The sequence below is a fragment of the Salmo salar genome, chromosome 09 (genome assembly GCF_965601325.2).
Source record: "Salmo salar chromosome 09, fSalSal1, whole genome shotgun sequence".
NCBI classification, from domain to species: Eukaryota; Metazoa; Chordata; class Actinopteri; order Salmoniformes; family Salmonidae; genus Salmo; species Salmo salar.
The window spans coordinates 10,427,736-10,571,914 of record NC_138299.1 but is presented as its reverse complement, the minus strand read 5'-3'; the positions used below and the strand labels follow the sequence as shown (position 1 = coordinate 10,571,914).

General features: G+C 41.7%; 6 protein-coding genes and 1 long non-coding RNA gene across 16 annotated transcripts; 3 read left to right on the top strand and 4 right to left on the bottom strand.

Moving 5' to 3' along the window:
• Window positions 1–18,614: 18,614 nt before the first annotated feature.
• Window positions 18,615–20,462, bottom strand: LOC106610707 (5-hydroxytryptamine receptor 1B-like). The gene has a single exon (XM_014210206.3). It carries the CDS (start codon window positions 19,998–20,000, stop codon window positions 18,852–18,854), a length of 1,149 nt encoding a protein of 382 aa, XP_014065681.2. The 5' UTR covers window positions 20,001–20,462; the 3' UTR covers window positions 18,615–18,851.
• Window positions 20,463–51,118: 30,656 nt separating this feature from the next.
• LOC106610690 (sorting nexin-14) lies at window positions 51,119–83,335 on the bottom strand. Of its 5 annotated transcripts, none has more exons than XM_014210168.2 (29): window positions 83,013–83,335; window positions 82,699–82,927; window positions 82,354–82,474; window positions 80,703–80,776; window positions 78,690–78,768; window positions 78,553–78,596; window positions 78,363–78,450; window positions 78,180–78,264; window positions 77,926–78,082; window positions 77,636–77,711; window positions 77,324–77,449; window positions 77,123–77,237; window positions 72,704–72,859; window positions 72,296–72,420; window positions 69,063–69,121; window positions 68,465–68,491; window positions 66,987–67,119; window positions 64,945–65,131; window positions 56,870–56,953; window positions 56,527–56,627; window positions 54,489–54,600; window positions 54,272–54,312; window positions 53,879–53,998; window positions 53,344–53,467; window positions 52,902–53,066; window positions 52,654–52,749; window positions 52,342–52,433; window positions 51,722–51,778; window positions 51,119–51,434 (listed from the first exon to the last, which is right to left on the bottom strand). In XM_014210168.2, exons 2-29 carry the CDS (start codon window positions 82,833–82,835, stop codon window positions 51,390–51,392), a joined length of 2,826 nt encoding a protein of 941 aa, XP_014065643.1. In that variant the 5' UTR covers window positions 82,836–82,927; window positions 83,013–83,335; the 3' UTR covers window positions 51,119–51,389. The 5 variants fall into 5 exon arrangements, with proteins under 5 accessions (XP_014065643.1, XP_014065642.1, XP_082811748.1 ...); XM_014210167.2 differs by lacking the exon at window positions 68,465–68,491 and adding an exon at window positions 67,712–67,870; XM_082955622.1 differs by lacking the exon at window positions 68,465–68,491 and adding an exon at window positions 67,712–67,870 and having other exon boundaries at window positions 51,119–51,431.
• A 389-nt stretch (window positions 83,336–83,724) lies between these two features.
• LOC100286553 (heterogeneous nuclear ribonucleoprotein Q) lies at window positions 83,725–92,757 on the bottom strand. Of its 6 annotated transcripts, none has more exons than XM_014210157.3 (12): window positions 92,602–92,757; window positions 90,926–91,085; window positions 90,050–90,168; window positions 89,834–89,941; window positions 89,600–89,713; window positions 89,190–89,366; window positions 88,946–89,081; window positions 88,105–88,310; window positions 87,737–87,886; window positions 87,516–87,637; window positions 86,959–87,329; window positions 83,725–85,038 (listed from the first exon to the last, which is right to left on the bottom strand). In XM_014210157.3, the coding sequence occupies exons 2-12, from the start codon at window positions 91,071–91,073 to the stop codon at window positions 85,010–85,012; spliced, it is 1,680 nt and encodes a 559-aa protein (XP_014065632.1). In that variant the 5' UTR covers window positions 91,074–91,085; window positions 92,602–92,757; the 3' UTR covers window positions 83,725–85,009. The 6 variants fall into 6 exon arrangements, with proteins under 6 accessions (XP_014065632.1, XP_014065633.1, XP_014065634.1 ...); XM_014210158.3 differs by having other exon boundaries at window positions 83,725–85,035; XM_014210159.3 differs by having other exon boundaries at window positions 86,986–87,329.
• Window positions 92,758–105,991: 13,234 nt separating this feature from the next.
• On the top strand, window positions 105,992–111,309 carry LOC106610648 (5-hydroxytryptamine receptor 1E). The gene is made up of 2 exons (XM_014210084.3): window positions 105,992–106,993; window positions 110,585–111,309. Exons 1-2 carry the CDS (start codon window positions 106,097–106,099, stop codon window positions 110,747–110,749), a joined length of 1,062 nt encoding a protein of 353 aa, XP_014065559.1. The 5' UTR covers window positions 105,992–106,096; the 3' UTR covers window positions 110,750–111,309.
• Window positions 111,310–114,572: 3,263 nt separating this feature from the next.
• Window positions 114,573–115,691, bottom strand: LOC145857992 (uncharacterized). The gene is made up of 3 exons (XR_014378698.1): window positions 115,187–115,691; window positions 114,831–114,901; window positions 114,573–114,743 (listed from the first exon to the last, which is right to left on the bottom strand). It is a non-coding gene; the product is annotated as an uncharacterized LOC145857992 (long non-coding RNA).
• Window positions 115,692–116,392: 701 nt separating this feature from the next.
• LOC106610688 (glycoprotein hormones alpha chain 1) lies at window positions 116,393–118,244 on the top strand. The gene is made up of 4 exons (XM_014210156.3): window positions 116,393–116,579; window positions 116,685–116,797; window positions 117,047–117,234; window positions 117,429–118,244. Exons 1-4 carry the CDS (start codon window positions 116,521–116,523, stop codon window positions 117,501–117,503), a joined length of 435 nt encoding a protein of 144 aa, XP_014065631.1. The 5' UTR covers window positions 116,393–116,520; the 3' UTR covers window positions 117,504–118,244.
• A 543-nt stretch (window positions 118,245–118,787) lies between these two features.
• On the top strand, window positions 118,788–143,417 carry LOC106610687 (zinc finger protein 292). The gene is made up of 8 exons (XM_014210155.3): window positions 118,788–118,983; window positions 131,127–131,281; window positions 133,798–133,876; window positions 134,141–134,276; window positions 134,419–134,621; window positions 136,266–136,402; window positions 136,535–136,676; window positions 136,775–143,417. Exons 1-8 carry the CDS (start codon window positions 118,834–118,836, stop codon window positions 142,940–142,942), a joined length of 7,170 nt encoding a protein of 2,389 aa, XP_014065630.3. The 5' UTR covers window positions 118,788–118,833; the 3' UTR covers window positions 142,943–143,417.
• The last annotated feature ends 762 nt before the right edge of the window (window positions 143,418–144,179 follow it).

The window sequence follows — 144,179 nt, the reverse complement described above, 5'->3', positions numbered from 1 at the left end:
TCGGACTGGCATATTAAGAGCTTGCCTGATGGAATGGGGAAAGGATAGTGGCTTTGGGACTGGCATATTAAGAGCTTGCCTGATGGAATGGGGAAAGGATAGTGGCTTTGGGACTGGCATATTAAGAGCTTGCCTGATGGAATGGGGAAAGGATAGTGGCAGTGTGACAGCAGCTCAACCAAGCCCTCATATGTTGAGCACACATCGTGACAGACATTTTTCTCATCATGCTCATATTGTTCCCAACGCCTGCAATCATTTCTGTTATTTATCTAAACTGTCATATCTTGATAATCACAGTTACTCGTGTTGTGTTAAGTCAGTCGTGAACACATTTTAGGAGGAAATCTGGCTGATTAGTTAAGACTAGCCTTTTGATTAACTGTCACACAGCATAACTGTACACATCCATTATGGAAGCTGGAGTTGCCAGGGATCAGTTTATGTTTATAATTGAAACAATAACAAAGCAGACACTACACTTATGTTTTGGTAAAAAGCTGAGGGATGGGCCTAGAGAAATTTAACCACTGTAAAATTCATAGACAGAGATATGGATACACAGACTGACCATCCATGACATCAAAATGATAGTTTTAACCATGTTTTGAGGCTATACAGTGATTGTTAACATTTCAGTAAAACAAGCTTATATTTTGAGTTCTGATGGGGTCTCGAGACCACATATTGAGTGACTCGGTCTTGTCTCGGTGTCGGACATTTGTACTTGGTCTTGACTCAGTCTCAGTGAGGACTTGTAATTTCTTCCCGAGACCAGCAGAGTAAAACACTCATAATTATCAGCTTCCATTCAGTCAGCGCATACAACCGCTTTGCCAGGCCAAATATATACACTCCTTTCATTAAACATTAATACAGTATCTTAACAGCCTTTATATCTATTATAGATGGCGAACCTATAGGTCTTCAGTATGTGACAGGTTAGTACAGTGGTGAACCTATAGGTCTTCAGTATGTGACAGGTTAGTACAGTGGTGAACCTATAGGTCTTCAGTGTGTGACAGGTTAGTACAGTGGTGAACCTATAGGTCTTCAGTATGTGACAGGTTAGTACAGTGGTGAACCTATAGGTCTTCAGTGTGTGACAGGTTAGTACAGTGGTGAACCTATAGGTCTTCAGTATGTGACAGGTTAGTACAGTGGTGAACCTATAGGTCTTCAGTGTGTGACAGGTTAGTACAGTGGTGAACCTATAGGTCTTCAGTATGTGACAGGTTAGTACAGTGGCGAACCTATAGGTCTTCAGTGTGTGACAGGTTAGTACAGTGGTGAACCTATAGGTCTTCAGTATGTGACAGGTTAGTACAGTGGTGAACCTATAGGTCTTCAATGTGTGACAGGTTAGTACAGTGGTGAACCTATAGGTCTTCAGTATGTGACAGGTTAGTACAGTGGTGAACCTATAGGTCTTCAGTGTGTGACAGGTTAGTACAGTGGTGAACCTATAGGTCTTCAGTATGTGACAGGTTAGTACAGTGGTGAACCTATAGGTCTTCAGTGTGACAGGTTAGTACAGTGGTGAACCTATAGGTCTTCAGTGTGACAGGTTAGTACAGTGGTGAACCTATAGGTCTTCAGTGTGACAGGTTAGTGCAGTGGTGAACCTATAGGTCTTCAGTGTGTGACAGGTTAGTGCAGTGGTGAACCTATAGGTCTTCAGTGTGTGACAGGTTAGTACAGTGGTGAACCTATAGGCCTTCAGTGTGACAGGTTAGTACAGTGGTGAACCTATAGGTCTTCAGTGTGTGACAGGTTAGTACAGTGGTGAACCTATAGGTCTTCAGTGTGTGACAGGTCAGTACAGTGGTGAACCTATAGGTCTTCAGTATGTGACAGGTTAGTACAGTGGTGAACCTATAGGCCTTCAGTGTGTGACAGGTTAGTACAGTGGTGAACCTATAGGTCTTCAGTGTGTGACAGGTTAGTACAGTGGTGAACCTATAGGTCTTCAGTGTGTGACAGGTTAGTACAGTGGTGAACCTATAGGTCTTCAGTGTGTGACAGGTTAGTACAGTGGTGAACCTATAGACCTTCAGTGTGTGACAGGTTAGTACAGTGGTGAACCTATAGGTCTTCAGTGTGACAGGTTACTACAGTGGTGAACCTATAGGTCTTCAGTGTGTGACAGGTTAGTACAGTGGTGAACCTATAGGTCTTCAGTGTGTGACAGGTTAGTACAGTGGTGAACCTATAGGTCTTCAGTGTGTGACAGGTTAGTACAGTGGTGAACCTATAGGCCTTCAGTGTGTGACAGGTTAGTACAGTGGTGAACCTATAGGTCTTCAGTGTGTGACAGGTTAGTACAGTGGTGAACCTATAGGCCTTCAGTGTGTGACAGGTTAGTACAGTGGTGAACCTATAGGTCTTCAGTGTGGACAGGTTAGTACAGTGGTGAACCAATAGACCTTCAGTGTGTGACAGGTTAGTACAGTGGTGAACCTATAGGTCTTCAGTGTGTGACAGGTTAGTACAGTGGTGAACCTATAGGCCTTCAGTGTGACAGGTTAGTGCAGTGGTGAACCTATAGGTCTTCAGTGTGTGACAGGTTAGTGCAGTGGTGAACCTATAGGTCTTCAGTGTGTGACAGGTTAGTACAGTGGTGAACCTATAGGTCTTCAGTGTGTGACAGGTTCGGGATTCTGAAATGACAGCAACCGTAATACCAGCCCGGGGGGCACTTTCTGTAAAACACAAAGGGCCAGTGGTGTAGTGGAGGGTAGGCTATACGCAGGTATAAGCCGTACACCCACTTATTTTTCAGTGGGCATTGTGTATACTCACTTCTTAATCCCTACTGATGCATATCAAAGTAGTGTAGTGGAGGTATACGACTTATCAATTATGTAGTACAATAGAGAAATCATGCACAAAGTAGCCTACACAATCGCAAAGCACGTGGAGTATGTTCACATGCGCTCCGCACACATAGCCTAGATTCAGTGGAATATCATCTGCAGGCAGCAAGTGTACAATCTCAACGGGTTTTGGCATGGAGCAGCTCACAGAGGAATAACATCGGTAGCTGGTAGGGTAGGAAAGACGTTTAAATGTATACCAGTAAATGCTAACCAAGGCAACAATGGGTATGTAAAGCAGGTATTGTAAAAGTTTAGTCCGAAGTGTTGGTTAGTAGGCTATTTGTGATGCACAATTGTCATCATGTTCTGTTTGCATCAGGGGTGTAGACATGGATGGGCCTGGGTGAACAGAGGCCAACCCACTGGGGAGCCAGGCCCTGACAGGCCCACCCAATCAGATTGATGTGGTTTAAGCACTGTTGTGGACTTAGACCATCAAATGTTAGCTTTTTTTTTTTTATTTTACTGTCATTTTGAGAGTGAAAATCTGAAAAATCGATAGGAAAACTAATTTAAAAAAGCATAGGAAATCATAGGATTTTCAACACAGGATCCCTTTCCTTCGCTGGGTGGGCCGTTTGGGAACTTTTGGGCAAAATTTGGATATACCCACTTCTCCAGGCAGCACTACACCACTGCATAGGGCCGATGGAAAGACAGCAGTCACACACAGCATGCTGTTAAAGGCTAAGCAGTCCATAAACTCTGACATAATAAGCCAGTAGGTCCCAATCATAAGAAAACAAAACACAACCGTTAAGCATTTCCCATTGAAATGTACAGTTATACTGCACTCTGACTGCAATCTTTTTTTCTGAGTGTGCCAGAGCGCAGAACAACTGATGAATTTACGAACGCGCAACACCTGATGAATATGACCGAGTGTCAGTAAACGTAGACAAAAAGAGTAACAGTTAGTCAAGAATGCTCTAGAAAAAATGTAAACAGCCTAACCAGCTCTGCTACGGCGAGTAAAATGGTCAGAGTGAGGTGTTCTCTCGTTTGTGTCTGGAAGTAGCTAGCAAGCTAGCCAACTTTAGCCAGTTAACTTGGGTGCTTGGTTGGGATAAGCATGCATTGGCAGGCAAGCTGTAGAAGTACGAGGAGGCTACAATTCCCCATCGTTTATCAGTGCAATTTTGACGGCCAACTAGCTGGAAAAACTTTGAGAGGGTTTATCTAATGTTCCTTCGTTAGATTTTATCTCATCTTGCTCTAGCTAGCATTAGTTGTTGATCTTGTTGTTGTTGATGTGCATAACTGAGGGAGAAAGATCCTACCTTTTCATGGTTGTTTGATCAATAGAACTGTAAAGTTCCAAAATGTAAGAGGACTGCCATGGTGTTTACATATTTGCAGAAATCCATTCAGGTGTATTTTGTGGCTTTTGGCGAATGCGTTATAATGATCTAAAGTTGCGCTGTTGCAACTGCCTGTAAACACATAGTCCAGTTCAAAGTGAATGATGGCAGGCCCGTGTGCCAAATGGATTGTTTGTATAAAGGCCTACAGTAGCTCTGATTGGCTATGGTGCACCGGTCTGTGTAGACTCCGGTCCTGGACAAGACAGATGTTTATATTTAGTTTTATTTACTGCAGTGTCTATTAATTGTCCAAACGCACGGCCGGCTTCCCAATCTATATTGCTCTAGAAATTTCACAAATGCCTTAGTATACGTAACTCCCAAACATTCTATGAATTTATGAAAATGTGAAAATGACCACATTTAAGTGGTCGCTTGTCAGAAAATTTAAAACAATTATTCCTGGGGGTGTATATGAACATATTTTAATAAGATGTCATGTTTGTCAGGAATCCCGCTTCCTGAGTCTGTTTTCTGCCTGAGCTGACTGTTTTTTGTCTGAGGTTCCTGAACGCACCCTGTCTGGTTGCCAGGCGACGAAGCTAGGCGGGAGAACTTTTGATTACCCGCACCTGCATCTCATCAACCATCTGCACACCTGGTCCTGATCATCACCTCTTCATAAGCCCTGACCTGACATCCATTCCCTGCCGGATCGTTAGCAACGAACAGTATGTTGTGCCAGCGTATCAGCCTCATGTTTCCTGAGTTTTTGTTATTCTGTACTTGTTGCCGGTTACTCACTCCCGTTTACTCTGTCTACAGTCATTCTCCCGGAACATTCAACTCCCTTGCCTGGCCGTCGGTGGATTCAGTGACTTCATTGGATCAACCCATTCACTCTCATCAACTCACCTCCGCTGCCGTTCCGTCTCCTGGATTATTCAATTTACACATCAAGACAACCAATAAATACTCACCTTCATTTTACTCACCTTGTCCTGGTCTGCTTCTGGGTTCTGTCTTAGAGAATCGTGACAATGTTGCTAAAATGCTGTCATTTCCACTTTAAATACAACAATGTTTCACACATGTTATGTTCAAAGAGACACAATATAAAACACAGTTCCACTCACCAAATGATGCTCATTTGAAACTTAACTTCTTGTTGAAAGTTATTCTTGAAAAGGGAGAAGCTAACAAATTAGCAACAACATCCTCTTTGATAACACCTGCTGCAGCCGCTGCAAACTAGCCGACAACAAAAGCTAGCTAGCTAGACTGTGTGAAAACTATTGCTCGCTATTGACCTTTGACCTGTTGACCTTCAAGAAGGCAGAACTTTCCATACGTTTTTGTAAAAACGGTCCCACCCATTAAGTCAAAATGTGATTGGTTGATTCCACTGTCACTCCAAAATGTTGCCTTAAATGTTGAATGGCAGATGCCTTCATCTAGCTTTTGATGGCCTAGCCAATGGCTGACTTGGCTAGCTAGATTTATCTCCGCAGAGACCAGCAAAGAAAAATCCTGATTGGATCTTTTTTCTCTTCAGCGTTAAAACTTTCCTTTCAAACAAAAACTGAGGAGAATATCAGAACATCAAATATGAACACATAAATAATGGACATTTAGAACGCTTGTAATGGTGGTGATTTGTCAAAATTACAATCATGGTCTTGAATTGGACTCGCATTTTTACGGTCTCGGTGTTGACTCAGTCTCGGATGCCTTGTCCCCCTCCCGGTCTCGGTGTTGACTTGGTCCCGTCTCGGTCTTGACTTGGTCTCTATTTGCGCCGGTCCTGGTCTTGAATCAGTCTCGCTTTAGGTGGTCTCAAACACAACACTTGCACAGTTGAACTAAACTCATGAGGTATTAATAAGTTATATTCTTCAGGAATCAATGGGTATATATCATTAATTTCTGCATGCAAAAATGGATGTAGCAACTAAGGATTCCAGCTTTAATCAACAATGCATCTCCAATGAAGTATGTTATTCCACATCCCTATGGTAATTTGAATGACTGAAAGCAGCACTATCAAAATGCCATTTGGAAGATAGCAAATAGAGTATAACCTTAATTAAAATGAGTACCCTCTCCACCTAAAAAGGGTAAACTTAAGTTTTCTCTGTGGCTAAGTCTGCTCTAATAGCTTCTGTGACATTTGTGTTATTACAAGTGGATGCCAAGGGAAGCCGGGCTTCCCCAAAAAATTTACCAACGTCTCTCTGTGCATTTTAGCCAGTTAACCTAGGACAACAAAAAAATAAAAGCGTGTACTGTATGAGTCATAGACAGTTTCATCAACATGAAAGAGAGGAGGATGGCATTGGCATTTCTCTATAAGTAGAAAGTGGTGGAAAAAGTACCCAATTGTCATACTTGAGTAAAAGTAAAGATACCTTAATAGAAAATGACTCATGGAAAAGTGAAAGTCATCCACTAAAATACTACTTGAGTAAAAGTCTAAAAGTATTTGGTTTTAAATATACTTAAGTACCAACACAGACATAACTTACAAACGAAAATAAACATTTGTTTTTTGTAAGTCCACCAGGGATGTTCTCTTGATTAGTGTGTGAAATGGACCATTTTCCTGCCCTGCTAAGCATTCAAAATGTAACAAGTACTTTTGGGTGTAAAAAGTACATTATTTTGTTAAAGAGCGTAGTGGAGTAAAAGTAAAAAGTTGTCCAAAATATAAATAGTAAAGTAAAGTACAGATACTCCAAAAAGTTGTACTTTAAAGTATTTTAACTTAAGTACTTTACACAACTGCAAGTAGGGTGAGTCAACATGTTGTTGTTTAAACTTTCACAAAGACATGCATACACGCATGCGCACACACACGCACACACACACACAAATCAGAACCATGGGCAGCCACATCATATTTAGCTTATGTTGATTGGACTACATTGTTTTTGGTATCTCTTCGATGTCACTGTAAGATTAGGTGATTTGATGATGTTGAAATGTTGAAGTTGAAATGGTGCTGGAATAGTGGAGGCAGCTCCAGTTTTCTTTGCGACTTGTGGCAACTCTCTGTGGTTCTAAATCAACATTTCAGAAACATTAACTTGCTTGATCATACTGTAGGTCTTGTAACTGTTTGTTACATGCTTTGTGGACTTCCTCGGACAGATTTCGCTCTCCGGTTTTGTGATGAAACTAATGTGTGGTTGAATGTACTCTGCCACTGTCGTCTTATTGTCTCTGCCTTAGGCCTATATATCACGGTCACAAGGCATATGAACTAACAGGTTATAGAGCAGGTTACACAATTATCACAACACATAGGTTGTAATATGGCTTTTTTTTCTGGCTTGGCTTCCCGGTTGATTTTTACTCATGCACCGGTTATTGCCACCGCTTGAAATGAGACCATGCAAATCTAATTGGTGACAGATTTTCATCCGAATATTCTAAAATCCGCATAAAAACCATATGCGCACTTTCCCACCAGAGATGGGTTTCCATCAAATTGATTTGTTGCAGATAAAAGACTGTCCGTGATGACGTAGTGCACATAAGAATACATTCTGCTGTTAAATTCCCATGTACCGAATAAAAAATACAAGTTAAATGAGTTTTCATGTATTTTCAACTCTAATTATGTTTTTCTCACAAAATGTTTTGCATTCTATAGCTAGTGTGCCCACTCGGGTATTGGCACATGCGGTGTAGACCTCAGCGTGCAGATACAAGCATGCGCTGTTTAGCTAGAGTCCACATAAACCTACATGACGAGATTATTATGGACTAAAGAGCGAGGTTGTTTTAAATGTCAAACAGCAGCCAAGGATCGATGATCATGTCAGCAGAATTATTGGAAAGGAGCATCAAGCTCATGACGTTGCACTTTCACCTCCTTGTGAAGTTCATCATAATTTATTGAATCTGTAGCCTAATATACCGCGTGCTTTCCTTACGTGTTGTAGTGGGAGGACCACAAAACATGTCATTGCTTGACTCCAAATTTGCTTTGATGGTTATTATATAGTAATGTGCAAATAGTAGTATTTCCATGACATTTCTCCAGTAATTAACCCAGGGCCAAACCCTCCCTTAACCCGGACGACACTGGGCCTATTGTGCGCCACCCTATGGGACGACCGTGCACAAACCCGGGTCTGTAGTGAAACAGACCGCTGAGCCACTCGGGAGGCCCGGTCTTGACATTTGTTTTATCTGACATATAAAAAGGTTGGATGGAAAGCTGGTTAGTGATCCAAAATATCATCATGGTCTAAGTGTGTTTGGGGTTTCATCAATGTTGTGCTGTGTATGATGAGGCTGGATCCAAACTGCTGAGCTGTGCAGTGTCAGTGTGTGAACCAGCATTGAACATGGAAAGGCACTCAATATGTGGATCAGCTGCATTTCAAATCTACACCACAGCTCCACTGACTGCCTCATATCACATTTATCAGGATTAGAGTGAGACATTCATGCCGGAGAGTGTAGGCTATACATGATGTCAGTTACCTAAAAAGTAGCCATTTTCTGACATTTTCAGTTGAAAAATAAACTGTAGAATAAGCTGATTGAGGAGTGAGGAGAAAAGTCTGCATCACTTCCTCAATGTGAACATTGAGAGCTTGGGGAGGTTTGTGGGCTCAACCATCCATGATTATTTTCGAATCTCATTGGTCAGGTTATAATACTGTATAATATTGCATAATTGAAACATTGTTAACAAGGTGATTCAAACTATAAAAGATGATTTAAGATGTCTTATATGCTATATTAAGATACCAACAGAGCGCAGAGATAATAATTATCCTAAAGATGTAGCTGTGCGCTTCATGTAGGCCTACAATATATGCATGTCATCTTTTCAAGGGAATGAAAGGTTTGGGTTTCACATTTCTCGTCGGCTTTGATTCATGTCTAAGCACCCTATCCATATTTATCACCATCAGGAGCTTATGAAAGCACATCAATTAGGGTCATTTTCCAGCTGCTTGTAGTTGACTGAGGGGGCACAAAGTACGTGAGGATGCTTGACTGGGTATTTAGCATTTTTTAAACACCTGAAATAGCCTTTTCTTGCAAACAAGAGCCATAATCATCATTCTTAATTCTATGTAAAAAAAAATATATGTTTATTTTTCCTCCTGACTGGTGTTTTTTTTTTTTAAAGACACTAAATATGCTTCTCTCCTAAAATCTGGGTAAAAGATTGAAATGAATGTGTCTTATTCAGTACATTTAGTAATTGCATGCTTTTCTAAAGTCTACCAACCTTGACAGCAGGCATGCCAGCTAAGATAGCTAAGACACCTCTGAATGAGAAAGAAAGCCTGAAAGGACACCAGGAGTCCATTCGTCACTATTTGGTTGAGAAAGAAACGCAATTTGCCATAATATGAGTTTTTTGTGTGCGTTATCTGGTTTCTCCGGGGTAGAAAATGGAAAGAAATAAGCCCATAATTGGAGTCTCACCAGCATCAAGCCCTGCTATTGATGCTATGTAATAGATGTGCTATTCCCTTGCAAGATCAAAGCAATTGATTACTCATGCGGTTTATGTGACTAAACGGGGGTCCCAAACAAGTCACACATATTTTGATGTCCTATGAATCACTCCACAGAACATTATGTCTAGAACATTGTTTTGTGGTAATGCCTTTCATGTGACATACTTTATTTTGTCATTATTTGTTATTGCCATTTAGAGATGACATGAAAAGTATAATTTGTTAGAGAGAGAAACCACATTACTAACCCCTTATTCCCTGCTTTAATGTCATGCCTAAATGATTTGCTAGTTTTAGTCAAGGTCAATCATGGTTATTAGAGGCATAAGTTAATTTGGTGACAACAATCAGGAGCTTCGCAAGGCCGTTGTGGGCTGATGATTGCCTAAGCCTCAGAGGATAAAGAGGGTTTATCGATAAACTGTTAATAAAGCTGCATACAAGATAATTATATTTTATGGCTTAATTTCAACTTCGTCTTCATTGATCATTCTACTGTAACCTTCATGCAAATTACTCGTTTTCTATTGAAGCGCTGAAGCAGAACATAGATGATCCTGGTTTTACTGCTCAGAGACTGCTCAATTTGAACAGCTGTGACCCACTCCTGTTGATATCACTGCCAACTCAGCAGAAACATTTAACATTTCTCAAGGGCACACTACATATTGCATGGCACAACATTATAATGTTAGCCCACAGTTAGCCCAAACCAGCATTGTATTGGCAGACAACATGCCTATTTGGTCAACCTGAAATCATTACAACCCACATAATGTAGATCCATATTGAATTTCTCATTGGACAGCGTGAACCCTATGGGAAAACATTTGCATTGAACCAAAAGGGGAAATATTTGCAATCAGAGCTTATCATTCCAGGACACATTCATCGGTCACGCATGATGAGTCTGGTGAAAATCCATGAGTGCTCTGCTGTGTTGCTCTGCTGTGTTTGGCTATTGGTGCATGACAGATGAAGGACCAGCGGTGCACATCCTCTGACAGTGGTGCTGGTCTGCGTTGTGGCAGCTCAGGTGTTTGGTAGACGCGTGAGGTCAGAGGTCAAGGTGTGTGTGTGTGCATGTATTCACACCTCGATCACAGCTGACGTCATTATGCGCGTGATGTAATAAAACCTGCAAAGAGGTGTGGGGTAGGTTGTGATGGATAACTAATGTCAAGGAATTACATGTTTAGGGCTCTATTCAATCAGCGTTACAGATTCTGCGATATTAACGTAAAGGCAGTTCCCGATTCAGCCAATATATGCAGCGTTTATCATGAACGTAGTCTCCGGTAAAGTTGGAACATAGCCTTTAAATTTCCATCACGCTGTAACGCGGAACTTCTGCAATGCAGATTGAATAGAGCCCTTAGTCTTCAGAACAGTTTACTATATTTCCAAATGAGATTTCAACATCTTCCACCAGTCCTACAGCGATTTTTCTATAAAGGATGAAATCATACATGGAGTTAGTTGAATAATGCTGGTAGTTGCTTCTCTTGGTCTTTTTCTTGAGTACATGTTTTTGGACCATTTCCATTATTTTAGCATCATGCTTGTGGGCTCCGTGATGCCACAGGAGGGAGTGCAACCTACTTTATCCCACACATTGACATAATAGTAACTGACATACAGTATTCTGGGTCCCTCATCACCAATGACAGTGATCAACACATCAAATAATGGACTCTACGCTGTAACACCATATGACACTTCATATTTGTAGATTCCATTTAACAATACATTTTACTCTCATGGAGCAGTATTTCATTGCAGAAGTTTTTATTTTACAGCATTTCATATTGTGAAAAATTATGTCCACAAATTCACATATATGGCAAGCCCTCGGACATATTGTTTCACATGTCAATGCAAAGAGATGATTTTGATATACATTGTCTGTATCTTGATAGGCTAACTTATTATATAATTCTCTGTATCTTGATAGGCTAACTTATTATGTAATTCTCTGTATCTTGATAGGCTAACGTATTATGTAATTCAAGGCAGTAAATGAATTTGAAGCAGATGCTAGCTGGAACATACAGAGACATGAATACACTTAAATGCATGAACATACAGTTCAAACACCCCCACTCATGGACTGTTAAATATTACATGTTTGTTCAGTAAAAGTGAAGGTATTCATCAGCTGTTATGTCTGTTGGATAAATATCACCCACAATAAAACCAGTCTGGGTCTATGTTTGACATTCAGGTTGTATGAATCCTGGCCTTCTCTCTTGAAACCCCAATAAAAGGTTTCCACACCCAGTCAAGCTTTTAACTTTGTGACTATCCCAGGGATTCAGCTTTTACAGGCACATTTAACATTTCTAGAGAAAATTGGTCATCGTGTAGCTCAAGACATGTTCATGATCCAGGAGGCTGAGAAATGTGTAATCGGTTGTTCTATAACATGCTAATACTATAACATGCTAATACATAATTTAATCCTGCACTGTAAAAAAAAATCTAGTTGTTGAAACTAAATATTGTTAAGTAACTGATTCCACAGCCTTTTTAAGTTTACTCAACTTTTCGATTAAAAAAGCTACCAGAACTTAACATTTTTATTTGGGCCAAACTTAGCTGGAGAAAACTTTGGCAAAAATTAAGTCAACTTAAAATGATGTGCTTGCTCAACTTGTCTCAAATGTTCATTCAACTAGAAATTATTATTTGGGCATCTTCACAAAAAAAAGGCTGTGGAACAAGTTACACACATAATGCTTTTGACATAAAATGTTTTCAATGTACATACAGTGCATTTGGAAAGTATTCACACCCCTTCTCTTTTTCCACATTTTGTTACGTTACAGCCTTATTCTAAAATTGATTAAATTGTTTTTTTGTTTATCATCAATCTACACACAATACCCCATAATGACGAAGCAAAAACAGGTTTAGTCAATTTTGCAAATTTATAAAAAATAAACAACAGAATTACCACATTTACATAAGTATTCAGACCCTTTACTCAGTACTTTGTTGAAGTACCTTTGGCAGTGATTACAGCCTTGAGTCTTCTTGGATATGATGCTACAAGCTTGGCACACCTGTATTTGGGATGTTATTCCCATTCTTCTCTGCAGATCCTCTCAAGCTCTGCCAGGTTGGATGGGGAACGTCGCTGCACAGCTATTTTCAGGTCTCTCCAGAGATGTTTGATCGGGTTCAAGTCCGGGCGCCGGCTGGGCCACTCAACGACATTCAGAGACTTGTCCAGAAGCCACTCCTGTGTTGTCTTGGTTGTGTACTGAGAGTTGGTGTCCTGTTGGAAGGTGAACCTTCTCCCCAGTCTGAGGTCCTGAGCGCTCTGGAGCAGGTTTTCATCAAGGATCTCTCTGTCCTTTTCATCTTTCCCTTGATCCTGACTAGTCTCCCAGTCCCTGCCGCTGAAAAACATCTCCACCGCATGATGCTGCCACCACCATGCATCACCGTAGGGATGGTGACAGATTTCCTCCAGATGTGACGGTTGGCATTCAGGCCAGAATGTTCAATCTTGGTTTCATCAGACCAGGGAATCTTGTTTCTCATGGTCTGAGAGTCTTTAGGTGCCTTTTGGAAAAATCCAAGCGGACTGTCATGTGCCTTTTATTGAGGAGTGGCTTCCGTCTGGCCACTACCATAAAGGCCTGATTGGTGGAGTGCTGCATAGATGGTTGTCCTTCTGGAAGGTTCTCTCATCTCCACAGAGGAACTCTGGAGCTCTGTCAGAGTGACCATCAGCTGTTAGTCACCTCCCTGACCAATACCCTTCTCTCCCGATTGCTCAGTTTGGCCAGGCAGCCAGCTCTAGGAAGAGTCTTGTTGGTTACAAACTTCTCCCATTTAAGAATGAAGGAGGCCACTGTGTTCTTGGGGACCTTCAATGCTGCAGACATTTTTTGGTAACTTTCCCCAGATCTGTGCCTCGACACAATCTTGTCTCGAGCTCCACAGACAATTCCCAGCAACCTCATGGATTGGATTTTGCTCTGACATGCACTGTCAACTGTGGGACCTTATATAGAGAGGTGTGTGGCTTTCCAAACCATGTTCAATCAATTGCATTTACTACAGGTGGACTCCAATCAAGTTGTAGAAACATTTCAAGGATGATAAATGGAAACAGGAATCACCTGAGCTCAATTTCAAGTCTCATAGCAAAGGGTCTGAATACTTATGCAAATAAGGTATTTCAGTTTTTTATTTGTAATAAATTTGCTAACATTTAAAAAAAAAACTGTTTTCGTTTTGTCATTATCTGGTATTATGTGTAGATTGATGAGGAAAAAACGATTTAATCCATTTTAGAATAAGGCTGTAACGTAACAAAATGTGGAAAAAGTGAAGGGGTCTGGATACTTTCCGAATGCACTGTATTTGACATACGTTGACGTTGATTTACACAGTAATTATTTTTTAACATGTTCTCGCCTTGGATTTCAAGTCACAATCTCTTCGTTCACGACATACCGCACTTCCTGCTACGCCACCATGTCTGTGTCAATGACTGATTTCACACATTGTACTTCAAAGTAAATCTCAGCTCTGTTTAAAGTACACTCCAGTAAAACTATTATATTTATCATAGTTATTAAAGAATAACATTAAAACAGTAATCTGCTCCACCAACATCAGGCAACGATACAGAAAACCCTACAATTGCTGAAATAAGTAAATCAAATAAATGATAAGAGAACAGTCCGATTAACTGATGATTGACACAGATATGGTGGTGTAGACGAGAGATTGGAATTCTTTGAACCCGAAAAGTTGTGAATTCAAATCCCAGGTGAGGACACGTTCCAGTTAAATAATAACTACTGTAAAAATGAACATCCACAATGTCAACCTGTGTTAAATATGAAGACTACCGGTCAAACGTTTTAGAACACCTACTCATTCAAGGGTTTTTCTTAATTTTTACTATGTTCTACATTGTAGAGTAATAGTGAAGACATGAAAACTATGAAATAACACATATGGAATCATGTAGTAACCAAAAAAGTGTTAAAGAAATCTAAATATATTTTATATTTGAGATTCTTCAAATAGCCACATTTTGCCTTGATGACAGCTTTGCACACTCTTGGCATTCTCTCAACCAGCTTCATGAGGTAGTCACCTGGAATGCATTTCAATTAACAGGTGTGCCTTTTTAAAAGTTAATTTGTGGAATTTCTTTCCTTCTTAATGCATAAGAGCCAATCAGCTGTGTTGTGACTAGGTCGGGTGTTCTACAGAAGAGCCATGTTTGGTAAAAGACTAAGTCCATATTATGGCAATAGCAGTTCAAATAATCAAAGAGAAACAACAGTCCATCATTACTTTAAGACATGAAGGTCAGTCAATATGGAAATTTCAAAAACGTTAAAAGTGTCTTCAAGTGCAGTTGCAAAAACCATCATTTGCTATGATGAAACTGGCTCCCATGAGGACCACCACAGGAATGGAAGACCGAGTTAGCTCTGCTACAGAGGATACAGTGGCTTGCGAAAGTATTCACCCCCCTTGGCATTTTTCCTATTTTGTTACCTTACAACCTGCAATTAAAATTGTTTTTTTTGGGGGGGGCTTTGTATCAACAGATTTACACAACATGCCTACCACTTTGAAGATGCAAAATATGTTTTATTGTGAAACAAACAAGAAATAAGACAAAAAAACTGAAAACTTGAGCGTGCATAACTACTCACTCCCCAAAGTCAATACGTTGTAGAGCCACATTTTGCAGCAATTACAGCTGCAAGTCTCTAGGGGTATGTCTCTATAAGCTTGGCACATCTAGCCACTGGGATTTTTGCCCATTCTTCAAGGCAAAACTGCTCCAGCTTCTTCAAGTTGGATGGGTTCCGCTGGTGTACAGCAATCTTTAAGTCATACCACAAATTCTCAATTGGATTGAGGTCTGGGCTTTGACTAGGCCATTCCAAGACATTTAAATGTTTCCCCTTAAACCACTCGAATGTTGCTTTAACAGTATAATTAGGGTCCTTGTCCTGCTGGAAGGTGAACCTCCATCCCAGTCTCAAATCTCTGGAAGACTGAAACAGGTTTCCCTCAAGAATTTCCCTGTATTTAGTGCCATCCATCATTCCTTCAATTCTGACCAGTTTGAAAGTCCCTGCCGATGGAAAAACATCCCCACAGAATGATGCTGCCACCACCATGCTTCACTGTGGGGATGGTGTTCTCGGGGTGATGCGAGGTGTTGGGTTTGCGCCAGGCATAGCGTTTTCCTTCCCACATGCCTTTTGGCGAACACCAAACGAGTTTGCTTATTTTTTTCTTTAAGCAATGGCTTTTTTCTGGCCACTCTTCTGTAAGCCCAGCTCTGTGGAGTGTATGGCTTAAAGTGGTCCTATGGACAGATACTCCAATCTCCGCTGTGGAGCTTTGCAGCTCCTTCAGGGTTATCTTTGGTCTTTTTGTTGCCTCTCTGATTAATGCCCTCCTTGCCTGATCCATAAGTTTTGGTGGGCGGCCCACTCTTGGCAGGTTTGTTGTGGTGCCATATTCTTTCTTTTTTTATATTGGATTTAATGGTGCTCCGTGGGATGTTCAAAGTTTCTGATATTTTTTTATAACCCAACCCTGATCTGTACTTCTCCACAACTTTGTCCCTGACCTGTTTCGAGAGCTCTTTGGTCTTCATGGTGGCGCTTGCTTGGTGGTGCCCCTTGCTTAGTGGTTTTGCAGACTCTGGGGCCTTTCAGAACAGGTGTATATATACTGAGATCATGTGACACTTAGATTAGATTGCACACAGGTGGACTTTATTTAACTAATTATGTGACTTCTGAAGGTAATTGGTTGCACCAGATCTTATTTAGGGTCTTCATAGCAAAGGGGGTGAATACATATCCACGCACCACTTTTCTTTATTTTTTTATATTTTTTAAACAGTTATTTTTTTAATTTCACTTCACTAATTTGTACTATTTTGTGTATGTCCATTACATGAAATCCAAATAAAAATCTATTTAAATTACAGGTTGTAATGCAACAAAATAGGAAAACCGCCAAGGGGGATGAATACTTTTGCAAGGCACTATAAGTTCATAAGAGATACCAGCCTCAGAAATTGCAGCCCAAATAAATGTGTAAGAGAGTTCAACAGACATCAACTGTTCAGAGGAGACTGTGTGAATCAGGCCTTCATGGTCAAATTGCTGCAAAGAAACCACCACTAAAGGACACCAATAATAAGAAAATACTTGCTTATGCCAAGAAACGCAAGCAATAGACATTAGACCGGTGGAAATGTGTCCTTTGATCTGGAGTCCAAATTGGAGATTTGTGAGACATGGTGTGGGATGATCTCTGTATGTGTATTTCCCACCGTAAAGCTTGGAGGAGGAGGTGTTATGGGGTGGGGGTGCTTTGCTGGTGACACTGTCTGTGATTTATTTAGAATTCAAGGCACACTTAACCAGCATGGCTACAACAGCATTCTGCAGCGATACTCCATCCCATCTGGTTTGGGCTTAGTAGGACTATCATTTGTTTTTCAACAGAACAATGACCCAACACACCTCCAGGCTGTGTAAGGGCTATTTTACCAAGGAGGAGAGTGATGGAGCGTTGACCTGGCCTCCACAATCCCCCGACCTCAACCTGAGATGTTTTGGGATGAGTCGGACCGCAGAGTGAAGGAAAAGCAGCCAACAAGTGCTCAGCATATGTGGGAAATCCTTCAAGACTATTGGAAAAGCATTCCAGGTGAAGCTGGTTGAGAGAATGCCAAGAGTGTGCAAAGCTGTCATCAAGGCAAAGGGTGGCTATTTGAAGAATCTCAAATATAAAATATATTTTGATTTGTTTAACACTTTTTTGGTTACTACATGATTCCATATTTGTTATTTCATAGTTTTGATGTCATCACTATTATTCTGCAATGTAGAAAATAGTAAAAAATAAAGAAAAGCCCTTGAATGAGTAGGTGTTTTAAAACTTTTGACTGTTAGTGTGTGGTGAAAATGTTGTATGTTAAAAGCAATGTTTGTGTCTGTAACCAGTTACACAGACTTTTTTAATTAAGATGCCCAAATAATTGTTGTATGAACATATTAGACAAGTTGAACAAACACATAATTTGATGTTTACTGAATTTTTTGCCTAAGTTTTCTAAAGTTGGCGCTAGGTTTGGGCCAACTAAACATTTCAAGTTCAGTTAACACTTTAACCGAAAAGGTTGGTAAACTAAAATAGGCTGTTGAACCAGATACTTAATAATAATTAGTTGAAACAACTGTATATTTTTTTACGGTGTGTTCATCAACTATAAATATAATAGAGTAAGATCCTTATCCCCGTGTAACAGTTTCACAATTAAAAAGAAACGTAAATTCTGTACACACTAGTGTATGCAAAACAAAAACATAAAAAACACATTATCATGTTAGGAAATAATCGCATCAAATAAATTAGATTATTTATATAATGTGGCAAAAACTGGTTGAATCAACTTTGTGTCCATGTCATTTCAACCCCAAAAATATGTTAGATGACGTTGAATCAACATGGAAAACTGATTGGATTTGCAAAAAGTCATCAACGTAAGGGCATTTTGTATTTTTTTCACCCAATTTTTAACCTAAATCCAATGACATGGTGAAATGTTTTGTTGATTTCATGTTGAATTCACGGTATTTGACAACTCAACCAAATGTAAATCAAAACTAGACGCTGAACTGACGTCTGTGCCCAGTGGATAATGTCATAGCCAGCCAATGTACAGAAGTAATGGTTTCAGTCGAGTCTGGTTTGGATAGCTCTTACTAATGATGCAGCGGATCTGAAATGCAACGGTCAGTCGCGCAGGGAATAACGCGCAATGCGCCGCGAGCCACCATTATCCCCAAATGGGAGCCCTTGCAAAACACAATTAACAAATCTGAATTTTCCAACTGTCAGTTTTTTGTTCAGTTGTATTCACAATTTATTATAATCGGCTTAAGTATATATTACATATTAAACCTGAATTTGAGTATTTTGCAACGTTAGCCACTTTGTAAAAATTGAGGTCCCCATAATACCATCATTACATAAAGGTTTATCGTGCCCTAAATTGCATCATATGAATGCATTTACACATATAACACCACACAAGGGTATCTGTATTTTATGCTGTATTGTATAGAGCAATAATGCAAACAAAATAGGACATGGAAGACATATTTTCAGGATATGCAAAATCTGAAGCGTAAGAGTTTATGGAAAGCTTTTTTAAAGTCATCATTGGACATGGTATATATAATTGGATTGATTAACGAGTTGAGATAACCAAGCCAGGTGAAAAAGTCAAACAACTCGGGGTAAAAACAAGTTTCACAGGCGGCCACCACCAGGGTGTATATGAAAAATGGCAACCAGCATATAATGTATGCGCCTAATATTATTCCCAATGTTTTGGTCGCTTTCCTCTCTCTAGCAGCTGAGATCTTTTTCTTCTCCAAAAGTGCGTCGGACACGGTTACTTTCACATGGTTCTTACTTGCCAAGGACCCCGTGTCACTGAAGTGGGTATCGTGTCTTTTACACTGAGAAGATGATGTCGATGCCATAGATCCAGGGGAGTTGGTGATCAGGTGCGCTGAAGTGAGTCTTTTCCCTACCTTTTTGGGTGACTGTTTCAAAATGATCTTACGTGCTTCTAAGTATATCCTTCCATAAAGCACAATAAGCAGCAGAGTAGGGATGTAGAATGCTCCAAACGTGGAGTAAATAGTGTAGAAAATGTGATCCGTGTTGACATTGCATTCAGTTAACTCCTCCGCTTTCACCTGGCGCCAGAAAAGCGGGGGCAGGGAGATGGAGATAGAGATGACCCAGGCGGTCAGGATCATTCCCGCCGCGCGCACTGGCGTGCGCTTTTTGGAGTACTCAACGGCGTCTGTTATTGCCCAGTATCGATCCAAAGCGATTATGCATAAGTGAAGGATAGAAGCAGTGCAACAAGTTATATCTGAGGATAACCAAATGTCACATGTAACTTGTCCCAAAGTCCAGGTGTGACTCACCGTGTACAGGACGCATATTGGCATCACCAAAATGGACACCAAGAGGTCGGTGACAGCTAGAGACGCTATGAGAAAGTTTGCTGGAGTGTGCAGTTTCTTAGACTGATAAATCGTTGCAATGACAAATGCGTTGGATAAAGTAGTAGCGAGTGTGACAACGAAGAGAATCACTGCCAAACTGGTTTGATAAGCCAAACTCTCATCATTTTCATCAAGCTCTGAAGATTCTGTCACATTGGTATCGTTTGTGATATTCATCATTTGTCCATATAATGCAGGAGTTGGCTGGAGTTGATTTGAGCGCTCCATCCCCTTAGTCGTTTTTCTCCATCACTGATTGATTCATCATTTTGAAACAGTGTGGTCAGTCCAAAGAGAAGGGATATTCTTCTTATGTGCCAAGTCTCCAACATCCATTTTTTCTTAAAAAATGTCAATCAATCTAGTAAAGTATTTTGGGACAGGAAAACATTGTTGTCCGTTTCTTCTTCATTTTTTTTTCATTGCAGAAGCGACCCAATTATAATTGTTGATGTAAAAAAAAGGATTTTGAAGTATATATCCATTATGTTCTCTGGAAAATGTATTGCAACGTCTGTCCTCAACTGTTTTAACAGTTTAGCTATCTAAACAAAATAAATAGTATGTATATAGAACGTTTATCAAAATTAACATTGAGACTGATGAAAGAACAATGACTTGCAGCCATTTGACATATTGTAGCAACTGCAAGCTTACCATTTGCATTGTAATCCTTGTCTTCTGGAGTTGTCTTACAGGCTGCTTCAGTTGAATGGTGAGGAGACCTCCACTCTTGGTTTTATACAGCTGCTGCTGCCTGCCTCTGACAGCAAACATAAACATGCAGCATTGATCACAGTGATTCTTCTGGAGAGGTGAGCACATCTCCACTGGGTCATAGTGCCCTCTTATTTCTACCTGTCACCATGAGTCATGTATTTACCCTTTATCATTAATATCCATGTTTACTAGACCTATATTGAACCTGAACAATACATAAACGATAGACAACTAGAGATAAAACAATTTCAACATAGAATAGACCCATCACTTCCTACATCTGTCAAATCAATGGCCACTCATGGTCTGAGTAAGTACATTACCGGAGGCATTGTATACCTTTACTGCATTTAGACAATAGGCCTACATATCACATCAAATCATTAATTTAATTTCCAACATGTATAGTAGGCTACAATGTTCTTGAGCTACGTGTATCTTCCATGGTTGTGGTCAGATATTATGTATTGTGCTGGGATTGGGAGACTGCAGAGCCATTTTCATGTAAAAATGATTCATGTTCTCCAATAAAAGAGAAGATTCTTCCACTTTGTGTGAAAGTGTAGTCATTTATTTGGCAGCTAGGAGTAGAGGTGGTACTGTATTCCCAGTGGAGGGATATGTGAAGGTGAAGCCTCTCTCCTCCATCGTATCATGTGCACCAGAGTGCAGGGTTTACTTTAAGCTTGTTTGATTAGATCTTATTGGAGTTTTTGCAGCTTGAGTCAGGCAAATGCAGAGTGGAGAACATTCTTTAATATCACAAAACATAATGATTGTCATGGTGTCTTTCAAGTGTGTGCCAGGATAGAAACTACATTTAAAAAATATTGCTTTGCAAATGAGACACATAAGGACAGGGAGAGACCGTCATTGACCAGCATTGATGATACTATTAGGAAACAATACCAATGCATGAGGGAAAATGCTTTGATCCTTTGTGAATGAAAGAGTACTTTCTTAGTGTCAGGCTATGATCAAAGTAAACATACATGTATTCCATTACATATTGTGGCACAATCTGTGCTGTCGGTGAGAGAGAGATTTGGAGTGCACTTGTTGTCTGATTGAAATTGTGGTTTTGATTGCTCACCATCGAACCCTTTCCTCCAATCAGTCACAAAGCCAAGCATAATGAAAATGATATTTCAATTTGTACTTCCAGGGGCGTCATGCACCCCAAAAATCTGAGGGGGCACAAAGTACACGAGGATTGCTGGGAGGTAGTCAGCAGGGGGCTATGCACCCCATCAAGAAGTTGGAGAATTTCGCATTTTTCAAACACCTGAAACAGTTTTTCCTGCAATCTAGAGCCAGAATTATTATGCTTAATAATTATTCTATGTAAAAAAAAATACATGTATTTTTCTGCATACAGTATCTAAGCATACCTCTTGAGCTGTCTGCATACTCCTGACTGGTGTTTTTTTTTTTAAAGAAACTAAATATGCTTCTCTTCAGCTCTGCTTAAATCTGGGTAAAATACCAACATGTACATGTTTGTGAGAGTCTCATCTTTCCATAGAGTGGTCATAATTGTTTGTAGACCGTTCGGACGCTACAGATGTTTTGTGAGAAGACCGATTTTCGGGATTTCTCCTGGTCTGACAGACACCGCTGTAGCTTGGCCACCTTCCACTGAGATGCGGAAGGTCGACATTGGCGGATGCTGTGAATTGAGACAGTTATCTCTAGCTAAACAGATTTTGATGAGGATTTCTTTATTATGCTAAGTACATTTCCGTGGGGCGCGGACATCAACTTTAGGGTGTTTTAAAGAAACTAAATATGCTTCTCTGCATCTCTGCTCCAATCTGGATATAATATTGAAAGGATTGTGAGTTTTATTCAGTACATTTGGTAAATGCTTGATTTTCTAAAGTATTTTCTAGACAAGCTAGCTACTCTGACTTTATTGATAGTTATGAGGTTGGAAGATTAGGGACCTATCTGGGCTAAAATTGCTAGGTGGCTGGTAGTGTCTTGGTCAGTTTCTCCATAACTCAAAAGTTTAGGTGTAATAACAATGTTCATGCTAGTAATAATAAATATGCCCAAGGATCGCTGTGCCCTTTTGGAACAGATACAATGGATTTATATGACAATTTATTTATTTCTGTTTCATAATTTGCAGAGACTGAAAACATTATGTCATGTAAAAAAAGGTCTGGAAGCAAACATTCCAGCATTATTATTTTTTATATTAAACTTCTTCCAATACGATATGGACCATTGGGCCTGCAACATATATTTATAGTGCATGTAATATATTTTTGAAAGGGGACACATCAAAGGCATAACTTATTGACTTTTTTACTAAGTAAATATCTCCATAAATGAGAGCAATCAGCTTTTAAATGATGGTATATGATGTATATTCATTTTTATTTTACCTTTATTTAACTAGGCAAGTGTAACGACTGTCGTCTAATGGGGACCAAGACGCGGCGTGTGACGTGCTCATATTAACTTTTATTTAACTCAAAATCAAACAAACAACAAAACGACCGTAAACAGTCCCGTCAGGTGCAACATACACAAAACAGGAAACAACCACCCACAAAACACAGGAAAAAACACCCCTACTAAATAGGACCTTCAATTAGAGGCAACGAGGAACAGCTGCCTCCAATTGAAGGTCAACCCAAGAAACTTAAACATAGAAATAGACACACTAGAACAAACATAGAAATATACTAACATAGAACATAAACCAAAAACCCCAAACCACATAAAACAAACACCCCCTGCCACGCCCTGACCAAACTACAATAACAAATAACCCCCTTACTGGTCAGGACGTGACAGCATGTCAGTTAAGAACAAATTCTTATTTTCAATGACGGCCTAGGAACAGTGGGTTAACCACAAGCTCACTAGTCGAGAGTTCCGTCTCACTACTTATCCCCAAATCTCACCAGCCACTAGGTGCCACTGGCTACACAATGTAACATCAACAGGGGTATTTAGATTATTGCTGACTATTTTGTGTAGATCGTTGTCAAAAAAGTACAATGAAATCAATTTTAATACAACTTTGTAACACAACAAAATGTGGAAAAAGTCAAGGGGTGTTTACTCTCTGAAGGCACTGTATATTTAAGAGCAGGTATTCCCAAACTGGGGTACGTGCAATTGCCGTCAGGGGTACGCCAAATGCAAATGTGATTCACATCTTCACATTTTCAAACAGTCCATTTATATTTTCCCAAGGGACTATACATTTGGGTGAGGTTTTTTCTCTCGCGTGAGGAGCCTCGTTTCACTGCCAAAAATAAAATTAAACCATCTAGTGTTCAGCGAAATAACAACACAATGTCAAATACAGGTAGCCTAGTCAAATAATTATCATCCAATCACATTAACCGTTACTCTCTCGTGGGAATTCCACTAATGGTTCATACGTAGCCAAACGTAGCTGCAGCTCATTCCGTTTGTTCGATAATTGATAAATGGTTAAAAAAAAGTAAGGCCCGCATCCATAGAGACACATACCAGCTCTACTGGTAGTACTGCTACTACCAGCAGTACTACACCTGCACCTGTCGACGACAGAAGTTGTTCTGCTTCCACGAGCACAACCAATGCTAGCATCAGTAATTCTACATTTATTGTTAGCCCAGCTAGCATGGACACTGACAGTTGTGAATCTGATGCAGCCGAAGAGCTACTGCTCCTTTACCCGGGAAAGTACTGATGGCGCAAAAATCATGACAGGGAGACATAGTTGAGTGGTAACGCGCGTGCAAGCAGTTACTCCCGACGCCACTTGGGTACACTACAGCATCCACCGAGAGGCTCTTGTTGCCAAGGGAATGCCTGACAGCTTGAAAGACGTTTTGGACACTACAGTGGAAATGGATAACTTTGTTAAAGCAAAGCCCCTGAACTCTCGTGTATTTTCTGCACTATGCAATGATATAGGCAGCGACAACATACAGAAGTGCGCTGGTTATCAAGGGGCAAAGTATTGACACGTTTTTTTGAATTGCGAGAGAAGCTTAAAGTTTTCTTTACTGACCATAATTTTCACTTGTCTGACCGCTTGCATGATGACGAGTTTCTCACATGACTGGCCTATCTGGGTGAGGTTTTTTCTCACCTGAATGATCTGAATCTATGATAACAGAGACTCTCCGCGAACTATATTCAATGTGCGGGACAAATTGAGGCTATGATTAAGAAGTTGGAGCTCTTCTTTGTCTGCATTAACAAGGACAACACACAGGTCTTTCCATCATTGTATGATTTTTTGTGTGCAAATGAACTCAAGTTTACGGACAATGTCAAATGTGATATAGCGAAGCACCTGAGTGAGTTGGGTGCGCAATTCCGCAGGTACTTTGCCGAAACGGGCTACACAAACAACTGGATTCAATATCCCTTTAATCCCCTGCCTCCAGTCCACTCACCGATATCTGAACAAGAGAGCCTCATTGAAATTGCAACAAGTGGTTCTGTGAACATTTTATTCAATCAGAAGCCACTGCCAGATTTCTGGATTGGACTGCGCTCAGATTATCATGCCTTGGCAAATCGCGCTGTTAACACACTGATGCCCTTTGCAACCACGTACCTATATAAGAGTGGATTCTCGGTCCTCACTAGCATGAAAACTAAATACAGGCACAGACTGTGTGTGGGAAATGTTTTAAGACTGAGATTCTTTCCAATACAACCCTATATTGCAGAGTTGTGTGCATCCTTTCAAGCACACCCTTCTCATTAAGCTGTTGAGTTATTCACAATTTTTGATGAACAAATAAGATTTTATATGTAAAATGGTTAAATAAAGAGATAAATTATTGACTATTATTATATTATTATTTGTGCCCTGGTCCTATAAAAGCTATTTGTCACTTCCCACGAGCCGAGGTCAGAGCGATCCTAGACATGCCAAACCCGTCTGATGCAAAAGGAGTACAGCGTCTCATTGGTTTTGCAAACTATCTTGCAAAGTTCATGCCACACCTATCAGCAGTCTGGGAGCCTCTGCGCCGGTTGCTGGACAAAGACACACCATGGCACTGGCTACCCAAGCACGAGGCCGCAGTGCAGGAGATGAAATCTCTGGCTTCATCCATGCCAGTGTTGCGCTACTACGACGTCACGAAGCCTGTCACAATCCAGAGCGATTCCAGCCAAAGGGGACATGTATGCTGCCTTATGCGGGAAGGCCAGCCTGTTGCGTTTGCCTCGAGAGCGTCGGGAGACCAGACAGGACTTTGGAGGCTGGGCACATGCCTACAGAGATTTGCACCACGTTCTTACCTGGTGGATGTTGGTGGCTCCCTCTATCGTCGCAATCGGGTGGATCTGCGCGTAGCAGAGCAGACAAACCAGAACACGCCATACACTCACCTAGATGAGCTGGATCACAGTCTAGGCCTAAGGGTAAGGGGCGTAGAATTGAGACATGAGCCAACTGAAGGTGAGGCTTCATCCCCACCAAGCTCTCCAGCTCGTGGCCCTAATCCTACCCCTGTCAGAGCCAATACTTACTCACGGGTGGGTCGGCTGTGCAAGCCACCGGACAGACTTACTCTGTAAGCAAGAGACTGTGTTAACTTGTCCTCTGTTTATGAAAAAAAAAGAAAAGAAAAAGGAAGATGACAACTGAAGTAAAAAGAAAATGTCATGCTTTTTCAATTGTTATGACTTGACTTAAGAACTTAATGTTATGCCGCTATGTTTGCACTTTCTATTGAAAATGATGATGTTACGGAGTCTAGTTGATAGGTAATCTACTAGCCGGACTGTTCCCCGGACTCGTGTAGGGATTTGTACAATGCATGAACAAGGCTATTGAACTTGACATTGGTGTCTGTCTTTATTCCTTTATCCAACATATCATACTGAAACAATGTAGGTCTTAGTTTCAACTACAAATTCTGTTTGTAAATGGCATCAATGGAGGTGATTTGATTTCCTAGAAAACATAAAAGAAAGTGTTTTTTCTTGCAATCATGTGATATGACAGTATGCATCTGAAGTAAGAATACAGTGTAATTTTTCTCCCCACTGTAATTGGCTTTACAACCCGTAATGATGAAGGGAAGACTGGCTTTTAAAATGTAATCATTGATCATTAACCAGGATTATTTCCAAGGCAATATGTTACCTACCCTGACGGAAATGTTGCATTATCTGGTTAACCTGTTATGGCTAGGGGGCAGTATTTTCACGGCTGGATAAAAAACGTACCCGATTTAATCTGGTTACTACTCCTGCCCAGTAACTAGAATATGCATATAATTATTGGCTTTGGATAGAAAACACTCCAAAGTTTCTAAAACTGTTTGAATCGTGTCTGTGAGTATAACAGAACTCAAATGGCAGGTCAAAACCTGAGAGATTCCTTTACAGGAAGTGGCCTGTCTGACCATTTCTTGAACTTCTTTGCCATCTCATTCAATTACAAAGGATCTGTGCTCTAACGTGACACTTCCTACGTCTTCCATAGGCTCTCAGAGCCCGGGAAAAAACAGAATGTCGTCATCCCAGCCCCAGGCTGAAACACATTATCGCCTTTCTCAAGTGGCCGATCAAGGGACTGTGGGCTTAGGCGCGTGCCCTGGCCGCCCCCGTCTTTGTGATTTTTCCTCTGTTTGCCGAAAAGGAGATTCCCGGTCGGAATATTATCGCTTTTTTACGAGATAAATTGCATAAAAATTGATTTTAAACAGCGGTTGACATGCTTCGAAGTACGGTAATGGAATATTTAGATTTTTTTTGTCACGAATTGTGCCATGCGCGCGACCCTGATATACCATTTCGGATAGTTTCTGGAACGCAAGAACAAAACGCTGCTATTCGGATATAACGATGGATTATTTGGGACCAAACCAACATTTGTTATTGAAGTAGCAGTCCTGGGAGTGCATTCTGACGAAGACAACAAAGGTAATAACATTTTTGTAATAGTAAATCTGATTTTGGTGAAGGCTAAACTTGCCGGGTGTCTAAATAGCTAGCCCGTGATGGCTGGGCTATGTACTTAGAATATTGCAAAATGTGCTTTCACCAAAAAGCTATTTTAAAATCGGACATATCGAGTGCATAGAGGAGTTCTGTATCTATAATTCTTAAAATAATTGTTATGCTTTTTGTGAACGTTTATCGTGAGTAATTTAGTAAATTGTTAGTAAATTCCCCGGAAGTTTGCGGGGGGTATGCTAGTTCTGAACGTCACATGCTAATGTAAAAAGCTGTTTTTTGATATAAATATGAACTTGATTGAACAAAACATGCATGTATTGTATAACATAATGTCCTAGGTGTGTCATCTGATGAAGATCATCAAAGGTTAGTGCTGCATTTAGCTGTCTTCTGGGTTTTTGTGACATTATATACTAGCTTGAAAAATGGGTGTCTGATTATTTCTGGCTGGGTACTCTCCTGACATAATCTAATGTTTTGCTTTCGCTGTAAAGCCTTTTTGAAATCGGACAGTGTGGTTAGATAAAGGAGAGTCTTGTCTTTAAAATGCTGTGAAATAGTCATATGTTTGAAAAATTTAAGTTTTTGTATTTTTGAGGAGTTTGTAATTCGCGCCACGCCTATCATTGGATATTGGAGCAGGTGTTCCGCTAGCGGAACGTCTAGATGTAAGAGGTTTTAAGCATATTTTTATCCTTCGCTTGTTCAATTGCAAAGACATTGGCAACTTTGTATTTGTAGTCAACTTCGTTCCCAAGTTATAGTGGGTCGCAGAGAGACAGAAAAACAGATTGATTACATGTTTAGCTGAGATCTGTGTATAAAGTGATGCGGAAGGGCAAAAAAGCATCTAATGACGCACTAAGCTGTTCTATGAACTTTATTAACAATGGTTTTGGGGAAACAGCTCAGATTTAACGATGCTCCTACGAAGGTTCTAACGATGAACTTAGCCTTAAGATGCTTTTGGGTAACCTTGGCCCAAGTCAAGAAAGCTAACATATATAATTGTTTTAAGATGGTCACACCATGGATCATTTAGCTACTTGATTTAGGAATTTTAGGGTATCTTTTTTAAACATTTTTATATGAAATATTGAATTTGGCTTTTATTACTAGAGCCCATAGAAACACATTGAACAACACATTCATGAATGGCAAAAAAAGAGTCAAAAAATAGATCATAAGGATTAAGGCTTTGAAGTGTCTGTTATATATCTAGGAGATAAGAAAGCTAAAAAAATACATATTTAACCCCAAATTTTTGTTGTCATAAAAATACTTCCATTCGTTAGTATAGGTTACATTCAGACGAGTCCCATAACACTTGTGATCGTAGAACATAAGGAGAACACCATCGGAAAACACCATTGAATTCGTGAGAGTCTCCCCTTTCCATAGAGTGGTCATAATAGTTCGTAGGCCAAAATGCTACAGACGTTTTCGTGAGAAGACCTATTTTCGGGATGTCTCATGGTCTGACAAACACTGTGTAGCTCGACCACCTTCCAACGCAAACTGATATCTCTAGCTTAAACTGACGGATTACAATAGGGATTTTTTTGTCTCATGTTACTCAGAAAAGATTAAAGATATTGATTAAGTTTCAAGATTGAACAAAAATAAAAATAAAATAAAATGTATTTAAACCACATGGTCATGACTGGTCTTTCTCATTTGACTCCCCTGCCAGCCTGGACCTGATCCTTTCCCCCAAATCCCTTCCTCTCATTTCCCACTGTGTGAGCGGGACTCATCGTTGTGAACTCATTGTCTCCAGATCTGCAGGGAAGCTTGAAGCCTGTGAAGAACTAAAAGCTCCCACAAGCTGTAATGAACAACCTCAGCCAGCCACGTCAGATGACACATACTGTAGGTATACATTTTATTCAATCTTTGTCCACACTAAAAGCCCTATGTAAACAAAGTTGTAACAACAAAGTTGTCTGCTCTGTCCTATATTTCTGTACACAGAAATGTACCTAAAATATAATCTCTCTGGTTTTGTTTTGTTTAATACATCAATATACCAAGTATCCATGAATCACAAAAAAAATCCTGTGTGTGTACCTAGCTCAGTTGGAAGGTAGGCCTTGGAGAAAGTGACCCACTTCAGGTGCTGTAGTGGGTAGAGTAAAATCACAATGACTATCTTGGCTCATCACAAAATACATTAGGAGCACAGCAGTCAGAGAGGTAGCATCCAATCTTAGGCAGGATGTAAAAAGTGCTATTTTTACATTTTATCCCCGTTTGAGGGATATAACATTTTCATAGCCCTTGTTTAGATTTCTGTATATATTTGCATGAGATTGAAAATATCGTATTATTTTCATTTTGTCCATCATGTCTCCAGGCAGGGTTTTTATATACTGAGTGTACAAAATGTTAGGAACACCTGCTCTTTCCCTAGTATAGACTGACCAGGTGAAAGTTATGATCCCTTATTGATGTCATCTGTTAATTCCACTTCAATCAGTGTAGACTAAGGGGAGGAGTCAGGTTAAAGAAGGATTTTTAAGATTTGAGACATAGTCTGCGGTCCAAACACTTAAAAGACACACCCTCGTCCATTTATGCCCGTGGGGGGAAATCCCCGTCGCCATCTTGGCGGGTGGTCCAAATGGTTAGCCAAGCAAGGGAAGATTCTAACGTAAGCCCCTCAGACCTCGTTTTCAGTCAGCTTTGCCAGTGTACAATTATGTTCACTCCGGGTCCTGAAACTCCCCATAATTCAATTCGTGACGATTGTACATCCGCTAAGAAAAGTCCGCGAAAACGTAAAAACAACATCAATGGAGTAGTCAACATACAAGTGTAAGTAAAAATGGATGCAAATAAGTTAGACATTTTGCTACTACGTAAAAAGTAAATATGTTTTAGTTTGGTTATCTTTTGGAAATTGTATAAATTAAACATTTCCCTTCTTCAGAAGTTCCAGCTAGGCAGGCTAACATTAGTTAGCTAATTAATTTGCTAGCTATCATACAGTAGGCGTATATTAATAATTATATATTTAATATAAGTAGACATACACTCATAATTGAATGGAGCGTATATAAAGCACCCACAAGCTACCAGTGGCTGAAAACACAATCATCGCGGGATGATGAATTTCCGACCAAGGGTGGTCCATTTAAAAGTAATTCCTTCATCCCTTGCCCTGCAAGTGTACACTCGTCAGACGTCATGATACGTCATCAGAAGTGTCCACTTAATTTCAGGGCTGAGGGGATAGGGTGTGTCTTTTAAGTGTTTGATCCTCAGCCATTGATTGTGTATGTGTGCCATTCATATGGTGAATGGGAAAGAGGAAAAAATGGAAGTGCCTTTGAACAGGTTATTGTAGTAGGTGGGAGAGGCACTGGTTTGAGTATGTCAAGAACTGCCACGCTTCTGGGTATTTCATGCTCAACAGTTTCCTGTGTGTATCAAGAATGGTCATCCACCCAAAGGACATCCAGCCAACTTGACACAACTGTGGGAAGCATTGGAGTCAACATGGGCCAGCATCTCTATGGAATGCTTTCGACACCTTGTCGAGACCATGGCCCGACAAATTGAGGCTCTTCTGAGGGCAAAAGGGGGTGCAATTAAATATTAGGAAGCTGATTAAACAGCATGGTCATTACACATTACACCATTACCATACTAATGGAGGATTGACATGAACAAATTAATACATACCATATGAAAATAAATATATCATACTACACTGAACAAAAATATAAACGTAACATGTGTTGGTCCCATGTTTCATGCCAAGATAATCCATCCACCTGACAGGTGTGGCATATCAAGAAGCTGATTAAACAGCATGGTCATTACACAGGTGCACCTTGTGCTTTGGACAATAAAAGGCCACTCTAAAATGTTTTGTCACACCACACTGCCAAAATGTCTCAAGTTTTGAAGGACCGTGCAATTGGCATGCTGACTGCAGGAATGTTCACCAGAGCTGTTGCCAGAGACTTGAATGTTAATTTCTCTACCACTCTACCATAAGCGTTTTAGAGAATTTGGCAATACGTACAACCGGCCTCACAACCGCAAACCATGTGTAACCACTCCAGCCCATAGCTGGCTTCTTCACCTGCGGAATCGTCTGAGACCAGCCACCCGGACAGCTGATTAAACTGTGGGTTTGCACATCCAAAGAATTTCTGCACAAACTGTCAGGGAAGCTCATCTGCGTGCTCGTCGTCCTCACCAGGGTCTTGACCTGACTGCAGTTTGGCGTCGTGACCAACTTCAGTGGGAAAATGTTCACCTTCCATGGCCACTGGCATGCTGGAGAAGTGTGCGCTTCACGGATGAATCCCAGTTTCAACTGTACCGGGCAGATGGCAGACAGTGTATGGCATTGTGTGGGCGAGCGGTATGCTGATAACAACATTGTGAACAGAATGCACCATGGTGGCGGTGGGGTTATGGTGTGGGCAGGCATAAGCTATGGACTATATTTTGCATTTTATCGATGGAAATTTGAATGCACAGAGATAGTGACGAGATTCATCCACCGTCATCACCTTATGTTTAAGCATTATAATGAACGTCCTCATGTCACAAGGACCTGTACACAATTCCTGGAAGCTGAAAATGTCCCAGACCTGTACACAATTCCTGGAAGCTGAAAATCCCCAGACATGACACCCATTGAGTTTGGGAAGCTCTGGATTGACGTGTATGACAGCATGTTCCAGTTTACGCCAATATCCAGCAAATTCGCAGAGCCATTGAAGAGAAGTGGGACAACATTCCACAGGCCACAATCAACAACCTGATCAACACTATGCGAAGGTATCTGTGACCAACAGATGTATATCTGTATTCCCAGTCATGTGAAATCCATAGACTAGGGCCTAATGAATTTATTTTAATTGACTGATTTCCTTATTTAACCTGTTATGGATAGGGGGCAGTATTTTCACGGCCGGATAAAAAACGTACCCGATTTAATCTGTTTATTACTCCTGCCCAGAAACTAGAATATGCATATAATTGTTTGGTTTGGATAGAAAACACCCTAAAGTTTCTAAAACTGTTTGAATGGTGTCTGTGAGTATACCAGAACTCATATGGCAGGCCAAAACCTGAGAAGATTCCAAACAGGAAGTGCCCTCTGACCATTTCTTGGCCTTCTATACCCTCTTTATTGAAAACAGAGGATCTCTGCTGTAACGTGACACTTTCTAAGGCTCCCATAGGCTCTCAGAAGGCGCCAGAACGTTGAATGATGACTTTGCAGTCCATAGCTGAAAAACAGTAGCGCATTTGGATAGTGGTCGATCTGAGAACAATGAGACGGGTGCGCGCGTGCATGTGAAGAGTCCATTTTGCATTTTCAGTCTTTGAACGAAAACAACGACTCCCGGTCGGAATATTATCGCTATTTTACGAGAAAAATTGCATAAAAATTGATTTTAAACAGCGTTTGGCATGCTTCGAAGTACGGTAATGGAATATTTTTAAATTTTTTGTCACGATACGCGCCGGCGCGTCACCCTTCGTTACCCTTTGGATAGTGTCTTGAACGCAAGAACAAAACGCCGCTATTTGGATATAACTATGGATTATTTGGAACCAAACCAACATTTGTTGTTGAAGTAGAAGTCCTGGGAGTGCATTCTGACGAAGAACAGCAAAGGTAATCCAATTTTTCTTATAGTAAATCTGAGTTTGGTGAGTACCAAACTTGGTGGGTGTCAAAATAGCTAGCCTGTGATGGCCGGGCTATCTACTCAGAATATTGCAAAATGTGCTTTCACCGAAAAGCTATTTTAAAATCGGACACCGCGATTGCATAAAGGAGTTCTGTATCTATAATTCTTAAAATAATTGTTATGTATTTTGTGAACGTTTATCGTGAGTAATTTAGTAAATTCACCGGAAGTGTTCGGTGGGAATGCTAGTTCTGAACGTCACATGCTAATGTAAAAGGCTGGTTTTTGATATAAATATGAACTTGATTGAACAAAACATGCATGTATTGTATAACATAATGTCCTAGGAGTGTCATCTGATGAAGATCATCAAAGGTTAGTGCTGCATTTAGCTGTGGTTTTGGTTTTTGTGACATTATATGCTAGCTTGAAAAATGGGTGTCTGATTATTTCTGGCTGGGTACTCTCCTGACATAATCTAATGTTTTGCTTTCGTTGTAAAGCATTTTTGAAATTGGACAGTGTGGTTAGATAAAGGAGAGTATTGTCTTTAAAATGGTGTAAAATAGTCATATGTTTGAAAAATGGCAGTTTTCGGATTTTCGAGGAGTTTGTATTTCGCGCCACGCCCTATCATTGGATATTGGAGCGGTGTTCCGCTAGCGGAACGTCTAGATGTAAGAGGTTAAACTGTAACTCATTAAAATCTTAGAAATTGTTGCATGATGCGTTTATATTTTTGTTCAATGTAAATGGTGGGAGACAGATTTACGTTTACTATTTTACGTCTACCCCTGAGTCAAGGTTGACAGGTCAGTAATGCCTGGGGTCACATTACATGGCTAAGTCAATAAACTGGATGCACACAGTACAGGGAGACAGTGAGAGAGTGGTCTCTGTAGCTGACCGAAAGTCATTGGGAACTTTGTTTCACCTTTGCAGTCTTGATTTCAATTTCAAGTTCGAACAATCATATACTTGTCAAATACTTAACCTGGAAGGCATGCAAAAACATTGCAGAGAGGATCAAATATAGGCCATATGATGAGCTTCAGATCCATGTGACTGGTTGAAGTCTTAGGATTGACATACTGTTTGGTGCTGGCTACGCCAGTCAAATCCTTCTCCAAAGGGAGAAGGGGACTATTTTCAACTGGTTCCTTTTGAAGTTTCCTAAAACTAATGACCAGACTGGGGAGTTGAAGCTGCCCAGTTTGAGGCTGCTATGTCATTTAATGCAGCCCTACATGGTGGGCTAGTACGATGGCCGTGAAGAGCAAAGTAGCTTTTAAGATTTTTAATAGAGCAGCTCTACAGGGTGTAACAAGATTACTCATAATGCTTTAGCCAGAATGCATCGGAGGACCATTTCCTAAGTGCACATTTTCATGAGTAGTCTTGTGTCGCAGGAAATGAGCTGATGATTGGCTGGTATTTATGCTATGACGTCATGGTATGTGATAATGGATCATTGAAGAGTCAGAATGTACTCATTGACTGCGTTTACACAGGCAGCCCAATTCTGATCTTTTTACACTTACTGGTCTTTTGCCTGATCAGATCAGCTCTTTTGACAATAATTGGGCAAAAGATAAGAATTGGGCTGCCTGTGTAAATACAGCATAGTGTCAATAGTGGAACTTTTCTACACTTTGTTGAGGATAAAGCGCATGATGATATATCAAGATGTCACAGGTGTGATGAATGCCCTAATTTATTATTATGTATGTGCTCCTAATTTAGTGTTTGTTAATTGATTGATTAATTGAGACCTGTGATTACCTCCCTGTTTTTCTTTCTTTCGTTTGAGGTGTGGCCACCCAGGGAAAGGTGCAGGTGAGAGGGAAGCGGTGGCAGACTGAAAAAAAACAAATCTCTGGAGAGACCTGAAAATAGCTGTGCAGCAACGCTCCCCATCCAACCTGACAGAGCTTGAGAGGATCTGCAGAGAAGAATGGGAGAAACTCCCCAACACAGGTGTGCCAAGCTTGCAGTGTCATACCCAAGAAGACTCGAGGCTGTAATTGCTGCCAAATATGCTTCAACAAAGTACTGTGTAAAGGGTCTGAATGCCTATGTAAATTGATATTTCTGTTTTTTATTTGTTGTAAATTAGCAAAAGATTCTAAACCTGTTTTTGCTTTGACATTAGGGTGTATTGTGTGTAGATTTGGGGGAGGGGGGGAGAAACTATTTAATACATTTTAAAATAAGGCTGTAACCTAACAATATGTGTAAAAAGTCTGAATACTTTCTGAAGGGACTGTATACAGTGCCTAGTGAAAGTCTACACGCCCCTTGCACAGTCTTCACATTTTGCTGCCTCAAAATGAAATCTAAAAATGGATTGAATTAGATTTTTTCAATGTACACAACCTACTCCACATTTTCAAAGTGAAAGAAAAATTATAGAAACTTTTCCTAATTAAAAGTAAAAAAGAAAGATGTCTTGATTGCCTATGTCTTCACACCCCAAAGATAATATTTGGTGGACGCACCTTTGGCAGCCATTACAGCTGTGAATCATTTTGAATAAGATTCTACCAACTTTGCACAACTCTTAGAACAACTTAAGAAGAGTTTCATTCCAAAACGCTATATATCATTTTTTAGAAATGTTGTTAAATTAGCTTCTTTTTTGTTTAAAGAAATTCTGAGAGATTTTTTTTTACTATTTTCTACATTTATAGAATAATAGTGTAGACATCAAAACTATGAAATAACACATATGGAACCATGTAGTAACCAAAAGAGTGGTAAACAAATCTAAATATGTTATATTTGAGATTCTTCAAAGTAGCCACCCTTTGCCTTGATGACAGCTTTGCAAACTCTTCACTATTATTCTACAATGTAGAAAATAGTAAAATAAAGAAAAACCCTTGAATGAATAGGTGTGTCCAAACTTTTGACTGGTACTGTAAGTATTCACATCCCTGAGTCAATACTTTGTAGAAGCACCTTGTCACGGGCGTCGTAAGGATTGGACCAAGGTGCAGCGGGAACGTGTATACTCATCTTCTTTATTTATTTAAAAGAAGGAAAAACAAAAGAAACACGTATACAAAAACAAGGAACGCCACTAAACAGTCCTGTCAGGTGCACAGACACAAAACAGGAGACAACTACCCACAAATGCCATTACAAAAACACCCCTATACATAGGACCTTCAATCAGAGGCAACGAGGAACAGCTGCCTCCAATTGAAGGTCAATTGAAGGTCAATGAACTAAACATAGAAATAGATAGACTGGACTGAACATAGACCAAAAAACCCCGGAACACATAAAACAAACACCCCTCTTACATAAGCTGATAGCCCAACAAACCCCGAACCACATAAAACAAACACCCCCTGCCACGTCCTGACCAAACTACAATAACAAATAACCCCTTTACTGGTCAGGACGTGACAGTAACCCCCCCCCCCCAAAAAAAAGTCACCGCCCCCCCACCCCTAAAACAACAAAACAAAAACTCATCCAATAACTCTAAACACAAACAAAAAAATAAAATAATCCCCAACTAAAGGGAGGGTGGCCACCGTCACCGACGGTTCTTGTGCTACACCCCCCCCCCCCCCCCCCCCCCCCACCCCCTACTACGGAGGTGGCTCAGGCTCCGGCTTTACTCCCCAACCTACCCTGTTCATCCCCGCTAAATACACTTTAAACTTTACCCCTCCCGAAGTCTCTGGGCTATGGCGCATCGCTGAAGACCTCGGGCTGATGCGCGTCGCTGGAAACTCCGGACTGTAGGGCGACTCTGGCTGCGCCGATTCCGGACTGTAGGGCGACTCTCGCTGCGCCGGCTCCGAACTGTGGGCCGTCTCTCTCGGTTCCGGACTGTGGGCCGTCTCTCTCGGTTCCGGACTGTGGGCAGTCTCTCTCGGTTCCAGACTGTGGGCCGTCTCTCTACGGGGCACTGTCGCCGGACGCTCTGGACGAGGCACTGTCGCCGGACGCTCTGGACGAGGCACTGTCGCCGGACGCTCTGGACGAGGTACTGTCGCCGGAAGCTCTGGACTGGGCTGACGCACTGAAGGCCTGATGCGTGGGCTGGCTTAGGAAGCGCCAGACTAGGGACACGCACCACAGGGCTAGTGCGAGGAGCAGGAGCAGGACGAGCTGGACTGGGCTGACGCACTGGAGGCCTGGTGCGTGGTGCTGGCTTTGGAGATGCCAGACTGGAGACACGCACCTCAGGGCTAGTGTGGGGAGTAGGAACAGGATACACTGGGCCGTGAAGGCGCACTGGCGGTCTCGAGCGCAGGACTGGCACCACCCTTACTGGCTGGGTGCCCGCTTCCCCCCGGCAAATGCAGGACGCTGGCACCGAGCATACCGGCCTGTGGATGCTTGGCCTCGACGCCATGCGTATCACCCCATAGCACGGGGCCTGACCAGTACCACGCTGCCTCTGGTAAGCACGGGGTGTTGGCTTAGGGCTCAACCCTGGCCCAGCCAAACTACCCGTGTGCCCAGCCAAACTACCCCAGCCCCCCCAAAAAATATTTTGGGGGGGCTGCCTCTCAGGCTTCCATGCCAACCGTGTTCCAGCAAAACACTCCCGGTCCTCTCCAGCCTTCCTCCATGGTCTCTCTCCGGCTAGGATCTCCACCCAGGTCCACGACTCCCGATAGCTCCTCTCCAGCTCCTTACCCCGCTGCTTGGTCCATTGGTGGTGGGTAGTTCTGTCACGGGCGTCGTAAGGATTGGACCAGGTGCAGCGGGAACGTGTATACGCATCTTCAAAATGTATTTAAAAGAAGGAAAAACAAAAGAAACACGTATACAAAAACAACGAACGACACTAAACAGTCCTGTCAGGTGCACAGACACAAAACAGGAGACAACTACCCACAAATCCCATTACAAAAACACCCCTATACTAAACTACAATAACAAATAACCCCTTTACTGGTCAGGACGTGACACACCTTTGGCAGCAATTAAAGCTGTGAGTCTTTCTGGGTAATTCTAAGAGCTTTCCACACCTGGATTGTGCAACATTTGCCCATTACTCCTATACAAAAGTCTTCAAGCTCTGTCAAATTGGTTGTTGATCATTGCTAGACAACCATTTTCAGGTCTTGGCATAGAGACTTTCAAGTAGATTGAAGTCAAACTGCAACTCGGCCACTCCAATGTAGATTTGGCCTTGTTTTAGGTTATTGTCCTGCTGAACAGTGAATGCATCTCCCAGTGTCTGGTGGACAGCAGACTGAACCAGATTTTCCTCTAGGATTTTGCCTGTTCTTAGCTTCATTGTGTTTCGTTTTTATCCTGAAAAACACCCCAGTCCTTAACGATTACAAGCAAACCCATAACATGATCCAGCCACCATTATGCTTAACAATATGGAGCGTGGTACTCAGTAATGTGTTATATTTGATTTTCCCCAAACATAACACCTTGTATTCTGTACAGGTTTCCTTCTTTTCCATCTGTCAAGTATTGTGGAGTAACTACAATGTTGTTTTCTCCTATCACAGCCATTAAACTCTAACTGTTTTCAAGTCACCATTGGCCTCATGGTGAAATCCCTGAGTGGTTTCCTTCCGCTCCAGCAACTGAGTTAGGAAGGACGCCTGTATCTTTGTAGTGACTGAATGTATTGATACACCATCCAAAGTGTAATAACTTCTCGCGGCTATGGAGAGAGCAGGGATCGTGAGAGGCGGACCCTCTGCTGCTCTCTCCCTCCCTCCGCTGAAACTAATGCTGTGTTCAAAACAACTGGGAACTTCTGACCTGAAGATCACTGACGTCATGATTTTACCATTTCTTTTTTTAAAGAGTTCCCAGTTGTCTTGAAAGCACCATGACCATCAGATGCAGGTACCATACACAGGAAATTGGTGGCACCTTAATTGGGGAGGATGGGCTCGTGCTAATGGTTGTAGCGGAATTAGTGGAATGGTATCAAATACATGGTTTCCATGTGATGCCATTCCATTTGCTCCGTTTCAGCTATTATTCTGAGCCGTTCTCCCCTCAGAAGCCTCCACTGGTACCACGCCATCAGTCCAGTAAAATAAAAAAGCTAATTATTTCAATTTATGCTCCGCAGTGCCTGGCAAGTGCTACACCAACTGAACAATTGTTTTTTAATCATTGCTCAAGTTTTTTTTATATAATGGTCTGAGAAGTACAATATTGGCAGGCCAGGCATATAGTCAATATGCTTTGATAATGTATTAGGCCTACTGCCCAAACCTCATTTGTACAGAACTGTTTTTATTAGGTTAATGTTACATTTTTTAAGTCATGTCAAGAAAAAAATAATCTGAGTGCTAGATCTCGGCTTGCTTTTTGACTGCGAAAGTGATCTTGACTCAGAAAAGGTTGGTGACCACTGTTGTAGAGGCTGCACCTCAGGAGTAAATGTCAGATGGCTTTTCTTAAAAACCGAGCATTCAGAGGAAAATACAGCAGATGTGGGAGAGAGGGAGGGAGAGCAAGAGATGGGGAGAGAGCGGGTCGAAAACAGCAGGTCCGGGACAAGGTAGAACGTCCGGTGAACAGGTCAGGGTTCCATAGCCACATGCAAAACAGTTGAAACTGTATCAGCAGCATGACCAGGTGGACTGGGGACGGGGACAGCCAGGAGTCAGGTCAGGTAGTCCTAAAACATGGTCCTAGGGCTCAGGTCCTCTGGGTGGGGAGAGAGACAAATCAAATTTTAATTGTCACATGGGAGAATTAGAGGGAGCCTACTTAAATTCACCTGACACAAGACTGAATTGAAACATTAACACTGTTGATTTGATGTGCATTTTACATTTACTGTACATTTGTTTATAACGAAATCTGAAAATACTCTGGATACATTCAGGAAACATGATAAGAATATTATTGGAAAATTTGGGCTAGGTGCAACATAAAACAAAAGTATTCACAAGGGTTTGAGTGAGAGGTCAAACTGGTGTCTCCAAGTGGCCACACACCTCTCCAAAGTGTGCATAGTTCCTAAGTCATTTCAATGCAGTCTTCAACTATAAGGTGCTTTTTTGAGCTCTCCTAGCTGTGCTGTTAAGGAACTGAAGCAAGTGTAACCGATGTGAAATGGCTAGCTAGTTAGCGGTGGTGCGCGCTAATAGCGTTTTAATCGGCGACGTCACTCGCTCTGAGACCTTGAAGTAGTTGCTCCCCTTGCTCGGCAAGGGCCGTGGCTTTTGTGGCGCGATGGGTAATGATGCTTCGAGGGTGGCTGTTGTTTATGTGTGCACAGGGTCCCTGGTTCGAGCCCAGGTAGGGGCGAGGAGAGGGACGGAAGCAATACTGTTACATTGGTGCCGTGACCCGGATCACTGGTTGCTGCGGAAAAGGAGGAGGTCAAAAGGGGGGTGAGTGTAACCGATGTGAAATGGCTAGCTAGTTAGCGGTGGTGCACGCTAATAGCGTTTCAATTGGTGACGTCACTCGCTCTGAGACCTTGAAGTAGTTGTTCCCCTTGCTCTGCAAGTGCCGCGGCTTTTGTGGCGCGATGGGTAACAATGCTTCGAGGGTGGCTGTTGTCTATGTGTGCAGAGAGTCCCTGGTTTGGGGCGAGGAGAGGCACAGAAGCAATACTGTTACACAAGCACACTTGTATTGTGGTTGTTTTGAACACAGGCCTGCATCACACAATTACTGTTGTTGTTTACGCAATCCAAAAACAGTCCATTTATAAATCACAATCTGGATCAGGTGGGCATCATTTTAAAGTTTGTTTTATTGCCAAAATGACTAGCTAAATTATAAAATACAATCTTACAATGTTAGGCATTCACAAGGCAATTCAGAGAAGCAGATTCTAATTTTGGTGCGCATAGAATGGAGTCATGAGTGCATTCAGATGCGTGGTCCGTAGCAATTCTTTTTACAATACAACAAACATATACCCAGGGTTGTCCTGAACAGAATGAGCCTAACGCAATGTCATCTTGTAACTGTAATTCAAACATAGTGATTATAAACGTTGACGCTGTATATTACATGCATTGTATGATATGGAAATGTGAAGTGCATATTTGGACATCACGGTGTTTGGCTTGCTTAATTTACAGTATTTCCCCCAATCAGACAACAAAACATTTGCAAAAGGGATGGGGGCAACTTGTCGCGCACAGTGCTCAAGTTAAGAATGGCTGTCAGTCAAAACCCATACACCGCTGTGAAGCGGAGAGCCTGAGCTCTGACGTTATCTATAGCATGTTACTGTACAACCACTGCGTTCCAATTTAGGCACTTATCAGTGTCTAAATCTGCAAATGAAAAGAATTAACATGGTCCTCTCACACCAGCACAGTGTTGAAGAAGGTGAGACAGCACCTCTTCCCCCTCAAGAGGTTGAAAAGATATGGCATGGCCCTTCAGATCCTCAAACAGTTCGACAGCTGCACCATTGAGAGCATCTTGACTGGCTGCATCACCGCTTGGTATGGCAGCTGCACCGCCCTCGATCCCAAGGTGCTACAGAGGGTGGGGTGGATCACTGGGGCCGAGCTCCCTGCCATCCAGGACCTCTGTACCAGGCAGTGTCAGCGAAAGGCCCGGAAAATTGTCAAAGCCATAGACTGTTCACTCAGCTACCGCACGGCAAGTGGTACTGGAGCACCGAGTCTGGGACCAAAAGGCACCTAAACAACTTCTACCCCCAAACCATGAGACTGCTGAACAGTTAATCAAATGGCTACCTGGACTATTGCATTGACACTTTTTTGCAGTGACTCTTACACTGACTCTATGCACACTCACTAGACTCTACCTGCACACTCACTAGACTCTACCCACACACTCACACATACAGTTGAAGTCGGAAGTTTACGTACACTTAGGTTGCAGTCATTAAAACTCGTTTTTCAACCACTCCACAAATTTCTTGTTAACAAACTATAGTTTTGGCAAGTCGGTTAGGACATCTACTTTGTGCATGACACAAGTCATTTTTCCAACAATTGTTTACAGACAGATTATATCACGTACAAGAAATTTGTGGAGTGGTTTAAAAACGAGTTTTAATGACTCCAACCTGAGTGTATGTAAACTTCCGACTTCAACTGCATATATATTCCCTAATGACACATGTGTATGAATAGCTAACAAGGCACTCGAAAGCCACAACATGTCAAAGTCAACATACGATACACATTGGGTTCCCGACTGGCGCAGTGGTCTAACACACTACAGTACCTGGTTCGAATCCAGGCTGCATCACATCCGGACGTGATTGGGAGTCCCATAGGGCGGAGCACAATTGGCCCAGCTTTGGCCGGGTTTGGCCGGGGTAGGCCATCATTGTAAACAAGAATTTGTACTGACTTGCCTAGTTAAATAAAGGTTAATAAAAATAAAAATAATCGGTACACACTTCACCACAGTGTTCTCCACTCTATATAATATATGTTTATAGATGTGGTGTTTTATTTGATGGATTGCTAAAATAAAGGTTCAATAAAATAAGTAATGAGCTTGAGTTCTTACTGATATATTTTTTTTCATCTTCAATAGTGATAAAGACTGACGTCAAAGAGACCACATTCAAGTCCTCCATCCCCCACTTAGTCTGACTGCTGTTCTCTCTGGCTCCACTACAAACCCCCGCCCGGCTATCTAGAGGTGTGAATACCCAGCCAGCCTACAAGTAGAGGATGGAAGTGCTTTACAGCAGAAAGAGACTTGGGACCCGGGACCAGCAGCACAATCTTGTGTAGAGGGTGTTCTAAATACTGTAATTGTAAATAGTGTGTACATATATTTTTTTTTACTTTGTGTGTATGTGGTTTGTGGTGTGTTCACTTATGACATTAGATCAGCGTTGGCTGCTAACTTGGCCCTTATCTTAAATATTTCACTTCTGTGTTTGGAGACATTGGATCAGCATTCTCGTCACGTCTCCTGTTAGTACAATTTATGTAGGGAAGCTAATGATCCATAATGTATGACATTCCTGGGAGTGTGTAAACTTGTATTTTTTATTAGCGTAGCATTTTTGTATGTTTTATAAAGTTATGTTCTTGAAAATTTAACAATTTAACAATTCGGTCACTTGGAGGCCACTTGGGTACTTTTGGGCAAATCGTGAAGGACACCTGGGTGACTTCATAGTCATGTAGATTACTCATTCTTGAAGTTATCAGTCTTTGCACATATACTGTTGCCCTCTTGTGGACACCATCTAAATTACCTCCAGCTTCCTAGCTGAATGTGTGGCTTTTCTCTTGCATTTCAAAGATGGTACAACATTTTAAAAAGAAAACCGTTTTTTTCTTTGTATTTTCTTTTACCAGATCTAATGTGTTATATTCTTCTACATTCATTTCACATTTCCACATATTTTCAAAGTGTTTCCTTTTAAATGGTATCAAGAATATGCATATCCTTGCTTCAATGCCTGAGCTACAGGCAGTTAGATTTAGGTATGTCATTTTAGGCGAAATTTTGAAAAAAAGGTGCAGATCCTTAATTAAGTCTCCTCAGGTTCCCGTGCTATTGGGATTCTCCTGGCTCCAGCGACACAATCCCCTCATTGACTGGTCTGCTGGTGCCATCATGGGCTGGAGCCCGTTCTGCCACGCCCATTGCCTGAAGTCAGCGCAGCCTGCCCTGGGATGTCTCCCTGGGGGCTCGGAAGTTGCCCCGGACCTCTCCGCCTTTCCCGCAGAGTACCTGGATCTCCGGGAGGTGTTCAGTAAGGCCCGGGCCACTTCGCTTCTGCACAGGGTTCTCTTTGTGAAGAAGGACAAAACCCTGCCCCCGTTCATCAACTGCCGGGGTCTCAATGACATCATGGTGAAGAACCGCTACCCGCTACCCCTCATCTTCTCGGCCTTCGAGCCTCTCCAGGGGGCCACCATGTTCTCCAAGCTGGACCTACGGAATGCCTACCACCTGGTGCGGATACGGGAAGGGGACGAGTGGAAGTCTGCCTTCAACATGGCCAGCGGTCACTACGAGTATCTGGTCATGCCATTTGGCCTTACCAACACCCCTGCTGTGTTCCAGGCTCTGGTTAATGATGCTCTCCGTGACATGTTGAACCGGTTCGTCTTTGTCTACCTCGATGACATCCTTGTCTTCTCCCGCTCCACCCAAAAACACGTGCTCCACGTCCGACATGTTCTCCAATGCCTCCTGGAGAACCAGCTTTTTGTAAAAGCAGATAAGTGTGAATTCCATCGCTTCACCATCCCCTTTCTGGGTTACATCATCGCCGCAGGGAGTGTACAGATGGATCCCGGAAAGGTGAGAGCTGTGGTGGATTGGCCCCAGCCTACGTCCAGGGTGCAACTGCAACATTTCCTGGGATTCAGCAACTGTTATCGCTGCTTTATCGGGGGTTACAGCACCCTGGCTCCCCCTCTGTCTGCACACCTCTCCCAAGGTTCTGTTCACATGGTCCCCAGCTTCTGACCGGGCGTTCTGGGATCTAAAACACCGCTTCACCACAGCTCCCATCTTGGTTCATCCTGACCCGTCCCACCAGTTTGTGGTGGAGGCTGATGCTTCGGATGTCGGAGTGGGGGCTGCCCTGTCCCAGCGTTCTGCCCTGGACCTCAAGTTACATCCCTGCTTCGCCTTCTGCCACCGCCTCAATGCCACAGAGAGGAACTACGATGTGGGAAATCGCGAGCTTTTTGCAGTGAAGATGGCGTTGGAGTGGAGGCACTGGCTGGAGTGGGCAGAACATCTGTTCATTGTGTGGACTGACCACAAGAACCTGGAATATCTCCGCACCGCCAAGCGCCTCAATTCCAGGCAAGCTAGGTGGGCCCTGCTGTTCACCCAGTTCAACTTCTCCCTCTCATACTGGCCGGAATCCAAGAATGTCAAGCCGGATGAGCTGTCACGCCGCTATAGCCCCACGGCTTCAAACCCGAAAACCGAGACCATCCTTCCCACCTCATGCCTGATGACTGCACTCAGCTGGGGAATAGGGGAGAAGGTTCATGAGGCGCAGTTTTCCCAGCCGAACCCCAGGGAGGCCCAGATAACCAGATGTTCGTTCCTGACGCGGTCCGCTCCTTGGTCCTGGAGTGGGCCCACTTCTCCAGGCTTGCCTGCCACCCGGGCTCCCGGCAGACCCTGGCCTTTGTGTGACAACACTTTTGGTGGCCTACCATGGTTCCTGACGTCTCCCTGTTCGTCACCGCATGCACGATTTGTGTACAGAACAAGACTCCTCGGCAAGCTCCGGCTGGTCTCTTTCAACCTCTGCCTGTCCCTCACCGTCCCTGGTCTCACATATCCCTGGACTTTGTCACGGGTCTCCCCCCGTCTGATGGCAACACCAAAGCCGCCCACTTCATTCCTCTCCCCAAACTACCCTCTGCCAAAGAGACGGCCCAGCTCATGGTGCAGCACGTCTTCCGGATCCATGGACTGCCAATGGACAGGGTCTCCGACCGGGGTCCTCAGTTCTCGTCTCAGTTCTGGAGTGCGTTCTGCACACTCATTGGGTCATCAGCCATCCTGTCCTCCGGGTTCCACCCCAGTCCAATGGCCAGTCGGAGCAAGCCAACCAAGACCTGGAGACGACTCTGCGCTGCCTGGTCTCCGCCAACCCCACCACCTGGACCTGGAGCCAGAAACTAGTGTGGGTCGAATACGCCTGCAACACCCTTCCTTGCTCTGCCACGGGTCTCTCGTCCTTTGAGTGTTCCCTGGGGTATCGGACCCCACTCTTCCCTGAGCTTGAGGAAGAGGTCGGCATACCTTCGGCCCAGATGTTTGTCCGCCGCTGTCATCGTACCTGGAAGAGAGTCCGGTTGGCCCTTCTCAAGACCACCTCCAGGTATCGACGACAAGTGGATCGCCACTATCCCCGGATGCCCGGTATTGTCTCGGGCAGAATGTATGGCTGTCCTCCCGGGATCTGCCCCTCCGAGTGGAATCCCGCAAACACTCCCCCCGGTTTATCGGCCTTTTCCCCATCTCAAAGGTCATTAGCCCCTCTGCTGTTCGTCTTCTGTTGCCCCGTACCCTCCGTATTCATCCCACTTTCCTGGCCCACGCCTCTCCCTGTATCATCGACGGCCAACAGGCCTATACTGTAAGGCGTCTCCTGATGGTTTGACCTTGTGGCAGGGGGTTCCAGTACCTGGTTGACTGGGAGGGTTATGGCCCAGAGGAGAGGTGCTGGGTCCCCGCTAGGGGTGCCAGGTCCCAGGTGTCACCAATCTTCCCCAATATCACCAGTGTATTTATACCTGTGTTCTCTGTTTTGTCTGTTGTCAGTTGGTTTTGTTTCGTGAAAACTACCTGCATTTTCCCCCTTGCTCCTGTCTGTTCTGTTTCCTAGTTTGACCATTCTGCCTACCCTGAGCCTGCCTGCCATTCTGTACCTTGCAACACCACACTGGATTATTGACACCTGCCTGCTCTGACCCTGAGACTGCCTGCCGTTCTGGACCTTTTGCACCCTGGATAAGTGACCTCTGCCTGCCCTTGACCTGTTGTTTTGTCTGCCCCTGTACTAGCAATAAACCTTTGTTACTTCGACTCTGAGTCTTACCTGAAACGGGATAAGATTAGGGCCTAATTAATTTATTTCAATTGACTGATTTCCTTATATAAGCTGGAACTCAGTAAAATCGTTGAAATTGTTGCATGTTGTGTTTATTTTTTTGTTCAGTATAGATGGGAAAGTGTTGTTGCTCTCTGAAAAAAGGGGAACTTTATTAGTCAAGTACAACACCGCAATACATGTTAAGATAACATACAGGAGCGTTCCTTGTATTTTTGTTTCAGGTTCTCCCACTTATGTTTCACCTACGCAGGTGACAGCTGCCCCTCCAGCTCACACTCCTTTACGTAGATCCTGAAAAGACATAAGATGAAGTACAACATTGACCAAAACATTAGCGAAGTGGAATTGTGTGAACGTTCTGTAGATAGCTAAACTGCCACATACTTTATCAAATTGGAGTGCCAAGGTAAACAGTAACAAGTGCAGATTACCATTACTTTCAAATAACAGGTTAAGTGCAATGAAACAGCAAGTAACCCTCTAGTTAACATTACTGTTCGAACAGTTAGCTTTAACTTCCAGTCATACCAAAGCAAGTAGCTAGTTAAATGCACGGCAGGCAGCTGGCTGCAAATCTGTTTTCAAACATGTATGATGAAATAGTTGTGATCATTTTAAGGAGAACAAAAACGAGTTACATTTGAACACCGTCACAGAAGCTTCACTATTTGTCATCTTACAAGTTGTTTACTTGAAGAGATCTAGCTATCAAAACTAAATGTCACATACTGTTAAATGTTTTAAAAAAAATCGGAAACTCAAATGGCCTACTATTTAGAATGCAAGTATGGATATTTGGACACGGCCTCTTGTCTTAGTATGTGGGGAAGACTCTGGTGTATCCGAGTGTGCAACCTTGGGAACCTTATCTGTGATGCAATGGTGAGGCAGATGACTTCATCATTTAATGCTCACGCTTGATTTTGTGCCCCATGGTGAGTATCTCAACCCTAGTGGAAGGATCTGTTTTCATGATGGGCTTGAACTGTCCAGTATAAGTGGACTTGCCCCAGGTTGAGGGCTTGAGTACGACCATTGTGTTTCCATTGAGTATTCTAGATTCATAATTCATATCAAGTATGCAGATGAGGTCCAGTGGAATCACGTCAGTTTATGCATCCTGAACAGTGGAGCCATAAGGACAGCAGTAGTGTGTTATAGCTCATAATGGGTTCATAAAGTGTCTGAAAGTACTGCCAACTCGTTTAAGAACTCCTTATATTACTAACTAAACATTTTAAAGTGGAAAAGGAGTTACTGTAAAGTGACTGCTTTATACTGATGCTATTCATGACTTATGAAATGAAGGGTTTCACTTCTACAGTGTGAGGCTGTGCTAATATGGACACCATACATTTATTCTACATTGCTTCTTAAGGCACCATCACCATGGAGGTTCTATCAGTCTTACCATTTGGGAAGATTCAGGTACCAGTCAGTAAGTGATTATTTTAGTCACTGTTGTTGAAAAATATAATTGGAGAATATACATATTTCTTAAAGAATCACCACTCCTGTAGTACATTCACTGTAGACAATTACATAACTTTTTATGTCTTTATAGATATTTCTTAATTCCTTCCTCTACTTTTTGTGTGCAGCGTAGTCTTTGACCGACACATTCTCTTTTCGGATACTGACACCAAATGTAAAGATTAATACTGAATCCCTTTCTGGCGTCATCAACTTCCCAGGAATTCATGTTGAATACGACCTGTCACTGCTGGTGTGGGAACGTGTGACAGCCTTAAGCCTCCGCTGCTATCAGTGCTGTGTGCCCAGATATGAACCCCTGGATCCAGACATTTTGTATAAGCTGGTTCTACCGTCTTACATCGCAGACGGAGGAGATGGCTTTACCATGATCAAGGAGGAGAAGCTAACACATGATGCTGGTGAGCTCATTGGGCAGGGTGGCGGAAGTTTGGTTTGAACAGAACAGGAGACTGTTCGGGAGGGTGCAACGATACAGTCACATGGAAATTGTCATGTAAAATAGGGAATTATGTGAACTCTAATCATTACATTTCACCTCACTGAATATACTGCACTTGATTAGCACAATTGTAAATGTACTGAGGCCCTGTTGGTATAGACATTGTATGAGAAAAATAAGATCCCTTTGCCTCATGATAAATGGTAAATAGGATCATGTAGTAACTATTTTCGAAGATTAACATCCGAATGAAAAGTCCCAAATGAGAAATCGACCAGTGAGTGTTACTGAAGAGTAACAGCTGGTGTTAGAATTCATTAGCGTTGTGGGTACTCTGGCCCTGTTAAACACTTCAGAGTTGTTTCTCAGACCCAATGCAAGTCTTTGACAGAAACATATTACTGTATGTACACTCTAAACGACCTTTTCTTAAAAAAAATTCACACATGAAAAACGACTTCTGTATTGGTCACCTGGGGATCTGCTGTTTTAAGACTGTAATATATGACATTACAGATAATAAATAAATGGCCTTCGATTTCCAGTAAATATCTGTGAAGGGACTTGTAAATAAAGCCACCTAGTTATAGGAACACTTGAGTACTTGACAGAAGTGAATTATCGCTTCACGAGTACAGGCTTTAAATACTTGCTGACTTTGCTTATGGTGCCACACAGGCTTACAAAATATGCCATTAAAAGCATTAAACATCTTAACAGAATGACCTTGTTAATGAATATCTTTTTAGCTAATATTGTCTGTGACAACCTTGATGCCTGACCCCAAGCCACACAGTGAACCAATACTGTACTGTATGTGTTTGAATCATTTGATTTCAATCTAACCTTGCTATAGCATGAGGATTAACCTCCGCTTTTCTTTACTCTTGCCTCTAGGTGATGTGGACCGCTCTGTTTTCTCCAACTATATCACTGAGATGAAGCTGGTGTACCCAACCGTGGAGGGCCGCAATAAGTTCAGAAACCAATTGTCTGACTCTGTTACTGCTAGGCCTGCTATGGGGCCTATCCACACACCTGAGAAACACTGTCCACAAGATTACAATATGGCTGCTTTCTGTGGTGGTGTGGCACATACCAGTTTTTCTATTTTTGTAAAAAGGCTGCTGTTTACGAGAAAGCAAAGTATACTATATCAATAAAATGTATTTGTATCTGCATTACTATATATTTCTTACAGGTAACTGCCAAAATTAAGGAAACACCAACATGAAGTGTCTTAATAGGGCACTGGGTAGGTGCTTTTAGCAACGAGAGTGTATTTGCATACACTAGCGTTGCTTTCAATTGTATTGGGTTACACAAACTGTCGGTGGGTAGGATAGTTGGTCATTATGACGGGGGAATTTGAGGCAAAATATGTAAAGGAGCTTTTTTTGTCCACATATGGCACACGTGCAGGACTTATTTTGACATGAGGTAAGCTGAGAGGTTGGTCAACAACAGACCCACATTTGGAAAGTCTGTTTAATAATATGATCCTTTAGATATTTTGTCTCAAATTCCCCGTCATAATGACCAACTGTTTTGCCCACCGGCACAGTAAGTTGAAATGGAATTGTATTAAACTCAGGCTTCCCGGGGACTGTTTTTGTGCAACCCAAGACAACTGAAAGCAACACTAGAGTATATAAATACACCGTTAGGCCACCACAAGCCCCCAAAACAGCTGCAATGCACCTGAGCATAGATTTGACAAGTGTTTGAAACTCTATTGGAAGGATGCCACAGCATTCTCCTCTGAGAAATTCCATAATTTGGTGTTTTGTTGATGGTGGAAAACGCTTCCAGGCACCACTCCAGAATTTCAAGTGGGTTGAGATCTGGTGACTGACAAACTCTTCCAAAGTCACTGGGATCTCTTCTTCTAGCCATGGTAGCCAAAATAATGGGTAACTTTACATTTGTATACATGACCCTAAGCATGATGGATGTTAATTGCTTATTTAACTCAGGAACCACACCTGTGTGGAAGCACCTGCTTTCAATATACTTTGTATTCTTAATTTACAAAAAGTTCCCTTTATTTTGTCAGTTACCCATTCGTACAGCTAAGTGGAAAAACTGCCAATCATTTTTTTGTCACTTTTCTAGAGCCCTGTATATTTCTTGCGGATTTTTTGCAATTCAGTCATGTTGACTGACATGTTTGTAAAGGATAAAATATTGTAGGCAAAAACGTTGATATTCAGACCTCTAAATTATTTCTAAGATTAAGAACTGACATGTCCTGTACATCTGCCGGGAGAGCCATTGTGTTTCACCTCAAGTGTTGACAGACCGATGGAGGAATCTAAAGAATCCTCTTCCATATCACTTTTTGAAATACCCATGGTATTAAAGTGTCCCTATTTCGAAAGCTTGCCGAGAAGGGAAGACTGCATGTTGCTAAGGACTACCGCAGAGTGCAGACTAAAAATGAGTCATGGACCTGAACACGTATTGATATAGGCCAGACAGGAAACCAGAAACCACGTGGGGAAGTTTACAAAATCAGTGACCAAGTTTGGACAAGCGTAGTCAGATTAATGTCATGAGTCTTGACAGTCAGGAACATCAGGATGTTTTTTTATTTTATCAATAAATATTTTATTAGCATAATCATGCTTATCTTCAAAACACATTTTTCCAGTGTTATACTTTTACGAATCTGTATCTTAGGAAATTGTCAATGGTAAAAAAAAATGACAGGCTAAGCACAGCTTACAGTAAAAATTATCACAAGTGCAGCGGTATCAATGGTTTATGTACATAGTCTATTGCACATGCAACAGATGAAGCAAAGACTAAAGCGAGTCCCCATCAAGCGAGTCCCCATCCTCTTGCTACATCCATGGAGCCATGTTAGGAGTCTCCTTCTGTCCCGGCTGCTGGTGAAAAAAATACATCAAATCCATGAATTAAAAATACGTATACAATGTATAAACAATGATTACCGCTGGAATGATTATAGGATGACGGTTCTGGCTTTTTACACAATGCACTTATACTTGTCGGTCGGTAGACCAAAATGTTGGCCTTTCAATTAAGTGAATTAAACATTTCAAGTAAGTAGAGTACAGAAACGTCTTGTAAATCGAATTTCGTGTTCCAACACACCTCTTACCAGATATGCGGGCGTCTCCCTTTTGAAGTTAAATTGAAATAATCTATTTACCTTGTTCAGTTCAGGAAACAGTTCTAGAAGAGCCAGGTCCAGTAAGACATAGGTCAACTGAGGAAAAGTGACAGAGGGATTATTAGAATGAATACAAATTCCTAAATTTGATTTTTCATCACTGATCTAAAATGTGTTTACTGCTGTCTAAATCATACAGTACAGCCATACAGTCGAGATTACCAACCCTTAAAAGACGCAATAAATTGTGGTAAACTATGTAGTGCAGTGTACTGTACTAAACACACTGAGCTACAATGAGCTACGGTATGTAGCAACCTTATACTCATGTTACACATGGCCTGTCTGAAATAATAATAATAATAATAACTAACAATAAGGCTGCCTTTCCTGTGTTTACATGCAGGATAACAATTCACTGACTAACTGGCCTTCACAAGCCTCCAACATCTACAATGCCTGAGGATCCTAGTAAGGACCCTACAATGCCTAAGGACCCTACAATGCATGAGGACGCTAATGAGCTTTCACACTTCAACCAAGTCAGTTTTTGTGCATTTGAAACAACAATGTATGATAGTATTCTTTTCAACCCTGCATTCTCCTGTACTTTGTGTGATGCTAGTTGTAACTTTAGATGCCTCACTGCATCGTCGTACCTGTTTGTTAAGAACAGGCTGTTGTAGTCCATCGAAGAGCAGGCGGACCCCCTCGTACCTGGCCTCTTCTCCAATACACTTGCCCAGGAATTCTGAAGGGAAAACACTCGTCATCTTAGAGGGTCAAATCAATTGACTTCTGACTGTTTTCAATGAATAATACATTTTTTCTTGACTTTATAGCAAAAATTAAAAACACTTTTTCAACTACATAGAACCCAAAATAAGACCTAATAGTCCTCGCCAAGTTTCCCACTTTAACTTGAGATGTACTTCATGAAACCATCTGAATCTAAGATATCTACTAATGACCTGGAATGTATTTCATCATTTCCTCAAAGGTCTTCTTGGCCCTTTTCTGCTTATTTGCCAAGGAGCGTGGCTCACTGTTTTCACAGAACACAGCATCTAGTACACAAGGACAAACATCAAAATAAGAGTCATATCACTCATTGCTTTTGTATATCATTTTTTGTTTTACAAAATAGAAGGATAATAATAGAAAATAGTAGAAAAAATATATATAGAAAACAGTAGAAGGTCGGAGGTAAGCTAGCGACCTCTGAGCAGGGTGATGAGAGAAATGAGGCGGTGCTCCTGGAACACCTTGTCCAGTTTATGCTGCAGGTAGTGGTCTGTGTACGCCTCCAGGGTATTCTTTAACAGGATCCTCCCGCCCATCAGCAGGTGGTGCAGCCAATCAGGGATGCGAAAGACCACTCGACCTGCCAATGACAGTCAAGCAGTGGGAGAGTGATGAGATGCTAGGTTATGTCCAATCAATTATTGATTTTCTAAATAGGTATAGGATTTACGTAAGGTGGCAATAACACTGATTTACCCTCTGATTGGCTAGATAGAATTTTCACCATATTGTTTACACCTACTTAATTCTTTCATATCTCCACTAGTACCTAGTAGAGACCAATTAAGTATTGAGCGTTAAATTCCTGCACTACTTTGTCGCTGGATGGACAAATGCTATGGGTGAGGCCGACGTACCCACAAACATCAAGTAGTCATACACTCCTTCCACAGTGATCATCTCCATGAAGTAGTTCTGGTTATGTTTCTTCTCCGTGCTCTCTGATCGGTTGGCGTTGTTCTTGAATAGTTCATTGAAGAGCTAGGGAGTTCAAGCAAAGGTCAACAACACTTTAAAATGGAGGGGAATAACAAAATAACGACATGTAAAAACACATCCAGCAGTTATATTTAAAGGATCTGTTCCAATTCGGCTGAGCGATCAAGTGGCTCTCCTAACTAGAAACACGAAACACTTGTCAACTAAGGAAAGCGTGTGTGAGTATGGGAGTCTAAGCATGCCAGACACAGGTCGAAAAATTATTTGCATCTCTTCCAAATATTTCATGTGCATTTGATTTAGCTTCCCCAGTCTAATGGTACCAATGGACTAGTGCAAAGTCAAACCTTCCCCCGACCCCAACTCAGCAGGCTAGGTAAGCCAAATCAAGCACACCTAAAATATTTGAAAGAAATGAAATACTATTTACAGCCAGGTGTAGTGTAAGCCCACCTTCTTATCATTCTCTGACGTGGGACTGAGGATGGTCAGCTCTGGCCGGCTGGGTTTGGGCTTGGGCGATTCACAGGAGTTAAAGAAGGAATTGAGGAATGGCTCCAAATGCTGCCCTTTCTAAAACAGAAAAAACACAGGGGAGATTCCTTATAGGTTACTGTGAAGGCACTCTTAAACAGGTAAATGTGTTATTTGACATTTAAGTTACAGGATCCCTGCTGTTCACATTTATTTCAACTAGCATACTATAATAACATAGCTGACATGACGTATAAGTGGATTCCACAGGCATGTTTGGCTTACATTCCTAAATGACTATCCCAGGAATTATTTTACAAGGATGCCGCCACAACGTTCTTTCCCAACCCAAGTCGGAAATGCATGACTTACTTCTTTTATCAGTTTGCTGGGCACTGATTTGATGATCTTCCCTGTCGGAAAATAAACAATGTTAAACTCAAATGAGTTCAACAATGAGCTCAACAGGAGAGCAGGTTGTGAGAGATGTTATTAACATAGAACTCTTGGCCACGTTACAATGACCATAGGAGTCGGCAAGATGGCACAAACATATCTGAGACGAGGCTACTTGGCCAGTGTTGCATACCTAGATTGACATCAGGGAGCATCTTGTCCACAAACTGAGAGTCCATACTGTGAGGGGAGAGGAAGTCTGCTAGCAGCTGACTGTTGCTCAGCTCAGGGTGTTGGAGCAGTTTCTGGAAAATAAACAGAAAGATCCAACAATCTTCACTTTGTTGACATATTCAGTAAGGGCTGGCATAGAATAGCACTTAGTTATTAATTTGTAACAATGGCTCCCCACCCCCTGAGTCACCACACATACTTGAGAAGCTGGAACCAGTTCAGGGTCAACCACAGTAACCCTGTATTTGGGGTTTGGCGGTCGATTCTGAACCCAGCAGCCCTGGGATTTGAACCATAAACCCTCTAGTTGCTAATACCTCTCTAGCCTCTACATCAGCTACATAAGCTGACATAGTTCCATTGGGAGAGACCAGCTATTTCCCGAAGCATGGCCTCTCTGTTGTAAGGTGAAGTTTCCGCTGGACGCTGATCTTTGAGTCAATTTTGTATTGTCCTTACTAATGTATAACCTGTTAGGGCTAGGGGGCAGTATTGACACGGCCGGATAAAACACGTACCCGATTTAATCTGGTTACTACTCCTGCCCAGTAACTAGAATATGCATATAATTATTGGCTTTGGATAGAAAACACCCTAAAGTTTCTAAAACTGTTTGAATGGTGTCTGTGAGTATAACAGAACTCAAATGGCAGGCCAAAACCTGAGAAGATTCCATGCAGGAAGTGGCCTGTCTGAGAAGTTGTGTTTCATCTTGGCTCTTTTTATTGAAGACTGAGGATCTTTGCTCTAACGTGACACTTCCTACGGCTCCCATAGGCTCTCAGAGCCCGGGAAAAAGCTGAACGATATCGAGGCAGCCTCTGGCTAAAACACATTATCGCTTTTGGCAAGTGGCCGATCAGAGTACTATGGGCTTAGGCGCGTGCCCGAGTTGACCGAATGCTTTATTTTCTTTCGTCTGTTTACCTAAACGCAGATTCCCGGTCGGAATATTATCGCTTTTTTATGAGAAATTGATTTTAAACAGCGGTTGACATGCTTCGAAGTACGGTAATGGAATATTTAGATTTTTTTTGTCACGAATTGCGCCATGCTCGTCACCCTTATTTACCCTTTCGGATAGTGTCTTGAACGCACGAACAAAACGCCGCTGTTTGGATATAACTATGGATTATTTTGAACCAAACCAACATTTGTTATTGAAGTAGAAGTCCTGGGAGTGCATTCTGACGAAGACAGCAAAGGTAATAACATTTTTCTTATAGTAAATCTGACTTTGGTGAGTACTAAATTTGCTGGGTGTCTAAATAGCTAGCCCTGTGATGCCGGGCTATCTACTGAGAATATTGCAAAATGTGCTTTCACCGAAAAGCTATTTTAAAATCGGACATATCAAGTGCATAGAGGAGTTCTGTATCTATAATTCTTAAAATAATTGTTATGCTTTTTGTGAACGTTTATCGTGAGTAATTTAGTAAATTCACCGGCAGTGTTCGGTGGGAATGCTAGTCACATGCTAGTCACATGCTAAATGTAAAAAGCTGTTTTTTGATATAAATATGAACTTGATTGAACAAAACATGCATGTATTGTATAACATAATGTCCTAGGGTTGTGTCATCTGATGAAGATCATCAAAGGTTAGTGCTGCATTTAGCTGTGGTTTGGGTTTATGTGACATTATATGCTAGCTTGAAAAATGGGTGTCTGATTATTTCTGGCTGGGTACTCTGCTGACATAATCTAATGTTTTGCTTTCGTTGTAAAGCCTTTTTGAAATCGGACAGTGTGGTTAGATTAACGAGAGTCTTGTCTTTAAAATGGTGTAAAATAGTCATATGTTTGAAAAATTGAAGTTTTTGCATTTTTGAATAACGCGCCACGGGATTACACTGGCTGTTACGTAGGTGGGACGATTTGGTGCCACCTACCCTAGAGAGGTTAAGGTTAGGATTCGGGGAGGGGAAGCTGATCCTACATCTGTACCTATGGGAAACGTCACCCTGGCGCTTGTTGAGTCCATAATGACTACCTACCTGGAGGTACTCCTGGAACTCCTCCCGCTTGGAGGTCAGGAACTCATAGTTCTTGGGGCCGATGATTCTTTTGGAAGGCAGCTGGGCGTCTGGGAATGAGCCTGTTGTGACAGAGGAGCACAAAATAAAAACAAATCCTGGATGAGAAGGCTTGAAGACAATTAAACAATGTGAAAATACTGTTATAACTATTCTTAGAAATGGGTGGAATTATTCAGTGTGAGAAGAAACATTTGGCCAATGTTCGAGATTCATATGTTCTGGCTGTCAATTTACAATGGACGATGCGATTGGTGGTTACAGGGACTGAAACCTGAAGAAATCATCTAAAACATGTACTTACCATGAAACTCAGTGAGTTTTGATTCAAGGACATAAAATTCCAGATATCTTCTGTACACAGACCAGTGCTCGGTCTCATGACCCACTGTGAAATACAAAGGGGAACAATACGTCAATATTAAGAGTGGACATACTGTCTTCAGAAAGTACCCCTTGACTTTTTCCATATTTTGTTGTGTTACAAAGTAGGATTAAATTGTCTTTTTTTGTGAACGATCTACACAAAATACTCTAATGTCAAAGTGGAAGAAAAAGTCTAACATTGGGGAAACAAAATGACAAATAAAACACTAATATACTATCTTGATTAGATAAGTACAGTTGAAGTCGGAAGTTTACATACACTTAGATTGGAGTCATTAAAACTCGTTTTTCAACCACTCCACAAATTTCTTGTTAACAAACTATAGTTTTGGCAAATCGGTTAGGACTTGTTAAGTGGTGATTCTAACTGACCTAAAACAGGGAATCTTTACTAGGATTAAATGTCAGGAATTGTAAAAAACTGAGTTTAAAAGTATTTGGCTAAGGTGTATGTAAACCTCCGACCAACTGTATTCAACCCCCAACATGTTAGAGTCACCTTTGGCAGTGATTATGGCTGTGAATTTTCCTGGGTAAGTCTGTAAGAGCTTTGGATACCTGGATTGCACATTCTTTTTAAAATTCTTCAAGCTCTGTTAAGTTGGTTGCAGATCATTGCTAGACAGCCACTTTCAAGTCTTGCCATACATTTTCAAGACGATTTAAGTCAAATCTGTAACTAGGCCACTCAGGAACATTCAATGTCATCTTGTAAATAACCACAGTGTACAGTGCCTTCATAAAGTATTCAGACCCCTTGCCTTATTCCACTTTGTTAAGTTAGACTCATTCTAAAATTGATCAAATAAAATACTCACTAATCTGCACACAATATCCCATAATGACAAAGCAAAAACAGATTTTAGAATTTTTTGCTAATTTATTAAAAATAAAAAACAGGAAGACCTTATTTACATAAATATTCTGACCCTTTGATATGAGACATGAAATTGAGCTCAGGTGAATCCTGTTTCCACTGATCATCCTTGAGATGTTTCTACAACTTGGAGTCTACCTGTGGTAAATTTCATTGATGAGATATGTGCTTTTCCAAATCATGTCTGTCTATATAAAAAAAAGGTCCCACAGTTGACAGTGCATGTCAGAGCAAAAACCAAGCCTTGGAGGTCGAAGGAATTGTCCGTAGAGCTCCGAGACAGGATTGTGTAGAGGCACAAATATGGGCAAGGGTATCAAAACATTTCTGCAGCATTGAAGGTCACCAAGAACACATTCTTAAATGGAAGAAGTTTGGAAACACCAAGACTCTTCCTAGAGCTGGCCACCCAGCCAAACTGAGCAATCGGGGGAGAAGGGCCTTGGTCAGGGAGATGACCTAGAACCCGATGGTCACGCTGACAGAGCTCCAGAGTTCCTCTGTGGAGATGGGAGAACCTTCCAGAGCGACAACCATCTCTTCAGCACTCCACCAAATCAGGCCTTTATGGTAGAGTGGCCAGACGGAAGCCACTCCTCAGTAAAAGGCACATGACAGCCCGCTAGGAGTTTGCCAAAAGGCACCTAAAGACTCTCAGACCATGAGACACAAGATTCTCTGGTCTGATGAAACCAAGATTGTACTCTTTGGCCTAAATGCCAAGTGTCACGTCTGGAGGAAACCTGGCAACATCCCTACGGTGAAGCATGGTGGCAGCATCATGCTGTGGGGGTGTTTTTCAGCGGCAGGGACTGGGAGACTAGTCAGGATCGAGACAAAGGGTGAGCAAAGCGGTCATCAAGGCAAAGGTTGGCTACTTTCAAGAATCTGAAATATATTTTGATTTGTTTAACACTTTTTTGGTTACTACGTGATTCCATGTGTGTTAATTCATACTTTTGATGTCTTCACTACTATTCTACAATGTAGAAAATAGTAAAACTAAAGAAAGACCCTGGAATGAGTAGGTGTCCCAACTTTTGAATGGTACTGTATGCAAATGTGATATTTCAATTTTTTTTACATAAATTAGCAAAAATGTATAAAAAACTGTTTTTGCTTTGTCATTATGGGGTATTGTGTGTAGATTGAATTGTTTTTTTCCCTCATCAATCAATTTTAGAATAAGGCTGTAACCTAACAAAATGTGGAAAAAGTCAAGGGGTCTGAATACTTTCCGAAGGCACTGTATATTTGGGCATGGTGTTTTATGCTTTGTGTATGGTCCTGCTGAAAGGTGAATTTGTCTCCCAGTGTCTATTGGAAAGCCGACAACCAGGTTTTTCTCTAAAATGTTGCCTGTGGTTAGCTCTATTCTGCTCATTTTTATCTTTAACTCCCTAGTCCTTGCAGATGACAAGCATACCCATAACATGATGCAGCCACCACCATGCTTGAAAATATGAAGAGTGGTACTCAGTGATGTGTGGTGTTGGATTTGACCAAAACATAAAGCTTTGTATTCAGGACATAAAGTTAATTCTTTGCAATTTTTTTTGCAGTTTTACTTTAGTGCCTTGTTGCAAAAATGATGCATATTTTGAAATAGTTGTATTATGTACAGGCTTGCTTCTTTTCACTCTGTCAATTAGGTTAGTATTGTGACCATTGACCACTGGCCTCATGGTGAAATCCCTGAGCGATTTCCTTCCTCTCCCGCAACTAAGTTAGGAAGGACACTGGTATCTTTGTAGTGACTGGGTGTATTGATACACCATCAAAGTGTAATGAATAACTTCACCATGCTCAAAGGATTTTCAGTGTGTGCTTTTTTACCCATCTATCAATAGGCGCCCTTCTTTGCGAGGCATTGGAAAACCTCCCTGGTCTGTGTGGTTGAATCGGTGTTTGAAATTCACTGCTCGACTGAGGGACCTCACAGATAATGTTATGTGTGGGTTACAGAAATTAGGTAGTCAATCAAAAAATCATGTTAAAACACTATTATTGCAAACAGAGTTCATGCAACTTATTAAGCAAATTTTGACTCAAGACATTTCAGCTTTCATTTTTAAATAATAAAAAAAATGAAAAACATAATTCCACCTTGAAATTATGGGGTATTATGTGTAGGCCAGTGACAAAAAAAAAAATCTAAATTTAATCCATTTTATATTCAGGCTGTAACAACAAAATGTGGAAAAAGTCAAGGGGTGTGAATACAGTAGGCCTACATACTCTAAATATCTCGGCAAAATCATCACTTGTGTATCTGTTTTGCTATAAGTAGGAAGCTTAAGGTATTTGAAATATTTGATGGAAAGAAAAAGTCGATGACTGACAGAACACAGGAAACTCTAATTGAGTTAGAGTTGTCATCGAATTACTTGCATTATGTGAGCAACAGGCAGCATGATAATAGATCATGAAGCCGAATTTCATCCAGTGCTAATGGAGTATAGAACAGCCTTGTTTAGCCATTGTAGATTTGAACCTATTCAAAAAAGCCCTTTTAGACCCATATACAGTTGAAGTCGGAAGTTTACATACACCTTGGCCAAATACATTACATTTTTTCACAATTCCTGACATTTAATCCTAGTAAAAATTCCCTGTCTTAGGTCAGTTAGGATCACCACTTTATTTTAAGAATGTGAAATGTCAGAATAATAGTAGAGAGAATGATTTATTTCAGCTTTCGTCACATTCCCAGTGGGTCAGACATTTACATACACTCAATTAGTATTTGGTAGCATTACCTTTAAATTGTTTAACTTGGGTCAAACGTTTCACGTAGTCTTCCACAAGCTTCCCACAATAAGTTGGGTGAATTTTGGCTTATTCCTCCTGACAGAGCTGGTGTAACTGAGTCAGGTTTTGTAGGCCTCCTTGCTCACACAGGCTTTTTCAGTTCTGCCCACAGATTTTCTATGGGCTTGAGGTCAGGGCTTTGTGATGGCCACTCCAATACCTTGACTTTGTTGTCCTTAAGCCATTTTGACACAACTTTGGAAGTATGCTTGGGGTCATTGTCCATTTGGAAAACCAATTTGCGACCAAGCTTTAACTTCCTGACTGATGTCTTGAGATGTTGCTTCAATACATCCACACAATTTTCCATTCCTCATGATGCCATCTATATTGTGAAGTGCACCAGTCCCTCTTGCAGCAGAGCACCCCCACAACATGATGCTGCCACCCCCGTGCTTCACGGTTGGGATGGTATTCTTTGGCTTGCAAGCCTCCCCCTTTTTCCTCCAAACATAACGATGGTCATTATGGCCAAACAGTTCTATTTTTGTTTCATCAAACCAGAGGATTGTGCAGTTGCAAACCGTAGTCTGGCTTTTTTATGAGGGTTTTGGAGTGGTGGCTTTTTCCTTGCTGAGTGACCTTTCAGGTTATGTCGGACTTGTTTTACTGTGGATATAGATACTTTTGTACACATTTCCTCCAGCATCTTCACAAGGTCCTTTGCTGTTGATCTGGGATTAATTTGCACTTTTCGCACCAAAGTACATTAATCTCTAGGAGATGGAACACGTCTCCATCCTGAGCGGTATGACGGCTGCATGGTCCCATGGTGTTCATACTTGCGTACTATTGTTGGTACAGATGAACGTGGTACCTTCAGCGTTTGGAAATTGCTCCCAAGGATGAACCAGACTTGTGGAGGTCTACAATTTGTTTTCTGAGGTCTTGGCTGATTTCTTTTGATTTTCCCATGATTTCACGCAAAGAGGCACTGAGTTTGAAGGTAGGCCTTGAAATACATCCACAGGTACACCTCCAATTGACTCAAATGATGTCAATTAGCCTATCAGAAGCTTCTAAAGCCATGACATCATTTTCTGGAATTTTCCAAGCTGTTTAAAGGCACAGTCAACTTAGTGCATGTAAACTTCTGACCCACTGGAATTGTAATACAGTGAATAAGTGAAATAATCTGTCTGTAAACAATTGTTGGAAAAATTACTTGTGTCATGCACAAAGTAGATGTCCTAACCAACTTGCCAAAACTATAGTTTGTTAACGTCTCTAGGGTAGGGGGCAGTATTTTCACGGCCGGATGAAAAACGTACCCAAATTAAACGGCCTACTACTCGGGCCCAGGAACTAGAATATGCACATTATTAGTAGATTTGGATAGAAAACACTCTGAAGTTTCTAAAACTGTTTGAATGGTATCTGAGTATAACAGAACTCATATGGCAGGCAAAAACCTGAGAAAAATCTAACCAGGAAGTGGGAAGTCTGGTGCTTGTAGTCCTTTCAAGTCATTGCCTATCGAACACACAGTGACTTAGGGTTCATTTTGCACTTCCTAAGGCTTCCACTAGATGTCAACAGTCTTTAGAAAGTTGTTTGAGGCGTCTATGATGAACAGAGAGCGAACAGAGGAAGTTGGAAGTTGTTGACTCAGGAAAGCAAATGAGTTCATTGGCGCACGTTCACGTGAGAGTTAGCTGTGTTCCAAAACGTTTTTCAAGACACTGGAATCGTCCGGTTGGAATATTATTGAAGTTAAAAAGGCCCTAAAGATTGATGCTATACAACGTTTGACATGTTTGAACAAACGTAAATATAACTTTTTTTGACTTTTCGGCACGCTTCCTACACTAGGAGTAGCTTACTGAACGCGGAAATAACAAGGAGTTATTTTGACATAAATTATGGACTTTATCGAACAAAACAACATTTATTGTGGACCTGGGATTCCGGTCACAGCGGTTGCATAAAGGAGATGTTCATCTATAATTCTTTGAATAACAGTTTAATATTTTATCAATGTTTATGAGTATTTTTGTAAATTGTTGTGCTGATTCACCGTCAGTATTGGAGGCAAAAATATTTTCTGAACATCACGCGCCAATGTAAAAGGCTGTTTTTGGATATAAATATCAACTTGATCGAACAAAAAAAGCATGTATTGTGTAACATGATGTCCTAGGAGTGTCATCTGATGAAGATCGTCAAAGGTTAGTGCATAATTTTAGCTGAATTTCTGGTATTTGTGACGCCTGTCCTTGCTAGGAAAATGGCTGTGTGGTTTTTGTTGTGATGGAACTGTCCTAACATAATCTAACTTTATGCTTTCGTCGTCAAGCCTTTTTGAAATCGGACAACGTGGTTACATTAAGGAGACGTGTATCTTTAAAATGGTGTAAAATAGTCGTATGTTTGAGAACTTTGAATTATGACATTTTGTGGTTTTGAATTTGGCGCTCTGATTTTTCACTGGCTGTTGAATAGTGTGAACCGTGGGTGCTAGCGTCCCACCTGCCCAAGAGAGGTTAACAAGAAATTTGTGGAGTGGTTGAAAAACAAGTTTTAATGACTCCAACCCACATTGGGGGGGAAAAGTATTTGATCCCCTGCTGATTTTGTACGTTTGCCCACTTACAAAGAAATTATCAGTCTATAATTTTAATAGTAGGTTTATTTGAACAGTGAGAGACAGAATAACAAAAAAATCCAGAAAAACGCATGTCAAAAATGTTATAAAATGATTTGCATTTTAATGAGGGAAATAAGTATTTGACCCCTCTGCAAAACATGACTTAGTACTTGGTGGCAAAACCCTTGTTGGCAATCAGAGGTCAGACGTTTCTTGTAGTTGGCCACCAGGTTTGCACACATCTCAGGAGGGATTTTGTCCCACTCCTCTTTGCAGATCTTCTCCAAGTCATTAAGGTTTCAAGGCTGACGTTTGGCAACTCGAACCTTCAGCTCCCTCCACAGATTTTCTATGGGATTAAGGTCTGGAGACTGGCTAGGCCACTCCAGGACCTTAATGTGCTTCTTCTTGAGCCACTCCTTTGTTGCCTTGGCCGTGTGTTTTGGGTTATTGTCATGCTGGACTACCCATCCACGACCCAATTCCAATGCCCTGGCTGAGGGAAGGAGGTTCTCACCTAAGATTTGACGGTACATGGCCCCGTCCATCGTCCCTTTGATGCGGTGAAGTTGTCCTGTCCCCTTAGCAGAAAAACACCCCCAAAGCATAATGTTTCCACCTCCATGTTTGACGGTGGAGATGGTGTTCTTGGAGTCATAGGCAGCATTCCTCCTCCTCCAAACACGGCGAGTTGAGTTGATATCAAAGAGCTCCATTTTGGTCTTATCTGACCACAACACTTTCACCCAGTTGTCCTCTGAATCATTCAGATGTTCATTGGCAAACTTAAGACGGGCATGTATATGTATTCTTGAGCAGGGGGACCTTGCGGGCGCTGCAGGATTTCAGTCCTTCACGGCGTAGTGTGTTACCAATTGTTTTCTTGATGACTATGGTCCCAGCTGCCTTGAGATCATTGACAAGATCCTCCCGTGTAGTTCTGGGCTGATTCCTCACCGTTCTCATGATCATTGCAACTCCACGAGGTGAGATCTTGCATGGAGCCCCAGGCCGAGGGATATTGACAGTTCTTTTGTGTTTCTTCCATTTGCGAATAATCGCACCAAATGTTGTCTCCTTCTCACCAAACTGCTTGGCGATGGTCTTGTAGCCCATTCCAGCCTTGTGTAGGTCTACAATCTTGTCCCTGACATCCTTGGAGAGCTCTTTGGTCTTGGCCATGGTGGAGAGTTTGGAATCTGATTGATTGATTGATTGCTTCTGTGGACAGGTGTCTTTTATACAGGTAACAAGCTGCGGTTAGGAGCACTCCCTTTAAGAGTGTGCTCCTAATCTCAGCTCGTTACCTGTATAAAAGACACCTGGGAGACAGAAATCTTTCTGATTGAGAGGGGGTCAAATACTTATTTCCCTCATTAAAATGCAAATCAATTTATAACATTTCTGGCATGCATTTTTCTGGATTCTTTTGTTGTTATTCTGTCTCTCACTGTTCAAATAAACCTACCATTAAAATTATAGACTGATCCTTTCTTTGTCAGTGGGCAAACTTACAAAATCAGCAGGGGATCAAATACACTTACAGTGGGGGGGAAAAAAGTACGTAAACTTCCGACTTCAACTGTACAGTATCAGCAGTATTGGTTTCACCTGAACACCACACTGATCCCAGACCAGCCTGTAGGTAATACTGAAGCCCCTGGGCCTAGTTTCACCTGTAAGCCACACTGATCCCAGAGCATCCTGTGAATCTCACCTGCCCTCCTGTCGTTGCGCTCCACGTCGATACAGAACACCGGGATCCTCTCCCTCTTGATGTCATCATCGAAGAAGTCTATGTAGGGGATGGTGATGGTCCAGGCTGAGAGATTGCGAGGGGTGCTGGGGGTACTGACGGCCTCCATGGGGGAGTCATCCTCCAGAACCATCATGGCCTCTTCCACCTGACAGAGCCCAGCCACAGACAGAGGGCGGTCAGAGATAAGAGGGTGAAGGTCAAGACAATGAATGACAGTCAAAGTTTGGTATGGAATCTGGGCCTCTATTCACAAAAGGTTCTCAGAGTAGGCTATTGCAACACTCCTATCTGCTAAAAACAAGAAACGGCTTCAGTGGGCACGCGACACTGGACAATTGGGGAGTGGAAAAACATTGCCTGGTCCGACGAATCCCAGTTCTGTTGCGTCATGCTGATGACAGAGTCAGGATTTGGCGTAAGCAATACGAGTCCATGGACCCATCCTGCCTGGTGTCAACAATACAGGCTGGTGGCAGTGGTGTGGGGAATGTTTTCCTGGCACACATTACGTCCCTTGATACCAAGTGAACACCACAGTGTATCTGAACATTGCTGCTGCCCAAACCCAATAGAGCGTCTTTGGGATGAGATGGAATGGGCTGTTCGCAGGATGAATGTACCACCATACAATCTGCAGCAACTGTGTGATGCCATCGCATCAGCATGGACAAACATCCCTGTGGAACGTTTCCGACACCTTGTAGAATCAATGTCCTTAAGAATTGGTCCTCTAACTCAGTTGGTAGAGCATGGCTTTGGCTCGTGCAATGCCAGGATAGTGGGTTGAATTCCCAGGACCACCCATACGTAAAATGTATGCACGCATGTCTGTAAATCACTATGGATAAAAGCGTCTACTAAATGGCATGTATTATATATAAGAATTCTGGCTGCTCTGGACGCAAAGGGGGGTCCGAACCAGTACCAGACGGGTGTACCTAATAAACACTCCTACTCTAAGACTCTTTGTGAATACATGCCTGGTCTGTGGTACCATACATGGTAAAGCTTGTGTGAAGCTGCACAGAACCACAAGGTAAGAAGGGAGACAAACTGCAAAGGTCCACTGATATTGAGTGACATATACAAGACGTACTAGAATAAACAACAAAGTACAGGATGTAAAATGGGAGATGTATTCACTGACAGCAGCTCTAGTGGGGGTAAAATATAGCTAGAATGTGAACTACCTAGTGGGTCAGCTACGGAAGGCTCTGGGAGAAGAAGAAGAGAAACATACTGAGCAATGCTGTGGAAATGATGATGATGATACTTAGTCAGAGGGGGCAGGGCAGTGGTCTCTGTCAGTGAATCAAACATGATCATAAACCATTTTTAGTTGAGTTCAACATTATATATTTTCTTAGCAGAAACGCTAAAGATTTCCCCTTTGGTGAATTTGTTGCAGGGTGTTCACCATTAACATCAAGTAGAAATTATATACCAAAAAAAGTTCAACCTAATTGTTGTCTGCTTAGTACAAAGAAAGAAACACATCATGGTATTGAATAAGCAAACATACAGGCCAGTACATCACCGTACGATGTTTATGGGCACTGGGCCGGAGGACAAGAAACAAAAATACTACCTCTGATAATGAAATTGGGTCAACAGGCCCCCATTCCAGTTTATTTATCTACCTGACCGTGCAATTGTCATCTATTAACCGGATTTCCAATGAAAAGGTTAGTGAAAACTCACAACCTTTAAAAATGACTCCTCTTGGCAATCAGTATTGCTTCATAAAGTCTCTGGCGATTTCATTTCAAAATTTAAATTATCAACAATAAAATTCAAAGAAGTAGGGTCCCAAGCCCATCTTTCATATTCAAGGTACACTCTGCGGGATGACATCATCATATACCATATGGATTCAACAGAAACCCTATCTACCAAGACTTCCATAGTTTCACCTCTACCATGAATCCTTCATTTCCTGAGTGTGCGATCCTAACTAATCCTGGCTCCACACTGCAGCCCAGTGGCCACACACTACTCACCATGTCATCCTCTCCCTCCACCAGTCCGTAAGAGGGCAGCATGGCTCCCTCCATGGTGGTGCTCTTGAACACCCCCTTGATCTTGCTGCCGATGCGGCTGATCCCAAACGACTCGCCCCGCTTTGAGGTGTTCCTGCAGGCCAAAGAAGAGAGATTGTTTCATTTTGTGACAATGCAGGTTGTTGTGCATGGCTTCAGCACATCGCATGCAGTGTGGGTGCAGGACTGGAAGACAGAAGGGATACTGTATATTGTTCGGGGTTGAGGTGGGGAAGGTAGAAGCCAGGGTAGCCACACCAGACCACAGATAACAGTGAATTGAATGGATTAATAAAGTAGAAGTGGATGAAAAATAATTGATGAGAATATAGGATGAGAGTGGCTTGGGGTATACACTCAAACCACACTCATTTGAAAACAAACTAATGTTGCTTTAGCCAAGTAAAAAAGTACAATTACAACACTGACACTGTGAATGACTGATGAAACCACACACTGTGTAGTCACCCTAATCAAAAATTAACACTGAAAGGCAACACAAAATTGACACATTCAAATCAAGACCCATAACGGTCACAAACAAGGAGGCCATGCTGGTAGGGGAACAAATCAAGAAACATTAGCACCACAAGACAAGTACCCATGCGTAGGAGATGGGAGGCAAGGGCGATTTATAGAGGTGCGATGTAGGATACACACAGGCCTCGCAATGGACCCCGACTTACTTCAGCGAGCCAGGGCGTGAGGTTAGACAGCCATAAGAGCCGGATGGGAGGGCTACAATGGACTGGACATGAAGGTGGTGGTTAACAGATGCAGGTGAGGAGGAACCAGGGGTGCTGGACGGGGACTCAGGGCTCTGGGCATAGTCCCACTCACAGGAGCTTTAGAGCGGGGAGCCATCAGTGTAAGGCATGGAACATCCAGAGGGATGGATGGATAAAAAACAAAAAAAAACAAGCACTGTCCAAGATGGTGGATATAGGCGAGCAGTTGGTGAGAGAGAGACAGACAAGGGGAGGGGGTTAGCGACAGGGCCAGTGTTCACACATGGGGGTGCCGAAGCAGAAAGTGCCATTCTCTACTTAATTTTTTTTTTAATCCTCGTTCACCTCCTCCTTTCTGACAACCACACAGTCCATGCTGCCTTGACCACTGCCTTTATAACAAAGACTGTTCCTACGAGAGAACAATAACCATTTCCCACCCTACCTTCCTTTTTGCTGCAAGGGAGCACAGATCTGTGCAAAAAAATACATTTTCCTAACTTTTCTTTAACAATGTGCGTTATAAAAGGAGGCGATTGTTTACACATAGCGCCGTTGACTAAACTCCACCAGGGTTTGTTGAGTTTGTTACAAAGGCAGTATTCTTTCCTCAGACTGCATTCAGGCAAGTATAGTTACATATCTTGCGTGCAGTGTTTACTAGGCAATGGACAGCCGTTGCTGAGCACCATACTGAGGGGGCATACTCACCGGATGTCATCCAAACTCAGGCTATTTCTGGAATAATAGCAGGCACAAGGAGTTAAGGATGACAGGCCACTGAAACACACTACCAGATGACAGACACTGACTGAACTTAGCCACTGCGAGACAGGTGTGTACAGATAACAGTCTATCTTTATTTGCTTGAGTAGTATAAGTCCAATGTTATCTGTACACACCTGGACGGCTCATAATAATGGCTGGAACGGAGCGAATGGATTGGCATCAATGCGTTTTGATGTATTTCATGCCATTCAACCTTCGCACTCCAGCCATTACCATGAGCCCGTCCTCCCCAATTGAGGTGCCAGCAACCTCCTGTGATAGACACCCTGGTGAATGAGTTAATATGGCACAGAGGAACTTTGGATTTCCCTTTTGGTCCAAAACCAAATTCTGATGGGAGAATTGATGTACTTGTGAGCACAAAAAGGATCCAAAAAGCTCAACTGTGCCTTCGAGATTAACTAGTCTACCGACACCACGGGTGCACAGTAAAGACAAGCCTACGTTAAAAAAAGACACAGAACATATACACAAAATAGATACAACCATCGTTCTATGGCCATGGAAAAACAGCACCCACCTGCTCAGTTTAGAGTTCCTGGCGGGGGATTCGGCCCCCCTCAACAGTTGCCTGAAATACTGGGGAAAAAGGGGGCGGGGAGGAAACCAGTCACACATATTAGGACCTCCTCCCCTCCCTGACTATCTATTTAACACTGAACAAAGTACCGTGATCGGGTCCCAACGTTTTTCCTGATCATTTGACATGAACAGGAAAAACACCAGGCCATAACCATGATATCTAAGGACTCTTACGAATAACTACTTTCCAGATACTCTATGTATTCAGGGATCGGTAGAAGACAACACCATTTCACCTCATGTTTCAGTATGATAATAAAATGAGAGAATCTGTGTAGTGTAATGTATGCACAAGCTCATTGGTCAGTCGTGTGTCCAGTATTGATGACATGATCTCACGTGTGTTTGTGTGTGTGTGACTAGGGTTGCAAAGCTACCTGTAATTTACCAACTGCCAAAACATTGACAACAAATACATAGACTTGTATATAAAAAAAAAAATTATCCCCAGGTGTGTAAAACAAATATAAAAGTATATTTTATGGTGAGACCCTCATATTAAAACACCAATCATATATATATATATTGCTCAAAAAAATAAAGGGAACACTTAAACAACACAATGTAACTCCAAGTCAATCACACTTCTGTGAAATCAAACTGTCCACTTAGGAAGCAACACTGATTGACAATAAATTCCACATGCTGTTGTGCAAATGGAATAGACAACAGGTGGAAATTATAGGCAATTAGCAAGACACCCCCAATAAAGGAGTGGTTCTGCAGGTGGTGACCACAGACCACTTCTCAGTTCCAATGCTTCATGGCTGATGTTTTGGTCACTTTTGAATGCTGGCGGTGCTTTCACTCTAGTGGTAGCATGAGACGGAGTCTACAACCCACACAAGTGGCTCAGGTAGTGCAGCTCATCCAGGATGGCACATCAATGCGAGCTGTGGCAAGAAGGTTTGCTGTGTCTGTCAACGTAGTGTCCAGAGCATGGAGGCGCTACCAGGAGACAGGCCAGTACATCAGGAGACGTGGAGGAGGCCGTAGGAGGGCAACAACCCAGCAGCAGGACCGCTACCTCCGCCTTTGTGCAAGGAGGAGCACTGCCAGAGCCCTGCAAAATGACCTCCAGAAGGCCACAAATGTGCATGTGTCTGCTCAAACGGTCAGAAACCGACTCCATAAGGGTGGTATGAGGGCCCGACGTCCACAGGTGGGGGTTGTGCTTACAGCCCAACACCGTGCAGGACGTTTGGCATTTGCCAGAGAACACCAAGATTGGCAAATTCGCCACTGGCGCCCTATGCTCTTCACAGATGAAAGCAAGTTCACACTGAGCACGTGACAGACGTGACAGAGTCTGGAGACGCCGTGGAGAACGTTCTGCTGCCTGCAACATCCTCCAGCATGACCGGTTTGGCGGTGGGTCAGTCATGGTGTGGGGTGGCATTTCTTTGGAGGGCCGCACAGCCCTCCATGTGCTCGCCAGAGGTAGCCTGACTGCCATTAGGTACCGAGATGAGATCCTCAGACCCCTTGTGAGACCATATGCTGGTGCGGTTGGCCCTGGGTTCCTCCTAATGCAAGACAATGCTAGACCTCATGTGGCTGGAGTGTGTCAGCAGTTCCTGCAAGAGGAAGGCATTGATGCAATGGACTGACCCGCCCGTTCCCCAGACCTGAATCCAATTGAGCACATCTGGGACATCATGTCTCGCTCCATCCACCAACGCCACGTTGCACCACAGACTGTCCAGGAGTTGGGGGATGCTTTAGTCCAGGTCTGGGAGGAGATCCCTCAGGAGACCATCCGTCACCTCATCAGGAGCATGCCCAGGCGTTGTAGGGAGGTCATACAGGCACGTGGAGGCCACACACACATTACTGAGCCTCATTTTGACTTGTTTTAAGGACATTACATCAAAGTTGGATCAGCCTGTAGTGTAGTTTTCCACTTTAATTTTGAGTGTGACTCCAAATCCAGATCTCCATGGTTTGATAAATTGGATTTCCATTGATTATTTTTGTATGATTTTGTTGTCAGCACATTCAACTATGTAAAGAAAAAAGTATTTAATAGATTATTTCTTTCATTCAGATCTAGGATGTGTTGTTTAAGTGTTCCCTTTATTTTTTTGAGCAGTGTATATATATTTTATCATCATATTTCATTATTTGTAAATATTTAACTAAACAAAAATATAAAACGCAACAATTTCAAAGATTTTACTGAGTTACAGTTCATATAAGGAAATCAGTCAATTGAAATGAATTCATGAGGCCCTAATCTATCGATTTCACATGACAGCGTATAAAGATACGCATATGTTGGTCACAGACAACTTAATCGAAAAAGGGTTGTGGATCAGAAAAGCAGTCAGTATGTAGTGCCTAATTTGCTTCATGCAGTGTAACAGTATCTCTGTGCATTCAAATTGCCATCAATAAATTGAAATTGTGTTCGTTGTCTGTAACTTATGTCTGCCCATACCATAACCACACCGCCCCCATGGGGCACTCTGTTCACAACGTTGACATAAGCAAACCACTCGCCCACATGAAGCCATACACGTGGTCTGCGGTTGTGAGGCCGGTTGGATGTAATACCAAATTCTCTAAAACGGCATTGGAGGCGACTTATGGTAGGAGAAATTAACATTAAATTAATTCTCTGGCAACAGGTATGATGGACCTTCCTGCAGTCAGCATGCCAATTGCACGCTCCCTCAAAACATCTGTGGCATTGTGTTGTGTGACAAAACTGCACATTTTAGAGTGGCCTCTTATTTTCCCCAGCACAAAGTGCACCTGTGTAATGATCATGATGTTTAATCAGCTTCTTGATAAGAAACACCTGTCAGGTGGATGGATTATCGTCACAAAGGAGAGCTGCTCACTAACAGGGATGTAGACAAATTTGTGCACTAAATTTGAGAGAAATAAGCTTTGTGTATATGGAACATTTCTGGGATCTTTTACTTCAACTCATGAAACATGGGACCAACACTTTACATGTTGCGTTTATATTTTTGTTCAGAGTACATGTGATAAGGCCACACAAGAGGGCCAGAGACATGACAGACACCTGTGGTAATCTGAAGTACCCAAAAGGGCCACTAGATGTCTTGTGACAGATTACATAAAATCCTTGAAAGACACAAATTCGGGTAGACTTTGAAAGTTTCCAGTAATATACCCTCCCTTTGCAACCCGAGTCCTGACCTCGTCGCTGTGGCAGAACATGGGGGTGAAGACATTCTCCAGCAGGGACAGGACATGCTCGTAGGCCTCGAACAGGCAGCGCATAGTCTGCAGCTTCACCACCCCGGCATAAGGGCCCTCAGCAACTGGGGAGGGAAACCTATCACATGAGCATAACCTAACCAAGCTGCCATTTGTAATAATGAACATTCTGTTAATAAAAACTGTTCATATGGCTATTTATAAACAGTATTTAAAGACATTCTGTTGATAAGGCTGAAGATACAATATTAAAATGCATATCTGAAGGAGAGGATACGTTATTATAAGTTCTCAAAGAGAAAACAACAAAAAGCTATGACAAAAGCTATGATGAATACAACGATCGTGCCTTAAACGGGAAATGTCAAACAAATCCCTATGACTCACTATTTTTTATCTCCTCTACAATGAAGGGGTCAAAGCGGATCTTGTCGATGCTCTCATCCAGGCAGTAGGTCTCGTAGACCTTCTTCACCTCCTCGTGGAGCATCAGCATCTCAGAGTCCGACAGCTCCGGACATAGGATCTTGTCGTTGAATTCCTCTGGTGGGGATGAAGGGAAAGGTCCAACTAGAGTTAACCCAGGGTTGATTAGGCAACAAATCGGAAGCAAACTAATAGTACACGCACACCCTACCAAGCAAAAAAATATATATACATATCCACAGGGATTCCATCTGGCCCAGGTTATTTTATTAAATTCATTTTTTTTCCCCCCCCAGATCATCAGCCTGACTGCTTCTGAAGATCAAGATTGTCAAAAAAAGGCCTGACAATTCTCTGTATCAAGCTAGAACTCAGATTTAAGAAGTTGATCAAAGTAAAATCAGACAATATTTAGTTAATTGTGAACGTAAACAGTGACAATGTCTCCGTGAGAATTCATTGACGAGAGGGCAGCCGTTCATTAAAAACAGAGTTTAATGGTTAGAAGATGTGATGGATGGCTATCATTACTTTAATGGTTTTGCAATGACCTCTGGATAAAAAAAATAATAGACTTGACGCCTGAGTAAGGAATTCAGCTCGCTTCTTAAAGACGGAGCTGAAGAGCCTTTGAATCACAAAAGGAGGATTGCTGGGTTAAATCAGAGATTCGTATTTATTTTCTAAACCAGATATTCTCGTCGTTCTAGATTTATTCAGATGGGATGCAAACAATGTTGTATTGTCCTTTACAAATCATTAAAAAAATAAATAATAATAATCGCCTCCCAGACAATCAACTACTGAATTTATATTAAAAGAAATGAACTCTGGAGTAAAGATATGTTCAATTTCCAACAAGGTGCTCTGGGAGTTGAAGTCAAAAACACAACAGTTTGCATGGTGATCTGATAAGGTAGAATGGAGGATCTAAGTGCTCTGTAATAATGGACATAGTGACAGAGGACAAAACGTAATCAACCCTCGAGTAATACTGATGTCTATGAGAAAAGAAAGTAAACTCTTTAGAAGATGGATTTTTAGGTCTCCAAACATCAACCAGACTAAGGTCTGAGATCAGACGTTGGGAGGTCCTTGGAAGTAGACGTTTGTGAGCTGCTCATAGTTGGATTGGATCTATCTAAACATGGGTTAACAACTGCAGTCGCTGCTTCTTTACCCAAATTTAAAAAAAATAAGAAATATATATTATTAATATATATAATAAAAAGGACAATTGAATCAATATATTAGATAATTTCACTAAGGTTTTATAAAATATGGCTGGAGCACATACAGCGATAAAGGATCCTGCCTTCACTGTCATTCCAGGAGTCTATAATGCTGCCTTCTAGAGTTCTACAAACTACCACACACCTCTTGCCCTACTTAGGGCAGAAGAAGCTACTACATTGAAAAGGGTATTGCTACATTTATGAACAACCTCTTTCAACAGATGTGATTATTGTATTAAAGAAATATCAATATTTTTCCTCTGAATAAAAATCAGGACATAGTGCTCGCTTAGTTCCAGTGTTTGATTTCTTGGAATCCCAAAGGGGCAAAAAATAAAATAAAAAGACAAGTCATAAGTATCGCAAGAAAAAAAACAAACACAGTAGATCTGATTGTCCTGTATTTCAAGTACATACGTATGTTTATACAGAGTGTACAAAAACATTAACAATAAGAGCTCTTTCCATGGCATAGACTGACCAGGTGAAAGCTATGATCCCTTATGGAGGTCACCTGTAAAATCCACTTCAAATCAGTGTAGATGAAGGAGAGGAGACAGGTTAAAGAAGAATTTGAGCCTTGACACAATTGAGACATGGATTGTGTATGTATTGCCATTCAGAGGGTGAATGGGCAAGACAAAATATTTAAGTGCCTTTGAACGGGGTATGGTAGTAGGTGCCAGGTGCACCGGTTTGTGTCATGAACTGCAAAGATGCTGGGTTTTTCACACTCAACAGATTCCCGTGTGTATCAACAATGATCCACCACCCAAAGGACATCCAGCCAACTTGACACAACATGGGCCAGCATCCCTGTGGAACACTTGACACCTTGTAAAGTCCATGCCCCGATGAATTGGGATTGTTCTGACGGCAAAAGGTAAACTGACGGCAAAAGGTAAACTGACGGCAAAAGGTGCAACTCAATATCAGGAAGGTGTTTTTTTGTTGGTTTTTTTACCCCCTTTTTTCTCCCCAATTTCGTGGTATCCAATTGGTAGTTACAGTCTTGTCTCATCGCTGCAACTCCCGTACGGACTCAGGAGAGGCGAAGGTCAAGAGCCATGCGTCCTCCGAAACACAACCCAACCGCACTGCTTCTTGACACAATGCACATCGAACCCGGAAGCCAGCCGCACCAATGTGTCGGAGGAAACACCGTACACCTGGCGACCATGTCAGCATGCATTGCGCCCGGCCCGCCACAGGAGTCGCGAGTGAACGATGAGACAAGGATATTCCTGCCGGCCAAACCCTCCCTAACCTGGACGATGCTGGGCCAATTGTGCGTCGCCTCATGGGCCTCCCGGTCGCGGCCGGCTGCGACAGAGCCTGGGCTCGAACCCAGAATCTCTGGTGGCACAGCTAGCACTGCGATGCAGTGCCTTAGACCACTGTGCCACCCGGGAGGCCTTAGGAAGGTGTTCTTAATGTTTCGTACACTCAGTGTAGGTCACACAACAATCCATTAATGCTACCTGCTCTTTCCCTTTCCTCATGCATTGGTGATATGCAGATGCCGAGTCATACCCCCGTGGGCACCAGATACCACCATATGATGACAATATGGGAACACCATGCAAACCATAAACAACAACAAAAAAGGTATAATGTTCTCTATATTATAAACTAAATCCACTGCAGAGTGAAACCGCTACACTCATAATATAAACCAGCCTCAAGACTCCAAGGAAAAGACGCAGTGAAGCAGCAAAAAAGGATGTTCACATAAGGGTATGCAATTTTATTATAATAAATAGAAGACTTTAGAATACTCTATGATACTTTCTCTCATGCTCAGGCCTCAAAATGGAAGACTATGAGCAAAAGAAAAAGAAAAAAAACGACCCATACAGATGAAATGGCATGTTTTAGGGAAAATAATATGACCACAATGTAGTATAGATGCGGTCTAGTGTAGATGCGGTGTTTGCGTTCCATCTCAATCACCCCGCGGGATAATAGGCTGAAGAGCCACACAGGTAGCTGCTTCTGCAGGAATGATACAGCGTCGCTACCCTCCTAGGTCTCAGAAAGCGAGACCAGGCGTAGGGATGAGCGGCATGAATAATCCTCCATCTCAGCTAAACGATCCGTCATGCCCTGGATCCGTCATGCCCTGGATGTTCTCCGCATCGATGTTGATATCATGGTGTTCACGCTGTTCCGCTTGTATTGTGTCTGTGCGGATTGATTGTGATGTGCAGGACTGATTTACCTTCGCAATTACAATCTCAAATTGAGTGGATTTCATCTTGAATGATTCAATGTCTGAAAGGATGGCGATCACTATGACTTTAGTAGTTTTTACATCGGTGCACATTTCGGAGACTCTTTTAGCTCAGCAGGCCTTCCAGACATAAGGAGCAAGTGAGATAGAACCAACTCCTCTTTGACGGGGAGCTGCGTCCCTGTAGACCCATGTACAGAGGGTTGCTAACAGCTTCTATTTCTTATCTTCTTGATTTGTAGACGGAGACGGAGTAGCCGGCTCTAACATGTTGATATTTCTCTTGGCAGGCATTTCGGCGCTCATTCTTGTACGTGATTCGTTCAGATGGTCAAAAGAACGCTAGAATTAGCGTTTAAAAACGTTGCACAACAGTGAGCAAAACTCCTACGCCGCCATCTTGCTCGTAAACAACACGTCACTTTCATAGCGTATTACTTTTAATTATCAGGGTGTACTAATTGTCATGTCTCAAAATCGATATCCATCTTACCTCGATATTGTTTTATATCCTGCGGATTCGAGAAGAACAATCAACAGGAAAGTGAGCCTGTCAGATAGCCAGTAATTTAATTTTCTAGATTTTTGACAAAATGTTTTACCTCTGGCCTCCATTGATTTATTAACCCTAATTCTGGCCATCCTACAAGGGTAAAAACGTCAATAACTTTGAACGAATCATGATACAGACATGAGGTTTGGACCATTTGTTTTCTTAGAGAAGTATCTACACAATTAACATATTTTAACCATTGGTCAAAAGATGCCTTTTTGATTGGACACCCTACACTTATCCATTTTCCTTCAGATTGTCCAAACAATGGGAAGGGGGGAGTTTCTGGGCCAGGACATAGTTGTCAGTCTGTATTGATCTATATCTGGGATAATGGCGAATGGCCAAAGCCTACTTACCCACAGTGAGGCAGAACTGGAGAACGTGCACGGCCCCCTCCTGCTTGAGGAAGTTCATGAAGCGGAAGAGCAGATCCTGCTGCTCCCTGATCTCCTTCAGCTCCAGCTTCAGCACCTGAGAAAGAGGGGAGAAGATGAGTGGTTTGAAAGGGCAGTATATGGGGAGAAGAGGGGGAAAGGAGGGGTTACTTGGCTACTTACAGAGGGCTTCTTGTTGCGAACATCAGAGTACTTATGCAGGAAGGGAACCAAGGTTGAGCTGGGCTCCATGGCGGCCTCGGGAGGAGAGTTGTCGATGAATATGAGAAGCAAATGGTTCACTGTGTCCTAAAATGGGAATGAACATTGTTTTACAACAGACAATCTATGCCCGTTCTGGATTTGTTTATGTCCTGGGAAAGAGACTTGCAAATCACATCAAACCTGAAAACAACAATCCTATATGAATCAGAATAGAAACATGCTACATATGTTTTCTAAATTAAACATGTTTCATGGCTACAAAGCACTTACAGGATCAGCCAGGTAGTCCAAGGCGGGGAGGAAAACAGAGCCAGCCAACACCTCTCTTATCAGAAGAGTAAGCGATCTGAGGATAGTGGAGAGACGAGAGAAATTGGAAAACAGAGACCAGGTTCGAATACAGTTATCATGAAACAGAAACTCCCCGAAACAAGAAGGCACTATCTGAACAACTAATAAGAAATGCTACATTTTGTTTTCTGTCATAACAGTGTGCCCTAATGAACACAACCCAGGAGACAATGACCTATATTGCCTCAAGAAATATGGTGCCATGTTACCTGCAGTCAGAGGCTTTGGGGGGCAAAATATAGGGGAAGAGCATCTCTGTCAACTTCCTGAGGTAGAGGAGCTCATCTCTGCGACTGCGTAGTGCCACGTGCAGGTCAGGGCCGTACTCCTCCAGTGCTGCTTGCTGCAGATACTCAGCGTTCTTCACTAGGGGGTAGAAACAAATTAAGGGTCCACTGGTCAAAGTTCCACTCTTTGGAATGAACTCTGGCAGTAAAAGATATTTAAAAATTAAGATGATTACCTTTTTGCCTTGCTTTGGTTATTATTTCAATGTGCTTCATGGAAACTTTAAGCAGTTTGGCTGTGATAAGACCTGGGATATCAACCTGAGAAAGGACATAGGACATAAATATTCTAAAAAAAGGTTAAAAAAAAAATCATAATCATCTGATATCTAGAATAGTCTAAATCCTGTTTGTTTCACCTTTTGAGTTCGACGTACGAGCACAGCGGCAAAGAAACGCAGAGTCACTCTCAGCTCATCCACAAACGCCTCATCATCTGTGATATCCCTTCACAGGAGAAAAAAAACAGGTCATATGTCTACATATACCATGCCAGAGGATGTATTTAATGCAACACGGAGCACTTGTGGGTAATATACAGTAACAAACCTATACCAGGGATACACAAAGTTTTCAAGAACCAGTTCCAGAACCTTGAAACAGAGCAAAAACATATCACATCTTAGAATGACAGAAGCACTTTCCAGAAGGCACAAAATAAATAAAAAATGTTCAGGTTCCCATACCTCTGATAGAGAGGCATCCACTTTGGAGGGAACTTTCAAGTCCAGCCATGGTTGATAGTTCTCCAATAGTAATGTTGGTCTGTCAATAGAACATTATTTACATAGAGCACCAGTCAAAGGTTTTGGACACAGCTACTCATTCAAGGGTTTCTATTTATTTTTACTATTTTCTACATTGTAGAATAATAGTGAAGAAATCAAAACTCTGAAATAACATATGGAATCATGTAGTAACCAAAAAAAGAGTTAAGAAAAGAGATTCTTCAAAGTAGCCACCCTTTGCCTTGATGGCAGCTTTGCACACTCTTGGCATTCTCTCAACCAGCTTCATGATGAATGCTTTTCCAACAGTCTTGAAGGAGTTCCCCCATATGCTGAGCACTTGTTGGCTGCATTTCCTTCACTCTGCGGTCTGACTCATCCCAAACCATCTCAATTGGGTTGAAGTCAGGTGATTGTTGAGGCCAGGTCATCTGATGCAGCACTCCAACACTCTCCTTCTTGGTCAAATAGTCCTTACACAGACTGGAGGTCATTGTCCTGTTGAAAAACAAATGATAGTCCCACTAAGCCCAAACCAGATGGGATGGAGTATCGCTGCAGAATGCTGTGGTAGCCATGCTGGATAAGTGTGCCTTGAATTCTAAATAAATCACAGACAGTGTCAACAGCAAAGCACCCCCACACCTCCTCCATGCTTCACGGTGGGAAATATACATGCGGAGATCATCCGTTCACCTACTCTGCGTCTCACAAAGACACGGCGGTTGGAATAAAAATAAAAACAATTCTAAAATATATATATATATATAAACATTTGCAAATTTGGACTCAGACCGGTGGAAATCTGTCCTTTGGTCTAATGTCCATTGCTCGTGTTTCTTGGCCCAAGCAAGTCTCTTCTTATTGGTGTCTTTTAGTAGTGGTTTCTTTGCAGAAATTCAACCATGAAGGCCTGATTCACACAGTCTCCTCTGAACAGTTGATGTTGAGATGTGTCTGTTACTTGAACTCCATGAAGCATTTATTTGGGCTGCAATCTGAGGTGCAGTTAACTCTAACGAACTTATACTCTGCAGCAGAGGTAACGCTGGGTCTTCCTTTCCTGTGGCAGTCGTCATGAGAGTAATCATGGACTGTCGTTTCTCTTTGATTATTTGAGCTGTTTTTGCAATAATATGGACTTGGTCTTTTACCAAATAGGGATCTATTCTATATACCACCCATAACTTGTCACAACACAACTTATTGGCTCAAATGCAGGAAGAAGGAAAGAAATTCCACAAATTAATTTTTAACAAGGCACACACGTTAATTGAAATTCATTCCAGGTGACTACATCATGAAGCTGTTTGGTAGAATGCCAAGAGTGAGCAAAGCTGTCATCAAGGCAAAGGGGGCTCCTTCAAAGAATCTCAAATATAAAATATTATTTTGATTTGTTTAACACTTTTTGGTTTCTACATGATTCCATATGTGTTATTTCATAACGTTGATGTCTTCACTATTATTCTAGAATGTAGAAATTGTAAAAATAAAGAAAAACCCTGGAATGAGTAGGTGTGTCCAAACTTTGGACTGGTACTGTAGATAATGGCAATTAATCTACTTTTTGTTTTCAATTAGTCTGTGAAATATTGATAAAACCATTAATTCACTCGGTTGTCTCATCTAGCCAAATTACTAAAACTACCAACTACACTTTCAATTCCATTATGTGCTCCAGTATACTATTTTGCCACTGGGGGTGCAGTGAAACGCCATTTAGCAGCCTGGTGATAGACAAAATCAGCAACTCCCGTCAATGAATGTGAACATCAAAATAGTAAGGTATACGGAATTCCTGCGCTATTTTGTCAAATTAATAGAGAGAGATGAACAGTAAACTCACAGAGACCCAACAGTAGAAACATCAAGCAGTATTATTCACTCTCAATCCCACATAAATACAATAAGGCCAACGTCCTAATAAACATTCATTCACATACAGTATTTTTGGAGCAGTGATCTCACCTGTGCCTTTTACACTTTATTTTCCCGCAGACTGCACAGCTGTGACCCAAGGGAAACAACTCTTGTTGGTCCTGCTGACAGATACAATACCACCCTCTATCAACCTGGACTATAAGTAAATATATAGTTACAGGTAGAGGTCGACCGATTAATTAGGACCGATATCAAGTTTTCATAACAATCGGTAATTGGCCTTTTTGGGTGCCGATTATGGCCGATTACATTGCAATCCACGAGGAAACCTCGTGGCAGGCTGACCACCTGTTACGCGAGTGCAGCGTCAAAAGGACCTTGTGGCTGCAAGGAGCCAAGGTAAGTTGCTAGCTAGCATTAAATCAATCTTCACATAATCATTAGTTAACTACACATGGTTGATGATATTACTAGGTTAACTAGCTTGTCCCGCGTTGCATTTAATCAATGCAGTGCCTGTTAATTTATCATCGAATCACAGCCTACTTCAAATTCGCCAAACGGGTGAAAAAAGCACAATCATAGCACAAACGTACCTAACCATAAACAGCAATGCCTTTCTTAAAATCAATACACAGAAGTATATTTTTTTAAACCTGCATATTTAGTTAAAAGAGATTCATGTTAACAGGCAATAGTCACTAGGGAAATTGTGTCACTTCTCTTGCATTCAGTGCAAGCAGTGTCAGGGTATATGCAACAGTTTGGGCCGCCTGCTCGTTGTGAACAGTGTTTCTTCCTAACAAAAACCGTAATTCATTTGCCAGAATTTTACATAATTATGACATAACATTGAAGGTTGTGCAATGTAACAGAAATATTTAGACTTAGGGTTGCCAACCGATCAACAAAATACGTAATGGTTCCGTATTTCACTGAAAGACTAAACGTTTTGTTTTCGAAATTATAGTTTCCGGATTTGACCATATTAATGACCAAAGGCTCGACTTCTGTGTGTTTATTATAATTAAGTCTATGATTTGATATTTGATAGAGCAGTCTGACTGAGCCGTGGTAGGCAGCAGCAGGCTCGTAAGCATTCATTCAAACAGCACTTTACTGCGTTTGTGAGCAGCTCTTAGCAATGCTTGAAGCACAGCGCTGTTTATGACTTCAAGCCTATCAACTCCCGAGATTAGGCTGGCAATACTAACGTGCCTGTAAGAACATCCAATAGTCAAAGGTATATGAAATACAAATTGTATAGAGAGAAATAGTCGACGCGTTACATTTCCTATAATAACTACAACCTAAAACGTCTTAACTAGGATTATTGAAGAACTGGGATTATTGAACCACCAGCTTTCATATGTTCTCATGTTCTGAGCAAGAAACTTAAACGTTAGCTTTTTTACATGGCACATATTGCACTTTTACTTTCTTCTCCAACACTGTGTTTTTGCATTATTTAAACCAAATTGAACATGTTTCATTATTTATTTGAGACTAAATAGATTTTATGTATTATATTAAGATAAAATAAGTGTTCATTGAGTATTGTTGTAAATGTCATATATATTACACATATATACATACAAATAAAAAATACAAAAATTGTCAGATTAATCGGTATCGGCTTTTTTTGGTCCTCCAATAATCGGTACGGGCATTGAAAAATCATAATATGGGTCGACCTCTAGTTACAGGTGTATATTTTCTGTACATAAGGTAAACCTACCTTGGTCTTTGGCTTTATAGACAGTAAGATATTAGGCAACAGAGTCTCTGGGCCAAGAGAGCAGTAGAATGTGACAACTCCAGCCAGGAACGACCAGAAAACCATAATAATGTGCAGATATCTGTGAATTCAATAACATTTTACACATAGCTTACATTGGGAATGTATTATGACTCATTAGTCTGCCTCAGTCCTTCCTAAATCGATATGCTAACTCAACTGATGCAAATACTGCCTATTCGTGATTCTGAGCATCATGCAATAGTCTGTTTTATTGTAGGCAGGCCACACAATTTGTAAACGTCTGAAACATTGTAAGCATACAGTAGGCCTATTTGTACCCACCTGTTCAACAAAACAGTGGATAAGAGCAAGACAAGTAGAAGGAAGCAGAAGACTGGATACTGGCGGCCCAGTTCTCTCAATAGGTCCAGCTTCATCCTGTGCCTCATCTTCTGCAGGTAGACTCTGATGCATCCCATTGTCAGGATGGACAACGTACACAAGTAATTATAATCACGTAGTTATGTTGCACTTTCACTGGGGAGCAATGGAGGACCTTCCATGATGAACACTGCGACAAATAAATGCGATGTTAGAAACGTCATATGACTATGCAGAATAACGGTGCAATCTGATAATTTGTCGTCTATACTCACCACAATCAAATATGCAGGATTAGTCAAGCTAGCTAGTTGATGTATGAAACGCTATCTATCATCATGCTAGCCAAACGTCAACATCCCCTCTCTATACTGCACGCAGCGCGCTCATTGACATGCGCACGATCTTTGACGTGTGCAGGGCACGCGCCAGTCTGCTGTAAACCTGTGTTACCAGTCGAGTCAATAAAGGCTTCACATGCGTTCACCGTCTATATACTTCTGAATATCATTATTATCAATGTCCACCCAGCTTCACCATGTGTTTTCGTCGTTAAAATAACTGCACGGTCAGTCGTCGTCAGGCTGATGTCACATCCGGTTCATTATGGGATCATGCAACGTTCTTGCCCGTTATTTTTTATAGCCTATTTCACCTGCCCTGCTAACATAACGGTGAATATACAGTATTCCGAAATGTAATCACATCAAATGCATGGCAACACTGATTTCGTGTTGTGGCAGGCTAGCCGCAAACGACGAACATGCGTGGCAGCAGTACTCATTGTCAACGAAGTGCTGATTATAACTGGATGTAATGAGTCAATTGAAATCACAGGATAGTGACGTTACACATGCGCCTCTGGTTGAAGACTCCCTGGGAATGAGAAAGTGCACTGTGACTGTGGTGTGCATCAGAAAGCTATAATCAATGCATAAAATGTGTGACATGGTTTAACAAGATGTCATACAGAGAGTAAGACACAGATAGAAATCAAAAACTTTATTACAAAAATAAGTTACACTCACCTCCATTTTACAGTATAAAACAATTTATTTGCAGGAATGCAAAAACGTGGTTGGCCACCAACAATAGTTTAAAACTGCTAACATTTTTTTTAAAAGGTGGTTGTAATTATTTTATTGAGGGAGTTAACAGTGTACAAAACCAGATGAATAGTTCAGTCTCCTTTTCGCTATACATGGAATACGAATAATAGCTGCAGTATCCCTTTTACCACTGTATGATCACGATCCCCTTCGAAACAGCTACAGGCACACATGCTCGCTGGCTGGGCAGTATGGCAATTCCTTTTTAATCAAGAGACTTGATTACATAGTAGCTGGCTTAGAGTTAGAGGGATCATTCAAGATGTCACATGATTGGGATATTCATTTTACAGTAAAGGGGATGGTACTGAACATAATTCTGATCTATTCTAAAAACAAAAAAATTATTGGAGTGGCAAAGGGACACTGCAGGGCTTTTTCAAGGCAGTTGATGCCTTTGTTGATGTTCAAGCCTTTACAAAAGTAACATTTTCCAAACTATACAACCAGTAACTACAATAATCTGAAGAAGCAAGGTGGCTTATTCAGTTCAAAATAGGATAAAAGCAGGGCTTGTTCAGGCTCATCATATGAGATTATTTTTGCATGCCCAGTTTGACTGTTTGCCATGTCAGAGCTGCAGCAAGTCCTTTTGGTTGTGCTGCTGCTCTTGTGCATATTTTGTAGGAAACAAGCCCTGCTTTCATCAATATAGTTTCCCTATTTACAGTACAGGCCGGGTAGTTTAATCCTCTGTACTGAGGTAGTTAACCAACCCTTTAAAAAAGACAAGTTCTGAAAAGAACCACTTTCCTGGAATGCCTGACTTATCCATGCCAGGTGGTTACACCTAAAACCTGCAAATGTTCTCTTCAAACATCCAAATCAAACGATTAAGATTAACAGGGATATTCCAACAATAAAAATTGTGATTAGCACAAAAATATACAATAGCATCAAGCTCCTTTGAGCCACTTCAAACTAAGAAACTTAAAAAGTGCAAATTCTTCAATAATTATTTAAAATGGCATTTTTGGGGGGGGTGTGGGGCATACAGGGGGAGGCAAGTTTTTCTAAATAATCCGGTGATTGTTTAGGTGGCAGTTTGGGGGAGATGCTTCTGTAAGGCTGGAATATTGGACCATTTTGCTGACTTTTCCATCCGTATCCATTGCAGCTTCTGGTGTAACCCAACACAGTAAGTCAGTCTTCATAGTGACAGGTCAGGACCGGCCTCGACCCCTTTTCCCTGCTGACCAAGCAAATAGAGACAGAATTGGAATGGAATTCAAAACAATAAAAAACTATCACAACACAGAACATAAACATGACTAATGACATTCAATCATGTAAAATAATAATAAAAAACTAGATTAGGGTGATCCTAAATCTGCAGAGGAGCCAACCTTTCAGTTGGTGCTCTGAAAGGTGACACCTGTCAAGGTTTAGACCTAAGGCCAAAGGGCAGGTGTGTTTTCAAATGTGAGAACCTATCACTAATTTGAGGAAGTCTTCTAAAGACATGGACAGAAATGAAAAAATATCAAACATGTCCAGTCAGATCTTCATGGTAAACCATCAGCGTAACCGGAGTTAATCCAGGATAGAATATACAGAATTTCATAATTTGGACACTGAAAGCTAAATGCACATCTGTACATTTAAAATTACCAATTGAATGTGAGGCTCAGCTGTCAAAAGACAATGACAAAAATTTTTACGAGTACCACTTCAGTGTGGCGGCAGCACCCCCAGCTCCCATAACAGTGCTCGTCGACACCCACACTGCTCAAATGATAGGCAAATGCACCTTTTTTTGCCTAATGTTGGCAGAAGACTGGCTCAGTAGGAATGGTAGACTATAGACTGTTATGGGTACTTGGTAAGTGGCTGCTATTCAGTAGATAACTAGAAATATGTTTAAATGTACAAAATCAGGGCTCTCCCTAGGATTTTCTGACAAGGTGGTGCTGATGTAGGCCTAAGGTTGGGTCGGGGGAGGTCCAGAGGAAGTTAGAGGATTTATCATTTTTGAAAAACCTGTAACTGCCATTTTCTGAAAAATAGTCTTAAAGTACATCAAACAATATAGTCAACAAAAGTCTTGTTTGAGCCTAAATGAAATTGAGGTGGTCTAATTGACACCTGAATTCTTTTCCATGTTAAATTTAGGGGTAATGATTATTCTAATTAATAGGCGTCTTTATGTGGATAGTCTAGTGAAAGTGTAAAAACTGGCTTAATTTAGTTTGGGGAGAAAATTCTGAATATAATTCAATTACTGGAAGCAAAGGATCATTCAGTAGTCTGGTTTACTGTAGGCTATTTGGAATATGAAACTGAACTAGGCCTTTGAGCTTGTTTCAGATCTCCATCCCTGACATAATCCATTAAATTAGGTCGGACAACTAGGCTGCCATTCATTCAACATACCTTGGTCATTGGCAAACTGACTACTATCACGTCATTATCAGCCTAATGTTGACAGCTATATCAAGAGGACAGACCAAGAACTGACTAATGAACATAGGCCTACTAACCTTAAACATAACTTTCTGTGAAGGACGGTATTAGCGGAACAGTTCTCTCTGCCATGTCTATTGCCATCCACGCAGTGACGTGCACTGAACTACCGCAACACTTCCCCGTTTCCTTGCTCATCAATGCGCTCGCGCCTACTACCTTTGCAGAGATCAAAGCATGTGCGGCCAAGAAAGTGTTCTCGCTAAATGCTGTAACGAACACATACAATTCTGGGAAATGTAGTCGGCAAACAGTTCGTTCTCCATTTTCCCTACCTTTTTTCCTCACACATCAGTAGTATCAAAAACCACAATGTGCCAACTAGAAGCATATTCATTTTAGGGTTGTTTTTCGTACCAGCGTACTATGACATAAAATTGCGTGCATGGTACGCAAGATACGTGCCGGTTGGCAGGTCTGCATCTTTATGATTCCTTACTTTCAAGGCCTATATTTTACACAGAATGTAAATAGCGAACTACAGTCAATTTATGCCATAAGGAAGTAATGAATGCAGGTTGAAAACATTTGTTTAAGGTTATTCAAGTGTGTGGAGGGGGGGTAAGTCCTGTCCAAATAGTATGTTTGCATTTTTGTGTAGCTGATAGCAAACATTTGCTGTTGACCATTGCCAACAGTCCCTATTTACCCAGTGCCCCTTTGGTCCCCTGCACACCTCTGCTCGATCCAGGGCCACTTCCACCTCGCTGAGAAAAGCCACCCACTCTGCCCCTGGGTGTGGCAGCTCCACGGCCCCGAGAGGATAGGGTGGCACCACCACGGGCTCCGCCTCGGGCCCCTCCTCGTCCTCGGCCGGGAGCTTGGAAGTCCTCATAGCCGTAGTAGGGGTCTTCATAGCCACCCCGGTAGTTGTGGTAGTCGTAGCCATAGTAATCGTAGTAATCTTCATAGCCGTAGTAGTCATGGGGGTAAGAGTAGCCTCCTCGGCCGCCGCCTCGTCCTCTGCCTCTTGTGGGAGGTGGCATGTGAGGTGGGCCGTAGTAATAGTAATCGTCATACCTGAGGAGAGGATATGCACTTGTTTAGTAACCGTACAGGACGCATTTGCGCTTGTAAGATCACGTTAACTTTTCTATTCAATCATTCAAAAGAAATCAATGGTGAAAGGCCGCCCAACAACGCAACTATAATTTTGGCCGGTATTTGCATGTCTCAAGTAACTGAAAATCAATGGTCTTTGCTTACATTTGTGTCTTAGCCGCTTGTCTCTGGGCTTTGCGTTCTTTCCTCTTCTGGTCAGGTGGCTTTGCAAAGACTATTTCAATGTGCTCTCCCTCCAGGTCTTTCCCATTCAGGTCGGCCAAGGCCTGTCAAAAGAGACAAGTTGAATAACTACACAAAAAACAGCCATTGTTACCAGTTTTGTGATACTTTGGTTAGAGTAATATAAAGACTCCAGCATGTACCTTGACTGCGCCGTCTCTCTCCTCAAAGTGGATGAAGGCGTAGTCTTTCAGCTTCTTCACCCGCTCCAACTTGCCAAAATTACTGAAGGCCTTTTCAAGTATTTCCTCCGTTACAGTGCTCGCAAGGTTTCGGACAAACAGCACTTTCACCTGGGAGGAAAATGGTAGTGGCTTATCAATTACACTTGAAAAGTCTGTGTCTCTGGCTATCTCATACACTGGTGGTTACTTCCATTCTTACTCCCTGGTAAACAGCGTCGAAATCAAATCAATATGAACTCTGCAATATTTCACAAGTTTAATGGGTGGACAATACACAAACAATTTGTCACAGGCGAAATGAGTCCTGTTAACTTTGCTCCCCTTACCTTGGCCATGACCTCAGGATCAGGGTCTTCTATGGGGTCAGCCCACTCCACAGTCACCACGTTCGCCCACACCTTGACCTTGCCACTCATCAGCCGGCGGCGGGCCTGAGCGGCAGTTTTGTGGTCTTCATATTCCAAGAAGCAAAAGCCTCTGTTCTTTTTCTTGTCTTCTGGCTGATGGTACAGTATGACATCGTTAAGACCCTCTGTTGAAAGAGAGGCAGAAGGGGAAAGGCATAAAAGGTATCCTAACTAAACAGTGACCAGCGCACAAGAAAGCTTGCTCCATCTCCATGCACAATGCAAAGCAAAAACTAATGGAACGGAATTACTCTAGAGAGTACCTTACTGAAACATAATTGGCAGCAGAACAAAATATGTTTCCTTCGGTTTAGTCAAAACATTTAGTGTCCCCTTTCTTTGACACGGCTGTTCTCTTTGGACAAGTCTTGAGACCACTGATTTGTGCCCAGTTAAGTGCAAAGTGTCCAGTCAGATCTTAGCGGTAAACTATCAGCGTAACCAGAGTTACTCCAGGATAGAATATATGCATTTCATCATTTGGACACTGAACCCTGACATTGGAAATGAGCAATTAAACATATGAGCAAATATAGCCCAACTTTACATAGCATACCGTACATAAACCCAAACTCAGACTAAATGCAATCTAACACACTAGCGGTTGATCATGATTGCTGCATTCAGTAACATCAGGCAATGTTTAAACACTTGTCAAAGTCACTGTAAATATAAATCTTTGTCAAGACAGAATATGACTGGCCAAGCAAAATGTCAATTTGTCCCAGAAGATCATTCAACAAAAAGAGATGCTGCTTACCTGTGACTTTGGCAAATTCTTCCACAATCTGCTCTTTTGTTTTACTCTTGGGGATGGAGCCAACAAATAGTCTATTATTGGCCACAGAGATGCACACACCAATGTGTTTGCCGGGTCGAATTTCATTGTTGTTACACTGTGGAAAGAGGGGAGTGGGTATGAGAGAGTGCATGACATGTCATGATTGGGTGGGCTAAATTCTCCATTCCTATCATGAGAGAGGATTCCAACAAGTAGTACATACCAGCTTGACAGCCTCCTGCGCCGCCTCTTTAGTGCAGAAAGTGACAAAGGCGTAACCTCGGTTCAGGCCACTGAGAGGGTCCATCATCAGACGCAGGTCCCAAATGGGCCCGGCTTTCTCAAACAGAGGGACCAGCTCATCCTCAAATAGATCTCTAGGGATCTTGCCAACAAAAATCTGAGATGAAAGCAAAATTAGGTTAACATTGGGTCATTGTTACACAATAAATCTCCAAAATACAGAATTGGTGTCCAGTCAGATCTTAGCTGTAAAACAGCACAATCGGAGTTACTCCAGGAAAAATGACATTTTCATTATTTGGACACAGAATGCAGAAACACTATCATACACAGTGAAGTAAACTATAACACACTAATCAAATACACCATTGAATTATTGTAGAGACATACCTCTGTCCCAATTGTGGGCTGTGCCCCTGTGTGAGCAGAATCTGGAGGGGGGCCTCCATACTTCCGCTGACCTGTTGTCACATCGAGTGTGTAGCCAGTTCTCTCCAGCAGGGCCTGTTCATTGAAATAACATGATTGAGGTCAAACACCTTCCAGAGAACAACTGCACAGTATATGATAATGATGATATGTCTCCATTATCACTTATATCAAGAATGTTCGTTAAAACCGTACTTTGATTTTGGCCTCATCTGGTCCTTTATTGGAGTCTGAGACTTTGGTACCCTGTTTCTCCCTCTGTCTATATGTCTTCATAACTCCACAAAGAAAGGCACTTTTGTTCTGTTGATTAAATAAAAATCTGTACACTTTAGAGGGTGAAATGGTAGCATTTGATTTCAAGACGTGATCACACAATGCAATCAATCCACCATCCCCCGCCATACATACCTGAACATGTGAGAGGTCGCTGTCCTTGAACTGCAACAGAACTTGCAGAGCACCTTCTTCGTTGAACTCTTTCAGAGCCTCAATCGCTCTATCATCTAGGTCACTGTGTGATACCAAACCTGAGGGACATCAAAAAAACATCAGTTACTAGCAGGAACAGAACTACGGGATGACATCTTTTCAAACGGGTCTAGCCACAATGCATGTTTGGGGGTATAAAAGTTGTTTCGGTGACATCTTTTGGGATTGCTTAAATTTGAATAATTTGCGTAACATAAATCAGAGAAAAAGAACCATCTCAGGAGACCAATATTTCTAAATTCACAAAGTGCATTGAGTAAAAGCACTTTCTTCAACCTTTACAGAACTAATCACAACAGACGTGATGTTTTAACTTGATATGGTAGTCCTGTGCACCCCAAATGAGCTTGTGCACATTCTGCTCTTGGAGGTCCCATCACCTGTCCCTGCCACCGACAGCTGCTGCCATTGTTGCTGCATGTGCCCATCTGGCTGCACTCTCTGCCTGAGACTTTCCAGAGAGACCTCTGCTGAACTGTGGCCTAACTCTTTGCTCTTCTGTGCTGCTACACTTTAATTATTGAGAACACAAAGTGTCCGTGACACCAGTGCTCTGCCCAGATATACCTTTAAGACAATGTACATGTACCCAAAACATTTGTTTCACATCGATATTGGTGGTGTATGAATTCTCTTTTTTCCATTACACTGCAGTACCCATTTTGGTAGGAAACCACAAAAAGTTGCTTGAGGATCCCAATTCCCACATTCAAAGTTAATGTAAAATATGACAGCACATGCAATAGCAAAAGTATAATTTGTGTACGAATATGCTGGATATTCAATGTGCCTTACCTGCTATGTAAATTTCATCTAGTTTTTCAGCAACTTTCTGTGGTAAACCAGCTTCTAATAAAGTCTGGAAGTGTTCAGAATGGGTAACTGCAGCAGTGGTGTCCATTGGTTCTTCTGGACCATTTCCATTAATATGTTCTGTGGCCATGTCTCCAGAAATCTGTGCAAATGCAATGAGCCAAATTAATCCTGGGTCAAGTGCAAGACTGTTGATAGCTTTTGGGGGGTGTCATGTGCAACAGGCACACATGTGGGTTCATGTGGTCCCTTAAGAATTGAATCAGGTCACATTTCAATTACGATATTGGAATCTGCATGTCTGTATCAATTTTGAAAATGCTGACACCTAATAAAAGTATTAATTGCTATTTATAATAACTGCACACCTTATACTTATTTTCGTTTGCATGTGCAATGTATGAGGAGAGTTAGCTAGGCTACATGGTGAAATGTGTACACGTAATGACACATTTCCCGCCTTTGACTGTGTTGGAATAACAACTTGGCACAACACTGCTATAGCTGCTAACATTACGTTCATGTCCCGCTGCGTACAACGGCATGGCCTGATTGCTAAATTATAAATTAGCCTACTGATTGCAGACTTCAGCACTAACTAGCTAGCTGATACACGTGTTCCCTCGGCAGAGTACCGCGACAGTTTCTAAGCCACCCGTTTCCGGTAGCTAATAAGACAGTCAGCAAGCATTTATGCAGGAGCAAATGACATGGTGTGGTAGACTAACGTTACATCTATCTAGTTAAAATGTTTGGTAACGTGTCGCAAATCACCGATAGATAGCAAACTTGGCTAGTTAGGGTAAAGGGAGCAGTCTAATGCGAAACCATTTCAGTTTGTGCTCATGCAAAGTCTTCATTGGAGCCAACTAACGTTTGCGAACTAGCTAACGTTACCCAATTCTCTAGCTAAACTTAACAAGCAACATCGTTACAGGTAGTTTCCATATCTAACTTAATAATTTAGCTAGCTATAACCAAGTGTTCAGACACTGTTAGCCAACGTCATCTAGCTGCGTTATCCATAACGTTAGCTACCCAGCAGTTACTAGCTAGCAGCCAGCTAAATAATAGCATGCTAAATCATGGTCATCCAACCCTGTCAAGTCACAATAACAAACCTAGCTAGTTATCCATACTAGCTAGGTAACGTTAGCGGAGTGACGACCAAATGTTTTGCTAGCCAAATTGGTTACGCTAAACTAACGTTAGTTCGCGAGTTGAATCAAAACTATCTGACAAAGGCAATTATCTCGAAGTTTGCACGCTCACGCGCTGATGTTAGCTCCCTGGTAGGCTGATTCAGTTAGGTAGTGACAATGATCAAGTCATTCATGATGTAGCATAATTATCCCACTTGGCTGAGTTTGCTAGCGACACCATTAAAACCGCGAAAGCTTATATATAGCTTGATGGTTGACTTAATTCGGCTCGACATGTCCATATGTAGAACAGAGAGAGGCCTTGTAGTATGGTAACTAGCTAGCTTCGTGGTTTGTCAACGTGCCGCCACATAGGGAGAGTCCATTTTCAAAAAGCCGGTCTGGAGAGCCCGTCCCAACCACCCGTTTCCACATTGTTTGAAACACCACACGCTCAACTACTTTAGCTATAAATTGTACTATGATCACGTGACCAGTTAGTAGTATTCGTCATACCTGCCGATGGATCACCAACTTGTATGGTGTTGATTATTTCGGAAGGAAAATTTGATAATTACAAGAGGAAAAGTGTACAACTCCCGGCACTAGTTCAGCTCCACTCATTCACTCTTGAGGATGTAAAATGGCTGCCACGTTCACGCCGCGAGTTTTGTCTCGTCAATGGGGTTTCTTAGACACCCATGCACGGGCTTGCCTGCTATGCATGCACTCTACAGTAAAGTGGAAAATTATTTGTATGTAGTGCTACAGTGATATTTTGCATCTGAAATGGCTTGAATGACAGAGAGGCGAGGATTAAAACTCAACATTTCTGTAAAGATAGATTTTGAACAGTAGGCTATCATAACAATGTTCAGCACCTTTGCCTAAACTATTGTTAGAATTCGAAATATTTGTTAACAGTATATCAGTAATTTTATGTTTTGGGTCCATTCAGGAAGTTTTGGAATTCGAAAAATATCCAATGACATTTAAATTGTGAAACTTTACAGTTCTTGAATTTGAAACGATTCCTGAAATGCCAGAATTTACATGGAATAAACCTCAACCCTTTTCAAATCTTTTATAAACTGGTTGGCTGTTCTTGAGACCATTGTGATGGGCTATTTTCAACTTCATTACCATTTTTAGACATAACTAGTGTCTCATAGTGTCTCAGTCATGTTTTTACACAGTTCAGATTCTATTGAATTCCAGTGAATATTTTAGAAGAACAATCAGGCACACTGAGGCGTAGAGGCCGGTATTGTTCTCTCAGTCAAACTATTCACTAGTGCACACTGAAAACGTAGCAAAATGGAAAACACCTGTTTCTTATTGGACAAGTTCAGTCTGTTTTCTTCGGTTTGGTGCCTATAATGAATATGACCCTGCTTCTAGTGAGTTGAAATCATCATGGTTGAGCGAGAGCCGTAGTAAAGAAACACCCTTGAAAATGCCACTTTCCACCACAGCGTGTCACCCTCTTCATTGGCTTGTTTCATACACTTATGATGTGAACAAAGAACTTAAACAAAACAAACAACCAGGCCTATACAGTGTTCACAAAACGCGGTATAGTTTGAGTAGATGAGGATTTGCTGATGAACAGATTTGATTGGCTAGTCATTGGCTCTAAAAAAAAAAAAACCCTGCTAAACTGGCACTTGTGAGCACATGCTGTATTTATACTTTTCACTCCTCCAACAGACCTTTTCTCAGTAGGCTAATGCTTGGCTTTATCAAATTTTTATCATAGCCTCTATCCTATCAAGATTGCATGATACTCCACCACAATCCTATCACTTACTGTTGCTATAAGGAGTTGGCTTGAATGCCCAGAGAGTTTCGTATTTTACCAGAGCAATTTGAGCATGCCCTTTCCTTATTCATAAGATATGGAGCATGAGCAATGGGCATGACCAATGTCATTATGCAGTGCCCTTGTCATTCATGAGCTCTAGGATCACCATTTGAGGAAGACAGGACCCTAATGATGGGTTTGCACCTAATTTATTCACTTGGTAGACAGAAGCCTTATGGATAAACGAGACGTCATTGTAAAATATGCAATTTTTTCTGAATATCACACTCATAATCAATTTCCGTAACTGGAAGGGGTGGTTGGAAGGACTTTATGAACTTCATAAATATGCACATAGGCCCACTATATGCCCCCACACCTCAGTGCTTTATCGACAGGTAAAGCTGAGCTTGGTGACCTGACTCTACAGCAGTCGTATCCGAAAACTCTCCCTATCTCCTAGGGTTTGCTTTCCACCGTCCCTCTGGAATGGGAATCCTTGCACAGATGGAGCTAAGCATAAGTTTGTACTACCGCAGGTATAACAATGTTTTATACTCTAGTTATTACAAAGCATTAGTTACACTAATTATTAACAACTGCAGCATTGTTATTCAACTACAAAAGTATACAATTCTCCATCAGCTGTTTAGTTTTGTCCTTTACGAACTGTTTATATTGTGTATGACAAGCTAAAGGTATGACTGTTTGGACAGTTTAGGATGGTACCTATGAATTAGGGCTGAGAATTGCCAGAGATCTCACTATACGATATTTTCACGATACCAATAGGATATGTATTGCAATTATCACGATTCTTATGGGTTGAGATTCGATACTGTGATTTTTGAGATTCGATGTTCCAAACATATTGCTCACGATATGTCTGCTGCAGAGGGACAAGAAAGAGACTTGCGAAAATGTGTTTTGATCAGTCATGGAAATAAAAGTGCTGAAAATAATTTGGCTCCCTGTTTAAAAAGAAGATGGAGAACAAGCTACACTACATGACCAAAAATATGTGGGCACCTGCTCGCCGTACATCTCATTCCAAAGTCATGGACATATGGAGTTGGTCCATTCTTTGCTGCTATAACAGCCTCCACTCTTCTGGGAAGGCTTTCCACTAGATGTTGGAACATTGATGCAGGGACTTGCTTCCATTCAGCCGCAAGAGCATTAGTGAGGTCAGGAACTGATGTTGCGCCATTAGGCTTGGCTCGCAGTCAGTGTTCCAATTGATCCCAAAGGTTGAGGTCAGGGCTCATTGCAGGTCAGTCAAGTTCTTCCACACCGATCTCAACAAATAATTTCAGTTGTGACCTCACTTTGCGCACGGGGGAATTGTCATGCTGAAACAGGAAAGGGCCTTCCCCAAACTGTTACCACAAAGTTGGAAGCACAGAAACGTCTAGAATGTTATTGTATGATGTAGCGTTAAGATTTCCCTTCACTGGAACTAAGGGGCCTAGACCGAACAATGAAAAACAGCCCCAGACCAATATTCCTCCTCCACCAAACTTTACAGTTGGCGCTATGCATTCGGGCAGGTAGCATTCTCCTGGCAATACGCCAAACTCAGATTCGGCCGTCGGCTTGCCAGATGGTGAAGCGTGATTCATCATTCCAGAGAATGCGTTTCCATTGCTCCAGAGTCCAATGGAGGCGAGCATTACACCACTCCAGCTGACGCTTGGCATTGCGCATGTTGATCTTAGACTTGTGTGCGGCTGCTCGGCCATGGAAACCCATTTCATGAAGCTCCTGAGAAACAGTTATTGTGCTGACATTAGTTCCAGATGCCGTTTGGAAGTCGGTAATGAGTGTTGCCACTGAGGACAGACTAATTTTAAGCGCTACGTGCTTCAGAGGTCCCGTTCTGTGAGCTTTTGTGGCCTACCACTTTGCGGCTGAGTCGTTGTTTCTCCCAGATATTTCCATTTCACAATAACAGCACTTACAGTTGACCGGGGCAGCTCTAGTAGGGCAGAAATTTGATAAACTGACTTGTTGGAAAGGTGGCATCCCATGACGGTGCCACGTTGAAAGTCACTGAGATCTTCAGTAAGGCCATTCTACTACCAATGTTTGTCTATGGAGATTGCATGGCTCTGTGCTCGATTTTATACACCTGTAAGCAACTGGTGTGGCTGAAATAGCCGAACCCACTAATTTGAAGGGGTGTCAACATACTTTTGTATATATAGCGTATGAAGGGAAAATACTGGAGTTTTGGTGCAGGTACAGCAAACTAGCGCAAAACTAATATTCCGATATTGTATAAACGATACGATACAATATATTGTGAAAAAAAACGATTTTGCCCCCCATCACTACTATGAACTAGTCATTTGTGTAGAGAAAGTAAGTGATTAACTATTTTGAAGTATTGTAGGATAAGTAGATTTGATTAATATGTTTTCCCCCTATGCTATGGGCTTGCTAGATCATTAATCATTACTCTCCTCATCTTTCAGTTTAGGCTGTGCATTTGTAATTTAAATGAAGATTTGGCAGAGGGCTTTAGGGCTTTAGTTCTTTTAGTTTCTGTTCAAGTCCCCTTTGATCTTTTACATTAGATTCAAAAACATAATAGCATGAAAGTCAAAGAGCTCCTTGAAAGTTGTCAACTCTATTATGTGTAATGAGCGTGTTGGCTCTGATATGCATTACTCTAGCTCTCGAGAACCCAAGGCATTAACAAGGCATTCTGCTTTATCCCAAAGGTTCTCAGCTATAAGCACAGTTTACCGTTGGGACCATGTGAACTACAATCCCGATGCTCTGTTTTAACGTTTAGAAACGTCAATAATCATTGCTTATGATACGGCTTTTGAAACATGGAACTTATCTTTCATATCAGCGAGAAAGAATCTTTCAAATAAAAAATATACATTTACTGTAGCAGGTTTGCACAGATCCATCCAACCAAATGGGTGTGTAGTAATTCAACCTTTAGTTTAAAAAATATATATTTCTCAGTGATATGAAAGATATGTTCCTTCTGTTTCCAAAACCGCACCGCAAGCGTTGCGTGTTAACTCTCAGAACGCGCGTAGGGGCTCTTAACAAAACTCCTCCAGACAGAAGATACCTTCATGAATAGACACTAAAGGTAATTATCGTCCACGAGAGGGCTATGCATTACTCCAGCTTTTTGGCCAATTGAGTAATGTACTGTATGTGCTATGCATTAACAGTTTTTCTACCAATCAATAAGAATAAACTGAGAAAGTACGTTGAAGGACAGCCCATATTTAGGCCTGAAGCTGCATGACACATCATAAATTGATCCAAGTATTGTGTCATATTAGCATATTGTTGACATTAATGTTGTATGTCTTTCTGTGATACAAATGACCTCTACATTATATGGGACTAGGGGTTAGGTCTAGCTACAGTCTCAACCCACTGGTTATAGACGTCAATTTAACGTCTATGGCACATTGTTTCAACGTCGAAATGACGTGGAAACAACGTTGATTCAACCAGTGTGTGCCCAGTGGGAAGTCACTACAGCCCACATGATTTTGGGCTCTTGTCTGGGCTAGTCATCACTAAATAAATTTAGTGGTGGAATGACATAACACAGACAAAGCTGAGGCTGATCATAACCACTGATTCTGTTTAATGACGTGGCTTCATGATGAATACATTACACAAAACCTTAGTCCAATCACCTTTTATGCATTCCAGTGGTGCATAATGTGAAACTCCTTTGACATTCTGTTCCTTTCAAACATACTTATTGAGGTAATAGGTGAGATCTAGGTGAATACTGAGGACATTTGTGGCACCAAGACAAACTCAATGAATGCCTGGACCCAACGTAGGCCAATATTGAGAAGTTTAAAGACTTGCTGATAAAAAAGAATTGAGTCATGAGGCCATTTGGCTAGGAACAAATTTTTGGTGTATAAGATTATAATAATGTAAGACGAATATGAATTGCCAACTCCAAGATGTCTGCTGCCTTCTGAGGCACAGCAGGGATATTTACATTACAGAGCTGATAGACTGGGAACATGGTGGAACATAATTTATCTAACGTGAAAGAACACTGGACCAAGATCAATGATGCAAAGAACAACTATTAAAAGAAGACCTCTAACGGCGATCGAAGGACATCAGAGTTTAGCTCCAGCAATTCAAAGAGCTTTGCCTACAAGTCAGCATATAAAGTGGAGAGATGACAGAACCTCTCCTGATTTATACTGGCAGTACCTCCTCACTGATCCAAGAAAGTCTTTGGAAGTCTGGGAGCCAGAGGCAGTGCTGTTGTCTCCATGTCAGAAACAGACATTTACCCTTGCTGATGGCCAGTCCTGGGGGCACTTGGGTAATCACACTGACCTACAAATTTCTTCCTAGGTGACCTTCGAATGAAACGCTCTTGGAACTTTGATGTAATGGTTGATGTAATGGCCAACTGCCATCCACTATTAATGGCACCTGACTTTGAGGTACGAACATAACTCAAACTGGATTTCATCAAGAGAACAGGCTGTTCCTGTCAAGGGAAGCGTATTCTCTTCTTTATCTGAAGTTGCTCTTAATGTGCTGGCAGAATGATGGGCCTCCTAACTGCATGCTGTGTCATCTCCAGCAATGCTTAGACATTCTGGATTACATGTGGGATGTAGGGACCCATGTATTCGACGGAAGAAAGCCAAACCAAATTCATCTAAGCATTGCTGTCCCTGTAAATTGGGACTTCTTTGTGTCCTTCTCAAATCGCAACATTATCAAGCAACAAAGTTGAAGTAACACCTTGGTTAGTCTATATAAAATATGCATGGTCATGCCAACATCCACAATTATAGGATATAGATCATTCATTGTCCATGACTTCTGAAAAAAGTAATAATCCATGCATTTAATTACTAATTGCATTCAGACCCAATGAGGTGAAACAGGAGTAGACACTATCATTGAGCTGAGTGATAGCTGTGATTGATATAGGTGACAAAAGCTTCCCTTAATTGAATTAACCACAACTCTACTCATCATCATCCACAAGGATGTGTGTGGAATTTTAGGCCAAGGGCTGTTGAAACAGTTTAATGTATGATATTTCACGTCTGAGCCCTCTACTCCATGGCTGGAGGTGGTATAAAATTAAAGAGGTTAGCTATTTCCCTCACACTGACAGCCTCAATCGAGCAAGGGCAAGTACATGGACACGCTATGCAGCCGAAGGCCTGGAAACCTACTCTGAAGTCAATGAAAGAGGCCTTTGCGAATACCTTTGGACAGGGCAGGATTCATCACGGCACAGTGATACAGAGAGACAGGGTTTTGTAATGTTCATCATGCATCACAATTAGTAAGTGTTTATGACATGAAAGCAGACAGCTTTGTCAAGATCTTTATTCAGTCAGTTTGCCAATACGTATTTTCATTCAGTGCTTTATAGAACTGGATCATTCTACGAATAGTGTCAAAAATAACAATTTACTTAACCTAATTTTAACATTCTGTCATAAAGAGCTGATATTTAACTTCTTAACAAACATCTCCAGAGGTTAAATTAAGAAGAATTACCATAAAAGTGACTAAACTCAGCAAAAAAAGAAACATTCCTTTTTCAGGACCCTGTCTTTCAAAGATAATTAGTAAAAATCCAAATAACTTCACAGATCTTCATTGTAAACGGTTTAAAAACTGTTTCACATGCTTGTTCAATGAACCATAAACAATTAATGAACATGCCCCTGTGGAACGGTCGTTAAGACACTAATAGCTTACAGACGGTAGGCAATTAAGGTCAAAGTTATGAAAACTTAGGACACCAAAGAGGCCTTTCTACTGACTCAGAAAAACACCAAAAGAAAGATGCCCAGGGTCCCTGCTCATCTGCGTGAACATGCCTTAGGCATGCTGCAAGGAGGCATGAGGACTGCAGATGTGGCCAGGGCAATAAATTGCAATGTCCGTACTGTGAGACGCCTAAGACAGTGATACAGGGAGACAGGACGGACAGCTGATCGTCCTCACAGTGGCAGACCACGTGTAGCAACACCTGCACAGGATCGGTACATCCGAACATCACACCTGTGGGACAGGTATAGGATGGCAACAACAACTGCCCGAGTTACACCAGGAACGTACAATCCCTTTATCAGTGCTCAGACTGTCCGCAATAGGCTGAGAGAGGCTGGACTGAGGCCTTGTAGGCCTGTTGTAAGGCAGGTCCTCACCGTCGCTGGACCAGACAGGACTGGCAAAAAGTGTTCTTCACTGACGAGTCGCAGTTTTGTATCACCAGGGGTGATGGTCGGATTCGCGTTTATTGTCGAAGGAATGAGCGTTACACCGAGGCCTGTACTCTGGAGCGGGATCGATTTGGAGGTAGGGGGTCCGCCATGGTCTGGGTCAGTGTGTCACAGCATCATCGGACTGAGCTTGTTGTTGTGCAGGCAATCTCAACGCTGTGCGTTACAGGGAAGACATCCTCCTCCCTCATGTGGTACCCTTCCTGCAGGTTCATCCTGACATGACCCTCCAGCATGACAATGTCACCAGCCATACTGCTCGTTCTGTGCGTGATTTCCTGCAAGACAGGAATGTCAGTGTTCTGCCATGGCCAGCGAAGAGCCCGGATCTCAATCCCATTGAGCACGTCTGGGACCTGTTGGATCGGAGGGTGAGGGCTAGGGCCATTCCCCCCAGAAATGTCCGGGAACTTGCAGGTGCCTTGGTGGAAGAGTGGGGTAACATCTCACAGCAAGAACTGGTAAATCTGGTGCAGTCCATGAGGAGGAGATGCACTGCAGTACTTATTGCAGCTGGTGGCTGGTGGCTTGGTAGAGCATGGTGTTTGCAACGCCAGGGTTGTGGGTTCGATTCCCACGAGGGACCAGTACGGAGAAAAAAAATATATGAAATGTATGCATTCACTACTGTAAGTCACTCTGGATAAGAGCGTCTGCTAAATGACTAAAATGTAAAATGTAAAAAATGGTGGCCACCCCCCCCCCCCCCCCCCCCCTCAGTTGTTGAATCTTATGTTCATAGAAATATTTACACATGTTAAGTTTGCTGAAAATAAACGCAGTTGACAGTGAGAGGACGTTTCTTTTTTTGCTGAGTTTATATTCAATGTGCGGGACAAAATTGAGGCTATGATAAAGAAGTTGGAGCTCTTCTCTATCTCCATTAACAAGGACAACACACAGGTCTTTCCATCGTATGATTTTTTGTGTGCAAATGAACTGAAGTTTACGGAAAATGTCAAATGTGATATAGTGAAGCACCTGAGTGAGCTGGGTGCACAATTACGCAGGTACTTTCCCGAAACGGACGACACAAACAACTGGATTCGTTATCCCTTTCATGCCCTGCCTCCAGCCCACTTACCGATATCTGAACAAGAGAGCCTCATCGAAATTGCAACAAGCGGTTCTGTGAAAATTTTATTTGATCAGAAGCCACTGCCAGATTTCTGGATTGGGCTGCGCTCAGAGTATCCTGCCTTGGCAAATCGCGCTGTTAAGACACTGATGCCCTTTACAACCACGTACCTATGTGAGAGTGGATTCTCGGCTCTCACTAGCATGAAAACTAAATACAGGCCCAGATTGTGTGTGGAATATGATTTAAGACTGAGACTCTCTCCAATACAACCCTACATTGCAGAGTTATGTGCATCCTTTCAAGCACACCCTTCTCATTATCCTGTGGTGAGTTATTCACTATTTTTGATGAACAAATAAGGTTTTATATGTAAGATGGTTAAATAAAGAGCAAAATTATTGATTATTATTATATTATTATTTGTGCCCTGGTCCTATAAGAGCTCTATGCCACTTCCCACGAGCCGGGTTGTGACAAGAACTCACACTCATTCTTATGTTTAATAAATGTATCGTATAGTGTGTGTGGCAGGCTTACAATGATGGCAAAAAAACAAAATTTGAGCGTGCGCTGACCCTGGTGCTAGAGGGGGTACGCAGCTGGAGGTTGAATGTTTGAAGGGGTATGGGACAATAAAAAGTTTGTGAACCACTGTTCTAGATGATTCTGTGCTTCCAACTTTGTGGCAACAGTTTGGGGAAGGAAATTTCCTGTTTCAGCGTGACAAAGCTCCCGTGCACAAAGCGAGGTCCATACAGAAATAGTTTGTTGAGATCAGTGTGGAAAGAGTTGACTGACATGCACAGAGCTCTGACCTCAACCCCATCGAACACCTTTGGGATGAATTGGAACGCAGACTACGAACAAGAACTAATCGCCCAACATCAGTGCCCGACCTCACTAATGCTCTTGTGGCTGAATGGAAGCAATGTTCCAACATCTAGTGGAAAGCTTTCCCAGAAGAGTGGAGGCTGTTATAGCAGCAAAGGGGGGACAAACTCCATATTAATGCCCATGATTTTGGATTGAGATGTTCGACTAGCAGGTGTCCACATACTTTTGGTCATGTAGTGTATATGAGAGAGAGTGTTCTTACACTTTTCCTGCCTAAGGACTCTGAATATGCACATACAGTCAGGTCCAAAATGTATATAAACTATGCCTAGCCAAAAACGTGGTTGCTTCTGCCAGGTGTCTGAAACTTGACCACAAGTGGATCTTCTAGCAAGACAATAAACCCAAGCACACATCAAACTCCTCAAGGAAAGGGTTAATTGACCACAAAATCTGCTTTTTGAAGTGGCCATCTCAGTCTCCGGACTTGAAAACCTATGGTTTGAATTGAAGAGCGTGGTCCATAAGCGCAGATGGAGGATCTGGAAAGATTCTGTATGGAGGAATGGTCTACGATCCCTCCCAATGTGTTCTCCAATCTCATAAAACACTTTAGAAAAAGGCTCAGTGCCTTGATCCTCACAGGGGGAGGGTGCCCGAGTATTGAAAATAGGGGTGCCAATAATTGTGACCCATTTCTTTTTGAGTAAAAAGTATAATTTAAATAAAATCTAAAGTATTTTTTAGAGCAATTGTGTTAGTATAATATAATATAATTTCCCCTTTTTTTTTTGCATACAATGTATCTCAGTATTTGCATTATTTATTTTATGCAGTCTTTTTTGCTCATCTTTATCAAGGGGGCCAATAATTTGTATTCATCAAATATCCTCAAAAGACCCACATTGCAAAGACAAGTAGGATGAATAGCCACACAAGTAGGCTACTCATCTATGGACAATTTATATCTCATTACTGGTCTCCATATTCATTTATACAGCAGGATGCTTACTGAGGCAATTCAGACTACGTACCTTAGCCCAAGGATACCATCTGGGACTGGAACCACTATCCTTTCCAACATGCCCATGAACTGCTGACTAAGGGGGAAATGTTTTGGAAACTCACACTTTTCAGGTATCCTAGCTATTATGGAACATTAAGCATCAAGAAAGAGCCTGAATGTTGGCAAGCATGAGTTCAGGGATGCCATTTAGGTCAGAGACAGATCGGAAAAGAGCTACATTATACACTTATACAATAGCGTACTGGAGTCAGAGAGCTACCTCACTCAGCAACATTATTTGGGGTATTGGATGGGATGACTTGCATATTGTAGGCTTGTGAAGGGGTAGATTCTCTGACTCAGGGATTTCCAACCTAGGGGGTGGGATCTTCATTGATTTGAGGGGTTCAATTATAGATGTATATTTTAATATAGAGATTTTGTACAATTTGAGATTGTTTATACCGATCTTAAACGCTGCATACATCTGCGATGCTTTAGGCTAAATATGCTGTAAAATGCCAGAGGAAGACATGACTCTTATGCACAGGGGAATGAATATCTTGATTTGTCTCCATGACATTCAGAAGCTGAGTTAAGACCTTCTCAAATCGAGGAGTCAAAGAAATTGGACTTGGGTAATATTTTTTGTTTGTTTGTACTTTACCCCTTTTTCTCCCCAATTGGTTCTTTTGTGAATGTGAATTTCTCAAATGTAAAAAAAAAAGGGGGCCCTGGGGGGAAAAGTTTGGGAACCCCTGTTTTGACTCAAACACTGACAATAGCCGATATCCAATGGGTGATCATTGATGCTCATCTGCATGAAGTTGATGTTGATGTTCATCAATAGTAATGTCATGCATATGCATGTTTTGCGCAAATGAACACAAAGGCTGCTACTGTATTATGCACATACTTTTATGGCATGGCGTGAAAGTATCCATCCATCGCCAAAGCACAAACGTGGCTATGTTGCTAACATCTCACGCTATGGAGTAGCCTAATGTCACATTTTGTACTCCAGGAGACAGAGAGCCCTACCGTCACTCCGTTCGAAAGAAAACTGCTTCCTCATTGGCGCGCGCGCGGCAGTTGGACAGTGCCAAACTCCTGCGCTTGCGATTTCGTGCATTCCTCTGAAGTGATGGATGTCCGTCTGACCTGTCCTTACTCCTGAGATGAAGAATATCTCGAGGTGCGGACGCACTAGCGATTAATACTGCCGACTTCAGACATATTTGAGAGTCTCATCACCAACACACAACATTTGTTGTAATGGATAAAAGAAGATTGAACAATTCAGAAGGTAGGCTATGTGGCCACATTTGTAGCCTGACTTATGTTGCCCAATTTGGTAGCATACCATATTAGATAACAATTTTTTCCCCCCTAATAGTTTCATTTTATCATACTACGGCTATAGGCCACTCATATTATAAAATGTAATATTTATATGTAGCCTATTTTTTTAAATGTTGTTACGGTATGTTGGTTAGGGATCAGCTCCCGTTTTTGTGCTTTTTTTTTGCTCCTTCATCTTCTTCATTTATTCTTTGAATGTATTATGGCATTGCCAGAAGCAAAAATGGTAAGTAATAACCTCTACAATATAGGTTCTTGAGTTTAATGAGAAATATGAGGACCAACTCAAACAAGACGATCCCAAGCTTTCACTGGTGCTGCGATGTCTAGAATAGAAGGCACGCATGCCACAAATGTGAACTTTAAGTTAAAGTCCTAACAACTGTATGTTCAATGTGTGCAAATGAAAAATAATTTTGGAAAAGTCAAGTAACACCCAGCACAAATATTGAATATGTATCAATAGGAGTGACTGAGTGAACTGCATGTGTATGTTTGAGCAGTAGACAAAGTGATGAAGGGTGATGACCTTGTATGACCAATCTCTTTAGCGTGAGTCATGTCAGTCACTTGTGGACACAATGCTCTACAGAGTATGGGGCACAGTATGACCATTGTTGTTATGCCACAGAGCGGCTTGGATTGACTTCCAAAATGAAAATCGAACTCAGCTCAGCTGATGCCTTGACCAAATAGTTGAAAAGCAGTAGTGTAAGCCACACTATGTAATGGCAGGTATTTCTACTCAACAAAGTGGTTAAACTTGAAGAGCTACTAGCTGAAATGACATAGTTATGACACCATTCAATTATTTGAAGAACACTGATTGCACAGGGCAGATATAAGTTCTTAATTTGAAAGGGAAAGTGGCGTATGCACAAGAAACCATTTGAATGTTGTTCATAATAGGCTTCCTTTGCTCAATGGATACACACATCAGGCTAGACATGTTTGTCAATTGCCTTTTCATAATTGTTGTTTTTGTATCAACGGTTGAACCCTTTGGAAGTGTCACTCTGACAGAAGTGTGTCATTTTTAAAGCCCTGTATGCAAAACAGCCATCTACTCCTGCTCCTTAGTTCGTAATAATACAATTTTGTGTGCTCCCCATACTCCTATATTGAGTTTAGGGCAAAATTGTTACATTTAGGGCTTTATGCTGAGTATTGACATTGATGTCATGGGGCTGCGATGAGTTAGGATGCTGAGCATAACTGCCTCCAATATGACTGAATATTTGTCTCACTGATTTACTTGGCTCAAAGATTCCCTGATCAGTCCTGCCACCGTGTGGAAAAAGATTGTCTGAGCGATCTACTCATCGAGAAGAAGTGACATTTTGAGAACAAATAAGTTAAACATGTATCTTATTCAATTTACTGTGTTATGCATAACTTACTCAAATCAATGTTTTTTCCCACAAACAAAAATATGAATAAATAATAAAGCCCCAATATTTCCCCCCCCCCCCCCCCACAGTTGGCTCCAAATAAGGGAAAGCATGGAAGTAGAGAGAGAAAAGGATCTGCATTGGACTAGGGACACAGCCAAATGTATCCTAATGAGAGAAAGAGGAATATATGGTGAATAGTTGTAGAGCTTAAAAGTTTAAACAAACTGCATGTCAGAACCAGGAGGCTGCTTCTAAATGAAACCAGAGAATGATATGGTGCTGGTTGTGACTCTTCTCAGCATTGTGACCCTGACCACTGCCTTATTGAATGTTTCAGTCATACTTGCGATCATGAACACCAGAAAACTCCACCTTCCCGCCAACTACCTGATCTGTTCTTTGGCTGTCACGGACTTCCTGGTGGCCATCTTGGTGATGCCACTAAGCGTCCTCTACATCGCCACAAAGAGGTGGATGTTGGGATGTGTCGTCTGTGAGGCGTGGCTGAGTGTGGACATGATCTGCTGCACCTGCTCCATCCTGCATCTATGTGTCATCGCCCTGGACCGCCACTGGGCCATCACCAATGCCCTGGAGTACGCCTGCAAGAGATCCCCGCGCCGCGCCGCCATCATGGTCACCATCGTGTGGACCATCTCCGTCCTCATCTCAGTGCCTTCTCTGTTCTGGAGGCACAGCGGGGATGACAACTTCGGCAACTACACAAAGTGTATCATCGAGCATGACCACATCGGCTACACCATCTACTCCACCTTCGGGGCCTTCTACATCCCCATGGCTCTCATCTTCATCCTCTACTACAGGATCTTCATTGCTGCCCGGACCTTGTACCACAAACGGAGCTCCTCTGGGAGCCTGTGTAAGAGGAGAGCTAACAGCCACAACTGCCTCAGTAGCTGCTGCATCGCACCAACGTCTCTCTGTGCGTCTGAGATGTCTACCTCGGATCCCGTGCTAAACACAGAGCTGAATAGAGTCAACGATCCCACCAGCCCAAGCCGGGTAGCGGGGGACTGGGGGACTTGTGATGAGAGGACCCAGATCTGTGCCTCCAGAGAGAGGAAGGCTGCCCGCACACTGGGCCTCATCCTGGGGGCTTTTATCCTATGCTGGCTGCCTCTAGCTCCACAATGAAATAGGGTGCAGGCCAGGCAGCAGGCTGTTAGCCAGCCTGCCAGCTTAGTGGAGTCTGCCACTAGCACAGTCAGCGTAGTCAGCTCAGCTTTCCCCATTGAGACCGTGTCTGTGCCTCGATCTAGGTTGGGCAAAATTAAAAATGGCGGTGTTCGCTTTAGCAATCTCACTAGTATAAAGACCTCCTCCATTCCTGCCATTATTGAAAGAGATTGTGATACCTCACATCTCAAAATTGGGTTACTTAATGTTAGATCCCTCACTTCCAAGGCAGTTATAGTCAATGAACTAATCACTGATAATAATCTTGATGTGATTGGCCTGACTGAAACATGGCTTAAGCCTGATGAATTTACTGTGTTAAATGAGGCCTCACCCCCTGGTTACACTAGTGACCATACCCCCCGTGCATCCGGCAAAGGCGGAGGTGTTGCTAACATTTACGATAGCAAATTTCAATTTACAAAAAAAAAACCAATGACGTTTTCGTCTTTTGAGCTTCTAGTCATGAAATCTATGCAGCCTACTCAATCACTTTTTATAGCTACTGTTTATAGGCCTCCTGGGCCATATGCAGTGTTCCTCACTGAGTTCCCTGAATTCCTATCGGATCTTGTAGTCATAGCAGATAATATTCTAATTTTTGGTGACTTTAACATTCACATGGAAAAGTCCACAGACCCACTCCAAAAGGCTTTCGGAGCCATCATCGACTCAGTGGGTTTTGTCCAACATGTCTCTGGACCTACTCACTGCCACAGTCATACTCTGGACCTAGTTTTGTCCCATGGAATAAATGTTGTGGATCTAAATGTTTTTCCTCATAATCCTGGACTATCGGACCACCATTTTATTATGTTTGCAATTGCAACAAATAATCTGCTCAGACCCCAACCAAGGAGCATTAAAAGTCGTGCTATAAATTCTCAGACAACCCAAAGATTCCTTGATGCCCTTCCAGACTGCCTCTGCCTACCCAAGGACGTCAGAGGACAAAAATCAGTTAACCACCTAACCGAGGAACTCAATTTAACCTTGCGCAATACCCTAGATGCAGTTGCACCCCTAAAAACAAAAAACATCTGTCATAAGAAACTAGCTCCCTGGTATACAGAAAATACACGAGCTCTGAAGCAAGCTTCCAGAAAATTGGAACGGAAATGGCGCCACACCAAACTGGAAGTCTTCCGACTAGCTTGGAAAGACAGTACCGTGCAGTATCGAAGAGCCCTTACTGCTGCTCGATCATCCTATTTTTCCAACTTAATTGAGGAAAATAAGAACAATCGCTTCAGTCTGGTTTTAGACCCCATCATAGCACTGAGACTGCACTTGTGAAGGTGGTAAATGACCTTTTAATGACGTCAGACCGAGGCTCTGCATCTGTCCTCGTGCTCCTAGATCTTAGTGCCGCTTTTGATACCATCGATCACCACATTCTTTTGGAGAGATTGGAAACCCAAATTGGTCTACATGGACAAGTTCTGGCCTGGTTTAGATCTTATCTGTCGGAAAGATATCAGTTTGTCTCTGTGAATGGTTTGTCCTCTGACAAATCAATTGTAAATTTCGGTGTTCCTCAAGGTTCCGTTTTAGGACCACTATTGTTTTCACTATATATTTTACCTCTTGGGGATGTCATTCGAAAACATAATGTTAAATTTCACTGCTATGTGGACGACACACAGCTGTACATTTCAATGAAACATGGTGAAGCCCCAAAATTGCCCTCGCTAGAAGCCTGTGTTTCAGACATAAAGAAGTGGATGGCTGCAAACTTTCTACTTTTAAACTCGGACAAAACAGAGATGCTTGTTCTAGGTCCCAAGAAACAAAGAGATCTTCTGTTGAATCTGACAATTAATCTGGATGGTTGTACAGTCGTCTCAAATAAAACTGTGAAGGACCTCGGCGTTACTCTGGACCCTGATCTCTCTTTTGAAGAACATATCAAGACTGTTTCAAGGACAGCTTTTTTCCATCTACGTAATATTGCAAAAATCAGACATTTTCTGTCCAAAAATGACGCAGAAAAATTAATCCATGCTTTTGTTACTTCTAGGCTGGACTACTGCAATGCTCTACTTTCCGGCTACCCGGATAAAGCACTAAATAAACTTCAGTTAGTGCTAAATACGGCTGCTAGAATCCTGACTAGAACCAAAAAATTTGATCATATTACTCCAGTGCTAGCCTCCCTACACTGGCTTCCTGTTAAGGCAAGGGCTGATTTCAAGGTTTTACTGCTAACCTACAAAGCATTACATGGGCTTGCTCCTACCTATCTTTCCGATTTGGTCCTGCCGTACATACCTACACGTACGCTACGGTCACAAGACGCAGGCCTCCTAATTGTCCCTAGAATTTCTAAGCAAACGGCTGGAGGTAGGGCTTTCTCCTATAGAGCTCCATTTTTATGGAATGGTCTGCCTACCAATGTGAGAGACGCAGACTCAGTCTCAACCTTTAAGTCTTTACTGAAGACTTATCTCTTCAGTAGGTCCTATGATTAAGTATAGTCTGGCCCAGGAGTGTGAAGGTGAACGGAAAGGCTGGAGCAACGAACCGCCCTTGCTGTCTCTGCCTTGCCGGTTCCCCTCTTTCCACTGGGATTCTCTGCCTCTAACCCTTTTACAGGGGCTGAGTCACTGGCCTACTGGTGTTCTTCCATGCCGTCCATGGGAGGGGTGCGTCACTTGAGTGGGTTGAGTCACTGACGTGGTCTTCCTGTCTGGGTTGGCGCCCCCCCCTTGGGTTGTGCCATGGCGGAGATCGTTGTGGGCTATACTCGGCCTTGTCTTAGGACGGTAAGTTGGTGGTTGGAGACATCCCTCTAGTGGTGTGGGGGCTGTGCTTTGGCAAAGTGGGTGGGGTTATATCCTGCCTGTTTGGCCCTGTCCGGGGGTATCATCGGATGGGGCCACAGTGTCTTCTGATCCCTCCTGTCTCAGCCTCCAGTATTTATGCTGCAGTAGTTTATGTGTCGGGGGGCTAGGGTCAGTCTGTTACATCTGGAGTATTTCTCTTGTCTTATCCGGTGTCCTGTGTGTATTTAAATATGCTCTCTCTAATTCTCTCTTTCTGTCTTTCTCTCGGAGGACCTGAGCCCTAGGACCATGCCTCAGGACTACCTGGTATGATGACTCCTTGCTGTCCCCAGTCCACCTGGCCGTGCTGCTGCTCCAGTTTCAACTGTTCTGCCTGCGGCTATGGAACCCTGACCTGTTCACCGGACGTGCTTGTTGCACCCTCGACAACTACTATGATTATTATTATTTGACCATGCTGGTCATTTATGAACATTTTAACATTTTAACATCTTGACCATGTTCTGTTATAATATCCACCCTGCACAGCCAGAAGAGGACTGGCCACCCCTCATAGCCTGGTTCCTCTCTAGGTTTCTTCCTAGGTTTTTGGCCTTTCTAGGGAGTTTTTCGTAGGGAGTTTTTCCTAGCCACCGTGCTTCTTTCACATGCTTTGCTTGCTGTTTGGGGTTTTAGGCTGGGTTTCTGTACAGCACTTTGAGAATATCAGCTGATGTACGAAGGGCTATATAAAAATAAATTTGATTTGATTTGATTTGAGTTGCTGGTGGGCATCCGGGTGTTTCATGCCTCAGCACAGGTGTCGGACTTCCTCACGTGGCTGGGATACGTTAACTCACTCATCAACCCCCTGCTCTACACCAGCTTCAATGAGGACTTCAAAAAGGCTTTTAAGAAACTGCTCCGATGTAACAAGCGCAAATAGACATTTCATGTGCTATCCTCAATGCTTATTGAGTTACACCTGCCAGGTCTAGTCTCCAACGCAACCAAGGCCGGGAGATTTAAAAACACACCGGTAAACAGAAAGATGAAGAGATAGTACTGCATCTTAAAGGGGCAAACAGTAGTTTAAACAATAACAAAGCGGACACCACACCACTTTTTTGGTAAACAGCTGAAGGATGGGGCTGGAGAAGTGTAAACACTCAAATTCATAGACAGAGCAATGGATGCAAGGACTGACCATCCATGATATCAATATTATAGTTGTATCTATGTTTTGAGACTATAAAGCATTTGTTTACAATTACATTGTTTACAAACAATGGAGTAAAACAAGCTTATATTTTGGGTTCTGGGGCCTGTTGCACAAAACTAGGATAAGGGATTAAGCCAGGATATCTTGGTGATCCTGGCTCAATTGATCCGTAATCCGGTTGCACTAAAGATGGATAGGGGGCAGGAGGATATGTTATGGTATAAATTACCATGGAGATTTATTCTGTGGAGCTAGCCTGCTCCAGACCAGGCTAAATTCCAGGATCTATTTAATCTCATCCCTAATGTCAGTCAGCAGTCACCACAAATGGAAACCAATAGTTATTTCACTGCTCACTATACATTGTTATCACATAACTAGACCCACTGTCATTATTTAAACGTTTGTGATCATTAATTTCAATGATTTTGGATAAAAAATAATTTTTAGATTATGTTGCTATCATTAGATAATTTACAGTTTCCCATAGACTATAAGGCTATATATAAAATGATAGAATATTAGGGCCACAGAGGGGAAAAAAACACAAGTAATAATATTGTAACCGGTTGTTTTAAAGGAGGACAGTTGTTAAAATGACAGATGTGGGGCATTTCGTGAAATTGTACTTCAGTATGGTTTCATAAACAAAGACATGCTGATGTGCCAGAATATTAAGTATCACATTGTCATAAGTATCAAAACTGTAAAAACAATATGTAGCTTTTCTGCAGAAAGAACCAGCCTCATAAATTTATGACTTTATCCTTTTTCTTCAGTGTGGCCCTAGTACTCTGTCATATAAACAAATACACATTCCATATGAATATAAAAACACAATGTGTAACATTATGTTCCTTTATTGAATAAGGACAAAACAAAGCAGGTAAACCATCAGCTCCTTTCGAAACTGAAGTCACAGTGACTACAAGATGGAAAGCACAGAATCCAAGCATATTATACAAAATGATACATACACATTCAAAGGTCTGTATATAACACACCCTGCATGTCTGCACACTAAAATAAATGCAGGACAAATCCATACACATCAACTGAACAGACAAATGAATGGATGCAGTAGCCTCCCTGCAGCCTTGTATTACACACAGTATACCGCACAAACATCATAAGAGGCCAAATTCGTAAAAAAACGAACCCAAAAAAAACCCAATTCCTCTGCCACCGCAGGACATATTTAACCAAAATTGAAAGCACACATACTAACTAAAATAATTCAACACATATTGGTCCCTCAGCAGCCGACCACTGTCGTCATCAGGGAAGATTGCCGGATTGTCCCAGTCCATGGCTGGTGGCACTCTGGGGGCCCTCTCCTTCCTCAGGCAGGCCACATTGTGGAGGACAGCACAAGCCACAGTAATATCACATGCCCTAACAGGGCTGACCCTTAATTTGTGAAGGCAGTGAAAGCGTGCCTTCAGGAGGCCAAAGGTCATTTCAACTCTGGCCCTGGTCCTGGCATGGGCATGGTTGTAGGCCTGCTGTGCTTCCTGGGGGTCTGTGAAAGGTGTCAGGAGAAAAGGCTGGCAGCCATACCCCCTGTCTCCCAGCAGCACACCAGAGAATTCACCTGTCAACACAAAATCTCATCATTACTACCTCATAAACACAGTGATATTCTTGACACAGCCATGATGGTTATAAATAGGGGTTGTGTGGCTTACCTTGTGATAGGCACTGATAGATTTCAGAGGCCCGAAAGATTCTGGAGTCATGGACTGAGCCAGGCCATTTTGCCACAACATTGCTGATCACACAGTCAGCATTGCAGACCATCTGAAATCATAAGATGAGGAATATTACACCAATCAATGCACATCACTGGCAATGCAGAGTGTTCGTCAATGGACAATATCAAAAAGTTATGTTCACCTGAACATTAATGCTGTGAAAGGATTTCCTATTCACAAAATCGGCCTCATGGGCACCTGAGGGGGCTTTTATCCTTATGTGTGTGCAGTCCACTGCACCAATGACATTGGGGAAACCTGTCACACAAAGTAATGAGTATCCTACTATGTGTTAACAGTTGTCCTGTAATTTGTAGATCCTCTTACCTGCAATCCTATAGAACTCCTCTTTGATGTCACAGAGTCTTCTGTGGCCAGGGAAGGAGATGAAGACATCTGCTAATGCTTTGATAGCCAGACACACACTCCTTATTGTGCGGCAAATTGTGGCCTTGTTCAGCTGTTCTGCATCCCCCACTGAGTACAGGAAGGCTCCACTAGAAAAAAAGCGCAAGGCCACACAAACCATTTGCTCCACACTCAGTGCATGGCTCCGTGCAGTGCGGTGCTTAATCCTGGGACCCAGTAGTCTGCATAGATACCTGATGCCATCTGCAGAAAACCTGTATCTTTCATATAGATGGTCATCAGGGAAGGCCAGTGGGTCCAACCGGTCCCTGAAGACCCTTTCTCGCCTGAAGGCTCTCCTCAGCACAAGTGCTTCTTCATCCACCACATCTCGCACGAATGGGCATGCCATTGTCAGAGCAGAAAGGAACACACAATTTTGGGCCTTCATATAGGCTAGTGGCCACACCTGGTGCTGGGGGGGTGGGCAAAAGAGGGCGATGCCTTATAACGATGACTTGGTTGTACTGATTGCTGGGAAAATAAAAAAAACCTTAGAAAGATGCCACCGTCCTGTGTGCTCACAATAAGAGCTCATATGTCATGGCTCACTTGACTTTACGAGAATATACCTAATTTTTATTTTGAGCTGTGTCATCTTCTTGGAGCTGGGGGAGGAAAGAAAAATAATGATTAATACATTTGTGTTACAGTTAGCATACAGTGTACATTGAAGGCATATCTCACCTCCCTCTCAAGTTTTTTTATTTCAAGGTCCAGTTTCCTAATTGTCCTCTTTTTTATTTCGGACTCCAGTGCAAGATTTTCCATCTTTTTCTTCTTGTACTGAATGTCTATGTCTGCCAGTTCTATTTGGCGCCGGAGGTGGTTGCCATACAACTTTCTGATAGCTTGTGAGCTCTGTGAACACAATACAATTAGCGCAGCTGGAATTTGGCAGGATGTGGTGTCCTTTTATTAATACGCACTATGTTGCCAGGCTGGTTTTCCCACTGTATAGCATCTGGGTCCTGTAAAAGAAATTAGATTTTTTGATTTTGATGAGGACTCCTCACCATTGTAGAGTAAATAGTACTTTCACAGTCTTAACATGATACCTCATGCCTTCTGGAATCCAGAGAGATGGTCTCCTCCTCATCATCGTCTCCATCATGTGCTGTTGCTGCTGCACTGGGGCCTTCACCCTATCACATTTAATCGGATTCATATTGAAGCTAGTAGACAAGACATGCCAGGCCTACAGTATGCCTTTGATGGAGTACTCACTGGATCAGCATCGTCTGGTGCTTGTGCTGGTGGCTCTAACAGGAACACAGTGCTGCCAGACACTGCAAGGCAATAGGTAAACCAAAGTCAGACAGTCCAAATTGATTCAATATGAATGTGGTTGTATCCCATGTAGAGATGGAAGGACATACCTTGAATGAAGCGGGTGGCATCTTGGGAGGAACCTATGCTCGTCTCTTTCCCCCCAGGGATCCCCTCTAAGACGGGCCTGCCTTTATTTAGCTCCAAGGCCATGTCCTCTGCTGGGGTAAGGTCAGCCTTTGGTGACCCACCACCCGTGCCTTGTCTGTGGGTATTCTTTTTCACTGCTAAAACAGTACAGACAATGTGTGAGCAGGCACCTTCTGGGTACAATATATGCTTGTGCTTTGTTAAATATTAGTCAGGGACCATACCATTCTGCAGAATGTTCTTGTATTTGATTTTGACCTGCTGCCATGTCCGTTTTGGCCCGTTCATGTTTAATCTACACACACACACACACACACATTTAATGGAGTCACACTGCAAAAAATTACTTGGTATTTTTGTCTTGTTTTCAGTAAAAATATCAAAAAATCTATCATAGCTTTATACAGTGTGATGGAGTTACTTTACACAATTTCACTCATATCTGCAGTGCATTTCAATTAAAAATTTAACCGTTTCATAATTACAGTACAACTGCATTTTTGGAGATGTGAATTAAATATTTGAATTGTAATTGTGATGTTTCAGCGGAGCGGTGACTGTGTAATTGTGCACTACTTACGCATTCAGGCGGTCTGCAATACTTTGCCACGCTTTTTCTCTTTGCTTTATCACTGTGGCGGTGTTGCCTTTCTTCTTAATTATATATTTTACCTCCTCGTATGCCTCCATGAGGATTTGTGCTTCCGACGGGGAAAAGTACGCGGCTCTAGTTGCCATGGTAAATCAGTTAATCTGTGATCTGTGGCGGGGTCTATTTGAGTGAGCCGTGAGCGCGCACCTATCCAGGATTGGTTTCACCTGGTTTAATGAATCCGTGTCTGCTCATCCTGGCTTGGTCTTTGTGCAACCAATTAAGCCTGGACGCACATGTTTTGGCTTCATTGAGCTCAGCTGAGTCATTTATCCCGGATGTCTTAATTCTACTTTTGTGCAACAGGCCCCTGATGGGGTACAACAGTTGAAATATTACGTTTAGATGTTATGTGATACTAGGAATGTCGTCATGTCAGATGATCAAACTTTATGTAGCTGAAGATATCAATCTCAACTCCTATACCGAAATAGCTAATCATTGTCTTACCCTTTTCCCTTCTTTTGCAACGCAGCATGTGGCTTCAGAGGTGATGTTCTTTGGGACCAACATGGTTTTCTTGGACCGTAGTGGGGTTGGAAAAGCTCTGGAGAAGCAGCAGCCTGGTAGATAGGGGCACACAGGTTTGAGAGGGGGGGTCAATATTAGGAAGGTGTTCTTCATTTTTTGTACACTCAGTGTTTATCATAAATATAAAAGATCAAAAAATGTATGTAGCAATCACAGATTGCCCCTTTAATATTCAACATTCATTATTTCACATACAGTATTCCTTGCATGCACTCATGTTAGCACTGTCCCAGAGGATTACAAAGCTCAGCCAGGGACTAGTCCTCATGGTTTATATAAGAAACCCCATTTATTTCACAACAAATCTTTCACTTTTGGGTGTATATATTTACTTATTTTTGGGGGGGTTATAATCCTGCATGGAAAGAGGAATCAGATATTCAAACTATTAAAAATGACTTTAGATTGAATGATTTACAAAGCAAAAGACCATGAACATAAGTTAAACTAATGAACCAATGACCCAGCCTCGCCCTCTGAGACATAACAACAGTTATCTAGTAACAACATCCCATCTGTTTAAGGGATTAAAAGCTCCCATCCAGAGTCAGGATGGAAGGATGGGAGTGTGTTTTGACTTGTGACCGCGTGTGCTGTACCTTTTTTCATTTAAAGGATTATGAGGCAGGTAGCTAAGTGGTCAATGCCTCACAGAGATCACTGATAAGGTTGGAGGGTTTCACCTAATCCCCGTTGAGCACATGGGCAGAGGGACAGCGGTATAAAAGTTAATGGTGGGAGCAGTAGGCTCTTCATTGAACAGGCTTCCACCAAGAGACACATACAACAGGTAATGCTTTTTCCACTCAGTATATTGGGTTTCCATTGTATTGTTTCACTGCTGTTTTTTTTAATGAGTTTTCAACTATGGTTTTCTTTATTTTTCTTTCTTCAGGTTATTGCCACCTGCCACTATGATGTGCTTGTTTAAATTAACTGCAGTATCCCTCATCCTGTCCATACTTCTGTATATCACAGACTCTTCTCCAAACAGTGACATGACAAACAGTACGTTTTACGTTACATTACTTTGAAAGTACTGTTTTTATTAATGGTCTACATGTTCTGGAAAGAAAATAACCGGTGAGTTGTTCTTGGAGTATGTTGTCATTAGAGAGAATATAAATTGGTACATGACCTCCTTACTTCCAATAAGTGTGTGCTTACCAGGAAGAGAGACAACACATTGGTGTTGCATGGTGCATCAAGTTTACAGATCAGACTGTTCAATAGATTTTCTCTTTATTATCTTTACAGTGGGCTGTGAGGGATGCAAACTGAGGAAGAACAAAGTCTTCTCAAACCCGGGCGCCCCTGTCTACCAGTGTACAGGCTGCTGCTTCTCCAGAGCTTATCCAACCCCACTACGGTCCAAGAAAACCATGTTGGTCCCAAAGAACATCACCTCTGAAGCCACATGCTGCGTTGCAAAAGAAGGGAAAAGGGTAAGACAATGATTAGCTATTTCGGTATAGGAGTTGAGATTGATATCTTCAGCTACATAAAGTTTGATCATCTGACATAACGACATTCCTAGTATCACATAACATCTAAACGTAATATTTAAGAACAACTCAAATTTACCAAATGTGTTTTTTAAAGCCATCTCTCTGTCTCTTGATTCTCTCTCTCCTCTCAGGTGGTGTTCGACAACATCAAGCTGACAAATCATACAGAGTGTCACTGCAGCACTTGTTATCACCATAAGACATAAACTCTCTGTGAGGGCTGGAAATCTCCATGTTTGCAGAAGTAAAAGCTTGGCAACAGATACTGTATATTTTCCACAACTCATTCCTGAAGTTCCTTGTGTTTTAAAAGCCCAGTGCAGTCAACATTTTTATTTTCCTGTGTTGTATATATATTTTCACACTACGAGGTTGGAATAATACTGTGAAACTGAAAATTATGATAATGCCCTTTTAGTGTAAGGTGTTTGAAAAGACCACCTGAAATGTCAGCCTGTTTTAGTGGGATGGATTTGGGCCTGCCTGGTAATGTCACCAGGCGGTAAATTACTTAATAGACAAATAAGAGATTTCCAAACCTCTCTGCCAATAACAGCTGGTTTAAAATGTTCCCCTTCCACTCAGACCCCTCCCAGGCAGTCCTAGCAAATTCTTGCTTGAGAAATTGCTCTTTGCTAAGAAGCTATTTTTGTTTATTTTTGACCATTTTAATTGAAAACAATCACATTAAGATACTTAATTGTTACCCTGAAATGATTTGATATTGAGTTAAAAACAGCTGCATTGGACCATCAAGGGAAATCACATATTAGGAAATCACTGTGATCCACCAAAGGTGATAGTCTGCTGAGAATATTTATAGTGCTCTAATGGTCACAATTATATAAAGTTGTATTCCTGTACTGTGTTGATCAAATGTAGACTTTACTGTATGAATGTAATAATTATTCAAATGTCCTTAACATGCATATTATTTTGACACATGATCTCTCCTCTGCTTCTTTTTTTAAGAAACTGATGCCTTGAGTAAAACCAATGGTTTATGGTTTAACGAGAAACAAAAATATTGTTCCTCTGCCAAACCACACCACACTCAATAGCATATGGATCAACAAAAAATGTGTATAATCACACAGCCTCAGGTAGGCCTAGTATGGCCTATGTTTATAGGCCATACTATGAGTTTATATGTCCTCAAGTAGCCTAACAAGCTGTAGGTTAAGCATCATATTTACTAAAATACTTCAGAACTTTGTAGTATTAGATTGCATGTGGGGAACATTATTCGATTACAACCACAGGCCTAGGCCGATGGGCAATACTCAATTTGTTGTCTACGTTATATCTAGTAGGCCTATTAACATAATTGTCAACATCTTATATGAATCTTTCAATTAATAAGTAATGTATTATGTATTTTTGGTTTATCTTATTTTATATAAGGTCATGCATGCATGCTTGTGCCAGCGACACCGATGTAGCGCTTTTATCGTCGTCTCTCCCCTCCCCCTGTCCGTGCGTGTGCAAGTCTGGCAGCGTAACATCTGTGCGTACGCGGTCGTGATTGTTGTGAAGATGGCGGGGGGAGAGACAGAGAAGGAATATGACACAAGGAAAGCTATCGAAGGGCTCCGAGAACGGTTCCAGGAATTGACTACAACGCTAAAAGAAAGCTCGGAATCACTGTCTGAGGCCTCGTTGCGTTTCTGCCAGGAATTCTGCCAGGTCAGCATTTTTTTCCCCTTCCAACTACCCATCCTTGTGGTTTGCAGTCTTCCATCCAGCTTCCAGCCTGATGATGCGCGTGTACGTTAGGTACAACAATGTAGCTAGCTCGCGCTAGCCACATCAGAACATAAAAACCCCCACAATTAATCCCTGTTTTAACTTCCAATGATAGTAGTTAGTGGACTATATACATCATACGTGTTTTCCTTATATTTAGTTCATTCTCTTACTTTCGAATTATACCCGAGCATCACTAATTTCCCCAAGCTAGTTAGCGAGTTGCTAGTTGAATGCTGGCTGGCTGGCTGGCTAGCTAGTTAAGGCTCCTTAATGCTGGGAAGAGCTAGTTAGCTTTTTGTGCGGACTTGTATTCACATTCTCTAGCTGTTAGTGTTTTATGTTTTGCTCGAGACAAAACATCATTCATCCATGTTAACGTGCATATTTTACTTTAAATTATAGCAACAGAACGTTTTTCATTTCGTCCATTGTGTTAGTGGATCAATATTGAGTGTGCCTGCAAAAGTATTCTATAGGGCCTGGTCAACCTAATGGTATTCATTTTCATGCACATCATAGGTTAACTACGTATGCATAGTTTTAATTGTTAGAAAAACAATATTAACTCATCAGCCTGTTTTTTGGGTAGGTTTATTCGGTTTTGTTCTTCATATATATATATATATATATGTCTGTTTTTTTGTGTAATGTGGCAAACCTGGTGGGCCTTGTTTGAAGCCCCATCTGTGCGAAGTGATACATTCATTGGTCACATTAGGGATTATGAATGAGATTGGGTTTCATATCAGGCTCCATTTGGAGATCAAACGACAGTGTTTTATCTGACACTGACTGAGTAATAAGAATACACACAAGATTGGCTAGATGGTTACAAGGCTAACTTACTAAGACGCAGGGTTTTCTCTAAAACCTCTAAATACCTGGTCACCTCAAGATTTTTGTGTGTTTATTATCATGTGCTGAGAATTACATTTGTATTTATTTTCATATGTTGGAGATGCAATGAAATACCATGATATGTTAGGCTACGTTTAGCAATAGCCTGAGATGTAGTCTATTTAGGACGGGCCTTTTTAGAAGACCTTTACTCATTGAGCAGAGATTAGGCTTCCCCTCGACTGGGGGAAGGGATCGCCAGTGCTTGTAGCATTCAAGCTAGTCTCACTCTCAACTTTGAATGTTGTCCTGCATGGGTAGCCTACGAACTACTCCGTGTGGTTTAGCCTATTGTAGGCTACTGCATGAATTCCATTTGGCCCACACTATAGGCTCCATTCAGCAGCCGGGCTTATAGAAGTCCAAGCAGCCTCCTGTATAATGCTTGTGTAGCTACAGTGCCTTCAGAAAGTATTCAGACCCCTTGGCTTTGCACATGTTATTATGTTACAGCCTGAATTTCAAATGGATTAGATGTTTTGGTCACTGGACCACAATGCCCGACAATGTTTAAGTGGAATTATTTTTTTATATATATTTTTTACAAATTAATGAAAAGCTTAAAAAAAACAACCCCCTTTGTTATGGCAAGCACACATACAATTATCTGTAAGGTCCCTCGGTCCAGCAGATTCAAACACAAATACCAAGGAGGTTTTCCAATGCCAAGTAAAGAAGGGCACCTATTGGTAGATGGGTTAAAAAAGACAAGAGACATTGACTATCCCTTTGAGCATGGTGTTATTCATTACACTTTGGATGGTTTATCAATACCAGTGGTGGAAAAAATACCCAATTGTCATACTTGAGTAAGAGTAAAGATACCTTAATAGAAATTGACTCTAAAATACACTTAAGTATCAAAAGTAAAAAAGAATTTCGAAGTCCTTATATTAAGCAAACCAGACTGCACCATTTTCTTGTTTTGTTTAATTTACGGATAACCAGGGGCACGCTCCAACACTCAGACATAATTTACAAACTAAGCATGTGTTTAGTGAGTCCACCAGATCAGAGGCAGTAGAGATGACTGGGATGTTCTCTTGATAAGTGTGTGAATGAGACAATTTTTCTGTCCTGCTAAGCATTCAAAATTTAACAAGTACTTTTGGGTGTCAGAGGAAATGTATGGAGTAAAAAGTACCTTTTTATTTTTTTAGGAATGTAGTGAAGTAAAAGTTGTCAAATATAAATAGTGAAGTGCAGATACCCCAAAAACTACTTAAGTTGTACTTTAAAGTATTTTTACTGAAGTACTTTACACCACTGATCAATACACCCAGTCACTACAAAGATACAGGTGTCCTAAGTAACTGTTGCTGAAGAGGAAGGAAACCACTCAAGTAATACTGCAAAAAAAATCCAATACAACACATTACTGAGTACCACTCTCCATATTTTCAAGCATAGTGGTAGCAATGTTATGAGTATGCTTGTAATTGTTAAAGACTGGGAAGTTATTTAGGATAAAAAAGAAACTGAATGGAGCTAAGCACAGACAAAGTCCTAGAGGAAAACCTGGTTCAGTCTGCTTTCCACTCGACACTGGGAGATGAATTCACCTTTCAGCAGGACAATAGTTTAAAACACAAGGCCAAATCTAAATGAGTTCTTACCAAGAATACAGTGAATGTACCTGAGTGGCCAAGTTACAGTTTTGACTTAAATCTACGTGAAAATCTATGGCAAGACCTGGTTGCATAGGAATGATCAACAACAAATTTGACAGAGCTTGCAGAATTTTGAAAAGAATAATGGGCAAATGTTGCACAATCAAGGTGTGGAAACTCTTAGACTTACCCAGAAAGACTCTCAGCTGCAATCGGTGCCTAAAGAGCTTCTACAAAGTATTGACTCAGGGGTAGGGCTGTGTGATATGGGCAAAATATCAAATCATGTTATTTTATGTTTTTCAATAATAAAAGTTATACATTTGCTTCATGGGTAATGCGTGACCATAGGGTGGCAACATCCATTTAAATCCTTTAGAATGTGTCTTTCTCCATTCTGATTTGTTTTATACGGTTCAATTCAACTTCAGCCAACTCAATTTCTGAATTTCCTGCACTAATTTGAGATCATTTTCACACTGCCATGTAGGGTTGCATGATATGGGCCAACAACCTAGGCCTTATTTTTAACCAAATGTTGCAATTGTGATTTGACTTGTGAATTAAAGCAAAACACTTGGGTGAGCTGTTGGAATGATGGAAATATGATTATTCTCCTTTTATAGCTAGAATATAATAGTGGGCACTTTGAATAGTGTTTTGACATGACAATGAGTGAAAATGCCAGAGAGGAGTTATTGTGAAAAGGTAGGAACCAAAGTGTTGACAAGTGTTTCCAAGGGGACCCTATAATCTTTGACTACATTGAATGTTTTCTCTTAGCTACTTCATGTAGCTTACTTATTCATGCTTCGCGTATTCCTTTTTGATTTAAAAGATAATGTTGCACAAACATGCTGATTTTAGGTCTATACCATCACTGGTATTATCAGGCTGTATAGCTAATTACGTTCTCTTACTCAGTACATTTATTAACTAGCTAGCCAGCTAACTAGCGATTAGCAGCAAAGAAGATTTAGGCCCAACTTGCTAAGAAAAGACAAACTAGCTGTTTGCAGATTTAAGAAACACAAATGAAGTGTAATTGTAGAACGCTAGTGGATTTTTATTAAGAAGAAACGTGAAAACGGCATCATTGTCATCAACATTGTTGCATGTGCTACGTTGACCAACAGACTGAACGCAAGTGTCTTGTTTTCGAGGAACAACAAATGCGCTCCTTGAGTGACGGGGCGGGGCTAGATCTGTGTGGAAACCAGTATGGAGAGCAAGAGTGGAGAGAGATGACTCAAGTAGCGATGTAAACTATAAAAATTGACATAACACACGACGTATCCCATTTAACAAACAAAACATTCAAATACCGTTGTAGAAGGTAAAGTAAAAACCCAAACTGATCCGTGCATCAATACCAGTATATAGTTAAAAAACGGTTTATCGCCCAGCCCTACTCAGGGTGAATACTTTTATGTAAATGAGATTTTGCAGTATTTCATTCTCAATAAATTTGCAAACATTTCGAAAAACATGTTTTCACTTTGTCATTATGGGGTACAGTGGGGCAAAAAAGTATTTAGTCAGCCACCAATTGTGCAAGTTCTCCCACTTAAAAAGATGAGAGAGGCCTGTAATTTTCATCATAGGTACACTTCAACTATGACAGACGAAATGAGAAAAAAAATCCAGAAAATCACATTGTAGGATTTTTAATGAATTTATTTGCAAATTATGGTGGAAAATAAGTATTTGGTCAATAACAAAAGTTTATCTCAATACTTTGTTATATACCCTTTGTTGGCAATGACACAGGTCAAATGTTTTCTGTAAGTCTTCACAAGGTTTTCACACACTGTTGCTGGTATTTTGGCCCATTCCTCTAGAGCAGTGATGTTTTGGGGCTGTCGCTGGGCAACACGGACTTTCAACTCCCTCCAAAGATTTTCTATGGGGTTGAGATCTGGAGACTGGCTAGGCCACTCCAGGACCCTGAAATGCTTCTTACGAAGCCACTCCTTCGTTGCCCGGGCGGTGTGTTTGGGATCATTGTCATGCTGAAAGACCCAGCCACGTTTCGTCTTCAATGCCCTTGCTGATGAAAGGAGGTTTTCATTCAAAATCTCACGATACATGGCCCCATTCATTCTTTCCTTTACACGGATCAGTCGTCCTGGTCCCTTTGCAGAAAAACAGCCCCAAAGCATGATGTTTCCACCCCCATGCTTCACAGTAGGTATGGTGTTTTTTGGATGCAACTCGGCATTCTTTGTCCTCCAAACACGATGAGTTGAGTTTTTACCAAAAAGTTCTATTTTGGTTTCATCTGACCATATGACATTCTTCCAATCCTCTTCTGGATCATCCAAATGCTCTCTAGCAAACTTCAGACGGGCCTGGACATGTACTGGCTTAAGCAGGGGGACACATCTGGCACTGCAGGATTTGAGTCCCTGGCGGCGTAGTGTTACTGATGGTAGGCTTTGTTACTTTGGTCCCAGCTCTCTGCAGGTCATTCACTAGGTCCCCCTGTGTGGTTCTGGGATTTTTGCTCACCGTTCTTGTGATCATTTTGACCCCACGGGGTGAGATCTTGCGTGGAGCCCCAGATCGAGGGAGATTATCAGTGGTCTTGTATGTCTTCCATTTCCTAATAATTGCTCCCACAGTTGATTTCTTCAAACCAAGCTGCTTACCTATTGCAGATTCAGTCTTCCCAGCCTGGTGCAGGTCTACAATTGTGTTTCTGGTGTCCTTTGACAGCTCTTTGGTCTTGGCCATAGTGGAGTTTGGAGTGTGACTGTTTGAGGTTGTGGACAGGTGTCTTTTATACTGATAACAAGTTCAAACAGGTGCCATTAATACAGGTAACGAGTGGAGGACAGATAGAGGAGCCTCTTAAAGAAAAAGTTACAGGTCTGTGAGAGCCAGAAATCTTGCTTGTTTGTAGGTGACCAAATACTTATTTTCCACCATAATTTGCAAATAAATTCATAAAAAATCCTACAATGTGATTTTCTGGATTTCTTTTTCTCATTTTGTCTGTCATAGTTGACGTGTACCTATGATGAAAATTGCAGGCCTCTCTCATCTTTTTAAGTGGAAGAACTTGCACAATTGGTGGCTGACTAAATACCTTTTTGCCCCACTGTATATTGTGTGTAGATGGGTGAGAGAAATATATTTAATACATTTTGCATTCAGGCTGTGTAACATAAAATGTGGAATAAGTAGAAAATAACATTCTGAAGGCACTGTATGTTGGTTCATCTTTTACCTTTTTTTTTTTATTAGGCCACATATGAGGTGAATGTTCGCAGTCCAACAAAGTGTTCTTTACTAGTGACGCACCGACATGACATTCTTGGCCGATAACAATATCCAATATTTTCCTTGCCAAAAAAACTATACTCATAACTGATATTTAACATTTTAGTGGCCTTTTTAAGTATTCTAGTACAGTTAAATGGTTAACACACACACATGGACGCAGCGGTCTAAGGCACTGCATCTCAGTGCAAGAGGCGTCACTACAGTCCCTGGTTCGAATCCAGGCTGTATCACATCCGGCCGAGATTGGGACTCCCATAGGGCGGCACCTCATTGGCCCGGCGTCGTCCGAATTTGGCCAGGGTTGGCCGTCCCACCCACGGTTCACACTATTCAACAGCCAGTGAAAAATCAGAGCGCCAAATTCAACCACAAAATGTCATCATTCAACGGACTATTTTACACCATTTTAAAGGTACACGTCTCCTTAATGTAACCACATTGTCCGATTTCAAAAAGGCTTTATGGCGAAAGCATACAGTTGGAACTGTCCTAACATAATCTAACACAAGAAAAAGCACGCAGCCATTTTCCTAGCAAGGACAGGTGTCACAAAAACCAGAACCAGCTAAAATTATGCACTTACCTTTGACGATCTTCATCAGATGACACTCCTAGGACATCATGTTACACAATACATGCATTGTTTATTCGATAAAGTTCATATTTATATCCATAAACCCCATTTTACATTGGCGCGTGATGTTCAGAAAATATTTTGCCTCTAATACTGCTGGTGAATCAGCACCAAAATTTACAAAAATACTCATCATAAACGTTGATAAAATATTAAACTGTTATTCAAAGAATTATAGATGAACATCTCCTTTATGCAAATGCTGTGACAGATTTCAAAAAAGCTTCACGAGGAAAGCACACTTTGCAATAATCTGAGTACTGCGCTCATAAAAATACACTAGGCAATACAGATACTCGCCATTTTGGAGTCATCTAAAATCATAAATACCATTAGAAATATTCACTTACCTTTGATCTTCATCAGAAGGCACTTCCAGTAATCCCAGGTCCACAATAAATGTTGCTTTGTTCGATAAAGTCCATAATTTATGTCAAAATAGCTCCTTGCTGTTAGCACGTTCAGTAAGCCACTCCAAGTGTAGGAAGCGCGAGGAAAAGTAAAAAAGTTATATTTACGTTCGTTCAAACATGTCAAACGTTGTATAGCATCAATCTTTAGGGCCTTTATCACTTAGAACTTCAATAATATTCCAACCGGACGATTCCATTGTCTTGAAAAACGTTTTGGAACACAGCTACCTCTCACGTGAACGCGCACCAATGAACTGATGTCCTTCCCTGGGTCACCAACTTCCCCACCTTCTTGTTCGCTCTCTGTTCATCATAGACGCCTCAAACAACTTTCTAAAGACTGTTGACATCTAGTGGAAGCCTTAGGAAGTGCAAAATGAACCCTAAGTCACTGTGTGTTCGATAGGCAATGACTTGAAAGGACTACAAGCACCAGACTTCCCACTTCCTGGTTAGATTTTTCTCAGGTTTTTACCTGCCATATGAGTTCTGTTATACTCACAGACATCATTCAAACAGTTTTAGAAACTTCAGAGTGTTTTCTATCCAAATCTACTAATAATATGCATATTCTAGTTCCTGGGCCCTGGTAGTAGGCCGTTTTAATTTGGGTACGTTTTTCATCCGGCCGTGAAAATACTGCCCCCTACCCTAGAGAGGTTAAATCGTTTTTTTCCTAATCAATCTACACACAATACCCCATAATGACAAAACACAGGTTTTTATGAATCTTTGCAAATTTTATATAACCCCCCTGAAATACCACAGTTAGATAAGTTTTCAGACCCTTTACTCAGTACTTTGTTGAAGCACCTTTGGCAGCAATTACAGCCTCAAGTCTTCTTGGGTATGATGCTACAAGCTTGGCACACCAGTATTTGGGAGATTCTCCTATTCTTCTCTGCAGATCCTCTCAAGCTCTGTCAGGTTGGATGGGGAGCGTTGCTGCACAGCTATTTTTAGGTCTCTCCAGAGATGTTTGATAGGGTTCATGTCCGGGTTCTGGCTGGGCCACTCAAGGACATTCAGAGACTTGTCCCGAAGCAACGCCTGTGTTGTCTTGGCTGTGTGCTTATGGTCATTGTCCTGTTGGAAGGTGAACCTTTTCCCCAGTCTGAGGTCCTGAGTGCTCTGGAGCAGGTTTTCATCATGGATCTCACTGTATTTTCCTCTTCATCTTTCCCTCGAGCCTGAGTAAGTGGTCTCCCAGTCCTGCCGCTGAAAACCATGCTTCACCATAGGGATGGTGCCAGATTTCCTCCAGATGTGATGCTTGGCATTCAGGTCAAAGGTTTCATCAGACCAGAGAATCTTGTTTCTCATGGTCTGAGAGTCCTTTAGGTGCCCTTTGGCAAACTCCAAGTGGGCTGTCGTGCATTTTTCGGAGTGCCTTCTGTCTTGGCACTCTACCATAAATACCTGATTGGTGCTGGTTGTCCTTTTGGAAGGTTATCCCATCTCCATAGCGGAACTCTGGAGTGCTGTCAGTGACAATCCTGTCTCGGAGCTCTACGTACAATTTCTTCGACCTCATGGCTTGGTTTTTGCTCTAACATGCACTGTCAACTGTGGGACCTTTTTTTTTAATATATATATATAGACAGGTGTGCCTTTCCAAATGATGTCCAATCAGTTGAATGTATCAATTGAATAATCAAGTTCAAGTCCAATCAAGTTGGAGAAACATCTCAAAGATGAATAATGGAAACAAGATTCACCTGAGCATCAATATTGAGTCTCAGCAAATTGTCTGAATTCTTACAGTACCAGTCAAGTTTGGACACCTATTTATTCCAGGGTTTTTCTTTATTTGTACTATTTCTACATTCTAGAATAATAGTGAAGACATCAAAATTATGAAATAACACATGGAATCATGTAGAAACCAAAAAAGTGCTAAACAAAGATTCTTCGAAGGAGCCACCCTTTGCCTTGATGACAGCTTTGCACACTCTTGGCATTTTCTCAACCAGCTTCATGAGGTAGTCCCCTGGAATGCATTTCAATTAACAGGTGTGCCTTGATGAAGGTTAATTTACATTTTAGTCATTTAGCAGACGCTCTTATCCAGAGCGGCTTACAGTAGTAATGCATGCATTTCATACATTTAAAAAAATATATATATATTTTTCCCCCCATACTGGTCCCCCGTGGGAATCGAACCCACAACCCTGGCTCTACCAACTGAGCCACACGGGACCACATTTGTGGAATTTCTTTCCTTGTTAATCTGTTTGAGCCAATAAGTTGTTGTGACAAGGTAGGGGGGGGTATATAGAAGATGGTCCTATTTGGTAAAAGATCAAGTCCATATTATGGCAATAAAACAGCTCAAATAAGCGAAGAGAAATTACAGTCCATCATTACTTTAAGACATGAAGGTCAGTCAATCCCGAAAATGTCAAGAACTTTGAATGTTTCTTCAAGTTCAGTCACAAAATCATCAAGCGCTGTGAGAGCCAGTTACATTATGAGGACCACCACAGGAAAGGAAGACCCAGAGTTACCTCTGCTGCAGAGGATAAGTTCATTAGTTACTAGCCTGAGTAATTGCAGCCCAAATAAATGCTTCAGAGTTCAAGTAACAGACACAACTGTAAAGAGGAAACTGTGTGAATCAGGCCTTCATTGTCAAATTGCTGCAAAGAAACCACTACTAAAGGACACCAATAAAAAATAAAAAAAGACTTGCTTGGGCCAAGAAACAAGAGCAATGGACATTAGACCGGTGGAAATCTGTCCTTTTGGTCTGAGTCCAAATGTGTGATTTTTGGTTCCAACCGTCGTCTTTGTGAGACGCAGACTAGGTGTACGGGTTATCTCTGCATGTGTGGTTGCCACCATGAAGCATGGAGGAAGTGTAATGGTGTGGGTGTGCTTTGCTGGTAACCCTGTCTGATTTATTTAGAATTCAAGGCACACTTAACCAGCATGGCTACCACAGCATTCTGCAGCGATACACCATTCCATCTGGTTTGCGCTTAGTGGGACTATACTTTTTTTTTTAACAGGACAATGACCCAACACACCTCCACGCTGTGTAAGAGCTATTTGACAAAGAAGGAGAGCGATGGAGTGCTGTATCAGATGACCTGGCTTCCAGTCACCCAACCTCAACCCAATTTGAGATGGTTTGGGATGAGTTGGACTGCAAAGTGAAGGAAAAGCAGCCTACAAGTTCTGTTTTCATCTAGAACTTAAAGGGTGGTTACATTGAAGAATCTAAAATATATTTTGATTTGTTTAACACTTTTTTTTGTTTGTTTACTACATGATTCTATATGAGTTATTTCATTGTTTTGGTGTCTTCACTATTATTCTACAATGTAGAAAATAGTGAAAATAAAGAAAAGCCCTTGAATGAGTAGGTATGTCCAAACATTTGACTTGTACTGTATGTAAACAAGGTTTTTCTGATTTTTATTTTTCGAAATGGTCTAAACCTGTTTTCGCTTTTTCATTTTGGGGTATTGTGTGTAGTTTGAGGATTTTTTTTTTTTTTAAATCCAGTTTAGAAGAAAGCTGTAATGTAACAAAATGTGGAAAAGGTCAAGGTCTGAATACTTTCCCAATTGCGGTTGACTGGAGCATCCCAGGACTGAGTCTCAATGGACTTCTGTATCAGGGCTAGGTTTTGGCTTGACACATTTCAAGACATAAAGGAAAATGAACTAGCCAACATTTTCCAAGGGGGGTTGCTTGACAGGCCATTGCCTAATATATCTGGCTGTGATGCCTTTTTGGTTGGTTATATAGTCTGAAACGATGCACTGCAAAACATATTTTTTAAAGTTTCTTCTCAACCACTACAAGCCAGAATGTTGCATAATGTATTTACTCTACCAGTTGTCGGTTCAGTTGGTCCTTTTATTAATTTACATTTTAGAAAAAATAACCACAGAAGTATTAATAAAGCTGCAATATATAACTTTGTGGGCGACCTGGCCAAATTCACATAGAAATGTGTGTTTTCTATGTCTGTCATTTGCATTGAAAGCAAGTAGATCTTTTCTATAGCGCTATTTCTATGCTTCCTGTTCTGAAGTGTTTCATTTTTGAGTCTTCAAACAGCTGAAAATACAATATTTTTGGTTATTAAATATGTCTCACAGTGGTTTAGATGGTAGAATGATTTTCTATGCTGTACTTGCTTGTTTCTGTCGCACAAACAGAAATTAGGCAAACTTACAATTTTAGCAACCAGAAAATGACGGAGAGATTTCTATATAGTGCAGCTTTAAACCAACTTCAAAACAAGGGTCTCTGTGGCTCTCATGATTTGTTTGTTCATCGCCTGAGGCAAGCGCACAAGATGTAAGTACATGTACGCGATGCACGCATGCTAACCGAAGTCTTGCAGGTCTTTACATGGTTTTGAGCATGTGCCAAATAATAGAAATCTCAATGCCGGTAACCGTTTGAAAAGGCGGTTTAATACTTTCCTGTGGATATTTATTCTAAAATTGAGAGTGAAAAGGATACTCTACCAGTTACCTGTGCGGGTTAAGTTCAAATGTAATTTTATTAAACATTCTTGCTTGTAGATGTTGTGAGGTAACTTTTCAATTTTGTGCAGTACATGGTTTGTGATACCTTTGGTAACAGCCACTGTTTTTTATTTGAGTAAAAGTCATACCGCATAAAAAATAACATCGCAACAGCTGTTATTGAAATTGTTTCGATACAAAGAGTGTGATACCAATCAGGGCCCTGAGGGCAGGAGTTTCCCATCCCTGGGCTAGAGTATGGACCATTATTTCTAGGGCTGGGATGATGCCAGTATCACAGTATGTTTTCCATGGCAAAAATGTAAACACTAAGCAGGCCAAATTCTTTGGTCCTTTTAAAAACCTGCTATATGTAAAATATTGTGTGCTATAGCTTGGAAAATACATTTAAATGTGACTCTAGATGAGGGCTGTTTTCATAAATAGTATTGTGGCAACGAAACAAAACTTAACAAGTATGGTGATACTGGTGTCGTTCTGGCCCTGATTATTTCCTAATTGTTTTGGTAGTTGTGGTTTTCTCAATTTGCTATTTTAGTGGAGTGTAGCCTAATTTACTTGGAAGGACTAATACTTAATGAAATTAGTCCATTTGTCATTTTCTATGATAATTGTCAAGTCGTTGGAAAGTAGAAAAAATACAAATAAATTGAATAGCAAGCACTAACCAGCTTGCCACATTTTATTCCAGACTCTAAGAGCATGCCATGATGTTGTCATTTGTTTACAGATCCTTGTGGAACATGCAGGCCGATGGAAGACTGAGGAGGAGCCACTGCCTTTACTGGAGGCGTACACAGTGGCCATACTCAGTTATGCGAAGGCCACGTCCTGTCTCTCCTCCGAATGTGAAAATGTGCCACTCGTTCTTGAAAACCTAGCAATGTGAGTACTCGAGATAATGTCTAAGTGATTCATATGCATGGATGCTTCATGGAACCAGCTATGCAGTATTTCAGATGGTGCTAGGCCTATGTTGTTGAATGACTGTTCGCATTCCACTTCTGCTAGTGCTACTGACGAATACAACTGTATCCTGCCTAGGGTTGTTACGGTGACCGTATTACCGTCACACCGGCGGTCATGAGTCATGATGCAGTCAAATTCCAGGTGACCGTTCAGTCACGGTAGTTAGGCTTTTCCAAACTGATGCTGCTGATGGTCGTTAGTAGCGTACCAAACTTGCTAACTGCCTGGTACTCCGCACTCTTGTCCCTCTAATAACTCTGACATCAATGCAAATGTAATCTAAAATCTAATCAAACACTTCTTGAGCTCATGTTGTGCAACATTTCTATAGGCTACACAATTGCGTGAGAAGTTGATGGCCTCTATTAAAAAGAGGATTATCCCATTACCTTTCTATAGGCTAGGCCTACTATATTTATTTCTCAACTTTCCTAATATTAAGCACATTGCTTCTCTTTAAAACAGGAATATAGCCAACCTCGCTGGTATGAAAATGAACCACAGGAAAGCGCCCTCCATTCACTATTTAAGTGCATAGATGACATGTATTTTTTCCCACTGCCCCTGTTTCGAGACAGGTGTGTGATAATGGTCCATTCTAAATCAAAACAAATTTCACCCATATATTATTTTGTATATGTAAAGACAAGATTGAATCAATAATAGTGTGATGGGTGACAATATTAGCCTACCACTTGTGAATTATGTATTACCACTTGTGAATGATGCCCAGCTTAATGCAAGAAACAGCGCATGCTTTTTTTTAAACTTTTGTAGCCAAGCCCATGGGCCTATATATTTTGATAAGATTTGTATCACAACTAAAGTGGCCAAATAACTTAAATTGAAGCGCATTTATCCCCTTTACAATGGTTGTAGAGCCTAACTGGCATAGATACACAGCGCGTGAGTCAAGTTTGGGGAAGATATTTTTATGGTGAAAATTGCACCTTTATGGGCCTCCCAAGTGGCGCAGCTGTCTAAGGCACTGCAGTGCTATAGGTGTCACTACAGACCCGGGTTCGATCCCAGCTGTGTTGCATCCCAATGTCTGTTTTCACTTGTAGCCTGTGAGAAAGACCCATTCATGTGATGGAGAACCATGTGAGTGAGAGGTGCCGAGTGCTTCGGGCATGCAGCCAGGAGAAGGGAATTGTAATTACGATGTTCAGCCCAAGGACACAACGGCCATTGGCCGCAAAAGGCATGGATTTTTTTAAAGGGACATTACGGCCACACAAAGGGGATGCAGCCAGGGAATTCAAGTGCTTGTCAAATTGTGAATGAGAGACTGACGTGTGTACAGCTTGCGCAAAAAACAAAGCTGAGCTCATGCCTTTCATGCAACTTTTTTCAAATCATCATTAGTCGCATCATGCAGCCTTATAGCATGTATAAAAAATCTAAACATATAGCCCAACATTTATATCACAACTAAAGTTACATAACTAATGGCTTGTAGGCTATGCATGGAAGCCAGGAGATGCTAAATGTGTTTTGTTAATTAACAGTCAATTACCGTGAGACCGACAGTTATTTGCTTGACAATCACCGGCTGACAAAATGTCATGACTGCCACAGCCCTAATACTCTGACGCGATGCGAACGTCGCAAAATAAATTTAGAAATCTATATTATTCAATTATTGCATTCACACTGCTCACGCGAGCCAACGAGCGTCTGCGTTGCCAAGGGCTAAAATAGAAGTCAGTTCTATTTCTGACGCAGATTGCGCTGCAAGTCCAGCCTCTCCCATCTCCTCATTGGTTTATAGAAGCAGGTACCCACGTGCCATCTCCTCATTGGTTATACCCACGTGGGTGACTGAAAGACAAACGAGGTCGGTGGCGGTATTTCACCGAATTTATGAAATTTGCCAATCGCAATATAAAGTCCAGAGAAGGAAAAACCCTGAAAGGAGGAGAGATGACTAGAAATGATTCGGTTGACCGTTTTATGTGTGGATTAATTGTCGGAGTAGAGGACCTTGTGCATTTCAGGTAAAATAACAACTCGATGTATATATCCCAGGACAAATTAGCTAGCAACAGCAAGCTAGCTAAATAGGACAAATTAGCTAGCAAGTGCAAGCTAGCTAGCTAGCTAAATTGCCATAAATGTTTAATGCTTTTCGACCTGTCCCCAAATTAATGTAATTGGTTCAGAGTTTGTTTTGATATTTTAACCTGCGTGTCGTGATCGTGTTTGGTGTGGGGGGACAAAATACATTTATGCACGATCGCGCACAACCGGTTTGGGTTCCGTGTAATCCTGCTTCACTCCATTTCACAAGCTAAATCAATTAGGCTTCCCTTATAAGAGCTGTGGCAGAAGTGTGTAGTGCTTCTTTCATTTTAGTCATCTGCACACAACTTTAGCAGCATTAGCATGAACCTAAACAAACTCATTGAATGACCCTGTTTTACTTGCAGGAGCTGTCTGGAGCTCCTTCTCTCACTGCCTGAGCATGTCCCTGGTGCCTTATGGGGGGAGTTTCAGTCCTCTGTCAAGGTTAGTCTCAATGCTGCTCTTTTTTTTTAATCAACTTTGCATAGAACAGAAATGTATGGAGTGAACTTTTTTATTTATAAATTATTTTGTACTGCCAATTCTCTCTAGAAAAAGAGTGACATGGTGTCGCTTTGAAGCTGAATTGGAATATGCATGCAATAATCACAAACCCTATTTGACCTAATTGGAGAATCTTGTGTTTTGAAAAGTTGTTTGGTTTGTATATCTGAAAAGTTTTATGAAGTTATTTCCTTTCCTTTATAGTTGGCACACAGCCTTTTGCAAGAAAATGGGAACACACAGCTAAACATGCTATCAGCTATGGCACAGGCGCCTGGTGTGTGGAACAACACCACTCTGTGCAGCATTCTGTCTAATGAGAAAACTGAAATTGACAGAGGTTAGTTTTAGCCTACCTGTTTTTTTTGTTGTTTTTTTTCCCTAATATCAAAAACTTTCTACATGTGAGTTGACTGATTAAATGTTGTGGTGACTGCTCAGAAGTGCTATCTGTAATAGTGTTCTCTTTCTCTACTCCCCAGTTAATGAGTTCCTGCAGATGGAAGGTCCTACACTCCTTAATATGCGAATAAAGCACCTTATCAAACAGAATCGAGCAGAGAAAGCGGCTGTCTTAGCGAAGATGTGCTCGGAGTATCCAGAGTACGAAGGAAAAGGGAACTTCAAGCAGACATACTTTGTTTGCCTGTGTGTGACAAAAACACAAGAACAACTCATGCAAGAGGTGAGTGAATAGCATTTACATCAAGTCGTTTACCAGGCAAGTGCATTCAAATAAGGGGGCTGACCAAAGGCTTGTCTTTTAATTTCTTATGGCTTGAATCCCGTTAGCGGGATCGATATGACGACAGCCAGTGAAAGTGCACGGCGGCAAATTCAAAAACACAAAAATCTCATAATTAAAATGTATTATACACCCTTTTAAAGATATGATTCTCCTTAATCTAACCACAGTGTCCGATTTTCAAAAAGGCTTTACGGCGAAAGCAAAACATTAGATTATGTTAGGACAGCACCTAAACAAGAAAAACCACCCAGCCATTTTCCAAGCAAGGAGAGGCGTCGCAAAAAAACGGAAATACAGCTAAAATGAATTACTAACCTTTGATCTTCATCAGATGACACTCCCAGGACTCAATGTTACAAAATGCATGTATGTTTTGTTGGATAAAGTTCATATTTATATCCATAAACCCCATTTTACATTGGCGCGTGATGTTCAGAAAATGTATTCCCACCAAAACTTTCCGGTGAATGAGCACATCAATTTACAAAAATACTCATCATAAACGTTGATAAAATTTACAACAGTTATTGAAAGAATTATAGATATACTACTCCTTAATGCAACCGCTGTGTCATATTTTAAAATGGCTTTTCGGCGAAAGCACATTTTTCAATATTCTGAGTACACAGCTCAGCCATCAAAGCAAGCTATACAGTTACCCGCCAAGTTCTAGAGTCAACTAAACAAAGAATTAGTATTATAAATCTTCCCTTACCTTTGCTGATCTTGGTCGGAATGCACTACCAGGACGCCTACTTCCACAAGAAATGTTCTTTTTGTTCGAAATACTCCATATTTATGTCCAAATACCTCCGTTTTGTTTGTGCGTTCAGATCACTATCCAAAGGCATTACGCGTGAGCGTAAAACAAGAGACACAAAGTTAAATAGTTCCATTACCGTTCACAGAAACATGTCAAACGATGTTTACAATCAATCCTTAGGGTCTTTTTAACATAAAACGTCAATAATATTCCAACCGGACAATAGCGTATTCATTACAGAAGAAAAAGAATGAGCGGCGTGCCAAATGTGCCTGCGCAGTAAACAACTCACTGCTCCCAGGCAGTCAACTCATTGACTGAGCTCCTATTCTCTGCCCAGTAACAGGAGACGCATGAAACAAGTTTCTAAAGGCTGTTGAAAGCCAATGGAAGCCTTAGGAAGTGAAAAATGACCCCACAGACACTGTAGTTTGAACAGGGATTAGATAGAAACTACAAATCACTTCCTGGTTGGATTTCTTTCTCAGGTTTATGCCTGCCATATAAGTTCTGTTATACTCACAGACATCATTCAAACAGTTTTAGAAACTTCAGAGTGTTTTTTTTAATCCAAATCTACTAATAATATACATATCTTAGTTTCTGAGAGTGAATAGGAGGCAGTTTACTCTGGGCACGTCAGTCATCCAAGCGACTCAATACTGCCACCATCCATAAGAAGTTTAGCACTGATGGAGATTTGCTGAAGAAATTAAACAACTCCTGTTTGATAATGATGAATGAAGATGACCCTAATGTGAAATGATCAACTGTGGATGGCAATGAATTACCATCATTATATGTTTTATCTGTGCCAGATCACGCAGGTAGACTGTAAGGATGCATTGGAGATGATTTGTAACCTGGAGTCGGATGGGGATGAAAAAGGAGCCCTTTGTTTGTGCTCTGCGTTCCTCAAGCGGCAGCTTCTCCAGGGAGATGTGTATTGTGCCTGGTGAGTATTGCCCTCTTTTAATTTTCCACTCGCTCTCACAGTTTAGAGCGGATGTTGTATGTTGACAACAAACTCTCTTGTAAAGCCCTTCATGGGTAGCGGACCAATAATGATATACTTTTCTTCTTACAGGGAGCTCACACTATTCTGGAGTAAGCTTTTAATGCGGTCAGAGTCTTCAGCAGATTCATTTCTTGATCAATGCAGAAAGTTGGTCCTGCTATCAAGGAACGTCTGTCATATCCTCTTCCTCATCAAGGTTATCCAGTCCGAGGTGAAGTTCTTTGTGTGAAATTGTATATGTTACTGCCTGGATATAGCCTGTAGCGATTTATATTCTCATGACTGACTTTGGCTTTATTCTTTTCTCAGGTTGGAGGAGTGGGACTGCCTGTGTGCATTGAAATGTGCATTCGAGCTCTACAAATGGCATCCAGTGACAACACAGACAGCAGGACCACCATCTGCAAAACAATTTCCTGCCTTTTGCCCACTGATTTCGAGGTGAAACAGGCATGCCAACTAACAGAGTTCCTCAATCAGCCTACTGTGAACTCATATTATGCTGTTGAATCACTCTATAATGAACCTGATGAAAAGCGTGAGGATGAGAATCTTCCAGTACCCAACTCACTACGCTGTGAGTTACTGTTGGCCTTGAAGACACAGTGGCCTTTTGATCCAGAATTTTGGGACTGGAGAACCTTGAAGCGCAATTGTTTGGCATTGATGGGTGAGGAGGCATCCATTGTGTCATCTATCGACACTCTCAATGACACCGATAAGGGACTTGAGGATGATGCAGCAGAAACAGGTTCAGAGTTCAAAGACCTTGAGGATTTTATTTTGAACACAACAAATGAATTGAATGAAATTGCAGATGAAAAAGAGAAAAATAGGGAAGCTAAGAAATTAAGGGAGAAAGGGTTTGTTTCGGCAAGATTTAGGAATTGGCGAGCCTATATGCAGTATTGTGTTCTATGTGATAAAGAGTTCCTTGGCCACAGGATAGTCCGTCATGCACAGAAGCATTTTAAAGATGGGGTCTACACCTGTCCAATATGTGCTGACAGCTTTAACACTAAGGAGATCCTTGAGCCACATGTAGCATCACATGTAAAGCAATCTTGCAAAGAGCGACTTGCTGCAATGAAAGCAACTAGGAAATTGCCCAAGCCAATGCAATCCACCAGCAGTCATTGGAATAATTTGAAAGATAGAGCTGTCGTTAAGCTTGAGGCAGAGACCAATGTCAGTCCAAATGATGCTAATTTTCTGGATGGAAATCACAACAGTGCTGAAACTGTCAAAGTCAATACTCAAAATCCTGTACAAACTAAGGTCAGTCCTCCAAAGCCTGTACAAACTAGATATGAAGCTGAATTTACAGAGGATTGTGTCTGCCCTGTTACATACTGTCAGAAGGTATTCAAGTTTTTTCGGAGTCTTGTAACGCATGTAAAAGCCCACAAAAATGACGAGGAAGCAACACGTTTTTTGGAGATACAACAACAGAAGGTTGTATGTCAGTATTGTCGTCGGCAGTTTGTTAATGCCAGACATCTCAATGATCATTTGCAAATGCACTGTGGTGCTAAGCCATACTATTGCATACAGCTGAATTGCACAGCCAGCTTTCACTGCAATTCGGAACTTCTCATGCACAAAAGACAACACACTGACTTTAAGGCACAGTGTATGTTCCCTAATTGTGGAAGGATTTTCAATGAGGCCTACCTGTTGTATGATCATGAGGCACAACATTACCTTACATTCACTTGCAAAATAGCTAATTGTGGGACGATTTTCTATTCACAGTCCCAGCTAAATTTGCATCAGCAGAACCATGATACAAATGAAGTGCCCATCACAAGTGAGAACCATCCTGTACCTAAAATGGAACCTTCCACCCAGTGCGCCGCTAGGCAAGAGGAAACCTGCTCTGCCTCTGTCATTCTAGATCAGAAGACTGCACATGATTATGCGAAGGAAGAAGTAGTTAAATCAGGTTCGTCAACGTCAACAGTTCCTGAGAACCCAAACGGCACAGTGAAAATAAAACATTCAGTCGAGAGCATGTTGAATTCTGTTATCAATCCTAGAAAGGAGTTACAGAAGTGTTATGTTCCACTCATCAAAACTAAGCTCGGATTGGAGAATGCAAAACTATCTCCTGATGTCCCATGCCAAGATATGATTGCCAATTGTGAGGATCAAAATCACTGTGGAACCAATCCCTTGAAAGGGTATCCAAAAGAGGACCTGGATAACCAACCAACTCAAGCTGTTCAGAAAGTGTTACCACAGGCCTTTCCTCTACCAGAAATTAAGAGTGAACCCCCGTTTTTGCTACATCCAAATGAAAGCACTCCTGCAATAACTGGTAGAGATGAAGACGCACATAGTTGTCCGCTTGAAGCATGTGACCGCAAATACAGTACCCCCAAAAGTCTCTCTCGACACGTAAAGAAAAACCATCCAGACATTTTTGAAGACTGGAAACTGGCTAAGAAGTACAAGAAAGTTGCCAAAATAACTTCGAGAAAAGTTCCATCTGTGAACAGGACTTCAAAGGACCAAACATCACTTCATCAAGTATCACAATGCAGAAATTCTGGACTACAGCAGTTCGAATATCCGATGGCATGTTCAAGTTTACCTGCTGTTTGCCCCTCTTGGGAAGCCCCACCAAATCAGACTGGGCTAATGCAGTCAGAGATGGGTGAAGCGTGGACATCTACATTGAACAATTGCTATGCAGATGTCTTCCATCTGAATGAATACCCCAATAAGAGCGTAACTCCTTGGCAATCAGAATCTCATCCAACTGGCTATCCTTTAGAAAGGGGCAGAGAACATGCACCAGCAAATATGCATGGTAGTGCCATCCATCCCATTAAATCAGAATCAAGTTTGATGAATCAGATGTCAGAATATGTGTCAAGCTCGCTTATGCTGGATAATGGAGGACACATGCACAGTGGAGGACAACACTATGGGATAATTAACTCTGGGGTTAATGCAGATAGTGTTGATGTTTCCCTAATGAGAAAAAACTATTCCAATATGTTTTCCCAAGAAAGTAATGGTAACAATTTGTCAGCTGGAGGTTTCCTTGCTTCATATGTCCCAGATGAATCTTCCAATCTTAATTCAAGATCAAGGCCATCAACAGACATTCCAAGCATTGTATTGAGTCATGATGGCCAAGTAGCACCAAGAAACACAGTGGAGATGACCAACATTGAGAACATAACCAATTATGAGAATCAGATGAACAGCTCTGTAGATGACATGCTTCTTAGTTCACATGCTTCTATCCAAACAGTTTTCTCATATGATGAGGACACATGTCATGCAGAATCTGAAGCTATCCCTGCAGACGACAAGAATGCTGTTCATGAAACACAGACAGTAAAACGCTGCAGACTCAGCAAGAGAACGAAATGGCCTGCTATTATAAAGGATGGTAAAGTTATCTGCCGAAGATGCTTTAGAGAATTCTCAAGCACGAAATCTCTCGGAGGTCATCTTTCAAAACGCTCCCAGTGCAAACCATTAGATGAAATGGATTTAACGGATGATTTGCCTACGTCATTTCTCGACTTTCTCAATGACCCAAATGTTCCTGAAACCAATGGATCAACAAACAACTTGGTAAATGTTGAATTCCCACAGGAAGTTGTTGGTAATCTCGCCACACCAAATACCTCTGATTTGGCACAAAAGGAAACCTCAAAACCACTGGATTCTCATTCATTAAACACCTTTCCTTCAGTTTTGACAGGTGGACAATCCAAAATCTGCCCAAATAAAACAGAAGTTTGGATAGAATTGGTACAGTCAAAAAATCATGTTGGTAGTCAGCAGAAGGAGGGAAAGTCGAGTGATAGTCTTGCTGAAAAAAGGTCAAATACAACTTCCATTGCAGCATGTCAAGATGACAAGGTTATAGAAATTCAAAATGCTTTACAAATGTTGGGTTTAGTTGAAGCTGCACATGAGAAAAGTTTGCAGGAAAATTGTTCCTCAAAGTACAATGACTGCCAAAGCAATGCAATCTCAAGCGATAATGTCATGCAAAAAGATAGTGATCAAAGCACGACAACAAAAACGATTATGAAGGAGGACCAGAATCGTGACAATGGCCCCAAGCCATTCAAGTGTGAAATGGATAATTGTGAATATGGGTTCATGACCAAAGAGGCGTTGTTCAGACACCTTGCTCGAGTTCATGATTACACAATTGAGATGATTGAGGACCTCAAGAAAACCCCAGTCAAATTCTCTCCATATCCTTGTCACATTTGCCAGAAAACATTTACCAGAACCACAGGCCTAAGAATTCACTATGAAAAAGTTCACCACCTGACGCAGGCAGAGATGAACAAGTTAAAGGTTGGAAGTCGCAAAAAAAAGTCAAGCAACTCTACTATCGAAACAGAGGTAGAGAGTAGTAATGGAACTGGATCTTCAGTTGTGTCGACTTTAATCAAACAAGAGCCACTTGATATTGACATTGGCTGTCCAATGCAAAGCACAGATCAAGAGGGACATGCACAGTCCTCTGAGATTACAGCAGGAGATGTAGTACAAGAGGATTCTTTCCATCAGTTAACAGTTGAGAGGGTGCAATCACCACAAGATACTCTGGAGGACCTTGACAAGTCATTTTACCAGTTAGAATCACCATCAAAGACAGGATACACCAAGAATGAGCCAACAATGACAGCCATGCAAATGAACCACACCCCAGTGTTGAAGCAGAAATTCAGTCAAGGTGACACTCTAAAAGAGCCAGAAGCATGTTCGAACACTAAATCTTTTAGCCATGCAACAGAGGCGATATCCAGCCAGGCTGTGAAACCCTCACTTGAAAAAGCAAGTTGTTCAAAAAACACAATATCTAAAGATGAGGTTCATGTCCAAAAGAAAGAAAAGATTCAAAAAAGGTTGGGGCTTCAACTGTGTGATGCTGACAATTCTTTCAGTCCATATAGGCCGTACCGTTGTGTTCATGAAGGATGCGCTGCAGCTTTTACGATCCAGCAAAATTTGATACTTCACTGTAGGGCTATGCATCAGTCATCCCTTCCCCTGCCTTCAGGAGACCTTGGTACTGACATCCCTGGTCAACAAGCTGCTGAAGTTCAGAATAATGAAATCAGATGTCAAGTGAAAGACTGTTCACGGATATTCCCGGGGATCACAACCTTAGTGCAGCATTACCTATTGCTTCATAAATTCACTCGAGATAAAGCCACTGTTATGATGTCAAGCATCAAGGTAGGGACATTCCAGTGTGACCGGTCAGAATGTACACTCTCCTTCACCTCTGTGGAGAAATACATTGACCACATAAAAAACTTTCACAAGGAAATTAACATCTCTGAGAGAGGCAGTGTGGATCAGACTTTCAAGTGTGCGTATGATGGCTGTGACCGGGTCTACACTACAAAGTCAAACCTCCTTCGTCATGAGATGAAAAAGCATAATTTAATTTATATTCCCAGAACACAGCAACAGAGAACAACAGGCGTCATTCCCAACAATGGTAAAGAGAACATTGAAAACAAATTCAAAGTGAAGAAGAAAAACACTAAGAAGAAAGATGACAAATCACCTGACCACTGGACTAGCTTCGGAAAACCCTCTCTGAAATCTATGGATGAAGCATCTGCCATGTGCACAAAGAACTTCTCTTTGCAATACCCATGCATGATAAAAGGCTGTGATGCTGTTGAGCGGGCTGAACGGAATATATTCAGACATTACACCACACATGGCCTCACTGAGAGATATATAGAGGATCAGAGAAGCCAGTTCATTTTCTGCAAAAAGTACCCACGCTCAAGATTCAAAGATGCAAACAAATCCGAGGGTATGTCAACAGACGCCTCCGCTGAGGAGACAGACCCTAATGAGAGTGAACCTGAGATTTCAAAGACCAACTGTCAGAGGCAAGAAGCGTTGGATGGTGTCATTCAAGCAGAGGCTAAACTGTCAACTGATGCTTGTTCTGAATCCCAGTCTTCTACTTCAGAGGTCAAAAAGAGGGGGCGTCCCCTAAAATCGGAGCGGCGAGCATTAGCTTGTCCGGACAGAAGATTGACTCTGAGAAATCGTCCGGCAGATAAAGTTTACGAGTTGACAGACGCTTCAGACCAGGGCTTCACTGCTTCTCAAGAGGAAGAAACAGAGGATGGCGTTGCACTGGACACTTTGTTAAAGTTCCTGGAAACTTCACCATCGACCCACACTCCCAAAAGAAAAATGAGTGGAGATTCAAGAACGGAGTTGCCATTAAAACAGCAGCGTACCTTTCAGCAGAACACGGCCAACATTATATGCGATACACCTGATATATTTATTGAAGCCTGTCAAAACCTTGTAGACTTCAGAAATCCTCTCAGTCTTCAGTCGGTGAACAATGTGAAGATAGTAATGGACAAAACCTTTTCCAATGGTGCTGAGCTTTTGCTAAAGCAACTTCAAGATATGCGACCCATGGTTTTAATAAAAAAGTGGCTTCATAGTTGATGGATTGCTCACAGCCTGATGTTTTTATTTTTTACTCTTAACTCAGGATTAGAAAAGTAACATGCTGCAAACATATGTTAATATTGTTCAGATCTCATGGTAAACTGTTTTCACCATTAAACAATTGAAGGAGAATTTTCTACTTATTATGGTTGATTGTAAGTTTGGGTAATGTGTGTTAGTCATATAAGAACCAGGTAATCTATAGGGAACATAGACTTTAGAACATGTTTGTATTTATGAGGCTTCTAGTACTAATTGTTTTTGCTAAATGAAGAATTTTAAGGAAAAACAGTTTTTACATATCCCTATGGGATTATATTTTTTTGTTTATTTAAATGTTTCAACACTAGTATCTGTAATATTTACATGTCTTCCACAAAGTGTTAAATAAAATGTAACTGTTTGCCTTTGTAAAACTTGTTTGCATGATGTTATTTACATTCAGTATTATAAAGCAACTATGTGAAGAGCCCATTTGATCTCATTACATTTGACTGGTGGTTTTGACACACACACACATTGCATTAAAACACCATAGCCCTGACCCCTATTGAAGGCGTAAGAGCTGACTTATAATTTGTAATTGATGTATTTATTCAGCCAGACCGTTTGAGCCCTGATTCCCTTATACCCTTCACATGGCATCGTCTACTACTAGGTCCATAATGATGATCAGACAGTGCCTCAGGTAAGTAATGAAATAAATGGTTTCAGAACAGTGGGTTTATGATGAAAAAACAACAACTCAAGACAGTGCATTTTTGTTCGTTGGTTTTACTGATATCCAGGCACATTACATTGTTGGGTGAGTGTTTTAAAGAATAATCAAAAATTGTTAACTCTGCTATAATGATCTTGTTATTCTTGAATGAACTACAAATAGAGTACCACATTCATAATATGGAAATGGTTCCAATCGTTTTTCCACCATTTCTTTTTCCCATAGGGGATTTTAGAAACACTTCAGATGGGGTAGTGTTTTGTGTTGGCTTACCCAGGTGTGATGTTTTTATAACTGTGAATCTCTTGGAAAAGGTGACTTTAATCAATATAATGTATTCCCCCCCCCCAAATGAAATGCAAACGTGGTTATCATACAGAACTACAAATGCCTGTCTCAAGCGTCACATCACTCACCAGGGCCATGATTATCTGGATGATGCTGTCAAATTGAGGCAAAGTTAAGAATCTGCCGCAATCTTCTACTCGAATATAAAAGAAGTGCCAATGACGT

Excerpts from the sequence above, each read along its gene's own strand:
- LOC106610690 (XM_014210167.2), bottom strand. The coding sequence starts at position 82,835 with ATGGGATGCATCAGAGTCTACCTGCAGAAGATGAGGCACAGGATGAAG. Across the intron at positions 72,421-72,703 it reads TGTAGAGGAGATAAAAAATA|TTGCTGAGGGCCCTTATGCC; the intron begins GTGAGTCATAGG and ends TTCCCTCCCCAG. Across the intron at positions 51,779-52,341 it reads AGCCTGTTCTTAACAAACAG|TTGACCTATGTCTTACTGGA; the intron begins GTACGACGATGC and ends ACTTTTCCTCAG.
- LOC106610648 (XM_014210084.3), top strand. The coding sequence starts at position 106,097 with ATGAAACCAGAGAATGATATGGTGCTGGTTGTGACTCTTCTCAGCATT. Across the intron at positions 106,994-110,584 it reads GGCTGCCTCTAGCTCCACAA|TTGCTGGTGGGCATCCGGGT; the intron begins TGAAATAGGGTG and ends ATTTGATTTGAG.
- LOC100286553 (XM_014210157.3), bottom strand. The coding sequence starts at position 91,073 with ATGGCCACAGAACATATTAATGGAAATGGTCCAGAAGAACCAATGGAC. Across the intron at positions 89,714-89,833 it reads CAGATGAGGCCAAAATCAAA|GCCCTGCTGGAGAGAACTGG; the intron begins GTACGGTTTTAA and ends TTCAATGAACAG. Across the intron at positions 88,311-88,945 it reads AGAATTTGCCAAAGTCACAG|AGGGTCTTAACGATGTCATA; the intron begins GTAAGCAGCATC and ends CTCTTTCAACAG.
- LOC106610688 (XM_014210156.3), top strand. The coding sequence starts at position 116,521 with ATGGTGGGAGCAGTAGGCTCTTCATTGAACAGGCTTCCACCAAGAGAC. Across the intron at positions 116,798-117,046 it reads AAACAGTGACATGACAAACA|TGGGCTGTGAGGGATGCAAA; the intron begins GTACGTTTTACG and ends TTATCTTTACAG. Across the intron at positions 117,235-117,428 it reads TTGCAAAAGAAGGGAAAAGG|GTGGTGTTCGACAACATCAA; the intron begins GTAAGACAATGA and ends CTCTCCTCTCAG.
- LOC106610707 (XM_014210206.3), bottom strand. The coding sequence starts at position 20,000 with ATGGAGCGCTCAAATCAACTCCAGCCAACTCCTGCATTATATGGACAA.
- LOC106610687 (XM_014210155.3), top strand. The coding sequence starts at position 118,834 with ATGGCGGGGGGAGAGACAGAGAAGGAATATGACACAAGGAAAGCTATC. Across the intron at positions 131,282-133,797 it reads GTTCTTGAAAACCTAGCAAT|GAGCTGTCTGGAGCTCCTTC; the intron begins GTGAGTACTCGA and ends TTTTACTTGCAG. Across the intron at positions 134,277-134,418 it reads GAAAACTGAAATTGACAGAG|TTAATGAGTTCCTGCAGATG; the intron begins GTTAGTTTTAGC and ends TCTACTCCCCAG.